Source organism: Meles meles, chromosome 1, assembly GCF_922984935.1.
Source record: "Meles meles chromosome 1, mMelMel3.1 paternal haplotype, whole genome shotgun sequence".
Taxonomy (NCBI): domain Eukaryota; kingdom Metazoa; phylum Chordata; class Mammalia; order Carnivora; family Mustelidae; genus Meles; species Meles meles.
In genome coordinates this window covers 121,312,623-121,453,409 of record NC_060066.1, presented here as the reverse complement: position 1 = coordinate 121,453,409, position 140,787 = coordinate 121,312,623, and the positions used below count along the sequence as shown (strand labels likewise).

The window sequence follows — 140,787 nt, the reverse complement described above, 5'->3', positions numbered from 1 at the left end:
ACCTCCACTCCTCTTCCCAATCTCATCCAGGGATTTTCCCCAGTCACACGTGGGCCCTGGCTGCAAAGAAGTCTGGGAAACCAAACTCTCTCTGTCTCCTCCCTCTGACTTTCTGTCTAAGAGAGCTTCTTGCTTGGTCCCTAGCTTCCAGCACAGTGACCTGACCTTGGCAATGGGCTTTCTTTTGATTCCCTGCCAAGGCTGAGATCAAGCCCAGGCATGTTCTGCCCCTTGCCCTTAATGCACACATGTACAGAGTTTAGAGTTTACAAAGAGTTTTCACATACTTTTTCTCTTTTGGTCCTCTCAAAAAGCTTGGAAGGTTGAGATGACCTTCTCCATCTCATATTTGAGGAGATCGAAGCTCCAGGAGGGGCAGATCGAAACTCCTGGTATCCAGCAGAACCAGGATCTGAATACTTGACCCTCCTTCCTCCCCTCCTCCCACCTCCCACTTCCTTCCCACCCACCAAGTGGGACTTGATTTTTTATGTGTACCTGACGTCCTTCCTCCATCCCAAGACCACAGGCAGGTTTTTGTGCAAGCTTGCCTGACAGCAGATTTTGGTGGCAGATGGCACAGAGCCACACTTAGATTCTTGCCCCGGAGTGGGAACACTGGAGCAGCTTGTGAGCTGGGCGCACCTTGGCAAGGTTACTTCAGCCCCGTTTCCTCATCTGAAAGAGTGGCCGTAACGATGGCGTCTACCTTTGAGACCTGTTCACGGGATGAAACCAATGAACACAAATGAAGTGCTTAGAACACAGTAAATGTTCAGTAAGTCTGATCATTGTTCAGTATGATCATTGATCATATTTGGGGGAGGGGGAGGGCCAAAAGCGTCAGTTGTCAGGCCCCTGGAAGACCACTGCCGCCCTTTCCTGGCTTTTGTTTTGTAACATTCTAGATTCACTGAAGGGATCATGCTGGATTGTTCCTGTAGGAGGAGACGGTGGAGGGAAGTTTGAAGGAAAACAGGCATACAGGGATGGATGGGTGGGGTGGTCCCAAGGTTGGGGCATGTCCATGCTTCCCTGTGGGGCTCCAGGAGGGGCAGGGCCTGAGGATAAGGGTTCCAGGGTGCCCCGAGGAGGCTGACTCTCAGCAGAGACCCTTGCTTCAAACTTGCCCAGAAACAGAGGACTCACCCCCATTCAGGGACCATGAGAACTGGTCAGTGAGCATATCCGTGTGGACAGAGGGCACAGACACCAGGGGGGCCTTCCCTGAGTGTTCTGTGATGTGGGAGATCCCCAGAGACTTTGCTTATCTCTGATAGAGAGGTGGGCAGGGAAGCCCCTATAACAGTTCATAGAATTTTGCTCTGGACTGGGGGGATGGAAGCTGGGAGAAGATTACATTTAATCTTTAGAAGAAAGATTATGTGGGAGCGTCTGGTTGGCTCAGTCAGTTGAACATCTGCCTTTGACTCGGGTCATGATCCCGGGGTCCTGGGATGGAGCCCCAGGTTGTTGTCTTCATCATCCTTGTCGTCATTATTGTCATCAGCGGCTCCCCGCTCAGTGGGGAGCCTGCTTCTCCCTCTCTCTCTGCCTGCTGCTCCCCTTGCTTGTGCTCTCTGTCAAATAAATAAAATCTTTAAAGAAAAAAAAGAAAAGCTAAAGAACTATTATGTGACCTAAGAAAGAAAAGTGACCTTTTTAGCTCCGAGTTTAGGAGAGTAAAATCCTTTATTCACAACACCCTTATCTTGTTTCATCCAGCATGGGAGTGAAACCAAAATTTAGGCAAAGATTGTGTTGAGGACCGGGGTCTCTATTCCTTTCATCTTTCCTAATGTGTATCCAGAAACCAAAGCTTTTCCCTTCTTAAACTCAGCTCTCTGGTGAGGACTTGAATGAGTTAGGTCAAGACTGGTTCAAGTTCCAGCTCTGTCACTTACCAGCTGCGGGTGAGGTGGGGTGAGTCACCAGCAAAATGAGAAACAATTAAATCCCTTCAGAGAGCTGTCAAGAGGATTATGCAAGACAGTGGAATGCAAATGCGCTTTGTAGCCTGGGGACTGCGAGTCAGTGTCAGCGGGAGGTGTGACGATAGTGTCTTTCTGCAGATTTACGCCCCTGGGCAGTGTGATGGCTCTGTGGCTGCCCGGCTTGGCTGGGCCAAACTACTTTCCTCGGAATTCCATTTCTAACGCGCTTCCAGATGGGGGCCTGCAAGTGCTTGGCTCCCGCCCTCGCGAGAGATGGAACCCAGAAGGGGCCAGCCAGCAGCCCTTCAGTGGCTTCCCAGTCCTTCTCCCAGTTATGGAACACAGATGCAGATGCAGGGACTGCTGCAAAGGGATTTTGTACCTGTGATGGAAGCCCCTCCCTGATCAGCTGACTTTAAATTACGGAAATCATCCTGGGTGGGCCGTACTCAATCAGTTGGAAGCTCTTTAAGAGAAGGCTTAGGCCTTCCGTGGGAGCAACTCAGGTGTGGCCAATAGCTTTCCCTGGAGCCTGAGGGTTTCAGGCTGCCTAGGGTCTTCCGCTCCAGCTGCCTGCCCCATGGCCCGTACATTTCCTTACTACCTACAGCCCGTGGATAAGTCCTCGAAACAGGCAGAGTGATCTTCCTCTAGGGACTCAGCTGTCTCGATGCTGGTATTTTGTTAAGAGCAAAAAGCTATCCTAGCCCGACCCCCAGGACCCTGTGAGACTACTTGAACATACAAAAATTCCTGGAAACTTCCTTTATTTCTACCCCCCAAGATACATGTCGGCAATCATCCCCCAAGCCTATGACCCACGGATACACATCTGAAGGGTCTCATGACTAAGCTTTGACGAAGCAGTTATAAATGACCTCCTCCTGTGTTTTAATAAAACCACCTTTTTGCACCAAAGACGTCTCAAGAATTCTCTCTTGGCCGTCAGCTCTGAACCCCAACATCTTTCCTACATCAGGTGCAGGAGGCCGAGGTCTGCTTCTATCTTTGCTGCTGCAACATTTGTGAAACTCTTGCCACCCTCTGGTTCAGCAAGAAACACTGGGTCACGTCTGGACATTTAAACAGAGGGCGGGCTGGGTGTTGTCATCCCCACTTTCCAGATGAAGAGTCAGGAGACTCTGAGAACTCGAGTGATTGGTGACTCACTCAACAAGCAGCACCAGCGAGAGCCGGCTGACCCTGAGGACCCTCCCAGCCCCGGGTGCACGGGCTGTCCCCTTAGCTGCTTTGGAACTGTGCGGCATCCCCGTGGCCAGTGCTGTGGGTGGGAATTTGACGGTGGGCAGACAGGTTCTCCCCTGCCCTCGGGGAGCTCCTAGTTGAGGGCACCCCCTGAGGCAGATGGCAGGGTGAGGGCTAATGCTGGACCTTCAGAGAGCTGTGGTCTGGAGTTGGCATTCCCTGCTGGCCCGGCTGCCTTGAGCGGTGCTCAGGCTCACATCCTTCAGGAGAAGCCGCTGCGAGGTAAGTTCTCTGAGCCAGCAGGAAGAGTGGAGGATTCTCGGGGCACCAGCGAGGACCCTGGTAGTCATCCCCCAGGGGTCCCTCAAGGTCCCCCTGCCTTGTTAGAGGCATTGGTAATGGCGCTGGAAAATGCCATCTGGAGGGAGTCGTTGAGCAAGGAGGTCAGCAGGGGCATGAGGGACTGTCTTCACCTTCCACTGTGTGCTGCCCCCGGTCTCTAAGTCCCTCCTACACATAGAGCCCCGAGAGAGCCCTCTGTGCATCCCTGCCAGTGGCAGGTGTGGGGAAACTGAGGCAGGCAAGTCCTCGAAATCAGCCATAGGACTAGCTCTCTTACTGTGTGTCATAGCACTTTGGGAAATGCAAAACTGACAAGAGAATATTCTTCGATCTGAGCAAATAGTGGTTATCGTAGGAGTAGCACGTTTTAAAGTCAATTATTGATCTATTCTGGCTGTCTACACAAATCAAAGACTAGCTCCTACCTTCTCTCTACTTCATGTCATGTATGTAGGTCAGCCTCTTCCTCACTGACTTGATAAATACTGTTTGAAGGCCTGCTACATGTCCCAGCAACCCCTACCTTCACACTGACAAGACCCAACCCAGCTGAGGAGCTTGCTGGGGGTGAAGGGAGCATGGGCCAGCCGCTGCGGGAGGGAATTATAAACACTGTTATGGCCAGTCATAGAAGCAAGGACTGTCTTTCCTTATGTATGTTTATATGTGTGTATCGCTACTAGGCAAATATTTTTGTCTCTTTCCCTCTCTCATTCCCTTAACATCTAACATAAGATGTCTTAAGAGTAGTTAACTTTATATCTCAGAATTTGTTATAGGATATTAAAAGGGGGCACATGAATCAAGTAGGAGCAGAATGAACATCAAACAGTGGAAGTTCTTATCCTGACTGAGCTTACATTCCAGTGGGGAAGAGAAATAATAAATAAAGTAGGTATCAGTTGGTGATAAATGATAAGAAGAAAAATAGAGCAGGGAAGAGATATAGGGAGAGAGAGAGAGTGTGTGTGTGTGTGTGTGTGTGTGGCAAAGGCCTCCCTAGAGGTGACATTTGGGCAATGGGAGAGAGCAGGTGCAAAGGTCCTGAGGTGCAGTGTTCAAGGAAGCCTGTTGTGGCTGGAACAGGAAGAAGGAGGCAGAGCACAGCATGGGGTGGTGGAGAGATATTGGGGATCAGATCACATGGGGCTTTGGAGTCATGCTAAGGACTTTGGTTTTCACCCCAAGTGAGATGGGAGCTGGGACAGGACTTTGAGTGACATGTTCTGACTTAGGTTTTCATACAAATGCCTCTGCTGCCTTGGAGGCTTCATCCTGACCTTGACCATCTAGATAAGGAGGTTTGTCCATAGCTGCCCCTGCTTCTCATCCAGTCCCACCCCAGGATTGTCAGAACCCGGAGGTCCAGAGCTTTGTGGACAGGTGTCCAGAGAAGGGGAGTCTGGTGACTCCCCTCCCAGCACAGGGCTCCAGCCCTGGTCTGTCTTTCTAGGGTCTTCAAGAAGCTAAATATAAGGTATGAGTAAAGCTTGTTTGGTTGGTTTCCATGAGTGTGAGTCCAGTCCTCTTGGCCTGGTTGGACTGACCCTGCGGGCTATGGACATGGTGCTCTTCCCCGGAGGAGCCCCCAGAAGGAGACAGACGTGTCTGTGGCACTCCAGGACGCAGCGTGAGGAGGCGCATCATGCAGGAGCTCAGGGGATGAGCCGGTTTGTTCTGGAGGTGCTGGGGGTGGGGAGATGAGGTAGGGTGATTCAGAGAGTGGACAAGACCAGAGCTGGGGTGTTAAACAGAGAGGATGGAGGGGCAGCCCAGAAAGAGGGAAGGAACAGGAACAGGACACAGTCATACAGAGGGTATAAAAGGTAGATCCTCAATCTCCAACTCAGGAGTGAGATGAGAATTTAACCTCAGTCACTGTGGGGGGAACTTACATCACTTTCCCTGGGACTGCTTGAATTCTTTTTTTTTTTTTTTTTAAGATTTTATTTATTTATTTGACAGAGAGAGAGAGATCACAAGTAGGCAGAGAGGCAGGCAGAGAGAGGAAGGGAGGCAGGCTCCCTGCCGAGCAGAGAGCCCGATGCGGGACTCGATCCCAGGACCCTGAGATCATGACCTGAGCCGAAGGCAGTGGCTTAACCCACTGAGCCACCCAGGTGCCCCCGACTGCTTGAATTCTTGGGGAGCCTCTGGAGAGCCAAGGTGGGGCAGCAGTAGGGGCAGGGACATTTGCCGCTGATGTTGCTGGCTCAGAAGGCCCTGCCGGCTGGTCCGGACAGCCACGGTCCCTTGGCTGCCCTTGCAGCCTGGGCTCCTCTGTTCCATTCACATGGCTCTGGGGATCTGAGAGTGGCAGGAAGTCTGGTCCCTGAGAAGGCCATGCTCTAAAAGACACCGGGGCCCTCTGACATGGGCTACCTGTGGTTTGGGACTGGGCCATGAGACAGCTCTGGACCTCTGTTTCTCCTATACTAAAGGGGCAACTAATAAGTCCTCTTGGGGGTGAGTAGGTGGAGAGAAAGATGGGAAGGCAGGCTGCCTAGGGACGGCAAAGGGTGTCAGAGCTTAATGCCCACAGAGACCTTGAGCCCCACACCTAGGCGCTGGCCCTGGCTTCCTGGGCCCTCTGGGTGTAGTCTAGGAGGTCGGGTACTCATCACGCAGTGGCATTAGCCAGACACCCCAGGCGTGGGGGCGGGCACTGGAGAATCCACTCTTCTCCTGCTTGGTGCCCCCCCCCCAAGTTCCCAGGGCACTGGCTGCTCTCAGGAGTGGGGAGGGGGTGCCCTGGCCCCCGAATGGCACCCTGGGGACTGTGAGACCTCTCTGCAGACATTCTAGAGGCTGGCAGCTGCCACCCCTGCCGTTTGGAGACTCTGAAGAGCAGGGATTTATGTCTCTTCCCCACTCCCCCTGTCTCTGGCCGGGGAGAACGGCTCATTTTTCATGGTGCCTCGTGACTCTCCAGACTGTATTTTCAGCCTTGGTTTGACGTCAGTCTCCCGCTCTGTCCCTGGGGATCCGTTTTGTACATTTCCAGGCCGACCAGGCCAGAGCCTCCCCATACCCTGGGGCCTCTCGTGAGTCCCTACTGCCACCTCTGCGGCGCTCCCAGGGCAACAGGGAGCGTGTGTGGCTGCATGAATGTGTGTGTGCGCACGTGCGTGCATGCGTGACTCATGAGTGCATGGCTCCCATGGAGGCCAGGGGACACGGAGGCAGGGAGGGGAGCTGAGGAGGTCCGCAGGAGAGAAGGCCAGGCGAGCTGGCTGCTCTGTGCTGGGATGTCCTGTGGGGTACGTGAGACTGTGTGTGCAAGGAGTGGTGGAAAGCCAGACACCGGGAGGGAGGAGCCAGAGGGAGGAGTGAGCCAGGCTGGCTGAGATGGGAGGGGGCCCGTGGGTCCCAAGGTGGCTTCTCTGCAGACATCCCTGGAACAGGCTCTGTCCCAAGGCCTAAAATTTTGGGGTTGGGGGGGGAAGGGGACAATCGGAGGGTGCAGTGGGGGAGCGGAGGAAGAGGAGGAGGACACAAGCAGGAGTGGGTGGTGACAGAGGCATAAGAATGGAGTCACAACACGATCACAGATTGTATTTGTACAGTGCCGGCGCGTCCATGTCTATCCCTCATTGAATCCTCAACACAACCCTACTGTGGTTACTGTTCTCTTTTTACAGGTGGAGAAAACCCATCGCAGAGAGACTATTCTTGGCTCACGGTGCCTGAAACTCAGCCCAGCTCTGCCCTGGGCTTTGATTTCAGAGTTCAAGCGGGCAAGATCTGCGGTCAGAGCTGAGCTCCTAGACATGCGAGAACCCACATCCAACAGTAGCCCCCCACATATTGATCCACGACTTGTGTTTTGGGGTGTCTCCATGTTCATCCCACTTTTGAAGCTAAACTAGGGCTCTGTCCATGGCCAGGCACACCAAGTACAGTCAGAGGACTTCAGTTCCATTTTGTGCCTTCACACCTACAGTCTGTGTGACTCCAGGAGAGTCAACGAACCTCTCTGGGCCTCCATTACCTCTGGGCCTTGTATCGGATAAGTTTAGCATGTCCTGGACTGAAACACATCTTCTCTCCCACACCCCACACCTGGGGCCCAGCCGCCCATGCTGCTCACCATCCCAAAGGCTTTCTGTGGTTAACATTCCCCTCAGCCATCCCAAACCAGAACGCACCAAGTCTTCCTCCCCCCGCTCTTGCCCTTACTCCACATCCAGTCAACTGCCATGCCCTGTTCATCAGGCCTCCTAAATACTTTGAGGCTCCCCATAGCCCCTGCCTGGTGTTTGTTCAGTAGATGCTGAAGAAGTGTTGGTTCTTTTGCTCACGAGCCCCTGTCCAGCTTAGAAAAGTGTCTAGGGATCTGACAACGTGAGGGTCGCTGTGACACACTGCAGTTCCCAAGCTCCCTTCTCCTTTCTCTGCTGGTCACAGCGTCCCAACTCTCACTCAGGGGCTGTCACCCAGCTCCCACTGCCTGGCCTGGGTTCAGGGTCTCCTGGCTCCCAGGTGTGGCAGTACACTGCACTGTTAAGTGCATGGGCTTTGGGTTCCAACCCCAACTAGGCTAGTAGCTGTGTGACCTGGGCAAGCTGATCAACCTCTCTGTGCGACAGTCTCCTTGCCTGTCAGATGGAAATGATACTAGATACCACATCTTGTTAGGAGAATTAGATGCATCCATACACACAAGGTACTTTGTACCAGCAAAAGGCAGGGGCTCAACAAATATTAAAAGTTGGTCATTATTGCCTGCACTATAAGAATAGCGTCCCACGTGGTCTCTGGGCTTCCGGTTTTGTTCCCTCCAATGCATTCTGCACTCGGTGGCTAAAGATTGTTCTCTCCCTCCCAGGCAGGGTTGCCAGAGAAAATACGGGATGTCCAGTTCAGATTTAACTAGATGTCTGGTATTTTTATTTGCTAAATCTGGCAACTCTACTCCCATGCTTAAACATTTCCCCTGGCTCTCCACTACCTTTAAAATAAAACCTAAATTTTTAGCATGACATTCAAGTTCCGTGTGACTCAGACCCCTGCTCTCTCCATTTAATCAGTTACCACCCTCAGCCCTCTCTCCTCTTATGCTCCAGTCGTCTCCAACTGCCTTCTTGGAATCCCAGAGAATGAAGCTTAGCATTTTGGAGCTAGGAAGAATCATTTGCCATATTTTTAGATGAAGCGAGTGGGGCCCAGAGAGGCTGAAGTCCTGCCCCAAACCACACAGCAGTAAGCAGAGCCCAGGCCTCCCAGGCCAGTGTTCTGGCCAGGACCTCAAACCGTCGATCTGAAACACTCAACACCACACTCAGGCCAGGGAAAGACCCTCTCGGAGCGACAAACACATGAGATTTAAAATTCCTGATGTCAGAAGACCAGCTGTGTGCTATCTCAGGTTTGGACGGTGAGGGAAGGCTGGATCTGCTGGCCCGGAGTGGTTCCCAGGGGCCAGCCTCGATGAGCTGTGAGAGGCCCTGGGAATGTTCTGGGCTCAGGTAAGGAGCTCCTCGTGGTCTGGGGGAAGGGCTTCTGGGGCCTGGGGAAACAGAGCCCTGTCGGCAGCTCTGTACTTGAGGTTTGACGTGGAGTGGACACTTACTTCCCCAACTCCAGGCAACTGAGAGTGAAGGCACGTGAGGAACTTGGACAGAATAAGCCTGGCTGGCCCGGCAGCCTTGGGGTGACCTCAGGGCAAGCATAGCCTGGTGGTCATTATGGGAGCACCTTTCCCCAGGGGCTTGTGGGGCAGGTCTCACCAGTCTCCTGTTGCCCCAGGATCAGCCTCAAAACGGACCATCTTCCCAGCCAGATCCCTGGGAGGTGCCAGCTCTGTTACAGCCACTGGATGAAAATGTCTCTGCTTAGTGCTGCGAACTTGGTCTCGGTAATTGACTTGTATAATGTCCAAAGACTCCGTGCATATAACCAGCCCAAAGTGATGCATCATCTTTAGCAAAAAGATTTATCATGGAATCTGCAGCAGCTTCCCATTTGTCTGGAACAGAAATAGGAACGACTCTCCTTGCCAGGAGTCATCCTTTGTCTTCAAAGCAAATTCCTCCATGGTTGGAGGCTTCTCAAGTCCAGGCTGAGGCCTGTGGCCAACTTCCTGGCCCAGGTCCCAGGGTCCTGGTATTTCCATCCCAAGAATCTCAGCTACAGGCATCAGGGAAAGTGAAGCACTGGGTGTAGGAGGCCCGAGTTCTAGAATCGACTCTACCATCAACTGGCTTGGTACCTGGGCAAGTCACTTAATCTTCTCAGGCTTTTACTTCCCCATCTGCAGAATGGAAGCTGTGATCCCAGCTTCATCTATCTCACAGCAGAAACGGGTGAGGAATCATCCATTCCCTACCTTACAGAGAGGCCACGCAGAATCACGGTTCAGAGCTCGGGCTTTGAGGTCAGACGGATCTGGGTCAAATCCCAGCTCTGCGGCTTAGTTATGTCACACTGGGCAAGTTTCTCACCCTCTTGAAGCTCCGGTTTTGTAAAATGAGATGCTAAGGTATCTTCTTTGTCATGGTAGTGTCAGGAAGGAAGTGAAGAGATGCACAGCGGCCCTTAGAATGGGGCTGTGCTGCTTCGTCCTCAAGTCCCAACCCACCCTCCTGCTGCAGAGCCAACCTCCTGGGGAAAGCAGGTTGTGGGATGGGTGACACTCACTGTTAGGGGACGAGTCCCTTGCTGCATGTCATACCATCTTGCTGAACTGCTCACAATGCTGGGGAGGAAACAGGTGCAGAGGTCAAGGACTTACACAAAGTCACCCAATTTGTCAGTGGCAAAGGTTTGCTTTATCCCCATTTCCAGCTGACCCCAGGAGCTGTGTCCCCCCTCAACCCCCGCCACACCATGCTGGCTTGTATTATCATGGGAGAGGGTGAAGATGGTCAAGTAAGAGTAAGTTCCATGCAGAAGCTGTGGACCCAGACAGGCTTGAGTTTATCTTCCACCTTTGCTACCTATTAGCTGTGTGTCTATGCCCAAGTCGCTTACCCTCTCTGTCTCATTACGGTAGGTTCTTAGCGTGATAAATGGTGTTCCACAGCGATAGTACTTATTACTGCTGCTGAAGGTAGGGCATGCTGTGTGCTGAGGGACAACACTGTGGGACTGTGGTCGGTGATGGTGCTGGCAAAATCCACCCGGGGGACACCCTGTTTGCTGGAGGGGACCTGGGCAAGCCGGCAGGGAGGCGTGCCATTGAAATGGGACTTTAAAGGACAGGGAGGCTTCTGATGAGTGGAGCCAAATGAGAGGGCCTTCTAGGCAGAAGTGTTGGTGCTAGCTGGTGGGAAGGCTCAGGAGAATCCTGGGGCGAGAGCGCCCAAAGCCGGGAACCCATGAGGCAGTGTCCCCACTCACGTGCCCACCGTATAGAGATGACTGCCTTCTACATCACTGTCTGTGTGCCGGGCACTGTGTACCCCTCATCTCTAGTTTCCCCAACTATTCTTCAAAGTAGGGGTCATCATTCCCTTTCACGGATATGCTACTGAGGCCCAGAGAGACTGAACAAGCTCTCCAAAGGCACAAATGAGCGACAGAGCCAGGAATCGGATTCAGGTCTGTGGGCAGAGTATGATGTCTGCACCACGGGCTACGTACGGCCCAGCAGGAATGGGCGTGGGCATGGGCTTGCAGTCAGCACCCCTGCTGGGAGCCAGGGGAGGGGGTTACTGCCGGCCTGGTCCCTGGCCTCTAGCAGTTGGTGGTCCTGGCAAAGTAAACACACACAGCATGGGTCGTGAAGCCCGGAGAAGGCATGGCCTATACCCGAGGAGGCCCAGCCTCCTCATCAGGGTACCTGCTTGAGCCTTGGAGGCTGGGAATCGGCTGCTATGGTCAGTCCATTCTCAGGCTCTCAGTCCCTGAGGGGGGTGGGGCAGGTGGGTGCGCGGTGCTCAGCTCCATAGAGACTGTAGGTGAATAAGGGAGAGCGAGCCAGCTCCCCACATGGTGGATTTTAACCTCGGTGGGGCCTACGGGACATCTGTCCCAAGACCACGTGGTGACAGAGCTGACGTCTGCTTTCATTCTCCGTTTCCTTCAGGAATAGTTCAGTGCCTGTCTTCTCTGAATCCATTTCCTCCTGGACCCCCCCACAGTGACTGAATCACGTTAATCAGCTCTGTGGGCGCCAGCGTCCTATCTCAGGACCTGGCCCATGTTTCCTCCTCGGCCCACCTCAGGCAGAGCTCTGTCCTCCACCCTGCGCTCTCAGGTCCTGTCCCATCTCCCAGCATCCTGCGAGAATCCTTCCTCCGTTCCACCTGCCAGGCCACGTCCTCCTCCTGGAAACCTTTCCTAACTTCTGCGGCCCTTCCTGCTTCCAGACCTGAGAAGGTCCCCGAACACAGCTGTTTGTTAACAGGGTTCTCTTCTGTTTGCTTATCCATATGTTCCCCAGCATGGCAGATCTGCAAGGGCAGGGAGCGCTGTTTCCCCTCCTCTTCACCTTGTCCTGGCACCGAGCAAGGAAGGGTGCGGGCCATGGTGATGTCCAAAGATTCAGCTGGATGGGGGCAGATCTGGGACATGCCCATCAAAAAAAGTTTTCCATAGATTACTGTGGATGACATCTGGGTTTGCGTGACACTACAGGACTTTTCATAATTTATTGGCCACTCCCTCTACGTTTATCAGCCAGGGAGCTGGGGCGGAGCCTTGGCATAGACCAACAATGAGCTGTGCTTTCACACTCCCTTGGAAGACCTAGCCCAGCCAGGTGGGAAAACCTGGTAGCAAAGAGACCTATAGTCCCACTCACCAGAGTCGCACTTCTATCTCTGTGGCCCTGGCGCAGAGCTGAGCCCCCGTCAGGTGTGGGGGAGCCTGTTAGGGACACACACCCTCCTCTTGACCCAGTTTAGCAACTGGCTCCCTGCGTGACCTTGGACAAGTCACTCCACCTTTCTGGGCCTGGTTTGCTTCATCTGACAACAAGGGCAGTGGCCTAGAGGATTGTTAAGGTGACTTCCAGCTCTGAACCTTTGCTTCTCCGACTCAAGGCAAGGATGTCTATTGCTTTTCGGATAAAAATGTTTCTTCCCTGACAGGCAGCATGGGGAGATCATAATTCTGTCAGAGCATCCTTGCAGGGAGGCTAGAGTGCTCTGCATGTCTCCCCCTCAGACTGGACACTTGATCTTTATTCATTGTTCATCCCCATTCCCCCTCTCCTCTCCTCCCTCCAGCCCCCCTTTGCCACCCCACCCCCAGTCCAGGATGCGGCAACCTGCCATGAATGAAGGGTGGCTGGTCACGTGGCCTGGTAACCATGGTGACGGATCCCCGCAGCCGGTAGGCATCAAAGTCACATGAGAACCCCGGAAAACTGGCTGAAGTATTTATAGAAGCAGGCTGGTGCTTTTATGGAAATGGGTCTATATTTAACTCTGATACCGAAAGCTGTCCTCTGGCCCTGGGGCGAGGCAGGTTTTGCACCTGATTCTCCCTCCCCATGCTGGTAGGGCAAACAGCCCCCTCATTTCCTGTGTCTCCTGGCACACTCCCTTCCTAGGATGCTGTTCCTACTACAGCAGACTCCCCCACCCCCTTCCCATGTCCGAGGGACTGTGCCTAATCCCCAGCTGGGAGTTTGGGGTCCCAGGATGCGGGCATGTGGGCAATTATCCTCTTTCATCGTCCCCTACACCTGCCCTTACAAACAAGAGGAGTGTCCCTCACTGTTCTCAGTAAACACTAGACGACACCGTGACTCCTCAAAGCCTTTACCACTTCTTTCTTCCCTCAGAGTTTGGAGGAAGTACACTTCCAAGCACATGACTTCAAAGGCTCAGCTACCCAGCCCTCCATGGGGGGGTGGGTATGAGCCATGTTCCAGAAAAGCAAAGTTCATGCCAACAGTAACTCTTGCTTATTGCTTACTCACTGGATATATGTTATCTCATTTAATCCTCGAATGCCCTATAATATACCAACTGCTCTTATCCGCCTCTTACAGGTGAGGACCTGAGCTGCGCGTCAGAATGAGAACTTGGATCTGATCCCACAGTCCATGTTCTTCCCACCGTGCCTTGCTGAGGAGAGCAGCGCCTGTGCCTGAGCACAGGGGATGGGAGGGGAGGCGGGGGTCCAGGAGAGAGCTGTGGAAAGGCATAGTCTAGAGGAGCAAGGAGAAATGTGTTTTTGTTATTTTAATGAACAGGTAATATATGCACATGGTCAAAGAGAAATTAAAACCAACTATGTCCTATACCAAGTTTCCCTTCCAAGGTCCTCCAACCTCCAAGCCCCCTTCATAGAGGAAGTGACCGTGGCCACTTTCAGGCATCCCCTTCCTAGAGATCTCATCTGCACATAGAAGCAGATATGCATAGACCAAATAGACGTGGTATAGACATAAGGTCTCAAATTCAAAAGGTATGTGATGAAAACTAAACCTTTCTTTCTTGCTTGCCCGCAGCCATGTAGTTCCTAATCCTAGAGCCAAGCACTACTATCAGTTTCTTGTGTATCATTCCAAAAGTATTTTATGCCTCTCCAAGTACACGCAACATACACAAGTGATCCCACCCTCTCCACACTATTCTGCATCTTTTTTCATTTAACAATGCATTTGGGAGACATTTCCCAATCAGAACATATAGAGTAGATTTGTTCATTTTAATGGCTGCGAAGAATTTCAATGTGTGAAGGTACCATAAATTCTTTAAGCATTTCCTTGTTGATAGATGTCTAAATTATTTCCTTTTTTTAAATAAACAACTGCTGCAAGGAGTATTTTTTAAAAAAATGTCTTTAAACAAACACATGTTCAGAATGAGCCTGTGTCTTCATAATTTTGTTAGATGTGGTTTAATTGGCAATGGGTATTTGTCTTTGTAACTTTGATAAATATGGTCTCATTATCCTCCTCAGAGACTGTACAATTTAAATCATCTCCAATTAACAACTTGTTTGTTACCAACCTTTTAAAAGAATGTTGTTTGTCAACATGATAGATAAAAAATCACGTCTTATGATATTTTGATTTGCCAATTCTCCTATTATGAATGAAATGGAACATCTCTTTTATAAATGTAAGAGCCACTTGTACTTTATTTTCCACGAACTTTCTTTTTATACCCTTCTCTTTTCCTTACTGATTTTTAGGAACTCTTTATATATGAAAGAAATACGTCTCCCCCCTTTTAAACAGTCATTAATAGATTCCTCTAAACGGTTCTAAGTGCTGGGGATACAGTGTTGGTCTAGTTGAGGAGCCAACAACAAGCAAATGAGCAGAAAGGTAAGTCAAATGCCAGCTGGTGATAAGTGATTTGGGGAACAATAAAGCAGAAAGAGGTAAAAGGGAACCAATGATTATATCATATTTAGAAAGTTCTTCCCCCGGGGCGCCTACTTGTGATCTCTGTTTGTCAAGTAAATAAATAAATCTTAAAAAAAAAAAAGAAAGTTCTTCCCCACCCAACATCAGAATAAGTTCTCCATGTTTTCCTTTAGTATTTTTATGGTTTTGTTAAATAAATTAGACTTTTCAAAGGACAAACTTCTGACTTTGATGATCCTCTCTACTGTATGTTTACATTCCTATTTCATTAATTTCTACCTTGTCTTTCATTTTCTTCCTTCTTTTCCTTTTGAGTCTATTTTCCCAAGTTCTTGAGATGGTTGCTTGGCTTATTGATTTTCAATCTCTCTTCTTTTCTAATACGTCTATTTAAGGCTATAAATATCCTTCTAAGTACTACATTGGATGCATTCCTATGGCTTTTGTTTTTCGCATTTATTAATCCTGATACATGTACAATTTGGTATAAGGAGTAAGGAAGGCATTCAGAGTTACTTTTTTTCTGGGGGCCAAATCAATACCATTTACTATAAATCCATCTTTGCCAGGGCACCTGGGTGGCCCAGTTGGTTAAGTATCTGATGCTTGGTTTTGGCTCAGGTCATGATCTCAGGGTTGTGAGATCGAGCTCCATGTCAGGCTCTATGCTCAGCAGGGAATTTGCTTGAGATTCTCTCTCCCTCTGCCCTTCTCCAAACTTGCCTGTGCAGCATTCTCTCAAATAAATAAAATCTTTTTTTAAAAAGATTTTATTAATTTATTTGACAGATAGAGAAGAATCATAAGTAGGCAGAGAGGCAGGCAGAGAGAGTGAGAGGGGGAAGCAGGATCCCTGCTGAGCAGAGAACCTGATGCAGGGTTTGATCCCAGGACCCTGAGATCGTGACCTGAGCTGAAGGCAGAGGCTTGAAGCACTGAGGTCACCCAGGTGCCCCTCAAAAAATAAAATCTTTAAAAAAATCCATCTTTCCCCTAGTCACTTGAAAAAATTTAATCTTCATCATAATCTAAATGACTAAGTCTGAGTTTACTTATGAACTCTGTGTTCTCCCCCTGTACTTCTCATACTAGGATCACATGAATTTAAACTCATAGCTTTATAATACAGTTTCTCACCTAAAGAGTTAGTGTCTTACACCACACAAATCCCTCCTCTGGCTACTCCTGCTGGTTTATTTTTACATGTGAACCTTCGAATTAGCTCATCTAGCTAAAAAGAGGGAAAAAAAAAAAAACCTTTTTGTTATTTTCATTGAGGTCATTTTAAAGCTACAGTTTAGTTTAGAGAAAATTAACACATTTATTGTATTTTGTCTTCCCTTTCTTTTCTTCTGTCCAAATGTGTTTTTTGTTTATTTGTTTGTTTGTTTTTAATCTCTCAGTGGATTAGGATGCTTTCTTCGTGAAGATTTTCTATACATCTTTTAAAGTTTTTTCTAAGTATTTTTCTTTTTTGTTGTTGCTATGATAATGGAAGCCTTTCTATTATCTTCTTATTGATTGTTGTATATCTGAAGGTTATAAGTGTTTTACATGTTCATTTTGCATCCAGTCACATTACTGAATTATACTGTTTAAGTTGTTCAGTTGCAAATTATTTTTGCAAATGGAACGTTCAGCCTATAAGGAGACAATACACATTATATTTTAAAGCTCAAGGAAAATGTCTTTTTAATGATCCAATGAGTAACTAAGTGTAAGATGCTTACGGTAGTGGTTTATGAGCTACTGCTAATAACAACAGTGATAACACTGCCTTGATTTATCTCTTTAATCTTCACAAGGACCTTGTGAGATAAGAGAATTGAATATTATTTCCATTTTCCAGACGAAGAATAGGAAGGTAAAAGATTTTTTAAAAAAATATTTTATTTGTTTATTTGACAGAGAGAGATCACAAGTAGGCAGAGAGGCAGGTAGAGATAGAGGGGGAAGCAGGATCCTCGCTGAGCAGAGAGCCCAATGCAGGGCTCCATCCCAGGACGCTGAGATCATGACCTGAGCTGAAGGCAGAGGCTTAACCCACTGAGCCACCCAGGCACCCAGGAAGGTCAAAGATACTAAGTGATGGTCAAAGATCGCTTGGCAAGTCTGGTTCAGAACCTGGATTTATCTGACCGTGTGCATCACACCGCCTCCGAGAAAGAGAACAAGGCGAGTCCTTGTGTAAAGTGAAGAAAACTTTAGAATCATCCATCCCAAAGGTCTGTTTCGATCTGTACTCCTGATGTTCACGCAGGGCTGTATTTAGTCAGGGCCCCCATCCTGATTGAAAAGGATTCTGGGAGTCAGATTCTCCGGGGCAGTGTTGCAGTTCCAGTAAGTAGAAGGTTGGAGTTGCCTTGGGGTAGGGGCCTGGCCTGCATTTGTGGGGTGCTTTCTGTTCCTGAGGAGGGCTGTCCATTCCTCTTCTTCATCCTGTGCTTCACTACCTCATTTCCACAGAGGAGATGACGACCCAAGTGTTCAGCGGCTTGCTTGAGTCCCAGCGGAGGAAGGTAAAGTATGGGGTGCAGGAAAGAATTGGGAGGCCCCTCCCTGGTTTTTCCGGAGCCTTTGATCTCTCCCTGAGTCTCTTTTCTCGCATTCCTCCCCACTTCTGCCCCACCTCCCCTAACCTGCTCACCACTGGGGTTCTCTCAGAACCTGAAGTGAGGCTTCCACTTTATGGACCGAGGAGTAAGTTCCTGGTCAAGAATGAAGAGACTCTCTAGAAGCTGCTGGGAGGTAGAATCTGGGAATACAAATGGGGGTCTCCTCTCGGGGGGCAGGGATAATTCTGAAGTGCTCTGTGTTGCCACCTCCCAATGAAGTCTAGCTGGGAAGTCATACCCATAATGTCACCACCATGCTCTAAAACTTCCAATGTCTCCCCATTACCTTTCAGCCTAAGCAGAGGTTTTCAGACTAATAGATCAGTCTTCCACATTACAGGATCCAACTCATCTTCTGGCTTTATCTCTCACTAGTTCCCCAAACCACGCTTCCAAAAGGCCCAGCTGGATCCAGACCTAGGTCTATGGAGTTGGGGACATGGTGAGTCCCTTCACAAGCTCATCCCTGTTTGCTCACTATTTCTCTGCAGCGGTCCTCAAGCTCCAGAGAGGAAGCAAGATGAACTGGTGATATCCATGCCGTCATTGGAAAATGATAATTCTATGTATGCAGCTCAAGCTTAAGTTAGCTGTTTTAGCAGCCATTTCCCATCGTTGCTTCCTATTTATGCTTGAAATATACAAAAACTCTCATTATTTTTCACATAAAAAATGTGATGGAACCAAGAATGATGGATTTGGAGAAACAGGAAACAAACCTGTCAAGGGTAACGAACTCATCTTTGTTGTTTCTACAAAGATTCTTACTTGAATTATTATATACGTGTACATGTATGCTACTGGTGCACGGCAGAACCCTATTCCTTCTTCCAGGAAACCTAATGCTCAGGGCAAAAGCTGAACTGAACACAAACCCATAGGTGCTAACGAAGTCCTTCAGAAAAGTTTGCTTTCTCTTATATGTGGCTGAAGTCCGTCATTGCCTTCTCACCTCTGGGGCCGATTTGGGACTTCTGTTAGGCCCTGACCAATACAGAGGAAAGTTGTTTAGTTTCTTAACACCTTCCATGTTGTCTTTGGCTGATGGTGTAAACCTGGCGTGGGAACTCAGCTGTGAGCTGACTGAGCTTAGCACAGTGCCAGACACAGGGGAGCCTTCCCCAAAGAGGATTTGCAAAGAGACCCACAGCACCGAGACAGGAACAGGTGGGCTGGGAGCAGCGGAACGGCTGCTGCCTGCCCTGCCCACCCCCACAGTCCTACCAGATGGACCTGGCCAGGCGGAGGCTGCCGGCTGTGTACTGACTCTGCCAGGGAAGTCCCTCCCCTGTTCAGGTTCCCACCGCTCCCCCCCCTTTTCATGCAGCTCAAGTTTGGATGGGCTACCTTCTGGACATCTGGGATTGCCGGCAGAGCTTCCTCCCTGGGCTCAGTTCTGTTCCACCTACACTGGAGCCCAGGACAGAGGGCTCTGGCCAGAAGCACCTCTTTCCAAGCTTGTGGCCCAGCTCTCTACTGTGTCGTTGTCACCATCACCATCATCGCATTGTCATCATGATCCCAGCAGCAGTGGTCCTGTACAGGCCTCGCTCTGTGCCTGCTGCTGGTATAAACGTGTTCCTTTTAAAGCTCAATATCCTGTGAGGAGGGCGCTATTCTTTTATTTACTTATTTATTAAGAATTTATTCACTTATTTGAGAGAGAGAGAGAGCATGAGACAGACAGAGTAAGCACGAGCAGGGGGGTAGGGTAGAGGGAGCTGGAGAAGCAGGCTCCCCACTGAGCAGGGACCCTGACAACGGGCTCGATCCCAGAACCCTGGGATCATGCCCTGAGCTGGAGGCAGATGCTCAACCAACTGACCATCCAGGCATCCAGGAGATCGCTATTCTTATCTCCATTTTGCAGGTGGGAACACCAGGTCCTGAGAGGTCCCACATAGTGACAGGGGTGTGAAGCTGTGAGCTCTGGTGCCGGTGCAGGGGCTGAGTTTCCAACACACTCATGTGCTTCTGCCCCACGCTGCTCCCACATCCCTGCCGCTGAGAGCTGGGACTCCCTTTCTTGCTCATTTTCTAACTAAAGAGGGCAGATGTGGGTCATTTCTTCTGCAGACTCCAAATGATGGGTGAGATGATGAAGCCTATAGGGTCTCATTGGAAAAACAAAGTACAATTGAGTAAGGATGGCAGCCGCAGGCAAGGAGAAGGAAGTAAGGAAGCAGAAGTGCCAGGAGTGGGGGTAGCCTGGGAGGAGATCAGAGCTCCTGTTCTAGGTTCCACTTTCCATTCCCCCCGGGGAGTTGATGCTGGCATTTCCCTCTTCATTTGGGTGAAATTCCACAGACCTACAGGGCTTGGCTTTATCCTCAGAAGCCATAACAGGATAACCATCCTTAGGGAACTGCAATAGGCCTAGCATTTGTTCTAAAGACACACACAGAATCAGTGGTGGGTGGGGACTTTTGCATCAGCTCTGTTTTACATCTTGAACCCTACCTGGGTGAGGCTTGCTCCTCCCCTTTGCTCTTCTAACTCAATGAATCTGGGAGGATGGGGTTCCTGTGATGGCTCTGGGAAAAGGCCCATTTTCTACTTCTAAGTCGTTGGTGAGGGAGGTCTCCAAGGTGTGAAAGTAGCACATGGTCACTGACCTTCTTGCTGCTTCCATGCTTACTCAACTACAGGGCTGTTCCGGTTATTGCTGTGTAACAAAGCACCCTAATACACACTTTGATTAAAGCATTAATTTTTTGAAAGCATTAATTTAATTAATTAATTAAAGCATAAAACTAAGGTGATCATTATCTTTCTCTATTTCATGGTTTCTGGGCATCAGGCATTTGGGGAGGGCTCAGTGGGTGGCTCGATGCACTGTCCACTTGCGGGGACTGAGTGGGTTGGAGGAGCTGCTTCCAAGTTGACAAACTCCCGTGGCTGGCGAGGTCAGGAACTCAGCCCGCGTTGGAGGCTGGGGACCTCTTCTCCTCATTGGCTGCTCTGTAGGCTCCACAGAATAGTAGTCAGGTTCTAAGAGCAAGCATCCTGAGAGAGAGAATGGAAGCTACCATTTTCTTATGGCTTGGATCCAGAAAAATACATGACTTACCTCCCTTGTTCAGGCAGCACAGATCCCAGATTCAAAGGGAGGAGATACAAGCGTGACTTCCTGAAGAGAACACAGTCAAAGAATGTTGGGGCCTTTTAAAAAAACACCCACACTGGAAAAACGAATAATTGTGCCCCTCAGGACAAAGGAGAGATCATAGCTTAGCATCTGTGTGTTTCAGACACTCAGAAACACAACTTAAGTTAATTGCAATTTCGGCTGCTTCCCTGTGTCCTGGAAAAAACCACGGCCAACACTTCCTCTTACATCTTACTACTTAATGATTCTGGGGCGTAGCGTTCCTTGGATTCCTGTAGAGAGAAATAAAAATTAGGAGCATTACTTCAGTGTCTTTCTTTTCAGGAAGACAGGCTTGGGTGGAAGAGGAAGTGCTGGGGAGGGGAGATTAACCAGTAAATGTGTCTCCTCTTCCAAGCAGGACCAGTATTAAGAAGAATGGATTAGGTCATTGTGTTGGACCTGCCGTACTTGACAGGGCTGCCCAACCTGTAAGCTTTGACTGAGCACCTCTTATATGTATGTCCTATGTTGGGAATGGGGGTGCGAGGTATGGAGAGATGAAGAGGAAGAGGTCCGTGCCTTATATGCAGTCACACTCTTAATTTGAGAGGTAAGGCATAGACATGGGAAGGGGGACCTACTTTATAAAGCCCTAAATGTCAAGGTTGAGAGAAAGGACTTTGGTCCTGGGATGGACCAGGATGGTCCTTCGCTGTATGACTTGGGACACCAAGCCTGAGTTCCTCTGTGAGTAAGCTGGGGATACTAATAGTCTTACCTCATAATATTATCCTATATATTTTAAACATCTTTCTATAGTCCTGGCAAGAAAGAATCAGTTTTCTAGATGTTCAGAGGGGAGATGGCCACTGAGAGCTGGAGGGTTCAGGAGGACTTCCTGGTGGAAGTGTTCCTTCCCTCTCCATGCTGGGACCTTCAATCAGGGATATCTTCTGAGCTTTATCTTCTTTCACCTCACTGAAAATGTTGACACTGTGGACTGCCTTCTCCTTCTAGAAACATTTTCTCCTGTGATAAACATTGTCCTCTCACCTCTTGATTCTTCCTTTCTGTCTTCTTTCCTGAACTTTCTTGCTCCTCCTGCCCCTCTGAAGCAGGCACAGCCCCCCAAGTTCTGTCCTCTTGACTGTCTTCTACGTACTTCCCCTCCACTTCAGCACCACGTTTCCACTCATGATGTCCAAGTCTGTCTCCAGCCCTCTCTCCTGGACTTTATAGCCATATTTCTTTTTTTTTAAACAATGTATTTAATTATTTTAGAGATTTTGTTTATTTATTTGGCAGAGAGAGAGAGAGATAGATCACAAGTGGGCAGAGAGGCAGGCAGAGAGAGGGAGGGAAGCAGGCTTCCTGCTGAGCAGAGAGCCCGATGCGGGGCTCGATCCCAGGACCCCAAGATCATGACCCAAACCGAAGGCAGAGGCTTAACCCACTGAGCCATCCAAGTGCGCCCCCCCACCCCATATTTCTAACCTCACCGTTTTATCTATTCTTTCAGCAGATCCCTATGGAGAGTCCACCTTGTGGTGAAGAAGGACATGATGGTCTCTGCCCTCATGGAATTTACCCATCAGCCAAGGAGACCATCACTCAGCAGCCAGTCACACCATTAGGCATCTGGCTACGATCATGAAAAGGGTTACAAAGAAGAAATGTCTGCTTGGGAGGTAGATTGAATTCTTCTCCGCGGTCAGGAGAGGTGTGAAGAATTAGGGTTTGAGTTGAACCTGGTGGATGAGCAGCGAGTGAGGAAAGAGGAGAATGGGACAGAGAGGCTCTCTGTCAGAGAGGGAACATGGCTGAAGGCCAAGTCAAGAAGGAGTGGGTGCATAGGAGAGCCAAGAGAACATTGGAGCAGGCAGTGGGCTATAGGGAAGACTAGGGCCAAGGCAAGGCCTGGAAGGACGTGTTGAAGATGTGGGCCAAACTCTGCAAGCTTGAGAAGAGTGTGATCATATCTGGACTTCTAACAGGTTGTGCCGTTGCTGTGTGGAGAAAGGGAGCAAGACTGGAATTAGCATCAGGAGGTGATGGTGAGAGTCCAGGTGAGCCATTATTCTGGTCTGGACTGATGGCAGCAGAATGAAAGAGAAACAGACAGAATCTAGAGGTACTTAGAAGATGAAATCTCCTGGATTTAGTGGTAGATTGCACAACAGAGTGAGAAAGAGGAGGTCTCAAGGATGATTACTGGGTTTCTGACTGGCTCAGCTCTTCATGGAGCCAGGGACGATTGGAGGAGGAGCAGGAAGTGAACTACGGAAAGTTTCCAGGGTAGAACTTTGAATGGCGAATGTATTTCTTACACATCTGTGTTGGAGGTGATTCCAAGGGAGTCAAGGGGAAAGATGGAGTAGGAAGTTGAGCATGTAGAGCGCAGAGGATATCTGGAATGGACATGTAGAGGTGGGAATCAGTGGACAGTCTGGGAGACGCTCTAGGAGAGGGTACAAAGGGTGAAAAGGCTGTGGCTCTGGGAGGCCCAGCATTTAACTGGAAGGGGTAACTGAACAGGTGGCTAGAAGGTAAGAGGAAAGCCAGGGAATGTGGAGTCCGAAGGAAGAGAGTGCTAGAAGGAAGGAGAGCCAAGACAAGTATCACAGAGAGGTCAGGGAGATGAGGACTTGGAGACTGTTCCATGGATTTAGTGACATAGAAATCCCTTGTGACCTTAGTGAGAGAAAGCCATCTTGGCAGCATGATGGGCAGAGGTGGGTTGAAGAGTGAGTGGGGGTTGAGGGAATAGAAGTAAGCTACGTGGAAGACCATGAGAAGGTAGGGATGGGAGCTTTAGTGACTTTGTAAAAGGAAGATAGCTGCTAAGAAGGACCCAGTAGCAAGGCAAATGTGGACAAGGAAGAGAGAAGAGGAGTAACCCACAGTGACTGAGGATCTCAAGAAGCGTGGGACCAGGGGACCCAGTGGGCAGATGGAGGCTAATCTCAGGGAGCAGGAGAGACTCTCCGATGCTGTACCAGGAAGGAGGAGAAGAGGGCAAGTGCAAATGTAGGGGCATATGGGGGCAGGTCTGCTTTCACCAGTGGAAAACCAAGGGGGGCTTCTGGCCGAAATAAAGCAGGGATCTATGCGGTATTGGTGCTACAGTGGGATGGGTGTTTAGGAGAGTGGAGAAGGCTGGAGTGGCCTCCAACAGAATGGAGAAGTAAGTTGACCAGAAAATCCTACGAAGGCTGTTGTGCCACTTGAAAGCCCACTTGACGTTAACGACCATGAAAAGCAGAGGGACACCTGTGTGTTCCATAGTGTGTTTTTCTCTAGAGAACTTGGCATAGAGAAAGCCAGTATCAAGTTCATTCATGGTTGGGGCTTGACTGGGGTTGATGTGATGTACAGGTAGGGAAGCAATGGACATCTTGGGGTTACCCTTTTGATAGCCCACGGACGTTTTATTTTCAATATGTCCCAGATTCATGATCTCATTACCTTCTTCCCTACTGCTCCTCAAATCTGTTCCCCTTTTGAAATTCCCTATCCTGGTTAATAATAATAAATCATCTAATAATACTACTAATAATAGTCATTTTTAAAGTATACATATCAGACGTAATACCAGATATTTAAAAAAATCATCTCATCTGGGGCGCCTGGGTGGCTCAGTGGGTTAAGGCTCTGCCTTCGGCTCAGGTCATGATCCCAGGGTCCTGGGATGGAGCCCCACATCAGGCTCTCTGCTCAGCGGGGAGCCTGCTTCCTCCTCTCTCTCTGCTTGCCTCTCTGCCTACTTGTGATCTTTGTCTGCCAAATAAATCAATAAAATCTTAAAAAAATCATCTCATCTGATCATCATAACAGCCTTATGGGGGATGTATTACTCATTGTACAGATGTGGAAACTGAGGATCAGAATGTGAAATCACTTGGTCAAGGCCTCTAGTAAGTGGCAGTTGGGATGAAAGAAAACAGGTCTGCAAGGTCCAAAGCCCTATCCTTCCCCATCAGCACACCATTAGTACAGTGAGTTCCCTGCCTCAAAACACCTAACTCTGACCCCACCCTTCTTCTCCATCGCCCAGCAGGTCCAGTGTCCCATTCTGTTGGTTCACCTCTGGCATGTCTCCTGGATCACTTGCTACTTCCTGCCATGCCTCTTCACTCCACTCCGTGTTATTGGTTGGGTCTCCTTGCCAGTCAGCTCCATGAGGATAGGCGCCATCGTCCGTCCTGTTCTCTGCTGTGTCCTCAGGGCCTAGAATAGCACCAGGCAAACGCTAGCTAGCACTCAGTAGCTGTTGAGTGAAAAGATAGATGTCCTTTGGGAGATAAATCTCCACGGCAGTCTCACATTTCTGCAGGCCTTGTAGGCAGAGGCACTGAGGGCTGTTTGCTCCAGACTATCTTTTCGAGGATATTTGCATAGTGAACAGCTTCGGAAGCCAGTCTCCCTCAGTGGAGGATGGGCTCGTTTGCTGTCTAAGATAATAATGTCTCTCTCCAGGGCAAAGGCTGGCAGGTTTGCTTGCAGCCCATTATAAAGGACTGGGGTTTCTAAACTTAGAATTCCTCAGGGTATGCAGGATCACAGGGACCTAGCCCTTCCCATGGAACTTGGAAAGCAAGGGAAACTGACTTGAAAGTGTAGCTCCTGCTTCTTGCTGCACTATAGGTAATGAAGTCCTTTGTCTCTGGCCATGGAGTCTCACGTCTTCTGTCAGCTTCCATGAAACAGTGGCAGATTCACTCTTTAGACTCCAAGGGTAAAAATCTCAGAACCTTCAGAGTTTGTGACAGTGGTCCTCTTGCCTGTCAGTAGGACAACTGAGAGTCAGCCTCCACCTCCCGCTGCCTCTCCCTTCCCCAAACACTGTCTCTAATGCCAAGGTCCGCTAGAGCACAAAGAATTCATCCTAGACTCTCTCCACACAACCAGCCCTCCAAGGCTGGGAAGGATGGCCGCCCCCCCCAACTTCTCCCCTATTACCCCACTCCTCCAACTTGGGCAGTCAGTCACCTCCGCTGCACACCTTCTCCACTCTCTGATATCTTTTTCCTTGTCATGCTCTCCCCTCAAGGGCCAACCTTCTCCTTTTCTGTCTGTTGAAGCCCTGTCCACCCTTTGAGGCTAGGATTCCACTTGGCTTCCTCAAGGCCTGCCCAGAGCCCAGTCAGAATTTTCCTCTCCCTTCATCGTCCCCTACTTTCCCCATGTTATAGGGTTCCCTAGTCCTTCAGCCTGATATTGTGGCTCTTTAGATAACCCCACTCTGCCTGTCCCAGAGGTTCCCCCAACAGTTCTGTGATCTTCTCAACCCCGTGGCATACAGAAGGAGCTCAGCAGAAAAGTACTATATTGAAGTTGAACCGCACGGGAAATGGTCTTGAGGATGGTAGGACTGAAGAATGGTGGAGTGGAAAAGGAATTCCAAGCAGGGGAAGAATGAGCGAAGGCAGGGAGGGGGAAGTGGCTACGACAGGGGAGTAAGCACTTTGGCTGGAGCTGAGTTCACGAAGGAAGGCCAAAGTGCTGCTCCTTAAAAGGTGAAGAAATAAGGCCCAGTACTCAGGAGGCCCTTGGCCATTGTGGCCCCATTCCTCTCTGAGGACAGAAGCCCTGGTAATGCTGTCCTAAGGTCTGGGTCCCTTGGGCGGGCGCCACAAGAGGCTGGTCCCGGGTTAGCCCCTCTCCCTCTCCCGGCCCACCCCTGCGTCGTCGGCCATCAGAGCCTCGCTTGCGGCCCCAGAGCCTCGCACTGACGCGGGCCCGCGCGTGAGTCAAGCCTGCGTCACGACGCCCCGCCGCCAGGGTGGCCTTTCGGAAAGCGAGGGAACAGTGCGCGCCGCGCTCCGCCCAGCTCCGTTCCGCTGCGCAGAGCCGGCGCGGCCAGTGCACAGGGAGGGCGGCACTCGGCGACGGCGACCGCAGCCGCACGCGCCGTCTCCACCGCGGGACCTGGGTCCCCGCGCTGCTCCCCAGAGGCTCGAGCGCGCAGCGGGCGGGATCTGGGCCAGGACCCGCGGCGAGGGAGGGAGCGAGGAGCGAGCATAGTCGCGTGCGCGGACGCGCGACTCCAGGTCCCCTCTCAGCCCCGGCCGGTGCCCGCCGCCGCCAGACTCGGGCTGCCCGCGGGAGGGGCGGTGCGCCCGCCACCTGTCTGGGACCGCAGCTACTCGGCCGGAGTGCAGGGGCCGAGTCCGCGCGACGGCCCACGCCGGACAGGTGAGTCGCCGGCCTCGCCCCGCCTGGGTTTACCGCGCCGGCCACCGCAACTTTAGCTGTTCCGGCCCCGCCCCAGCCAGGAAGGCCTAAGGACAGAGGCGCGAGGAGGCGCCGCCAGGTACCCGCCCGGCCCTGATCGGGCCCCGGGCTCCTCCCGCCGCTCCAGCCGCTGTTGCCTGGAGACGGAGCCCGGGGCTCGAGCTCCTCCGCGCTCACGGTTTGGCCAACGGGCTCTAGCTTCCCGGGCTCAGGAGGGCCCAAGAACTCCGGGGGTAACCGGGCAGAGCCTCAGAGGCAAGCGCCCCGCGGAGGACCAGGCTGGAGGCCCGGCCGGTGTGGCCGCTCAGAGCTGCGCGCCCAGGGCGCAGTTCCCGCGAGGAGGCTTCTGCGCGGCTGGAGACCCCAGCCCCAGCCGCTGGGCTTCAGGCCCGTGACCTTGACAGTAACATTGGCCAGAGAAGCAGAGAGCACACGCCCGAGATGAATATTTAATTCCCAGTCTGGGGCTGGACCGCGCTCAATTTGGAGCTAGCGGGGAGCCCATCTTCCCTCGAGGGAAGCGCGTCTGGCAACCGAATGGCGGACATGGGGGACGTGCGCGGGGTGCGGGTCTGGAGGACCGTCTCGGGAGAGGCCTCTGCCACGTTTATACCTGTGGTCACCGTGCTCCCAAACTGTGCTCACCGTAGTCTGGGGAGGGCAGTTCCCCCAGGGGCGCGGCCGCTGAGGAGGGAAGCCTAGTCCTATCTTAAAAGCCCAAACAGCCCTCTTGGACTTTAAGTGTTGGGAAATGCCGAGGTCACTCACATTTATAGGACCCAGTCGCTATCAAGTAGAGTTAAAAACAATTTTTTTTAAAAAAATCCCATTCCTCTTTCCTTCTTTGGGAAAACATTTAGGAATTAGGAAATTTCTAACCAGAGCTGCCTTGGTGGGGGTGCAATTCAGCTGTGAGAGTGAGACAGGAAGGTTGGGTTGGGGAGACAGGGCAGCGGTATACAGAAAAAACGATGTTTGTGAGGGATCAGCTTGTGAGATGCTGTCCTTGTTAATAGGAACTTCCAGGAGCTAAGAATATCCTGTAATGGCTCCCCAAATATTCAACCAAAACTTGAGTTGGAGCCTGTTAGATGGTGCTGGACATTCTGACGGATGCCTGGAGAGCAAGGTCAGAGTGTGTTGAGGTTAACAGCAAAGGATTCTTGTATTTCGTGCTGTGCCTACATTGTCCCACGGTCCAGTGAAGTAGACCCATCACCCAAGCAGGAAGGGCTTTGAGGTCACACCTGACTGTCCTTGGCTGTGGCCCATCCAGTGGGACCATCAGAGGTTTTGGCTCCTGTGCTGGCCTTTTCTCTAACGAAGCAGCTGCAGCTAAGTAGGTGGTGAGTTTCAGCAAATCCTTGCAGCTTGGCCCAAGTGACTCAGTGCAGGAGGCAAATCGTGCCCACCGGTGCTGACTGGAGTCAGTTCGTTTGGCCTGAGTCACACACAGAGTTGTGTGTCAGCTGTTTATGAGTTGAATGGGGTTCTTTATCAGGGCTTGTAAGCAGAAACCCCAGAGCTCCCAGGGTTTTGGGGTCACAGAGGTGGGCAAGTCCTCAGGGTGAGCTAAGCAGAGCTTGGGCTGTCTGGCTCCTGGGCAGGGGTCCTAGAGCTCTGGCCCCACGGGCAAGGCAAGCAGGGGTTGGGGGGTGGGTTGGAGCAGAGGCTCCGTGGGAGGCTCTGTGATTGTGGACAGAAATGGGCCCTGTGTTCTGCCACGTGCCAGCACGGGGTGACCTTGGACAAATCACTTTACCTCCAGAGCCTTGATTTCCTCAGTTATAAAATGGGAATGCCTATAGTGCCTTTTTCTCAGGCTTATTTGGAGCCCCTTGCTGGACACCTGGCAGATGCTCGTAAAACGTTGATTCCCCACCCTTTTCTTTATGGCCCATAACCAGCAGTTGTTCTTTCTCTCCCTGCCTTTGTGCCTTGGTGTAAGAGGGGGTGTGGAGACCAATGAAAGTGTCAGGGCTTCACACATGGTTGAGAAGGACCCATAATTCAGCTTTAAACTGACCTCTCCCCAACCTTCGGGTCTCCCCAGGACACCCTGAGTAAGAGCAGGATTACAGGGCGTGGGGAAGAGCTGTGCTGGGTCTGATGGGTGCGCTTGGCTGTCTGCAACAGCTCCGGGGCGAGACTCTTGCACAGACCTTTACTCCTTAGTGACTGTGGCCTGCTCTCAAGTTGTGGCATTTAACTGGCTGGACTTCAAGGGCTCCTGCCCTTGGATCAGATCTTGCCCTCCTCCCCCCACCCTCACCTGTCCTGTCCACCATGGAGTTGGAAGCTGCATGGCAACCATCCTGGAGAGGAGACTGTGTTATTCTCCTGCCTTCCCCGAGGAATCCTGGCTCCTCACTCTCTCTTTCTGTAATGTCTCTAGACTTGGTGTGAGCTAAGAGGTGTGTGCGCCTCAAAAGTAAAGGCAGTAAGGGGATCCCCAGTGCAGCAAGAGGCCATGCTGGCCTAGGGGACTCCGGTCTACTACTGGCGGTATGTGTGTGTGTGTGTGTGTGTGTGTGTGTGCATGAGGCACATGCACCCTGGAGGTATGTCCTCCCCACTGGATCTGGCAGCAAATTTCTGAGATGAGGGCATTCTTGACAAGCAGGGTCTCTCTGCCTGTGCACCTTCCCTCCCCTCGTGCTCCTTTCCTGTCTAAGTTAGCTGCAGCAGGACAATTCATCACCAGTCCCTTTAAGGCTGCTAAGATAAGCAGCAGAATAGTTTAAAGGGAAGATGGATTTGAGCTTTCTTCCTGGAAGCAGATCTGAGTTATGGCTTGCTCCTGGGCTGGGCTACAAGGAGTTCTCACAGCCAAACATCTGGAGCACCCAGGCTGGGAAAAGACTCAGCCCCCACAAAGTCCTTTTCCATCATCCTCCCCCACCTTGTGTCCCAGACTTCCAGAGGTCAGAAGCACAAGACCGCTGGTGGGTCTGTATTAGTGCGTTAACCTAGATGGGCGGGATAGTGACCTGTGGGGAAAAGCCAGCTTGGTGTGCTTTTAGGGGGGTGACTGCCATTCTGGGTTCCAGCAGCTCACACCATGCTTGGCACACAGCGATGACACCCAGGTTTTTACCGAAGGCTTCAGTGTTATGCTAAGTGCTTTATTCATATACCATCTCATTTAATCTTCGCTACAACCACAGGAGACGGATAGTGCTCTCTGTACTTTACAGATATGGGACTTGAGGTTCAGAGAGGTGAAATAATTTGTCCAAGGTCACACTGGTAGTGAGCAGCAATCTGACAATTTGAATTCAGGTATGGCAGGATCCAAACTTTATGCCCCGAACCCTTTTGTGATATCTTCACGGTATGCTCTTAATAAATATTTCCTGGCTACCTGAGCATTTATCCAAACAAGGTGTTCTAAGCCTGTGGGTCTGGTTCTTTAAGCTAGTGCCCCAAGGAAGTGGAAAATGAGCCTCCACCAATGGGAATTTGGTGAACAATGAACATACGTAAACTTCCACGGTTTGGGGAATCTGGTCCGTCGTGCCTGGTGGGTTGGAATGCAGCCGAAGATCCCAGGCTCCAATTGTCATGCTTTACTGTCCTGTTGGTCTTTTTCTTCCTGATCTCTACCACTCCTGACCTCATTCCTTAAAGTTTATCCAAGTCAGGGGTTGGTGCTGGAAGCAGCGAGGGGAGTCCTGGCAGGTTGGATGGTACCTGGAGGATGTCTGCCTCTGCAGAAAAAAGGACGGCCGTGTGCTTGTGGGGGCTCTGGTGTGTCAGATTTCTCTGCTGGAGAGCGCATGCCAGGGACTTGGAGGGATTTCTTGTCAGGCCCCAGACCCCAGAGCGAAACTGCTAATACTCCAAGGTTATTTATGGCAGCTGCTGGCATGGGCTGCTCAGAGGGACGCTGCTTGCTTCCTAGTCTTGCCCCATGGAGAGCCCACTGTCCTCACCCCTGGGGCTTTGCCCTGGAGTCTGTGGCTGCCCTGGGAAACGTGGCTTCTGATTCTTCCTGCCTCTTCATCTCTTCGCTCCCTGAGAAATCACCAGCCCTGGAAGAATAGGCCCGTTTGTCCTATCCTTCCTTGGACCTCCAAGCCACCGTTGGTCTTGGGGAAGTTCCTGTAAGTGAGGGTGGATAACTGGAGTGTAAGCACTATTGCTCCCCCACCCCACCCCCAGAGGACATGAAGGGTTCTCCCAGAAGCCCTTGCTGCACAGGCAGCCATTTTGTGCAGATACAGTGCTTTGAAAATTTCCCCCTCCCACCTCCATGAGTAATTATTTAAATTAAAATGTGGCTCAATCATGGCTAAAACCAGTTATTAAAAAAAAACAAACAAAAGTATGGGGTGCCTGGGTGACTCAGTGGGTTAAAGCCTCTGCCTTCGGCTCAGGTCATGGTCCCAGGGTCCTGGGATCGAGCCCCACATCGGGCTCTCTGCTCAGCAGGGAGCCTGCTTCTTCCTCTCTCTCTGCCTACTTGTGATCTCTGTCAAGTAAATAAATAAAATCTTAAAAAAAAACTAGATATTCACGGTGTTCAGAAAATTTACAGGTGAGAACCTAAGCTCAAATGCAAGATGGATTGCTGTACTACATTATTCTCATGTTCATGACCAGGTATATTTTGTTGGAGAATAATTCTGGGTCAGGTGAGTCCTGAGCAGCCTGAGTCTCCAACCTGGGGATTGAGACTTAAAGCCCTATCTGGCTGGGGCCTCTTGTGGAGTGAAGGCATAGGCTCTGGGCTCTGGGCTCATCTCATCTACTGCGTTTGTCCCACCGAGCTGCCTCTCGATCTTCCAAGGCTACTCCTGGTTCATTTGGAGATAACAAGTTGCCTCTCACTGTACTCCATCGTTTTTAATTACTGGGTTAATTAGAATTTCCCCTGGATTCTGTGCACCACTAATTTGCCACCTATTCTTTTACTCACAAAAATAATTCATTGGTCCACACCCCCAAATTCTGCTGCTTGCATTTTTCTCTTTAATTATAAGACTCCCGGCTCCTGTGGTTTAAATCCCACTCCAGGTCAGGAGTGCTGTTTGATAAAGCTCCTTTTCGAGGAATGAGAACAGTCACCTGCTGGAGTGCCTCCATCAGGTGCTGCCAGGTGCCAGGATGTGGACCTTCTCTTCCCCGGGGGTGGGGCTAAGGGAAGGAGGGCGGCTGCAACCCACAATTAGCTCCCAGAATGGCCCGGTGGGCGCTGTCCACGGTCCTGGCACAGCACGGAGCCGACGTGCCGGCTATTAATTTGGGGACTCCTTTAGAGCAGCTGGAAGGAATCTCCTTGACCAGTTCCCCAACTCTCATTATGCCATTGGCTTTAGGGAAGGACCTAGCCAAATGAAGAAACTCCTAAGCACAGGGAGAAATGGTGGTAGAAGGACTGGCCTCACTGTTGACGTGCTGAATGAGATTCACGTGTGTCACTGTGCAACGCAGCCGGGCCCGGTGGAGAACTTCCTCACTGGTGCCACATACGGGTAGCGCGTGGCCCGGAAACAGTGAGGCCTTCATGTTTTGGAGTAGCCCCAGGGTCCCTGCCAGCATTCTTTTCTTTGTGTATTATGACATACGGAAGATTGGAAAGCACCAATATATCAGAAAGGAAATGGGCTACAGAGTGTTTTGTTGTTTTTTTTTTTTCTTAAAGCGCATGAGAGAGGGAGAGAGAGAGCACAAGCCGGGGGAGGGGGAGAGGGAGAGAGAGAAGCAGACTTCCTGTAGAGCAGGAAGCCCGATGTGGGGCTCGATCCCAGACCCCTGAGATCATGACCTGGACCAAAGGCAGAGGCTTAATCCACTGAGCCACCCAGGTGCCCCCGGCTACAGAGTTTTGAATCCCCACTCTGACACTTCATGACAGGCTAATCTTGTACCTGTTATCTTCCCTTAGCCTTGGCTTCTTTGTAAATGAGAATTACATTTTTTATCCCAAGTTTTTTGGGGGATAAATTACATATGTAAGCATAGCAGGTCTTCAAAAATACTTGCTCCTGGGGCATCTGGGTAGCCCAGTCAATTGAGTGGCCGCCTCTTGATTTCGGTTCAGGTCATGATCTCAGGGTCCTGGGACTGAGTCCCATGCTCAGCGGGGAGTCTGCTTGTGGATTCTTTCTGCCCCTCCCCCCACTTGTGCACTCTGTCTCTCTCTCTCTCAAATAAATAAATCTTTTTAAAAAATGCTTCCTCTCTTTGCTGTGATCTCAGCTGTCCTGTGACCTGTTCCCAGTAGGAGCACTTTTCTGGCCACCCCTTCCACAAAGCTGCACTGAGGGCTGGTGAGCAAAGAGGCACAAACCCTTCTCATTCACAGGAAAGAGACATCATGTTGGGACAGTAATTAAGGGTTTCTGATCACTATTCCTTCAAGTGCACTTCAGCAGTCTGGTGGGTAACTCAGGTAATTGGACCCCCTTGGTTCCCTCTGTCTCTCTCTGAAACAAGACAAAATAGTGGCTTTAAGAAAATCCAGGTCAGAGAATTTGGACAGATACTGTGAGGACCCATCTGTTACCACCATGAGCCTCCCGTGAATGAGGAAAGAAGGTAGTGAGGTTTTTACTCGTTGCTCCTGAACTTTTTATTTTCACATCTGATTTTAAAAAATTATGTCTTTTTCCAATTGGGACAGTCTCATGAGTCTTCTGCCTGTCTGGGACCTGATATGCTCTGCAGCAGCTTGGGGCTCTCCTTTTCCTTCTCTAAAACTTAAACCTCACCCATCACCCTGGCTTGGGTCACCATCCCCTCTCACCTACCCTTCCTGTTTTTTCACTTTTCCTGTAGTCATCTCCTTAAAAACAGTTGAGTCACATAACTCCCCTGCTCAGACACTTAAAAAAACTCCCCGCTAGCCTTGAAAAGAAACCCAGGCCTTTCCATGCTTTGCAAGTCTTCCCTGGAGTCTAGCTATCCTCCTGTCAGCACTTCCCATTCTTCCCTTGCTTAAGATGCTCTGAGCCCAGGCTCTTCTTTCTGGTCCTTGTACTCACCAAGCAGGCTGCCTCAGGGCCTTTGCACTTCCTATTCTCTCTGCCCTGAATGGTTTCTCAGGCTACTCACATGGCCCATTCTCTCCCTCTATCAGGTCTTTATGAGAATGTGCCCACCTATTCCCCCTATATGTCGTAGCATCCCTGTCTCACTCCATCCCCTCACATTCACTATTACATATTTTTGTGCGATCTTTATGTATACTACAGGTATGTGTCTATATACACAATATTGATTATATATTTGTCTGATTTTTTTTGCCACTTTACACAAGAATATAAACCTCATGAGGCAGGGACACCGTTTGCTTTGTTCTCTACTGTGCTCAAACAGGGTCTGGCACTTAGTGTTCAGTAAATTATTGGGTGAAGGAAGTAAAGAAAGCAGGACATCTGTTGGAGCGCCAGCACCTGTGTCCCCCAGCAGCCCCCCCCAACATCATCAGGGACCCACATGCTTGTCACACTCTGCTTTGCCAGACTGTGGGCAGCTTGCCTCTAGACTTGGGTCAAGCCCATCTCCCCCACATCTCCCCAGACATGAAGGGGCGGCTGGTGCCCATGTTATCTTTTTATCTTCATGATGCCTCTGTGAGATTGGGGCCGTCTTCTCTTTCCTTTCAGATCTAGAAGCCAAGACCATAACAAAGGTTATGCAGTTTCCTGAAGATCCACAGCTAGTAAGGAGACCAGGACTCCAACCAGGCTGCCCTCACTCCGAAGCCCATCTTTCTGGGCTTGTGTTGAGGTATAGAGCCAGACCCCAGAGTCAGACAGCACTGGTGTGGACCCAGGGCCCCCAGATTTTGAGTTGTGTCTAGGAACCCATTGCCTTACCTCATCAGGTCCAAGATGCATTTTTCTGTACATCGTCACCTTGTCAATTCAGGACATGGTGCACAATCAGTGGTATTTCAAAATGGCTGTTGATTGGGTAGGGGTAGTCATTGGGTGGAAAACTTCCATTGACCCTCCCTGGTAAGTTCAAGAGAGTGCCAGCATCAAAGGGTCTTAAGTTCAGTGAAATTAGGTAACCAATCCCTTCGAACCTCTACTTCTTCATCTGTAGAATGGAAATAATTGTGGGACCAACCTCATCCCATGATGGGCAGGAGACGACGGCTGCTGCGCCCAGGGGCTGCTAGAGAGCCAGCCCTCAAGAAGGGTCCCCTGTGTGTCGTGGTTGTTGTTTATCACTACACCACCCCCTGCTTCAGAAGTTCCCTTAGCACCCAGAGTCTGGCACAAGGTTAATGCATCTGTGGGGCGGCCACAGGGCTGCTGTTGCTTACACACCCACGGGCATGCCTTTCCCCCTCACGTGAAATGGTAAAGCTGAACCAAAAGATTTTGTTTGTGCTAGCCCCGCCCACTTCTTCCAGTGCCAGTTCCTCCCCCTCTGGACCATCTGCCCCTTTTCCTGCTTCCCTTCCTCCTTGACTAAGAAAACAAAATACCAGCTGCAGAGAACACGCTCAGCAAATGCAACAGGAAGGTGAGGCCGGCCGAGGAAGATTCTGCTGGCTCCTTTGCCTGACTTGTTGTTCGGAGTGGTCCCACCAGCCTTGTGGAATGCTCTGGGCCAAGACGGTGCCCCTCTAGGGTATATTTCTCTGAGGTGAAAATGGACCCTGTCTACGACGTGGAGAAAGTGAGGCACAAAGAGTGGATCCTTTATAAGTGAAAAAATGTCTGTGAATGCTGTCTGGACTTCTTAGAAGTTCACCTTTGCTTTAAACTGCCGGTTTGGGGGAGCTCCTGGGTGCCCAGCTCTTGGTTTCAGCTCAGGTTGGGACCTCAGGGTTGTGGGTTTGAGCCCCAAAGTCCCTGCAGGTCTCCCTGCTCAGCGGGGACTCTGCTTGTCCCTCTACCTAAGCCCCTCCCCCAGCTCACAATTTCTCTCTCTCTCTCTCTCTCTCTCTCTCTCTCTCTGTGTGTGTGTGTGTCAAATAAATAAATAAAAACCTTATAAAAATAAATTGCTCCTTGGGGCGCCTTTGAGGACATCATGTCTTCTTGAGATCAGAATATTGCATTGGAAAATAAGAAAATTTTGGAGCTGGGAAATTCTATCAGACTCTGGAAAATTTGGGGACTTCAATATGCACCCGTTCATGAGTCCACTCATCTGCTTCCTTCATGTCATATTTATTTGAGCACGTAAAATAGTAATACACAAAGGTTTGGTTTTGCAGAACCAAAAATGGTTTTCTTTGAAATACAGGTGAGAGACCAAAACACCAACCCGACAAATCTCTGAAACGGAGTTGGAAATTACCATTCTGTTTATTTGACTCATTGATAAACTTTTCTTTTGCTTTCTCTCTCTAACCATGTGATAACCAGATGCAGTTGGTAGGTAAGCGCTATTTCCTATTTTTCAGATGATTGCAGAACAGAGGGCTGGCTTCCCAGTCCTGGGGTCCTCCCCCCATGGGCTGCAGGGCTGTAGGGTGACCCGATTAGTCACCCTAGCTGGGAGAGGCAGACACCTAGCAGGTTTAAACATATCTCGGTCAAGTGAGTTAGCTTTCCCCCCTGCCTCTCTTTCAAGGTGAAGGTGGTGGTTAGCATTTCAACAGGGAAGCAGGCTGCTGTTGGAGGAGGGGAAGGCAGGGAGTCCGAACATTTGTAGGGACCCTGTTCCGTTCTGTGTGTGGCAAGCCTGGGCTGGGCTGGGCTGGGCTGGGCTAGGGGCAGTGGCGGGTGGATGCAAAGCTAGGTACACCTTGGTTCCTGCCTTCAGGGAGCTTCCTGTTTAGAGGAGGAATCAGGGGTGCACACAGGTAGCTATGGGAAAAGCGTGGAAGAGTATTCCAAATTGCATGCCGAGAAGGGGAAAGAAAGGAGTGTTAATTCTCACTTAGAGCATCACAGAACATGTCACAGAGGCGATGCAGTGGAACTTGAGATGCACCTTCGAAGGCTGGAAGCTTCCATAGGCAGAGACTGGGGAAGGTTTTATGCAGAGGGGCTTCGGGGAAGAAGTGCCAGCTGAGGCTGGGGGGTGAAGGGGCCGCAAATGTGTCTGGCAAGGGCAGTGGGCTCTCTCCAGGAGGCAGTGGGAGTGGGTGACATGGAATTTCAGGAAGCTGCCCTGAAGGCCTACAGGAAAGTGAGCCTGCTGCAGGCATCTGACTGAGGAAGGGTCTGAACTAGAGCACAAGAGGTGGGAGTGAGGGTGGGCTCAGACATGCTGACAGGGCTCTGTGCCCTTGGGAAGGAGGGTGAGGGGAGGGAGAGGTCAAGAATGGAGCTGGATGAGAAAACCCAAGGAGAGCAGCCATCGAGGCCCACTAGGGCCTGTCAGGAGCAGTTTGCCCCCAGGTGACTACCAGAAGTTTCGATAAAACAATTAAAAATAATTTGTAGGACAATTTGTGTCTCTGATAACAAGTCTGATCCGTTCTGGGCTCAGTTGAAGCCCAGAGGCTCTGAGGTAATTAGTAGAGGTGTTTGGGCCACAACTGCTTGTCACATGGAAATCAGGAAGCTGTGGAGTTGTCCAGAGAGCAGGACCCTGACCTGGCTTCCTGCCCACCACCCATGAACCTGGAGTTGGACCCTGGCTTTATGGCCGAGGCGGCTGGGTGTTCTTCCCCTGGCCGCCTCTCCTGGGGGCTCTTCTCAGCTCTCCACTGTAAAAGTTCGCATTTAAGAATGTGCACTACTGTCCCCAGAGCCAGGAGACCCTGGCGGGGCTGAGCAAGATGTGCCCCATGGGGCTCAGGGAAATGGGGCCCTGGGAGGGGGTGTCTGTCGTCACCTTGGCTCCCTGCTTTCCCGAAGACGGTGACCCCACCACACAGACCCTGGGAGGAGTTTTCCTGGCTGGGAAAATAAGTGATTCCCTTGAGTCCATCCCCTGAGTTACCTGGTCCAACCCTCCTGAACAAGAGAGAAGCTGACCCCAGGAGGCGGGTGTTCAGGGGGCTGACTGGATGCTGTGTCCCAGAAGGCCCCCAGCTCTGGCTGCTTGGAGCAGAGGGGCTGGCCCCTGTCGCAGGCGGGCGGTCACCCCTCACCCCGGAGGGGATGACTGAGTGCGGCGCTTGAAAAGTTGTTGGGGACTTATTGGCCCTCTGGCCCGGGGTATTTTTACCTGTCTGCCTCCTCGTCACATTATTATTATTATTATTTTTTCTTTTTAAGAAGATTTCACAGTTCACTCCCTCCGGGCTTCTTCTCTCACGTGTTCTGCTGAGCTGGAAGCTTAGCCTCTGTTGCTAAGTGATGGATCTGTCAGCCAGGCGTTCTCTGCTCTCGAGCCCCCTGGCATTGTGCTTTAGGTAACTGAGGCATTCCTCTCAGAGCACACCCCGGAACTCTGTTATCTGACATCCAGCCTGTCCCAACTCCTCTAGGGCCATGATTCGAGTTTGGCCGGGCCAGCCTTCGGAGCGTCCCCGTGACACCCCAGCGAGCTCTCCACCGACAGAGTGGGTAAGACAGACAGGTGGAAGGACCTGCCGTGTCAAGTGCCCAAGGCAGGTCACACCTTGCTCACACCCCTGTGCGGGAGGGACACACCCTAGATATAGGCAGGACTGAAAAGGGCCTCCGAGATCATGCAGACCAACCCATTTTACACATGGGGAAACCGAGGCCTAGAGAGGTCAGGGCAATGGGGCCAGCTTGCACAGTTGGTTGGTTGGTTGGGACCAGCACCTAGCTGGCTTCCTGATACCTGGATCGTGGCTGGCTCCATGGCCTGTAAAGTCAGGGGCAAAGAGGAATCTGCCCCTTCTCGGTCCTTCTCTGATCTTGCTTGTCCCAGGGTTGTTGGCTGGGTACATGGTGGATTCCCATGGCCTAGTCTGGAAGCTGACCTTTCCCAAGCCCAGGGACCCCCCAGGGAGCTGGAGGGTGTAGGAAGGTAGGGTCGTTCCAAGCCACTGGTGCCCCATCATCTTTAAAACATGGAGGCAGCGCAGGAGCGAGCAGACGTGGATGCTGACAGCTTGTGGTGTGAGCCAGGTGCTGTCCTGCTCTGGGGCGCGGCTACCCCCGCTCACTTCCCGGACTGGCCATGAATCCAGTGAGGTGTCAAGAAGAGGTGACCATTGTGAGCCCTTGCTGGGTGCCATTCTGAGACCCACCTAACTGCTGTTCCCCACAACACTGTAAGGCAGGCACCGTTATCCTCCTTTGACCGCCGAGGAAACGGATCTCAGGCCAGGCAGCCGGTAAGCACGACCTGGGGTTTGACCCCGTGCAGTCTGGCTTCTGAGCAGTGTCCCCTCCCCAGGCCGTGCCAGTAGACTGAGTAAAAACTGTTTGTAAGTGGTTTCAAACAATCACAACTAGGAGCTGTCCCTCCACTACTAATATTGCTAGACACTAAGATGAGGCCACGTTTATGTTTGTAATAACATTGCTGATCTTTAGACCCAAGACCCAGTGCTGCGTGGCGTTTACCTGCTTCCCTGTGGCCCCGGGTCCCTGAGGGGGCGGGCTGGGCTTTGTAGGGTGCTGCCCCAGCAGCCTCCGGCGGGGGTGGGGCACCGGTCCCTGCTGGCAGAGCTCGGACCTTTCTGAGATGGTGTGGGTGGAAACTGCTTCTCTCCACCCCCATCCCTCTTCCTCTGCAAACTCACTCTGGCTTTTCCTGAGGAGCAATGGCATTTCTGTGACCAAATAGAAATAGGGAGGGCTTGCATATTTTTAAGTGAATTAAGGCAAACAAGGCAAGGCTTCCCAGTAGCAGGATCCTTCCTGGTGCGGGGACTGGGCACTTTGGATGTGTCTGCCCACCGAGTCCCCATGGGAGCCTTCCCTCGGAGGGGGAGCTGTCGTCACGTAGACCCTTTTCACCCCAAGAGGACTGTCAGCCACATCGTTAAGGTGAAATGGCTGCCCACCCCTCTCAGCGCACTGAAGTCCCGATAGTTGGCTGCTGTGGTGGAGGGCAGGGGCTTGGAGACAGGCCAGGGGTTGAGCGCTCCCATTTCATCCGTTTGCTCGCTCACCTGGCACACGTTTCCTGAGCGCCTCTGCTCAAACATCCCCTCCTCAGGGATGCTTTTCCACACCATAAAATGGCGGCCCTCCAGCTTGCGACACTGCCCCCGACCATGTTATTTCTTTGTATCCTGTACCCCGTGGGCCATAGTACGTTTCTTTCTTTAGTATCTGGCCCTTCCACGAGAAATATAAACTCCACAGGAGGACATACTTTGCTTATTTTGTTTGCTGCTGCATCCCAGGCACCTAGAACAGAGCCCGTCACAGAGAAGGAACTCAGTAAATGGGTGTCAGGGGGGAGAATGAATGAATGAAATGGGAACTTTCCAACTCAGGCCTGTCTGATTGCAAAGCCGCCGTCCTCACCATCTCCATCTTCTTCCTGTTTCCCACCCCCCCCATGCTGAGTCTGATCCAGTGGCTTTGGGCAAGTCACTTCATCTGTGGGGCCTCAATTTCCTCATATAGAAAATGAGAATATTGCTAGGGCCCCTCGAGCTTTAATATTCTACGTGTCAGACTCGGTTGTCACTGAGCTTGTTTCTGGGCACAGAACGTTCCAGTCAGGATTGTCACCCAGCCCAGGGGCTCTGCTTGCAAATTTGCACCAGCACTTTTTGTCCTGTGAGCCTGATGGCCCAGGAGGCCCCTGGTCCCCCCTCCTGTGATGCAGGATGCTCACTCACATCTTGGGAAGAAGGAAGAAGCTTCGGCTGAGCTGGTTCCCATGGTTTCTGTGATGCTGCTGTGGCCAGCGTTCCCTGGCTTTACCAGAATGTGCTGATTTTGTCCTTGAGTCCTCCTAGCTTAAATGAGACTCGTTCTCTGCCCCCCCCCACACCGCAGCCCTTTCTTTGTTGGTGACCAGAGCTGCCACTCTCTCGGCTATTTATGGGAAAGCTTGTCCTCCAGTTGGCCAGCAGCAGGATAAATTCTGCGGACTTGCGGGAATCCCCTTTGGTTTTCTCCAGTTGTGGGATGATGGGCAGTAAATCATCCTTAATGCACTGCAGATCTGTCCTGATCAAATTCCACTGCAGACCCAGTACCTGGAGTTAGGCTCTGAGCTGGGACCCTAGTGATTGCCATCTCCAGAGGGACCCCAACCCGTCTCCCAGTTCTAGTTTTTATTTTTTTTTAAAGATTTTATTTATTTATGTATTTGATGGGGGTGAAGAGAAAGAGAACAAGCAGGGGGAACAGCAGACAAAGGGAGAGGGAGAAGCAGGCTTCCCGCTGAGTAGGAAGCCTGATGCGCGACTCCATCCCAGGACCCCAGGATCAAGACCTGAGCCAAAGGCAGATGCTTAACCAACTGAGCCACCCAGGCGTCCCCCCAGTTCTAATTTTTAATTAAAACTCTTGTTTAAACTGTAGGGGAGATAGGATAGCCAGCCAGCCAGACATTGCATGGGCCTTAAGTTTTCTCTATTTGAGTGCCCTTGTGAGAGGGACCTGCTGACTAGGGAAGGGGGAGGGGCTTATCCTGGCAGCACCAGCAAGAACACAGGCCTCCCCATTGCATGCCTTCTGAGGGCACCATTCCCTTAAGTGGCATGGGCCACATGGCAGCCTGGGGAGGCTGAGTGCTGAAGGGTCTACGGAACACACGCTCCCTCCGGGACACAGTGGAACGTTCGCCTGACTGGATGTGAAGAGGAGTCCCAGCAGAGAGCTGCATTTCTTATAGCGAATTCTGAGGTCTTTTAGGCAGACCGGTTCTGTCTCGGTCCCTTCAAAGCCCAAGACCTTGACTGTTCCTGGGATGGACGGAAGAGGGGCGGTGGTGGTGTAGTCACTAAAGACTCACAGTCTCCCTTGGATGCGAAAAGCAGGGAGGTGTCACCTGCTGCTGTGGTCCCCGGCCTGGCCCAGGGAAGGCTGGCGAACCTCACAGACCGGTGTAGACGGCCCCGTCGGTTGGGTCTCCCAGCGTCACTAACATGTAACAGGATCTGGCTGGTCAGGTCCCCTTGAAGCCTGGGTCTTTACTCAGTCAGCCAGGCAGTCTGGGTGAAGCTTCTGCTTCGTGGTGCTGCTCCGACGGCACAGATGAGAACAGACAGGACCGCGGATTCCAGAGGCAACGCCTTCCCTTCGTCAAGGAATTACTGGGTAATTTACATCCCTCGAAAGATGCAGGGCAATGGCAGGCTGGGTGTATGCATGTTTAATTTTAAATCCTCCAACCTCCCCTTGACGAGGAGGTGCATTGAAACACAGCATGTTGATATCCTTCAAAGGACTCATTTCCTTGGTGCTTTATTTCTTTAAGGAAAGGCATGAAAGACAGATGAGGAATGGCAGGATCCGGGGAGGGTTTTGCCTCCCCCGCCCGCATCGTGCAGACATTATCTGCTGTAAAGCTGTCACCGAAGGATGGAGAACTGCCTCTTGGCTGCAGTGGCCCTCAGATAATGTCAGTGCTGAGCGATGACCCAGCATTTGTTGGCACTCAGCAGACGCCTCTAGGGCGGCCGTGCCAGAATCCTTAGCAGAACCTGGTCAGTGCTCCTGCCCCGGGGACTGCAGGGGATGCAGGGGCCGATGTGTGGGGTCCCTGCTGTTGGAGCTCTAACTTTTTTTTTTTTTTCTTTTGCAAGCATTAATGTCCCTTTGAATCACCAGAGAGTTCTGTAAAAATAGAGAGACTGACTCAGTCGGTCTGGGGGTGATCCTGAGAGTCTGCATTTCTAACAAGCTCCCCGTGATGCTCCTGGCCCATGAACCGTATTTGGAATAGAAAGACCCTAGAGATGGCGGACACCAGGCTCCCTGGGTCTCACCGGGTGGTTTAGCTATGTAGAGCTCAGGAGGGGTAGGGCTTGGCCACCAACCTGTGCCACCTAGGGCAGGGGAAGGGCTGTGGGGGCCTCTTGAACACTCTAGGACATGCAGTTATGGGGGGGGTACTGCATGGAGGGCCCTTTATTTGGGGCTGGTGTCTGGCTTGGCTTCTTCTGCCCCCAGTAGGTTTACCTTTCTTCCCTTTTTCTTTTTTTTAAGATTTTATTTACTTGACAGACAGAGCGCAAGCAGGGGGAGAGAGAGAGGGAGAGGGAGAAGCAGGCTCCCTGCTGAGCAAGAACCCAGACATGGGGCTCGATCCCAGAACCCCAGGATCATGGCCCGAGCCGAAGGCAGACTCTTAACTGATGAGCCACCTGGGTGCCCCTAGGTGTACCTTCCAGTGCTGCTCCCATAAGGCCTTTGGGAAAACCGAGTCTGCAGACTCTGAGCTCCTTGGTGGGCACCCTGTGAGGGGGAGGAAGGCAAGCTCAGTGCTCCAGACCACTCACTGCCGGGCCTCTGAGTGTGTGCCCCGGAGTGATGGAGGACTGGGGCCATGTGGGCTCCCCGCCTCTCTTGCTGCGGTCAGCTAATCCTCTCCTGCTCACCCGGTCGTTCTCCCAGGTCCCCGGATGAGAAGGAGCTGACGGCAGCTGAGAGTCACCTTCTCTGAGTGCGGCGGAGCGGGGCTGCGTGGCCCAGGCGGCACCCATGCCGAAGAACAGCAAGGTGACGCAGCGTGAGCACAGCAATGAGCATGTCACGGAGTCGGTGGCCGACCTGCTGGCCCTTGAGGAGCCGGTGGACTACAAGCAGAGCATCCTGAACGTGGCGGGCGAGGCCGGCGGCAAGCAGAAGGCGGCAGAGGAGGAGCTGGAGGCCGAGGACCGGCCAGCCTGGAACAGCAAGCTGCAGTACATCCTGGCCCAGATTGGGTTCTCTGTGGGCCTGGGCAACATCTGGAGGTTCCCCTACCTGTGCCAGAAAAATGGAGGCGGTAAGAGGCGGCCCCGCTTGCCCCGATGGCGTTCCGCAGCCGGGCCAGGCCGAGGTGTGGAAAGGAGCAGCCCTGTGCTGGTGCAGAGCTGGGGCTCTTGGAGGGTGGGGCTCGGGATGCTCGAGGAAGGCTCCCCAGAAAGAGCCAATGGTTAACAGCGAGCAAGAGGCTGCTGGGAGCGGAGATAACGAGGACACGTGCTCTGGCCCGGGACAGCCTGCAGGCAGACCCCAACGCAGCCAGCCAGCCCAGAGACCCCGTGCAAGTTGCTTGATCTCTCTGTGCCTCTCTGTTCTTCATCTGTAAAATGGGAGTAAGAGTCGATCCTGCCTCACGGCAGAGTGGGGAGGATTCAGTGGGCTTTACATGTAGAATGCTTAACTCATATCTGAGGCATAGTGAAGAGCTATGGATGGCCATTCTAACAAAATATTTGCTGGGTGCCAGGCCCTGTTCAACACTTATTGGATATTAGGCTGAAATGCATGAAACTGCTGGTATTTGAGCGTCTTGGAACAACCAAAATGCCAATTTCATACAATTCAACCACTGATTCCCCCTACACTCTATGTGAGGGAAGAGTCATCATCCTCATGGTAGGGACTGCAAACTGAGGCATAGAGAGGTTAGATGACTTGCTCAAGGTCACACAGCTAGTGATAAAGTAAGGATTCTAAGCTGGACAGCTTGGCCCTGGCGTCTGAGTACCCCTGCTTCTGCCTCCCAGGAGGAGGGGGCCTCACACAACCCCTTGTGTTTTAATCCCCCTAGAGGATCTTGCCCCTGGTGTCAAATCCGGGTCACAGCCCCTGGGCATTGTCATCCCCAGCCCCTCTGAGGCAGGCTGGACTGTTAGAAAAGTAATTTGTTTTGAAACCAGGGGAAAACTAACAGAAAATAAAGAGAAAAACCTAGCAGGCTAAAGACAATGACATTTACAAGCTGGGACATCTGGGAAAGTGACTTGAGTCAGCAGAGAGCCCTTGTGGCTCTTAGTCCCTGTGGCCTGGGACTGCCCCATGCCAGCCTGATGGTTGGCCACAGCTTTGAAGGCATTTGACCTCACTCCTTCTGTCTCTGCTCCATGGGGCTCTGGCCATGGAGCCTCTCCCAGAGATGCAACCCCATTCAGGGACACTCCCTCCTCTCCAGAACACACCCTCTCTGGCTCAGAGGCCAAGTCTGGCTGGAGGCTTCCCCTCCTTTCCAATCTCTGTTGAAGGGCAGGAAGTGAGAATGGCCCTTTGAGCCTATATAACTGAGGGCAGAGGCTTTTAGCTTTCCACTAGAGCATTTACCATACACTCTCCATGCTATGAAAGGTCTTTCCCCGCCCCTGCCCCAATCAGTCAATCAATCAATCAATCAATCAATCAGTAACTGCCACTTAGAGCTTTTGGTCTGGGTGACATGGCAGACTCAGGTCACTGAGTGGCTACAAGATCAGCCCAAAGCAGGGATATAAATCTAGGTGTGTGGTTCTCTTATGTGCTGAGAGATGATGACAACAAGCATCCACTGACGTCAGAGGACACGTCACCTCTGGGACTCCAGCCGGGAACCTCTAAGCTTGTCCTCTGCCTGGGCCCTGGGCACTGAATCAGAGTCCCTCTCCCCACCACACACGCTCCTGAGGCAGTGGGCTTGCCAGAGCTTTCTTGCTCACGGTGTCACCAGTCCACCGCCCTGGACCCAGACCCTGCGGACAGCCCCCAGAAGAGTTGTTAGCACTCTGGACTCTGAACTCTCCCTTCCCCGTTCCTGCTCGCATTCTTCCATCCTGTCTCATTCCTAGAATCCCTTCTTATCTCTGCCTTTAATGCTCCCATAGTCTACGAGCATTACGGTAAGTCATCCCAAATGATTTCTGGAAGGAGTCAAATGATCCTATTTCAGATAAAGGAAGGGGAAAACTGTTGGGTGGGAGAGAGGCAGCTCTGTGGTTTTCAGCTGTGGGGGAGCCGGGCAAACCTGGCTTAAATCTGAGTGGGCATTCTGGATCTCTGCTTAGCTCCACTCGATGCTGAAGTTTCCTTTGATCTGGTTCTCTTAATTGGCTTTTTTCTTTTCCTGTTGATTTTTATGACAAAGAGGCAACCATTCTGTTCTTCAAGTGCTGACTAAGACGAAGTAACTCGTGTAAGCCTCACAACAGCTCCCCATCCCCCGCCCCGGCCCCTTCAAAAGGGAGCATGGAAGCCTGTGAATGCGTGCTTTTCTGAGCCAAAGATGGTCACATATCAGCAGTTTCATGTGGTTCTGCCGAATGTTATCATCTTCTTTTAGAAAACCAAAAGTGGCACAAAGAGATCAAGGAATTGGCCCAAAGTCACACAGCTAGTAAGCGGCAGAGCCAGGATTCTGGCTTGGGAGGTCTGGCCCTGGGGGCTGTCTCAGCCCCTACTCAGTATGCATCTTAGCAGGCTGAGACCCAGGTGGTCTTCCAAATCCCAGAAATAACCTCAGTGTTTGCCGGAAGCAAGACCCAGAGTATAGACCGAGACAGAGACTGCAGAGATCCAGGAGATCTCGGAGTTGCCACAGCCCAGCTTCCCAGAGCCTGACACCCTGAGCAGTGCTCCCAGCTGTTGAGAGGGAGGACACGGAGTTCCCCTAAGTCACTGAAATAGCCAAGGGAATCCCATTGCATCTCTAAATTGTATTTTCGAAGGCGGAAAGGGTGCTTTTCCAAATGATTTCAACAAGGGTTGATAAGAAAAAGGATCTCTGCCTACCCAGAAAGCCTCACCCAGACCCCAGCCCCTGAGCGCTGTGGATGGCTGGGCTGTGGCATGGGGAGGAGAGCTGCTGCCAAGTCCTTGCCCTGGGCCCGACTGACTCAGGCCACTGGCCCCAGTGGCAGGTGGCGGCGTGCCCGTGGCCGGTCTTGGCTGAGAGCCACTCTATGGACAGCACATATGTGGAGCCTGTCCCTGGTTCTTCGGGAGAGAGGAGAGAAGCCTTCACAGAAGACGCCAGCCTACCCTTCAGACGCCCTGAAACCCACCTCCCTGCACATTTTGCCCCCCCGCCTCCGAGGGGATATGGCTGAAATACAAAACCAGTGAGCCGCGTCCCTTCAATTTTCTGCATGTCATGAATCTCCTCTTGCATTTCCCCAAACCCCAGACCAGGAGACAGAACTAGGAGTCCTTCAGGCCCCTCTCCTTTGGGGGCCAGGATGGCCCTCCTTGTTAGTGACAAGAGGAACTTAATGTGTACGTGTGACCGCGTGTAGTTGTATGTTAAATGAATTAGATGCTGTCGTGTGAGGCTGGGTGGGTTACCGCCCCTGGAAGCCTTTGCTGATTAGTTGCATTGGACTCTGACCCCTCCCTTGGCAGGCCTGGAGCTCAGCTGGCCCTCCGGGACTGGTCCATGTGTGTGTGCACACGTGCGCAGACGCGCATGTGCTCGCATTGCTCACAGGAACCTGCCGCTCCTGCCTCCCAGATTGTGAGCTGTGCTGGGATAGGGCTGTGCTTTCTTTTGTCCCCAGATCCCCCTGCTGCTCATGCCCGGACTAGGGTAGACCTGTAGTAAACAGCTGGCTGTTGCCAAGTGCCAGGCCTAGTGCCTGGAAAATGCCTGGTCCCCCAGGGTCGTGGGCAGATTGGCTACATGTGGCATGTCCTGTTTTGGGGAGCAGAGCCATGGGTGGCTGGGGGTCTTCTGGATACTCCTAGCTGGCAAAACTTGGTCTGCGGGTGCCGGGTGAGCATCGGGGCCCTGGTGACTGGGGCCGTCTGATGGCTTTGCTAACAAGACTAGGTTGCTGGCACAGCTCTCTGCAGAGATCACTCGTCTGTGTCCAGACACGATTTTAATTCTCCTGCTAAACGCCCTGTCACTTGGAATTGAGATTGCGTCTGCAGGGAGGCCAGGGACCGTGAACTTAATTTATCATCTGGAATCTTTATCAAGATCCATTCTGTCTCTCCATTATGATCCTCCCAGCTATGCATTTCCAAACTGCTAATTTCTCTCTCTCGTTCCTCCCAATTGGCTATAGATTCATGGGGATGCTGGTCATACCCTCTCTCCCTGGAGAGCTTTCAGGCTCCGCCTCCCCGGAGCTGCCCGGTCTGCGACATCGGCATCTGCTTCAGAGGCGGGCAAGACCCTGCCTGGGGTCTGGGCCTCTGGGGGGTGAGAGAGCCGGGCCCACTCCATCTGGGGCTGCTCCTCTGGGGCTGGGAGTAAGTGTGAACAGGTGTCCTTCCAGCACATCAGGAAGCCACTGGGGACTTGACATGTGGATTTCTGAAAAGACGGTACAGTGTCTGTCTGTCTCTGAATCTAACCTTGTGAGCAGTCCTCCCCCAGAATTTCAGATCAGGGGAAGAAGGGGGGCAGGGGAGGCAGTATGTGGTGGTGGGTCACACGTGGGAGCCAGACCCCTCCTGGAGGAGCACAAGGCCTGGAGCAGTTTGAGTACAGTCAGAGGTGCGGGTGAGACTGCAGGACGTGGCCGTCCGCCCTCAGCCTGGTGCCCTGCTCCAGACAGCCTCCGACACGCCCCTGTCCTCCCCAGGTGCATACCTTGTGCCCTACCTTGTGCTGCTGGTCATCATCGGGATCCCGCTCTTCTTCTTGGAGCTGGCTGTGGGCCAGAGGATCCGCCGTGGCAGCATCGGTGTGTGGCACTATGTGTGTCCCCGCCTGGGGGGCATCGGCTTCTCCAGCTGCATAGTGAGTTGGGAGCCGGCACTGGGTGTGAGCTGGTGGTCCGGGAGGGCTGCTCCTGGGGGACGGGGTTTGCAGACCAGAGTCTGGGGCCAGATCAAGGGTAGGGAGGGAGACCCTGCTCGCGAGAACTGCTTCCAGCTGGCGTCCCAGGGCCATGCATTTCCTACACTGAAAGTGGGCTGTGCTGCCTGGGGCAGGATATAATATTTGGAAATGTTACCAAGGAGGAGAGGCTGGGACATCTCCGCTGGAGTTCTCTGCGGACACGTGGGCTGTCCGGGATGCCTCTGTCTGCTTACCAGCCCCTCAGCCCTGAGTGAGGGAGGCCCTTCCTCTTTCCTTGATTGAAGAGTATTTGCACTGGGCAAGCATGGGGCCCAGGGAAAGGCCGCCCTGAGGCATGAGGTCTCATTGCCTGTTTGCTAGGCACAGGAACAGGGTGGGAGGTCTCAGTCAAGAGTCCTGTGGCCGGCCAGGAGGGGTGAGGCTTTGGAACAGTGGGAGACAGGGATCAGCATAACAGAGCTGGGCCCCTGCAGGTGGAAGGGGTCTCTCAGCAGCCAGATCCTGTCAAAGCATGGCTTTCGGAGAAACCGCTCAGACCTTCAGTCCGAATGGGAGCCTTCCTCTTCCAAGTAGAATTCTACCGAGACTGGCGATCGCGTTTCCAAGACATGAGAAGTGACATCTTTCTGGGGGCAGGCTGCCTCAGTGTCCTGAGGGGCGAGAGGACACAAGACACCAGTAGGAAGCATCCGCAGGGCCTCCAGAGCCGTTCTGTCTGGGACGTTGTCTGGGGACACAAAGGCTGTACAGGCCTCCCCAGTCCCAGAGGGTAGCTCTGCAACTGTCACCCCGAGTCATCAGGAAATGATGGGGAAATGCTTTAAGCATCTTAGAAGAATTTCAAACTGGAAAGGATTAACATTTTAAGAGTTCATTGCTTAGAGCAGAGATCTTTAATATCTGAAGCATTCCTCTGTGGATTCCCTGAATACCACATGAATGGAGGATTAGGAGGAGGCCCTCAGAGCCCCTTCCTCCTCCTCCTCCTCCTTGTCCTCCTGCAAGGGAGGCCCGTGGACTGGGGGTGGGGACTGCGGCCTTCATGACCCCTCCCCCCACCATGGACCCTTGTCCTCAGGTCTGCCTCTTTGTTGGGCTGTATTATAACGTGATCATTGGGTGGAGTATCTTCTACTTCTTCAAGTCCTTCCAGTACCCGCTGCCGTGGAGCGAATGTCCCGTCATCAGGAATGGGACTGTGGCAGGCAAGTATGGGACCCCCCCGAGTAGGACCACCCTGGGGACCCCAGCCAGCCCGTCCCAGGAAGGGTTTGAAGGAGCCTAAGAGGCTTAGTCACAGGTTTGGGATTTCATTAACTCCTCACCTTGTATTAGACACCTACCCTCTCTGGTCCATTCTGATAGCCTTTGCCAGCCTGTCCCATAGAGTTCTTAGGGGGATTGAATGAAATGAGTGTAGGGAAAACTCTGGAAAGTGTGGCTTTTGTTTAGTTGTTTTCAGTGGTCCTGTGTTACTCAAATACCATCCTATCTGGAAACAGCCTTTCTTTGCATGCCAGCCATATAAAAGGCTGGATGATTTATCCTACCTCACTGATGGGTAAACTGAGGTCCAGAAGTGACTTTCTTGTGTTCACACCAGGATCTGAGATGAGACACCAGAGGTCTGGCTCCTAGTTCAGGACCTTTCCCGAGGAACTTGGGGCCAGCTCTGCCTAATCCTTATTGTCCTCCATGGATGGAAGCGGGAAGGGGTGGCATGTGTGGGAATTCAGCCAGATCCATGTGTCCCAAAGCCTCCTGGGCCCCATCTGGAGCCCCATCTGGAATCCTCAGGGTCTGCCAGATCCTGGCTCGCCCACAAGGAGCACAGCACCCCCCTCAGCTAGCCGCACTCAGCCAGCCGCTCACCCGCTGCCGCCCTGGGCGGGGATCAGGCGGAAGAGGTGACCCCACAGCCCCGCCTGAGGGGACCTTTGTTACTGTTCCAGTGGTGGAGGCAGAGTGTGAGAAGAGCTCAGCCACTACCTACTTCTGGTACCGAGAGGCCTTGGACATCTCCAACTCCATCTCAGAGAGCGGCGGCCTCAACTGGAAGATGACCCTGTGTCTCCTGGTGGCCTGGAGCATCGTGGGTATGGCCGTCGTCAAGGGCATCCAGTCCTCGGGGAAGGTGAGTGGGGAAAGGAGTCCGATCTGCACGGCGGCTGCAGAAGAGCACGGCAGGCAGGGGCCGAGGACCCTGGGTTCCGCCATGCCACGCAGGGTCTACTGAGTGGGCTTGGCCTCTTGGGGGCTCAAGATGACGACACAGGTCCCCCGCCATGGGCGCGATGGGTGTGTCACAGTTGTGTCACTGTTCCTTGTGAACAGACCACCAGGAGTGGCTGGGAGGGGGCTTGTGGAAAATCAGGGCTTGACCCCCAGCCACCTCTGGGATCATATACGTCAGACCTGCTCCACAGACTTTAAAGAGGAAGAAAGCTAGGAGTACAGACCCAGGGATGTTCGTCAAGATCCTAGTCCCTTAGGTTCCCAAGCAAAAGGCCTAGGAGAGTGTTCCCTGAGCACTTTTTGGTGAAAATCAGCAGCTCACCATGTGTGAACTGATGGGCGCCTGGAGCAGGCAGGTGCTGTGAGTGAAGAGGCCTGGGGCATCCGAGGGTGGCTTTCCCCTGCTCTCTCAGGGCGCAGCCCAGCCAATCCCACACACCCCCTTCTAGTGAGGGCCCTTTCTTCTCTGTCACATGTCAGTATTCCTGGACTGCCAGAGCCGTGGCTCGATCCGTCCATTCTATAGATGAGGAAACTGAGGCCCAGAGCCAGGAAAGCCCCTCTCCAGAGGTCACACAACCAGTCAGTCCCAGAGCTGGAACTGGAGCCTTGGCCGTCTGAGGCTCCAGGTTCCATAATGTGCTTCTCGAGTAGGGAAGCTAAGCCTTAGGAAGGTAGCGTGGTCTCAGCCACTCCCTCTTCCCTCTCCACAGGCCAAAATAGTAGCTGACACTTGGGGGCATTTATCAGGTACTGCCACACATATGAACATTTTTGGTCCACAGCAACCTTATGAGTTCAGAAGCCTTATACCCATTTCATAGATGCACAAACGGAGGCACACAGAGGTTACATGAATAGCTCAGGGTCACATGGTAGGTAAATGGCAGAGCCAGGATCAGAGCTCAGGTGCTCTAGCTCTGGATGCATACATGCTTACACCTTCAACACCATCCCATCCAAACAGCCCTCTTGATTTGTTTCGGTGCAGCAGACGTGCTGTGAGCCTCTCCTTCCTGAGCAGCTCTCTGCGGGGGGGGGGGGGGGGGGATGCAGAAATGCATGAGAAATGCACGTGCTGGAAAACAGCGGGTGATGTATAATCACAAGAGGCAGGACCTTCTCTGATGTTTTGGCTTGGGAGCCATGCCTGTAACCTCCCGGATGCCTTCCATCAAAGGAGCTCTAAGGACAGGGGAGAGCCTTAGGGGGTCCACTGGAGTCAGGGATGGAAGAGCGGGCATGAGACATGAAAAAGTGAGGAGGGGAGAGGAGAGGCTTCCTCACCCCCTTGGCGGCCCTTGGGGGTGGGAAGGCTGCAGGCCCGGCCCTGCCAGCTCTTGAAAGGGGGAGACTAGCCCCAGGCACAGCCAGGCTGACTCCAGCTTGTCTGTACTCCTGCTTCTGCCTTGGCTCAGTGCCAGGTGTGTGGTGGTTTTGGCCCTGTGCCCAGGGGTCCCAGGGCTTTTCTTTCTGCTGCCATCAGAGGAAGCTCGGGTGCTCTGACAGTGAGCACGGGGAGGGGGATGCCCCAGCTGTGAGCGGGGAGAGGGGTGCTGGCTGCAGGGGGCCCTCTGCCCCACGGTGGGTCCCTGTCCTCTCTGTAGGTGATGTACTTCAGCTCCCTCTTCCCCTACGTGGTGCTCGCCTGCTTCCTGGTCCGGGGGCTGCTGCTGCGAGGGGCCGTCGATGGCATCCTGCACATGTTCACCCCAAAGGTAAGGGTCTGGGGGCACTGACAGCTCTGGTGGGCCCGGCCAGCATCCTGCAATTCTGAACTCACTGAGGACCTGTCATGGGTCAAGCAGTCATCACAGACCCCTGGAGGCATGCACTGGGGAAGGGGCACGCACCTGCCCACTAGGTTCCAATGAGAGGGACAGAGCATCAGTTTGGGTGGAACCGGAGGGAAGCTTCAGGGAGGGCATGACCTGGAAGCAGATCCTATTTCGACGAATGGCCGTTGGATATTGCAGTCAAAGGAAGGGCAGCAGCAAGTGTGGAAAAGCACTGGGTATGCCTGAGGCCCTGGTGGGAAGGCAGGTTTGGCTGGGGCATGGGCGGTGTCATCACTGGATCTGTGACAGCAGGAACCAAGGAGATGTCTAAGAAAAGTTATCTCCCTGCCGGGAATCCCATCTTGTTCCCAAATCAGGGGAACAGTGTTACTGCTTTATTCAGGATACTAGACCCCACGGGGAGTGATTTTACCCTTACCAAATCCATTCCTTTCGTCTCTCACTTCATCCTCCCATAGCCCAGCGAGGGACCGCTGGGCACATTTCATAGGGCTGTCACAGGGCCGTAGGCATCCTGAAGATCTACACGCAGGTTTCTTGATGGTGGTCTTTGCCACCATGTGGCCTTGCCTATGTATTCTCCCTGGCCACGGCTGGCATGGGCCGGTCCCCTGAGGAGTCAGGGGATTGCAAACGCAGACTGGGAGGCCTTCAAGGTGCCCCAAGCCATGTACCTTAGGAACCCCAGCGGCAAAGGCTGGGGATGTCCACCTCCAAATGCCAACATATCAGTGAGCAGCCAGCTCCTCGATGAGACTCTAGGCTGCGGGCGTGGGTCAGAATGCCACCATTTTGAGGCCCCCAACCTTGGCCCTTGACAGTGCCGTGTCACACACATGCTCGCCCACACCGGTGCTCACACGGAAGTTCATACAGATGACAGGGACTAGAACCCAGATCCGATGGGGAATCCCTGTTCCCTCCCAGCTGCTCTGCCACTGGGAACATCCCTGGATGTTGGGGGATGGCAGTGGGTAAGACACACAGCACTCATATTCGTCAGATAGGAAATAACGCTGGCTCCCAGCATTCTTGGATGTAATATTTGAGGCTGAAGTGGGCCTCCCGAGCCATGCGGCTGACATGAGGTCATCGTGAACCTGTGATATCCGACAAAGAAGCAAAATGCAAACCTGGCACATCTGGGGGGAGAGAAGGCCATGAGAAGAAAGCCAGTGGTTTTTATGACTTACTTCTACTGTATTTCTAGAATGAGGATCAGTCTAACCTTTTCACTTGAGTCTTTCAGTTATACTTTTCTGGGCTTTGGGAGGAAACGGTATACTCTGGAGATGTTCATAACTAGGGAGAGTCACACATGTCTCCAGATGGGCAGGCCCTTTGGTGGCATCCGTCTTGAGAGAGCATAGGACGGGATGGATTCAGGAGACTGGCTTCTGGTCCCAGCACACACAGTACAGCTCCCCGTTTGACTCAGACACTCTTTCAAACATCTGTTTAATCATACAATGTCTCAGGCATGTAAACACACATGTATAATAATATAATAAACATTGGAGAGGCCATAAAATATTACAGAGACCATAAAAGTGTCCTCATAGCCTGTCCTGATCCCATGTCTTTCCTCCCCCAAAGATAAGCACTATCCTGAACGTGGGGTGTAGCCTCCTAATACATTTCTCTCTCTCTCTCTTTTTTTAAGATTTAATTTATTTATTTGAAAGAGAGAGAATGAGAGAGAGCATGAGAGGGGAGAGGGGCAGAGGGAGAAGCAGACTCCCCGCTGAGTGAGGAGCCCAATGCAGGCCTCAATCACGGGACTCTAGGACCATGACCTGAGCCAAAGGCAGTTGCTTAACCAACTGAGCCATCCAGGCGCCCCCTCCTAATACATTTCTTAAAATACACATATTTTATCTCGTAATGCATGGATGTGTATGTGTAAACAACATACCGCATTTGTGCGTACTTTCAAACTTTACGTAAGTGGCATCATGTTATAATGCAACTTCGTGTGACTCACTTTGGCTTTTATTTTCGCTCAGCACTGGTACTTGAGATTTATTTAGAGTGCTGTTTGTAGCTCTAGTTCATCCATCTTCCCTACTGTGTCGTAGTCCACTGTAGCACTAAACTGTGCTCATGTATGAGCACGTGAGGCTCATTTATATTGTTTCCAGCTTTCCCCATGGCTAGTAATGCTACAGTAGACAGGTCTCCTGTCTTATTACACAGGTCTCCACGTGCACAATTTTCCGGAGGGTGTCTGTGTTTAGGAGTGGAATTGCCATCTCAAAGGGTACATGTACCTTCAGTTATGCTAGAAGGTGGCCACATTGCTCTTCAAAATGGCAGCCAAGGTCAACACTCCCACCAGCTGTATGGGAGAGTCCCTGTGGCTCCAGGAACTTCTGTTTTTGCCAATCAGATGGTTGCAAGATGGTAGGTATGTCCTTGGAAAAATAGAAGGCCCTCTGTTCCAAAACCTTTTCCTGGAGGTGTGTTACCACTTCAGCATCTGCAGGGGGCAGAGTCCTCCTGAGGTGAAGTTTAAAGAAACCGAACCCAGAAGGCCCTGGAAGAACCAAGTCATCAAGACCCAGCAGGTGGCCCTGACCCATCTAGCTCTTGGGACTTTTAGTCTGGATAGAGCCTATGGGCTCATCTGAGCAGTTCTATGGGGCAGCCCTTGACCTTGGATGGATGTGTTGCACAGGGACGGGGAGGCCTGACTCTTCTGTCAAGGATCCCTTTCATAGCCTGTGCGGCAGGTAAAGCTAGTAATGGCTGGGTGAGGCGATTACTTACAAATTCCTCCAAGTCATCCACAAGAAGGGTGGATCCACTCTCAGAAACACTCTTCTGACTGTCCATACCAGGCAGTCTACTCTTGTGGAGCTGGGACTATTTCAGCACAGGATTGATGAGATATGAGAAATCCTGGAACCATTTCAAGTTCCTGACCTAGAACAGTGTTATTGAATACTAGGGTCATTGCACACAGCTGCTCAGGTTGTGCACTGCTCCATATATATCGACCACAATGGGAATGAAGTCCCCAGGGGTCATGCCATTTGGCAGCCATGGCAGAGTCCAAGAGGACTTTTGGCTAGGGCATCTCTGAATCCACTTGAAAAAAGCATAGGCTCTCCATGGATGTGCTGAATGTCCTCTTACAAATTCTTCCAAAATCAAAAATAATGCAATGTGGCCAGGATACCGTGATGACCCACTAGCATCTTTGATGGGACAGTAACTCATGTTGACGGCTAATTAAGTTCTTGGATACCTTGGGCAACCTCTCTCCTGATTACTTTCCTTCCACCAAAGAAAAAACCAAGTTAGCATGGAGGGCCACAGAATTCACCATGGGACTTGCTCGGCACAAAGTCGAGGGTTATGGTAGACTTCTCACCACTAAAACTTGCAGAAAATGTTTTTCGAAACTACAGTTGTTCATGTCCTTTGGCCCAGCAATTCCACTCCCAGGTACTTGTCCTACTGATATATTCACTTACAAGCAAACTGATCTGTGCACAACATTGGTCACTACAGCCTGTGTTTTAGTGGCAAAAGATTGAAAACAACCTGAATGGCCATCATTCATTTATCCCCTCGTTCCGCAAAGGTTCACTGGATGCCTGTTATGTTCCAAGCTCTGTTGTGGGTTCTGGGACGCAGCCATGAACCAAGCAGACAAACTCCCCAAACCTCCTGGATCTTGTATTTTAGGGAGACAGACAATACAAGAGTAAGGAGTTGTTGGGTAGTGTTGCTAAGGAGAAAAATAAAACAGAGAAAGAAGGATTAGGGACACCAAGGAGAGGGGTTGCTTCAGCTAGGGTTCAAGGAGATCCTCCCTGAGAAAGTGGCATAAAAAGTAAAGACGTGGGAGATGGGGGAGCAGACTGTGTGGATATCTGGAAGGAGCACGTTCCATTCTGGAGGGAGCAATAAGCAAAAAGGCCTTGAGATTGAATGTGTCTGGCATCCAATTCAAGGAGGTGATTGGATCTGGAATGAGAGGGGAGAAAGGTAAGGACATGTGGTCAAGGAGGTCATGGGAGGCAGATCACGAGGGTCTTGTGGGCCAGGGATGACTTTGGTGTTTACTCTTGGTGAAATGGAAGCCATGAGAGATTCTAAACAGAGGAGCAACACGGTCTGACTTCTGTCTTTGGAGGATCCCTCTGGCTGCTGTAGAGAATCTGAGGGGACAAGGGTGGAATGGGAAGACCTGCCAGAAGGCTCCATCCAGGTGAATCCATCCAGGTTCTAGAATTCATCCAGGTGACAGGTGACTGTGATTTGAACCCAGGTGATGGCAATGGAAGTGATGAGAAGTAGTCGGATTGAAGATACACTTAGGAAGTAGGGTCAACAAGATTTGTTGTTGGATTGGACCTGAGGGACAAGAGAAAGAGAATGGTCAAGGATGACTCCAACATCTTTTGACTGAGCACCTAGAAGCATAGAGATGCTTCTAGGCATTTTGGAGATGAGGACAAATGATGAGAGGAGCAGGTTCAAGACTACTGTTTTGGATGTGGCGGGTCCAAAATGTCTAATAGATATCCAAGTGGAGGGGCCCTGGGTGGCCTGTTCATTAAGCATCTCTGCCTTTGGCTCAGGTCATTGTCCCAGGGTCCTGGGATCAAGCCCCACATTAGGCTTCCTGCTTAGTGGGGAGCCTGCTTCTCCCTCTCCCTCTGCCTCTCCCCCGCTTGTGTTTGGTTGTGTACTCTCTCTCTGTCAAATAAATAATAAATACAATCTTAAAAAAACAAAAGATCTCCAAGTGGAGATGTTGAATAGACAGTTGGAAAGATGAGTCTGCAGGTCAGGTGAAGGTATAAATTTGGGAATCAGAGAATTTGAAACTGTGGACTAGTGAAAGCCACCTGTAGAATGAACATAGAGAAGAGGACTGAGCATCAGGACTCAGCATTTAGGGGTTGGGGAAAGTGTAGCCAATATGGGAGGAGGAGGAAGGGGAGAGAGATGTGGATATGTCGATCCCAGAGGCAGAGAGGAGAAACTGCTTTAAGGAGGGAATGGTCAGCCATATCCGTAGCTGCTGAGAGGTCAGTGAAGTAAGCAGTGTGCCTGGCTGCAGAGGTGTCCCTGGTGAGCTCAACGAGAGCTGTTTTGGTGGAGTGCTAGGGACAAAGTCTGAGCGTGGTGGGTTCACGGGAAAATGGGACATGAGGAATTGGGAGACAAGTGGTTAAAGACTACTTGTTTTCAGGAGTTTTGCTCTACAGGGGAGCAGAGAAATGAGAAAGGGGTGGACACTGGAGAGGGCCATGGAATCAAGGATGTTAGTATATCATCCAGCAATTCCATTCCTAGGCACATTTCCAAGAGAACCAAAAACACGTTCACATGAGAACTTGTACTCAAATGTTCCTGGCAGCATTGTTCAGAAGAGCCAAAAAGTAGAAGCAGCTCAAATGTCCATGAGCAGATGAATGGAAAAATCAAGAGTGGTGTGTTTATTGGATGGAATGTGTTTAGGCCAGAAGTGGGAATGATGTACTGGCACCTGCTACAACACAGGTGAACTCCGAACACATCAGGCTAAGGGAAAGTAGCCAGTCGCCAGAGACCACATATCGTGTGATTCCATTTACGTGAAATGTCCGAAATAGGCAAATCTGTAGAGAGACAGGAAGCAGACTAGGGGTTGCTTAGGGCTGGGTTTTGGGGGAGGTTGGAGGAGGAATGGGAGTGACCGTTAATGCGTATGGGCTTTCTTTTCGGGGTGTGAAGAAGTTCTAAAATTGGTCGTGGCGATGGTTGCACAACTCTGTGATACACTAAGAACCATTAAATTGTACACTTTTAAAAAATCCAGCACAGGGTGGGAAATCAATGCTCTTGGGTGGAGGGAACCAGAGTGCTTGAATGAGCGGGAGAGGTGGGACCCGGTGCCCAGCTGGAGGAAGTGGGGGAGTGTGTCGTTTTGTCTGGGAAGGAGGAAGCGAGGGCATCAGTTGAGAGTCCGAATGGTGGAGGGGTGGTGGGGGCCTAAGGAAGGGTGAGTGTGAGGCGACGGTGCAGGGATTGGGGAAGGCGTGCAGCGCAGTGGGGGGGGGGGGCACCGTGGCAGTCAGGGTCATGGGTGTGGGGTGCAGTCAGCCAGCATGGTGCCGCTACCATTTCTCCGGTTCCAACCTGGACAGTTTCTCCTGGTTCACGCCTCGGAAAGCATGCCAGTTCCCACAGTGGGGGCTATTTAGAACAATCCCGTTATTTACAGTGGACGGTGCTCACTGGGTGCCGGGCACTGTTACCCGCACCTGGCATACATCAGCTCATTTAATGCTCATGATAATGACCCTGGAGGCAGAGGTTATTCTTGCCATTTTGCGCGTGGGGAAACTGACACACAGGAAGGTTGAATAACCCATCCAAGGTCCCAAGGTGTGGGCTGTGTGATTTCTCCAGCTGGGCTTAGCTGCTGGGGGTCGGTGGGGGGTTGGGCCAGAGTCAGGAGGCAATGACAAAGGACAACCACAGAGGGAGGTGGCTGGGGAGTTAAGAGGGTAGCAAGCTAGTAGCCAAGGGATGGGCCATTGACTAAGCCCATTAAGAAGGGAAGTTAGGCTACGCACAGGGTCGAGGGAGTGAAGGGTAGGTGGGTCCCAGGGAGGCCGGAGAATTTTGGAATCAAGATACTGGAAGAATGGGGCGCCTGGGTGGCTCAGTGGGTTAAGCCTCTGCCTTCGGCTCGGGTCATGATCTCAGGGTCCTGGGATTGAGCCCCACATCAGGCTCTCTGCTCAGCGGGGAGCCCGCTTTCCCCTCTCACCCTCTGCCTGCCTCTCTGCCAATTTGTGATCTCTGTCTGTCAAATAAATAAAATCTTTTAAAAAATTACTAGAAGGAGTGAGCTGGAAAGATGGGGTGCTTGGGGGTTCAGGGTCCTTAATGTTGAGGTCCTAGTTGGAGCATAGCTCTCAGATATGACAGAGGCTATGGAATGACCCTAGGAGTGGGGTGAAGGACAGGACTGGTAGAAGGGAGGAGCTGAAGGAACCGAGAATTCTGATGGCAGTAGAGTGGGACAGAGAGAGAGAACCTTGGGATAGCAATGATGACCTGGATGGAGGGGCTGCACCCCACCCCCCTCCAGGCCGAGGGCAACATGGGCTTGCGAGAACAGCCTTCACCCTAGGGGGCTGCAGGGGCTCAGGCCCACCCTTGACCAATCAGACACCAGCCAGCAGACGGGTTAATCGGGATCACCGGACATGGTATCCAGGTAGCAGTAACTATTGAAAGCTCCCAGTGGTTCTGAGGTGCAGCCAGGCTGGAGAACCACCACGTCAGAGCAAGGAGGACCATCCAGGGAAGGGTGTGGAGACAGGGGATTTGAGGGATGATGGACTGTGAGTTCCAGAAGCCCTAGAACTCTGTGGGTCCCCAACTCGGCACTATGAGGTAGTGTTGAGCTTGGAGCAGGGTGGTGGACATCTCCGGTGTGGACGGGAGGCACTGAAGGCCCACGGGCAGAAGGCAGTGACCTTGACCCCCATGAGTAGAGGAGGGCTTCTAGAAAGGATGACCAAAACAGGCCAAGCTTGTTGCCAGAGGGTGGGTTCTAGAGCCAGACAGCCTGGTTCCGGTCCCAGCTCATCACTCCGTGGTCCGAGGGCAAGATCCCTGGGGAACTCACTCCGTTTTCCTCAGCTGCGAGATGGGGCAAACTGTGGCCGTTCCCTGACAGCCTTCTTGGGAGGGCATGGAGGGCTGTTCCCGGTGTGCAGAGAGTGCATGGGAAGCCTTAGTGATTATTATTCTCTCTGTTCTTGGGTGGTGGGAACCTGGTGTCCCAGTGCCATCTGGAGTCTCGCACACCGGTAGGGGCCCGGCAGGGCTGAGAAGCAAGGGTGTGAGCTCTGGTCACGCACCCGGTCAAGCCAGGAGCTGAGGAGCTGCTTGTGGATTCCGAAAGCATCTTCGTGCCGCTGAGTCAAGTGCGTGAAACACCTTGTTCTCTGTGTGAGGAAGTGACTCAGCCGTTGTGCCAAGGAGGTGGCAGGAAGCCCTTGCTGTGTTTCAGGGCATCTGCCCCCCACCCCCTGCTCTTCCCGCTCAACACTGAGGAGGGTGCAATCCTTGTCTTTGGTGGGGAGAGCCCGTTTCCCACCTCTCCTCTTGCAGTCACATCCTGACGTTTGGCAAGGACATTGAGCTTCCTGAGGTCTGGCCATGAGTTCAGCCTCTTGGACACTACAATCAGGACCTTGTTAGAATTATGTACCAGCACCCCAGAAATCCTCATAGATCCCCTTTGTTTTCTTTTCATTTTTTATTTGAGAGAAAGAGCAAGAGCAGAGGGGAGAGGGAGAAGCAGACTTCCCACTGAGCAGGGAGCCTGATTCGGGACTCAATCCCAGGACTCTGAGATCATGACCTGAGCTAAAGGCAGACACTTAATGAACTGAGCCACCCAGGCGCCCCTAGGACCTTGTTGGAATTATGTACTAACATCTCAGAAATTCTGATAGAGCCCCTTTAAATTCAAACTACGACAGGCATTGAATCCTAAAGGTGACTGACTCACTTTACCCTCAGATGAACATGGAGATCTGGTCATCTCCAACAGCAAGAGAGCCCCTCCAAGCCTCATTGAGAGGGGTGCCCAGGCTCACATGGGGCACTTTTCTCCTCGAAGGTCAAATTTTGGCACTGTCAAGTTCTTTCCTGGGGCCTCATTAATAGTAGATTTGGATCCACCGATTTTCCTCAAAATAATCTAGGGCTGGGGGTTGGGGGTACAGAGGAGACCAGATTGGCCCTATGTTGGTTGTTGTTGAAAATGAGTGATGGGTACATGTGGGTTCATTATACTATCCTCTCCACTTTTGTGCATTTTATAGTAACTGTTCTGTAATTTTTAAAAATGAGGAAAGATCAGTAAATACAGTCTTAACATACAAATAATTTTTATTCCTATTCCAAATCATGACATTATGTAAGGTATTCCTACCCTGTCCTTAGGGATTCTGTCCCCCATGTTGGAGGGTGAGCTCAGATGATGCAGTCTGATTATGGCAGCCTTCCTAGGGGTGCTGGCGATGTTGATGGAGGTTGGCCCTGAGCAGTGGCTGGGCCTAGGAGTTCACCCATGTCTTATTTTTAGCTTCAGGAAGTGATAAAAATCCTAACAATGACATGTCTGGGTCACAGATGAGCCAGATCCTTCTGTAAAAACTTTAATAATGATTGATATAGATGAAAAATGAAATAATCACCAGAAGGAGATGAAGAAGAGGAGGAGGGGGGCGGGGAAGGGGGAGGTAGGAAAGCAAGAGAAAAGGAAAGGAAGCCAACATTAAAATAGCCATGCTTTAAAAAGCAGAAATTTAAAGCCATAAGGATCTTCTTGTCCTAGAAGCCTGCATCCTCATACAAAAAGGCCAGGACAATTTCACAGCGCCTGGTTTGGTCCTTCCCGTTCCGCTCAGCTCGAGGAGACAGCCTTGTCTCTCTTGCCCCCCACTCTTTTCCTTGTCTTTTGTGTACCAGACACTGCTTACACAAAGACGAACAGGAGATGGGCTCCGCCCCTCAGAAACACAAAGTGTTGAAAAGAAGGCAGACCTCTGAACCTGAGATGCAGGTGTGGACCAGAGCGGCAAGAGCCCAACGACCAGGACGACCTCTGCCAGAGGCATCAGGAAAGGCTTCAGGGAGGACATGATATTTGTGCTGGGTTTTGAGAAATAAATGGGAGTTTCACCACAATGTGAGTAGGAGGAAGGGAATTCCAGGCAGAGGGAACAGCCTGGGCAAAGGCTAGAGGTAGGAGACTGTTGTGCTTTCGAAGAGTAAATTCACTGCCTTTAGAGACAGGGACAAAGAGTGGGAAAAGATTTTCCCGCAGACACAACCATCAAGGATGTTTCCCTATGCAAGGGGGATGACCAGGGCTGTGTCCCTCTCAATCTACCCTCTCTTACAAAATCTTGTGCTTCCTCCTGCTTGGAACTCACCGGACCACCCAGAGTCTAGCTTTTAGGTCTAGGTTTCTAGCCCGAGGGAGGTGCCCAGGTTCCAGCCAATTGGTAAAACTGACATGACTGACATTTGTGAGCATCACTGCCCTCCAGGTGCAAGTAATTTCCAGAACTTTCTGGGAGGATCATTTAAGAACCCACCCAGGAGAGGGGAGATACTGAGGCCTTTCCCAGTGGGACAATGATGACTTTGTTCTTTTAAAAATAATCTTCGAATTTCTGTATAGGCCCTCGTGTCCTTACTCACAATGCCAAAATCCAAATAGCCCCGAAAAACAAAAGTTGTTTTTTCTTTCTCCTGGAACTCGTTTGGTGGCAAAGTGACCTGAACAGATGTGAGGCTATTTATAGTCTTTATTGATTCGCTTGGTGTGAATATTCATATTCTGCTGCAGAAATACTGATGTGTTTGATTATGGGGTGCGGCCCCAGACCCCGCCGGGGGGGTTATGTAATTATGCGGCATACGCACCACATTACCTTTCTAAAATAGAATTAGGAACAAGAGCCCAAATTCCACAACCAGTCTGGCCTCAGGGCTTTTAGATAAGGAAATGTGGGCCTGTCCTACTTTTGTAAAGATGCCATTTCGAGCACATGGACCCCTCAACAATGTGGGCTAACCCTACCCCATTTCCCTGGCATCTCATTCTCCCTGCTTCGCTGTGACCGTTTTCAACCTCTTCCACCTGTCTGCATGTCCTGACCTCACTCCAAACAGATGATTTGGCCTCCTGCTTTCCGGGGTGAACTGGAACTGCCGAGACAGAAACTCGCTCACAGACCTGGAACATCCAAAACCGGTCTGTACCTGCCTGCCGCATCCCATTCTCTCGTCTTGGTCCCTCCGTGAGCAGCTCCAGGGTCTCCGAGGGAAGACAGCTCCGCACCCCTCTAGATCCCCTGCCCTCTATCCGCCTTTGATGATAGTGACCTATCATCAAGTCACTGCATTAAAGACAAAAACGAGACAACAGATAAAAAAATCAATTCACTGATTTCATAGCCTCCGCCTGAACCTGCTGTCTTTCTCCTCCTATTCCAAGATGAGCTTTCCAAGGAGTTGATTATCCACCTTACCTTCATTTCTTCCCCTCTGCTTCTCAGCTCTCCCGGCTCCCACCTGACTCTGGCCCCATTGGCTCCGTCCCAGCCCACCAGGGACTGGCTCACCCTGGTATGTTTCTCTGGGTAGCATGGGCTCCTCCCCCTCCCAGCCCTGCTTTCTTCCTGTGGCCTCTGGATCCAGCCCTCTCTTGCTCCTCCTCCTGTCTGGCCTGCTCTACCTCCTCTCCCTCCCTTGGGAGACCGTCTTTGTTGCACTGAACCTGGAGTTGTTGCCTGGCTTGCCTCTTCTCACGACTCCACAGTTGGGGTTCCTCCCGGCACACCTGCTGCTCCCAGGTTATATCTCTGGCTCAGCCTCTCTCTGGCCATCAGACCCACTCGTCTGCCTGCCCACTAGACATCTCCTCTTAGATAGCGTAAAGACACATTACATTCAACATTTCTTCAGCGAATGCCTTGTTCTGCCCTGTTCCAACCCCATCAAGATCTTTCCCTTCTTCTCGGACTCTGTCTGCACCCTGCCAGGTACGCGGGCCAGAAGCGTGGCTGTCCCCTTGGCATCTGACCCTCCAGCACCCCTCCATCTTCAGTCCGTGGCTAAGGACGGCTTGGTTGCTTCCTTCCTCCACCCCATCCCTTAGTGGTTTCCCATATTAAGTGCTTTCTTAGGATTCCTCCACTTAGGATCCCCATAGGACCTCTGATCGGACTCCTCTGCCCCTGACCCCCTGCCTCACCTCTACCTCTACTGCCTTGTCCTTGCAGCTTCAAGCAGCCTGGTCTCTTCCCCTAACTTTCACATGCCCTCCTCTTTCCGCCTTGACTCCAAGTCTCTGCACACACTGTTCCCTCTGCTGGTATGCTTTTCCTCCCCTCTTACCTTGCTTTCATATCTCTCAGATGTCACTCAAGGATCCCCTCGTCCTGGGGAAGCCTGCCCGGCCTTCCTGCCTGGCTCAAGGCCCCCTTCTACAGGCTCTCTGAACATTGGATACCTGGCCTGCATGGCCCCTGTCCTACTTGCAACTCAGCATCTGTTTGCAGAGTCACTTGACAATGGCTGTCTCTCTCCATAGGAGCTGGACCTTGCCTGTGCTTGCTCTCCATGGCTCCCCATCACCTAGCCCCGGGCCTGACCCACAGCAGGTGCTCAGTGTTGCATGGATGAGTCATAGTCACAGGGAGGCCACACGGTACTACTGAGGCTGCAGAGAGTGGGAGGGACAGGGGGGAGTGTCACCTGCTCATGGATGTCGGGACCTCGTAGCTCCTTAAAGCCTGGCTTCTGGGCTTTCTTGGTGGACCAGAGATGACTTTATTTTGTGTGAGATGGGGGACCTAATCTCCCCTAGAGCACACATGCTTGTGGGCCAAGGCTCCATTGGCATACTGATCCTAAAGTCTCTGCTACCATTGTCCTCCTCTTCTCTGTCAGCCTGCAGCGCCTCCCCCAGCAGCAACCCCCCCCCAAGCTTGGCAACACCCTCTCAGCTAGTGGAGGGACTCCAGGTGCTCACATAGACCCAGGGAGCTGCTGAGGAGGCAGGTGGGTAGGTCTCTGTTGTGGATGTTAGGGTTGTAACAGAGCTTCAAGACCAATGCCTCAGTGCACACACGAGGAAAGACTGAGCCTCGGGCACTCAGCAAGGGGAGGTAGGCCAAGACCCGGTAGGGCTGGTGCCTGCAGGGATGGCAAGCTGTCTAGCGCCTCCTCACCTGGTCTGTCACTCGGGTGGACCTCAGCTGCAGAGGTCAAGGGACAATGCTCAGAGGAGTAGAGGCATCAGGGGATGGTATAAGATGGTGTCGTGGGCCACATCAGACCACCTGTGCTTGAGCAACTCCTCTGTCCCAGCAACCAGCTCTGTCACTGGGAGCAAGGAATTTCCACCTTGGGGGTCTCTGTTCACTCTTTCTCGAAATGTGAATAATAATTCCGCTCCTCATCAAAGAAACCTGTCCCGACTAGGTCAGAGGAACTTCGGCAGGATTCATTTTGCTATTTATGTGCTGGGTTTACTTGTTGCTGCCACATCTGATCCTCACAATCACTGTGGGAGGGACGTGGTATTATTATTTTCCCATTTTTCAGATGGGAAAACTGAGCCTCATAAAATAGGCACTGTCATTTTCCTAAGCCTTGTCGGCTATTTAAAGATGGGAGTCAGGTTTAGACCTGGGTCTGTCTGACTGGACAGCTCTGTGCTGGGTCCAAGCCATGGTCCCTGCTTTGAGGAGCAAACAGCAAAAGGAAAATGGATACTAAAAGCACTTTCAGAATTGTCCCCTGCTCTCTACATGCTGGTGTGGTTCAGGGTTCTGTCAGGTCTGAGGACACATAGAGGGTTAGGCGGGGGCTTCCCCTCTCCAGAAGTATCTGGGTTCTGTGTTTCAAGTTGGGTGGGTGGGAAAGGGGAAGGGGACTTTTGTGACCTAGAGTATGTCAATGTGTATGAATGAACATTATTCTTTTCCCCCCTCCCCCGGGGAAAGGGAGGTCAGGTCAGGGGAAGTTGGTGTCCTTTCTCATGGTTTGAAGTGGAGGGGAGGTATCAGGGAAATATTGGTGTTCTTAGTGCTCTGGTACCGTTGTGCAGGCTGTACACTGCACAACTCTAGGAGGCACCATTCAAGTGAACGGCACTCCCTGGAGTTGTGCACCAGGTGTCATACCTAATGGCCCTGAAATTATTCCTCAGTATAATAGCTCCATGGTAAGCAAAGATGGCAGTTAAAATTGACTGAGAAGTTACTGAGTAAGCACATAGCATTTATTTGATCTTAAGCCTCACAACCATGCTCTGAAGTCGATACTCCCATTATCGGTGTTCTGCACATGGGGAAACCAAAGCTCAAAGGAACGTGGAGGATGGCCAAGTTCACGCAGCCCCGGCTTTCCCACTCTGCCATGCGGAAAGGGGTGTGGCGGGAAACCGTTATCTGTGTGTCTCTGGTCCTCCCCCCCACAGCTGGACAAGATGCTGGATCCCCAGGTGTGGAGGGAGGCGGCCACCCAGGTCTTCTTCGCCCTGGGTCTGGGCTTCGGGGGCGTCATCGCCTTCTCTAGCTACAACAAGCAAGACAACAACTGCCACTTCGACGCCGCGCTGGTGTCCTTCATTAACTTCTTCACCTCGGTGCTGGCCACGCTTGTGGTGTTTGCCGTGCTGGGCTTCAAGGCCAACATCATGAACGAGAAGTGTGTGGTCGAGTAGGTGGCCTCTCTCCTCCTGTCCGTCTTACCCAGGCGGGGCGGGCGGGCCACAGACGCAGAGTCCCTGTCCCCCCGGGGGTGGAGCTCTCTCTGTCCCCGGCTCTGGATCCCAGTCAGGCTCAGGCTCAGAAGTGTCTCCCGCGATGGCCTCTGGGGGTTCCTGCCTGGGTGCCTGGGAGGTGCCTCCAGGACCATGCCCACCCCCGCCTTTTTACCTGTCCCTCTCTGCTTTGTGCCACAGGAATGCCGAGAAAATCCTAGGGTACCTCCATACCAACGTCCTGAGCAGGGACCTCATCCCGCCCCACGTCAACTTCTCGCACCTGACTGCCAAGGACTACACGGAGATGTACAAAGTCATCAGGGCCGTGAAGGAGGACCGTTTCGCCTCCCTGGGCCTCGACCCCTGCCTCCTGGAGGACGAGCTGGACAAGGTGTGGGACAGGCTGCCTTTCCCGGCTGGGGTGGGCAGGAAGGCAGATGTGGGAACATGGGACCTAGAGCTGGGACTCGGGTGGCCGGAGCTCTCAAGCAGGCCTCAGAAGGCTGCCCGGGACGCGTTCACTTGCTTGAGAAACAAGGACGGACTAGGGATACAGGGAGGGAGAGAGGAAAGGGATCAGCTAAACCCCTGCCCCGAGGTAGGCTGTCTCGAGGAGGAGATGAGGCAGACACACCTGTCATTGAAATCCCAGGAATTGTACAGAATGGCGTTCAGATTCATCGAATGGGTTTCTGAGTGGGGGGAGGAGAGTCACTGCTGTCTGTAATGTCTTTGTGACCATGCTTTGTACATGGCTCACAGAAAATAAGCATTTTCATTAGTGTTTACCCTCTGCCATCTCTCCTTCTTTGGCCCTCAGGTCAGTGCTATGGATACTGGGATGGTAGACATTTTCTTATACAGTAGGACCTCGATAAGAGCCAAATGACAAGAACGACACACTCATACGGTTGGGGGAGGTGTTCCCTCACCTCACGGGTCCTTACAGGACAACAGAGAAGTGACGTCAGTGGGCAGTGTGTGGTCACTTGCCCCACGAGCAGGGGCCCAAACTTTAACACAGTGGCTCTCTCTCGGCTACCCATCAGAGACACCTGGGGACTTAATAAAACCCAGATACAAGCTCTTCCCCCAGACCTATCAAAGCGCTTTCTCCAGGGTGAGACCCAGGCATTGGTGTTCTAAAGGCTTCAGTGTGGTCCCATTAGGCAGCTGGGGCTGAGCCCACTCTATGAAAGTTTGGAACTCAGGGATGGGAGCTCCCGTAGTTGTGTCTGGAGCAATCAGGGAAGACTTTCTAGAGGAGGAAGGTCTCAAGCGGGGTGTTATTTCTAAATGTGAGCATCTCCATCTGAATCACCTGGGGTCCCTGTACAAGGGGTAGCTTCCAGATCCCACAGGTGAACTTCTAAATTGGTATCTTACTCCCTGGGGTAGGGTGGATTCTGATACTCACCCAAGTTTGAGACCCACTAGCGGAAAGACGAGGATTTAGGCGAGGGTACAGATTCCTGTGAAAGAGGGAAGAGTTATTCTTAAAGCTCCGGGGGCAAAGATAAGAGGGCAAGGGGCTTCCAGGAGTGGCATGGACCTCACTGAGTCCTCGCCCCGTGCCCCACCCTCAGTCCGTGCAGGGCACAGGGCTGGCCTTCATCGCCTTCACCGAGGCCATGACGCACTTCCCTGCCTCCCCGTTCTGGTCTGTCATGTTCTTCCTGATGCTTATCAACCTGGGCCTGGGCAGTATGATTGGGACCATGGCTGGCATCACCACGCCCATCATCGACACCTTCAAGGTGCCCAAAGAGATGTTCACAGGTAACTCCTCCTGGCAGCCCCTGCTGGCCCGGTGGGCTGCCCTCAGGGACGACAAACAGGACAGGCCTCTGACTTAGACAGACTCCATGCTGAGAAGGCTCCCCGCTGCCCTCACTGGGATGCAGTTGGAGCCTGGCTTGCCTCCCAGAGAAGAGCGCTCAAGAGCCAGGAGAAGGCTGTCTGGGAATCTGGACCCAGCCTGAGCTGGGGGTGGCCTCTTCCTCGGGTCATTTGCCCCTCTCTCTGAGGGCCTGCTGAATCCTCTTGGGCAGGGGTGTCCTTCCCCATGCCAGCCTGCACCTGATCCATCTCTCCTAAAGGAGTGGGAGCTCAGAACCCCAGCACTGGATCCCTCCCCCCTTGAAGGCCTTCAGGGAGGAGGGGTGGGAAGGGAGGGGCCTGGGTGCCCCCCTAAATCCCCGGGCCCCACCTACCCTGCGCCTGTGCCCCCACACCGGCCTCCCGGCTCTCTGTAGTGGGCTGCTGTGTCTTTGCATTCTTCGTGGGGCTGTTGTTCGTCCAGCGCTCCGGAAACTACTTTGTCACTATGTTTGATGACTACTCGGCCACCCTGCCGCTGACCGTCATCGTCATCCTTGAGAACATCGCCGTGGCCTGGATCTATGGAACCAAGAAGTAAGGGGGCCACAGGGAATGGTGGGATGGGAGGAGGGGTCTGTCCTCTTCTGACCCTCTGGAGAGTGCTATGTTCCCCCGGGCTGCTTCTGAGTGGGACAGGAGATCACAGAGACAGAATGTCAGAGCTGAGAGTGCCCTCAGAGATCATCAGGGAAACTGAGACCCAGAGAGAGGACATGACTGCTCAGGGCCATGTGGCTGGTGAGAAGCAGAGCCAGGCTGAGCATGTGAGTCTCCTGGGTTCAGGTCCTGCCATCGCCCTAAACTGCCTTAAATTACCATAGCCCCCTTACCTGAGACCCAAAACTCTTCAGTTTTGTTAACTTTGTTGAGCACTTAGTGGGTATCTAAGAGGGCTCCACCCTCAAAGAATTCTGGAACTTCAGTAGCCCGAGGCAGTTTTCAGGTGATCGACTTAGGGGTGTGTGATGAGGTGTGGTTAGGGCCGGAGGTGTGGGGTGAGGTAGGGTCAGAGAAGTCAGGAGTAAGGAAGGATTGGGTCTCGTGGCCTGAGCCTAGGGCAGAGCCACACTCCCCATCAACCCCTGGCCTCCTTCCTTATTTAACAAATCTGTGAGCCTGGGAAGCCCCAGGGTTAGGCCCCTCCCACTCCTTCTGCAAGGCCGGGGGCTCCCCTGATGTCTGGACCAGGTCTCAGAATCAGGCTCTCTCATGGCCTTGGCTACAGTCATTTCCTTCCTACAAGAACGCAGGTGGGGTCCAATGGTGGGTCAGGAGCAGCCATGGCTCCCAGGGCTGACTCTTCTGCTGTCTGGTGAAGACACTGCACACCTTCTCAGAATTTTATTTTTAGGTGGACAAAATAAAATAGATAGGATTCTATAGGAAACGAGTTAAGTTGAAAAATAGCAAAAATACTGTTTGAAATCTGGTATAGTAATGTATGTGCAGTTTTTTTCATGTATATGTGTTATTTTTACTGCATTAAGTCAGAAGATTTCTCTAGGGTAATAATAATGGTAATTGTGAAATAGTGGTGAATATAAATAACGTTTGTAGGTAGGTTCAGTTGTAATGTGATAGGGAGATAAATGTCGTTTAATCAGCTGGTGACAAAGCCTCAGATAAGGCTAATACCGCTGTGGTTGTTTGCATTTACAGTAGAAAGAAACGCAAGGTTTCAGTTAGGTGTTATCCAAGTAGAGATGATTTTTTTCTTATGACATTCATATACACAGCGTGCGGCTATGGTCATCCCACCCGCAGACCCAGAGATTAGAAACCCCCAAGTCAGGGCCTCTGGACTCTACGGAAGTGCACTTCACCTTCTTTCCAGCAGGGGGAGACCAGGCCCAGGCCAGTGTGAATGGGGCGGGGCGCATGGTGTCCGCAGAGGTCCTCAGGTGCCTGCCCCGCTGCCCGGCATGTCCCGCGGATTATACCATATCCCTGGGTGCGGTGTGACGTGAGGTATTCAGAGGAGGTTAGCAGGCGACACCAGAGCCTGCCCAGAGGCCAGCTGGGCCACCAAATAATAAACTGGGATCCCCGGATGTGAGGAATGGAAGAGCCTGGGAGGGAGGGATTGGTCAGTAAACGTTTCCTGGAGGAGGCGGTTGTGGGGGAATGCGCAGGCGCAGTGGGGATGCCAATCCTGGGCCCTCTGTTCCTGGCAGGTTCATGCAGGAACTAACGGAGATGCTGGGCTTCCGACCCTATCGCTTCTATTTCTACATGTGGAAGTTCGTGTCACCACTGTGTATGGCTGTGCTCACCACGGCCAGCATCATCCAGCTGGGGGTCACGCCCCCAGGGTACAGTGCCTGGATCAAGGAGGAGGTGAGGGGGACCTGAAACCCCAGGGTCACTTTAATACAACAGGCAATAGAGATGAATCTTCAGAGGGTAGCTGCTGTGTGCCAGGCCCTGCCAGGACCTCTGTCTTTACACTATCCCCTAGCACACATGGGGAGACCGAGGCTCAGAAAGGTTGACACACTCGTCCAGGTTTCACCCGTGTTCTCTCTCCATGTCTGTGGAGCAGAATCACCCACCCATTTTACAGATGTAGAAACTGAGACCTAGGGGAGCTCGGGCCCTTAACCAAAGGGACCAGCTAACTCAAAGAGCGACAGTGAGGGCCTCCATCTCTGCCGCTGCCTGGCCAGGATGGCAAGGGGTGGGGTGGGAGAGGGCAGTAAGAGACCCGCCTGGAGGTCCCGGAGGGTGAGCTCTTCACAGTCCTCATCCCCGCCCCCCCACCAGGCAGCCGAACGCTACCTGTACTTCCCCAATTGGGCCATGGCGCTCCTGATAACCCTCATCGTCGTGGCGACCCTGCCCATCCCTGTGGTGTTCGTCCTGCGGCACTTCCACCTGCTCTCCGATGGCTCCAACACCCTCTCCGTGTCCTATAAGAAAGGCCGCATGATGAAAGACATCTCCAACCTGGAGGAGAACGATGAGACCCGCTTCATCCTCAGCAAGGTGCCCAGTGAGGCGCCATCCCCCATGCCCACCCACCGCTCCTACCTGGGGCCTGGCAGCACGTCCCCCCTGGAGACCAGCGGGAACCCCAATGGACGCTATGGAAGCAGCTACCTCCTGGCCGGCACCCCTGAGTCGGAGCTGTGACCACCGCCCCCTACCCCCTGCCTGCATCTCCCCACCACGCCCATCCAGCCCACTCGTCCCAACCTGGCCTGTCTTCTTAGGCCAGACCCTCTGACCAAGGAGAGGGGGTCTGCCCTGCCTCATCCCCCACCCCAGTCCCAGCCAGCTTCCCCCTACACCTGAGCAGGGGCTGGGAAAGACTCTGTTCCCAGTGCAGGCTCCCAACTCGTCTAACCTCCTGAGATCCTCTCACCAAACTGCAGCTGACTAACTCGAACAGTCCAGAAGCCCTGATTCCCAGCACAGGAGAGATGGCAAGTGGCTGTTGTAGGGGTTGCGCCCCACACCTTCTCTCTCTCTGTAACCTGGCACCTGTAGATCTTAGGTCCTGGCCATCCCTCTGTGCTGATGAGAAGCACCTGGTGGGGTAGGATGCTGACTGATTTATCCTAGGGGTGATGCATCCCAGGGGCTGATATAAGACTGGGGACGGGACAACTGTGCCAGGACTCAGGGCTCAGCCTTGGGATGGAATCTTGTAGAAGTCCCCAAGTTCTGTTTTGCGAGGCAGATGGCACACTCTGCCTTGAGCGCCAGCCTTGGCAGTGGAAGGGGGCTAGTCATGGGGGCCCCCTCAGCCTGAGGCTCTGGGTGGGATCTCCATGTCCTTGGCCCTGCCTGGGGCAGGGTGTGTCCTGTCACATCCTGCCTGGGAGGGTGATGATTGCTCGGGACCCTTCCCCACCTCCACTCGGGCTTTGCGTGCCCTCTCTGTCCCCACCCGGGAGCCCACAGTCGTGGCCTGTACCTCTTTCCTCGAGAGAGGAGGGGACGGTACACAGAGGTTTCCAGAGCACACCTGATGGTTCACAGCACAATTCAGACAGTTTGGAGCACAATTGTGAAGCACATTCCCTTACCTGGGACCCAACTTCCTCGCTTATGGCAGCTTCTTTCCTGGAATGGGGGTCCCTGGAGCTCAGGGGCTCATACCCAGGAAACCTCACACCTGGGGAAAGATGGATAATTTCACTGCCCCTTTGGGCTGCCGCTTATTCTCCTTGCGTGCGGTGTGCCCGTCTTGTGCAAATAACCTTGGGAACCTTCCCCCAGATGCCCAGCCCATGGTGGGGAGGGCGCAGACAATGCTGTGGACACTAGAGGCTGCCGAAGGGAAGGGCTGGGTCTCTGTTCTGGGGCCCAGCGCCCCCAGAACCCCACCCACCCTGACGTGAGGCTTCCCCGGGAAGAGAGCTGCCCTCAGAGCGCAGGCTGGGAGGATCAGAGCCTGGCTGGCGAATCGTGTCTGTAGAGCGACGGATGGCCCGGTGGAGGGACGCATGCATGATGCGCAGCTGTGGATGGATGGCACGCAGGCAGGCCAGGATGACCCAACCCCATCTGTGAGCGCCATGGTGGGTGGAGTGGCTGCAGGCCACAGTGCTAGGTCTGGGCACCTTCACGGAAGGTCCTGAATTCTCGTGTTCTCAGCACAGGGAGGGAAGGACAAGACCCAGGGTTCCCTCCTTCATCTCTTAGCCCCTTGGTCCACCCCCACCTTCCCTGGGGGTCCTTCCTCCCACCCTGCCATTTCCTTGACTCATCCCTCCCCCACAACTACTCCCATTTCCAGCCCTCCAGCCATACCCGTCCTTTTGGAGTGTGAGGGGAGAAGAAGACCCACGTCTCCCCAAAGACATGAGGCTTTGGGGGACAACATCCCGCCTGAGGCACCCTCACCTAACGTCTCCTGCCTGGTCCCATGCCTAATCCCGGCAGACTTAGCAACAGGAAAAGCAAGGCCCCGGGAGAGACACTGTACTATATATACTCTTCTAGTCTATTTCTATTGTATATTCAATCTGTACACGTGGGTGTAAATGCGGTTAACTGACAAACCCCATATTCTGCCGTGGCTCGTGGACTATTTTCATCCTCAGTGCTGTACAGATCTATTTTCATTGTATATTTGATATATTTTTAATTTTGTAGCGTGTGGCAGGGCCAGGCCCCAGCCCGCCAGCCTGCATCAGGGCGACGGAGCTGGGCGGTCTGCTTGGATCGCAAGAGCTGGGTAGTGCTTGCAGCCTTCTGCCGTAGGCCAGGCCCTGTCCTGGCTGTGTCTCCGCTGTGTTAGACATAGGGCCTGGAGCTTGGCGCGTGCGCGTGTGTGTGTGTGCGGCGTGTGCGCATACGTGGGTGTGGGTGCGTGTAGGGTGATTTGTGATTCCCAGGGTTCACCACGTTCCTGAAGACCACACTGCCCTCCCCCTGCCTCCTTCTCCTCCCAGCTCTGTCAGGCAAGGCCTCGGGGCAGGGTGCTGTGGGGAAAGGCGGGTGTTTCGTGCTGGGGACTCATTGCCTTCACACCACAGGGCTTTCCAGAAGCAGGGAAGGAGGGGCTCTGGGCTGAAGAGCCCCTAAATCTGTTTTCTAGCTAACCTCTCCCTGTTCCTCCTGGACTCATGAGCTCTTCATCCTGAGGAAAAACATTGGGTTTCTTGAGGCGGTGACACCCCAGGAGAGCAGCTCACAGCGCCTCTGTCCTGCGTTTGTCCTTGAGACGGTTCTGAGAGAGTTCTGAAAGGAACAGCTGCCCTTCCCCTGAGCTTCTGATGCACACTTCTCTCCTCAGTCCTCAGGGCAGCTGGGAGTGAGGCGATGCCTGTGGGGGAGTCAAGAACAGGTGGGGCATCTGATGAGGTGTGATCCCTCCCCAGATGCCCCGGAGGAGCAGGAAGGGGCCAGAGAGGGGCAGGCCCCCACACTCCTGTGCAGGGTCCCCATCCCTTACTGGTTTTGGTGCTGTCCAAGCAGTGCCCACAGGGGACAGCGGGCTCAGGGCAGGGCGGGGTGGGCCTGGAAGAGTGCCCTGGTCCCTGCCCCTTCCTGTCCTCTGGCCCCAGTCACCAGCTTCTTGCTCAGGGAGCCCTCTCCACTGAGGCAGCTTGTGAAGCCCGAGATCCAGATGGGGATGGACAGGGAGGGCATTCTAGCTGATACCAGCGGGGTGGGCCTCAGCCCTCCAGCAATAAATCTGAGGGGACTTGCACTCTCTTAGTGCAGGGAGAAGGCTTCCTGAGTCACCTGCCATCAGCTCGGGCTGGGGGCTGGAAGCTGCATGGTGCCGGGCCCTGAGCAGGCCTACAGTATTATGGGCAGGGGCTCCCCTCCAGCCCCTCCTCACAGCTGCATCCCCCTCCCCCCACCACAGTACTCCCATGGTGGAAAAGAGGAGAGACTACAGGTTAGAACACACCTGACTCCTGAAACATCCTTTAGGCCCTGAAACTGGGGACCTGCTGCCCGCTCACTGGAGCCTAATGACCAGAGGTGAGGAAGAAGGGCCCAGGGTCCCTCCTCATCCCAAGCACTGCTTTGTACAGACCCAAGCACATACAGCCGGTATCACTTTTGGTTCGGGTACAAGTTTAGAACAGTTCAAGTCCATGTGCCCCGTGACTGGCCAGAGCCCTGGGTGAAGACCACTGAACCCAGGGGAGGGGATGAGGCATCGTCACCCCCAGATCCCCTCCTTCCTCTCTTCACCACCCCCCCACCATGGTGTACAATAAAGTGTCTGTTCTTACCAAACCCTTCCTGTCTTTCTGACCTTCTCCGGGCTCAGGTAGAGGGGATGGGAAGGCCAGAGTTCCCAACAGACGCTCGGGAGGACAAGTGTGAGTGGTATAGGGCAGAGAGGACTGCGGTGGAGTTGTGGGTGCTGGCTGGCTGAGGAGTTCGGGGACAATGAGGAGGGATGCATGTTTATTTTCCTAAGAATCATCCTGGGTTTTGAACCACACACACACTTGTAGCAGGCCTTTTTGGGGTCCAAGTCCTCCATACACAAAATCTCACATGAACAGCTTCAGAGGAAGATGTTCTGTGCTCCAGGTTTTCCCAAGGGAGGAGAATGAGGCTCTGTTTGACATGAGAAAGGTTCTTGGTGCTTGTGGGGTCTTGTGGGGGTAAATCCTGCCTTAGTTCCAGGAAGAGCGGTACCTGTCACTCTGCAAGGAAGGGCGCAGGTGGAAACCCACCTAGGGATGAAGAGCTGGGGGCTGGGAGAGAGGAGAGGGATGGCGGGGGGTCACGGGGAGTCACATTGTAAATTCTCATCTTTTGCAAACTTCAGCGGAAGGTAAGGCCCCCCCTACCGCACCCCACTCCAGTCTGGAATGCTGCTGTCTCACCTTCCTCCGTCCCCGCCCCCTTCCCCGTCCCCCCCCACCACCCCCACCCCCAACCCCCCACCCACCCCCACCCACCCCCCACCCCCCCGACACACACCCTGGACTGCATGTACAGCCAGGTCCCCCAAGCAGCCCTCGGATTCCTTCTCCTGCCTTAGAAGAAAACAGTGTCATTCCAGAAATAGCCACCAGATGGCAGGAAAACCTTTCCCTCCAGATCTTCGGACTCTACCCTTCTCTCCAACTCCGAGCACTTCTGCCTTTGTGGATTAGTTTGACAGTTGATCGAGCATGTATTAAGCGTCCACGGTGACAGGTCACGTGCCAGTGATGGATGCACAAAGACAAGTAAATCGTCCTGTTGTCCTGAGTTTTCTGAAGGGAACACCTCTCCCCACCATCCACAGACTCCAAATCACCCCACTGTTCCTCTCAATCCCGAAAGTCTCTGTGCTGAAAATGTTCCTCCTTGTAAACTTATTCAGTCCTTTGTTTGAAGGGAATGTTTTTGGTTGAAATGTCGACCCTCCCATCCTACAGGAGGTGCACATAGATCCACGAAGAAGCAGTGGGTGTGAAGGAGCTATGGAGTCTGACTCTCCAAGTTCAAATTCAAATGGCAGCTGGACCTCCTGCCTCCCGGGAGACCTAGGGCAAGTTATTTAACCCCCCTGAGCTTAAATGTCCTAGTCTGTAAAATAGGTATAATGAATGAATTGGATGAGATTATGCGTATTGCTGTATATCAAGTTACCCCAAATCTTAGTGGCTTAAAGCAACCATTTTATTCTATCTCGTGGGTTTGGGGGTAAGAGATTTGGGCAGGGCTTGTCTGAGTGACTCTTCTGGTGGCAACCGAGGTCCCTCGGCGGTGTTGAACTGAAGAGAAGCTGGTCTGGAGGGCCTGAGGGAGCCTCACTCACATTCATCTCGATGAACTCAGCCGGGACTGTCCCCAGAAGAGTATCACACCCGGTTTCTCCAGCATAGTGCCTCTCTGGGTGGCCAGATTTCCTAAGTGATGGCTCAGGGTGTCCAGAGAGGCCCTTTCAAAAGACAAGAGTGGGAGCTGCCCATTTCTTAAGATGAGAGCCTGGAAAATGACACAATGTCTCTTCTGTTGTGTTCTATGATCACAGTATCTGCCCAGAGTTAACGGGAGGGCATATAGACCCCTCTTGCCGATGGGAAAGGGGGGCCACAGAACTTGTGGCAGCCCATGTCCCAGGCCCCATCATGGGATGCTAGGGATTTGCAACCATTGACATCTGGGTGGGAGCTTTCTCCTTGGAGTGATATCAACCTACAGACACAAAAGTGGGGGCACAGAACAGGTTTGTTCTGATGGGGAGGTGAGTGTCTGAGCTGGGGCTGTGGGTAGACAGGGCAGACAGGGAGGAAGGCATGTGGGAAGACCTGAGAACAGCTCATTCTGCCCCGAGTTTTCCTGGGGCAGGTGGCATGCCTCGGTTTGAATCATGGCTTTGTCACTGACTGTGCGAACCTGGGCAGGCCACAGGCCTCTGGACCTCCATTTCTAGTCTGTAAACAGAGGATGGCAATCAGATCTCTTCTGTGCAGGGACTGCTGTGAGGGAAAAAGAAACTCCTTCTGGAACACCTCCTAGAATACAGTGTAGAATTCTTTCCATACTGGAATACAACAAGTACTCATTAAACAGTTGCTTCCTTCCTTTTTGCAACTGGAGTAAGTCCAGGGGGGCCTGTCTCATTCTGGGGGTCCCATCACCCGTGCAATGAGCCATTCTCACAGAGCCGTTCAGAAAGGGCAGTTTCAGCCCCAAACCCAAAGAAACTAAGAAAGGAGGGGCAAGAAGGCATCGTTTCCAAAGAAGGGAGTATCATTGATCCTACACACTGCCCTGCTCCCCCCAGAAAATCGCTACAGCCAGCGCCACAGTCTCAGCCCACCTGTAAGGGCTTGGGTCAGGGTTGAAGGATTCCACACACCACAGGATGTGGTGATTTAAAAAAAAAAAAAATGGCCTCGGGGTGCCTGGGTGGCTCAGTCGGTTAAGCATCTGCCTTCTGCTCAGGTCATGATCCCGGGGTCCTGGGATTGAGCCCCCCATCGAGCCCTGTATTGAGCCTTGGGCTCCCTGCTCAGTGGGGAACCCGTTTCTCCCTCTGATTCCCGCCCCCTGCTTGTGCATGCGCTCTCTGTCAAATAAATAAATAAAATCTTTTTTTAAAAAATGACCCTCATCCTTTAATACTTCAAGTGGAGTCTGTGCTCCTCCCCTTGAATCTGGGTGCATAAACATCTCCCGGGACCCACAAAACACAGCAGAAGTCATGCTATCTGGCTTCCAAGGCTAGCTTAGGAAAAGACATGCCACTTGTACCTGGCATGGGCTAGTGGTTCTAGGGGAACCCGGCCGCCACGTAGGAAGTCCAACTGCCCCAAGACTGCTAGAGGAGCTGTGTGTTTGGAGGCAGTTCTGTCAAAAGGCACAGCTCAACTCCCAGCCGATGGCTGCCATTACTGTGAGCCACGGGAGCATGCTGCAGTGAGCATGCAGCCCTGCTGAGCTCGAGAGGTCTGCAGTTCCTGTGGACTGCAGCTGCAGGAGGGACCTGAAGCCAGAACCGTCCAGCTGAGCCCTTCTGACCCGCTGCCCCAGAGTATCCTGAGCAAAATAAAATGCTTGTCATTTTGACACCACTAAATTCTGGGGGACATTTACGTCAAAGCGATAATAACCAGAACATGAAGCCTAGTGATGGTCTTGCCCAACTTCCTTCTAGAACAATCGGAGAACCTGAGGTCCAGAGAGGGGAGGAGTTCGACCCGAATTCCCACAAGCAAACGGGGTGTGGGGTGTGGGAAACCAGGGCTGACACCTGGGTTTCTTGACTCCCAGTCTAGGAAATGCAAATTCTGACTGGGAGGGTTTCTACCTTCCCCCCACCTTATCCCACCTTAGAAGTTCCATGCGTCAAGCATGAACTAAGTGTTGTGAATCCTAAGGATTGTGCTAAGCACTGGGAATATACAAATAAGGATCAGGCAGGGGCCATCTGCCTCGTCTAGGCAGTCATAATCTGACTTGGAGGTCCCACCACTGTCATGACCCACTGGTATCAGGCACCCAGGTGCGTTCTTCACTGACATTATCCTATGTGGGAGGAGACCCAGGAAATGGGGAGAAGATGATGTCTGTCACTCAACCACAAACCATTATTAAGATTACTCCATGCCAGTCGCAGTGCTAGGTGCAGAATGGAAAGACTCAGTGGAGATCCACCCTGCGGCTCCCTGGGTCAGAGCTGGCCAGCTTCTGGGTCTCTCCATTCTTCCCAGGGCTGGCCCAAGCAGGGAGGGATCCCTGGGCTTCATAAGCGTCCAAGAGGAGCCAATGTTGGGTCTGCCTCTCCAGACAACGGCTTCCCCTTTCCCCAGGACACTGCTGAAGCGGGCTGGGACCGTCATAACGAATTAACCCGTCTAATGGAATGAACCAGTTTTGTTGGAATTTAGCCCAGGTGGGAGGAATCTGTACTTTTCTAGATGGAGAAATGCTGAGTGCCAAGAAGTCCTGCCAGCTGGGCCCTGAGCTAGTGTGTGTGTGTGCGCGTGCACGCGCGTGTATGCACCCGCACATGCTTTCTCTGGTTGAAGACTGGGTCTCAATCCCAGCAGCCTTGAGTAAAGAGGGCTCTGGGGGTCCACTTAGCTAGCCCTGGTCCTGTGACTCCCATGAATATTATCCTACAGGCAGAGGCCATGTGGGATCCCATATCATTCTCTACCCTTGGACCAACCATAGGCCCCGCTCAGTCTCCCCAGAGCTCACTGCTGCTCTTTAGGCCTGAAACCTCTTAAGAAGACTGTACCTGGGAGCTAGTGCTCTGGTCCCTGCCAACTGTCTGACTCCAAGTCTATGAGTTATGAGGATTTGAGTCTTGGCCAAGCCTGAGCCTCTGGCCAGCACCCTTCTGGTCCTTTCCCTTTACCGGCTGGGACATCAGAATCCATCTCCTGAGTTCCAAATACCCCTTCATAGGATTTTAAGAGCCACCCAACCCTATCTTCTGCCCCTGTGCAGAACCATTATAGCTGACCTCCACAAGGCCCCAAGGGCTGTCCTCCATGCTGGGCTCTCTCCAGGCCCCTCTTGGGAAGGCTCTCGACATTTGACTTGAAGCCTGTTAGTCTCTGCAGGCTGCCTGCGGGTGGGGGCAGGAGGCAGGGTTCAAAGAACTGATAAGCAAACAGGAACCTCCCAGCCTCCTCCAGCTCTCTTCTTTAGTGCCTCCAGGAGAGGGCAGGAAAGGCTCTATCACCTTCCCCCCAGTGATGACGGCTGATAAAGCTTTCAGTTAATTGGGCTGGGGGTGGGGCAGGCAGGCTGGGAAAGGATGCTGGTTCCTTGACCTGGGCCTCAGGAAGGAGGGGTCAGTCCCTGGCCAGAGCCGGAATGCCAAAAAGGGAAGATGTATCAGCAGAGAGATCCTTGCTTGACAGCTGTGGCATCTGCTGCTATGGCTGGAACCCCGCAAAACAACTAGAGTCCAAAACGGGAAGATGGAGAGGATATTGGACAGCTCCTGTCACCCCAAAGTGGCTGAGCCCCACTCCAAGCCCGAGTATGGAAAGGGGAAGGGTAAACAGCTTTGATGTTAGGCTCTCCAGCTCTGGGTGGGCAGAGTCGACTTCAGCTCTCAGAGACCAACGAAGGGCCTTATTTGAGGGGCTTGCCAGCCCTTTAGTGTCACTCTGGGAACAAACGTTGCCCTCTTTTCCTGTTCCTGTGCTATCCCTTTATTCCTGGTAAGGGGAACCACTGTGGCTGCCACTTTAGTGTAGCTAGCACCCAGAAAGGGGCTCTTTTCTGACTGTGAGATGCAGCTCTGGGGCCTCGAGAAGGAAGGTGGAAAAAAGGAGACAATGGATGGAAAGAGGTTTGTGGATTTAGGAATTTCTAGCTATGGTTATTTCACAACGTTGCTTAAGCCTGCTGGTTGTCGGAGTCTTGGAGGAATGGGAAAGGGCAAGAGCAAGCAGAGTCTCCGATGGGAGAAGTAGGCTGGGAATTGACAGGAAACCCAGAATCTGGTGTTACCCCAAGTCTGTAACTCATTTTCTCCTCATCCCCACAGCCCGTAGTGGTGAAGTCTGGTGCAGGAATCCCTAGCACCACCAGGGGGCAGCACCTACCCATCCAGAGTAGGCTGGCACAGAGCAGGCTGGGCAGGGGGCTCTCTACTCCGTCCTGGGCTCTGTACTTTGGGTAAATAGCGTGATTTTATACATGCAGAACTAATGGGGAGGAGCCTCATGATGCCAGCTCCAACGTTCTTAAGCCCCCAGAAGATTCCAGAAAGGTCAGGTGGCAGGTTAGTTCAGAGCTCTAGGATAAAGCCTTCAGCAAGTAGAGAGGATGTCTCTGGAGGCCTCTGGCTGAGCTCCCATCTTCAGGATCTGGTCAGTGCGCTGAGTCAGGGACCCTCCCAACCCCTCACCACCCCCAACCCCCTGGCACCTGGACTCCCTCCCTCTCCCAGGCTGGGCCCTCTGTTTTCTCTTACTCTTCCTGGGTCCCCCTACCCCCACCCCAACTTTTTGATCCTACACCCCTCCCTCCAGGCCTTCTATTTGCCTGGTAGCTTTCTCCCTCCACCCATCTCCCCACATGCTTGTCACCATCCACAAACACCGCAGAATGGAAGAACCAAGAGTGCAAATATTTGCTGAGACCTGGTGGGGGCAGGGGCGGGGAGGGCTATTTTATTCCTTGACTTTCAGTGCCTGAACTGCTTCTGGTACACAGTAGGTACTCAAGAAATATTTACTGGATGAATAAATGACTTGGCTATGGGATGCTAGGATTGTTCCCCCCCTCCATTACTCCCATCCCACTCCCATCAGTTTCTCCCTCTTCTTCGAATGACTGAATTCAGCCAGCCTGAAAAATGCAAGTGGGAGAGACCCCCAAGGGAGTCTGCCAGGATACACCCAAACAGCATGTTAAAGCCATTCACCATGGTCAGTTCTTTTAAAATCCTTGCTATGGCTCTTCCTTTCTCACTCCAGCTTCTGTCCAGTCCTGGGTCTCCTCTTCCCAGTCACACTTGGGATATTTTTTCTTTGCTGCAGCAAAATCAAAGCCAGCCAAACTCTGAAATGCAGACATTAGGGACTGGACACAGAAGAGGTGCTGGCAAATGTGTGTTTCTGGCCACAGTCCAAGATGGTACCCACCTTCCCTGCATATTAGTACAGATCATCAAAGACCACCATCCCTCTGGTTTTCTGACCTCATTAATGATACTTTCGCAGACAACCCTTGGCATCTGCACTGAGCTTTTAACTTTTCCTAGGAGCACACCCAAGCCCTTGTCTTGTTTCCCAAATAACCGGGTACTGCCTGATCTGGAAGTTGGATGGTGCACAGGTGTCCAGACCAAGTGTCCATCGCCTTGCAGTTTGGCCTTAAAATCCTCTTTACGTCACCCGGATGGACATGAAGGCTGCCTCAAGCTGTAAGAAAAAAATGAGGGTTAACATAAAGATGTCGAAGAGGCTCTGGACTCAAAAGCAAATAAAAACAGATGAATCGATGAATCTGGAAATTGCTCTTGGGATGAGGCCAGTAACATCCGGCTGGAGCCTAATGTTTTGGGTATGGCAGCTTCTCAATCACTTAGCAAACAGGTTCTCAGAGGCAGCCACTGTGGGAGCTATCAAGATGAAAAAGCAGCAGGGTCTGGAAGACCTCAGGATCAGAGAGGGGAGATGAGACCAACTGCAATGAGTAAAGCAACACAGAATCAGGAGGGGGTCGCAAGGCAGGCACGGGGCACTTTCTAGGTGCTTCCAGGGCATGGAGGAGCCACGCCTTTAACCTAATGATCTTTCAGGACGACACACTCCATACCCATGGGTGCCAGAACTCAGGTTTTCTTCCGCTCAGACCAGGAGCCAATTCTCTGCGCAAGCCCCCCAGGTCTCGCATTCCACGGTGACAGAGATAGTACCAAGGCCACAGGCATCTTGGGCCCAGCTGGGCCTCGGAGGCGCAAGATGGGGGCAGGGTGGTCAGGAAGTCCCAACAGGGTGTCTGGGACAGGAGAGGACAGTCTCCTCCTCGCGACACCGTCTCTCCACTCCCTTTCTTCCCCGTCCTCCAGTCCGTCGCAATCAAACCGCAACAATAGTGGGCTGGGGGAGACCAGAGCAGCCGGAAGGGACGGGCGGGGGTTAGAGGTTAGGGGCTGCGAGCGCTGGGGTGTCACCGAGGCTGCAGTGGGAGGAGCTGCGGGGCCGGGGGTAGGCGGGGAACCGGGCCGATGGGGGCGGGGTTGGGGGGGCGGGGAGGAGGACGGTGGCGGAGGCGCGCAGGGGCGGTGCGCCAGGCTGGGCGCTGGCGGCGAGGGGGTTACGCGCCTCGGCTCGGCTCGGCTCGGCTCCGCGGAGGAAGGCTGAGCTCTGCGGCCGCCCGGGCCCTGCAGCGAGCCCGGTCGGCCCCGCGCCGCGCCCCGCCCACCCCACCCCGCGGAGGGCGAGCCCGGGCGAGGCGGGGCCGGGAGGAAAAGGCGCCAGCGAAGAGTAGCATCCGCTACCATCGCGGGAGGGAGATCGAGAGCCCCCCTGAGCCCCAGCCCACCGGCGCCAAGGCTCCTCTACCCTTAGGCCACCTTTCGCCCGCCTCCTGTCGCGAGCCAAGGCCGGCACCCCGCCCGGAGATGGGTAGACGCGCGGATGGCGTGGCTCCCAGCGCAGCCAGATCGCAGGAGCCCGGCGCTGGGGCGCTGCGCTGAAGCTCCTGATCGGCGCAGCCAGGGAAGCCTGCAGGTGTCCTTGGCCGCTCGGCCGCCGGAGCCCAGAACCCTGCGCCCTAGAGCGGCTCCGCCCCCCAGGCTCGGCGCTGCGCAGGACGCCCCGTCTGAGGCCCCCCCGCCCCAGCACGGCCCCCGCTGCGCGGCGCCAGCCCAGTGCCGCTCCCAGCCGCTGCCGAGCGGCGGACGCAGGACCGGAGGCTCGCTCCTGCGGGCGCGCTTGTTTTCCTGCGGCCGCCTCGCCCTGCACAGCCCCCGCCCGCCTAAACGCTGCGCTCCGCTCAGCCCCGCCCGCCTTCCGAGCCCTGCGCTGGATTTATGAATGGGGGGAAGAGGCCACATGCCGCCGCCGCCGCCGCGTGTTGACCGCAAGCACCCTGGGCCCGCGGAGCTCCCGCTGCCGTGAGAGCGTCGGCCCGGCCCCGGCAGCCGCTCCGAGAACTTGTTGCTGCTGCGCTGCCGCCGCCGCAGTGAAGCCGGCGGCTCCCGGGACTCGGCACGGTCTGGGAGAGCCGGAGGGTGGCCCGTGTGAGTGTGAGCGCGCGCGCGCGCTCCCCGGACCCTCGCAGTGCGCCTGGACTGTGCGCTAACTCGCCTTCTGGGGGTGAAGGGGGGGCGTGTCCAGAGCCCGAGCGTCTGAGTGTCCAGTCCTAGCAGGGGAGGTGTGTGTTTGCCCCTGCCTCCCCGGGCCCCTCGCCCGGGTCCTCGGCTAGCCTTTTTCTTCCCTGCCTCCTCGCCGAAGCTGCCTGCCCAAACCCCAACCACCTGTGCACCCGAGAAACCCAACTCCTCCTGCTCGGCGCCCCGGGGGGGAGGCAGGGGCAGGGCCAAGCCGCAGAGGGGGCCGCCGCCGCCTCCTGCCTCCTCCTCGCCTCCTCCCCCTCCCCCGTCTGACGCTGCCTCCTCAGGAAGGGTGTTTAGAGGGCAGCGGCCGCCCCAAGCCGAAGCCCCGCAGCGCTTCTTATGATCAGCTCGGTGTGTGTCTCCTCCTACCGTGGGCGCAAGTCGGGGAACAAGCCTCCGTCCAAAACATGTCTGAAGGAGGAGATGGCCAAGGGCGAGGCGTCGGAGAAGATCATCATCAACGTGGGCGGCACGCGACATGAGACCTACCGCAGCACCCTGCGCACCCTACCGGGCACCCGCCTCGCCTGGCTGGCCGATCCCGACGGCGGGGGCCGGCCCGAGTCTGATGGCGGCGGTGCAGGCAGCAGCGGCAGCGGCGGTGGCGGGAGCTGCGAGTTCTTCTTCGACCGGCACCCGGGCGTCTTTGCTTACGTGCTCAACTACTACCGCACCGGCAAGCTGCACTGCCCCGCCGACGTATGCGGGCCGCTCTTCGAGGAGGAGCTCACCTTCTGGGGCATCGACGAGACCGATGTGGAGCCCTGCTGTTGGATGACCTATCGCCAGCACCGCGACGCCGAGGAAGCGCTCGATATCTTCGAGAGCCCGGACGGAGGCGGCGGTGGCGCGGGGACCGGCGACGAGGCCGGCGACGAGGAGCGCGAGCTGGCCCTGCAGCGCCTGGGGCCCCACGAGGGAGGTGCGGGCCCCGGCGCCGGGTCCGGGGGCTGCCGTGGCTGGCAGCCCCGCATGTGGGCGCTCTTCGAGGATCCCTACTCCTCCCGGGCAGCCAGGGTGAGTGGCAGGAGCCTGGGTCTCCTCTCAGGGGTGCAAGGGGGCCCGTGGCGGTGGGGATAGGGGCCGGGAGGGGCCGGCAGAGATTGATTTACCTGGCCTCTCCTTCCCTCCCAATTCCCTCCGGCTTCCCTGGGCCCCCAGGGGACTCACAACCCGCCCCCCTCACTCCCCCCACACAGCCTCTCTCCAGAACGCCTCACCAGGAGATTGCACACACTTGACTTACCACTTGGACCTCGTCCCAGATGCCTGCTTTGCCGCATCCCCTCAGAGGGAGTGGGGTACCCTTAGCTGAGCTCTTCCACCCCCTTCTTTGTGTGCAGGCTGCCTCTCTTCATTGACCCCTCCGCTCCTCCACAGGGCCAGCGTCCTGGAGAGCTGGAATGAGGCCTCTTGCCTGAGGCAGGCAGGTTTTGGGGGGGAGAAAACAGGGTGTGTTAAGGGCCTACTCTGTGGCAGGCCACCTCCTTTAAATGCTCGGGGTACCTCCGAATGCTGTGAAGTATGAGTTTTGCGAAGGGGATGCCAGCTTTGGCCCGTGACAGACGGAGCTGGGACCAGAACCCAGGCCTCTCATCCAGGTTTCTGGAGAACCCTTTTTTTCAGGGAGGTAAGTCAAGATGTCTGCCCCATGCCATGCCCCTAAGGCTTCCGGGTCACCTGGGATGGCCTGGCTTCAGTTGGACAGCAAGGGCCTAATGTTCTGGGCGCTGCAGGCTCCCGTGGTTAGTGGCCAGCCACAGGCTGCCTGCGATGATCCCAGATGTGTTGCCACTTCTTTTCTTCCTGCTGCAGCACCGATTGGCTTCCCAGAAAACCCTGGTTCAGGTTACTGCTTGAAACGGGCATATGGGGGGACGGGGGGATGGCATAGGTTGATCTAGGCAAGGTCTAGTCCCTTCCCACCACCCCCTCCCCAAGTCAGTCCAGTTTCTCCCAACCCCCTTAGGTGAAAGGGGGTGGAGGGGCAGAGATCTGCTTGGAGAGCTTTAAAAAAAGAAAATTCCTGAAGGATGGTTTTAAGATTCTTTAAAAAAAAAAAAAGAGAGAGAACCCTGGGGGCTGTTGTCTGGCTTCATGGTTGGCAGCCTGAAGCCTGGCTGGGGTCTGTCTGGGAGACAGGAAAGAACAACATGTTTTGGGTGTAGGGATCGGGTCTTGCTGTGGAAGCTGGTCCTCACCTCTGGCATCCCCAGTTGTCCTGTTAATGAGTCTCAGAGCCCTGTCACCCTCCCCAGCACCTCCTGGGCTGGGCCTCAGCCTTGTCATGGAAGGAAAAGTTCCACTTCCCCACCCAGGGGAGGACGGGAGACCGAAATGAGACTGCAGGGTGGGCCAGGCTGGCATCAATGCCAGACCAGGGCAGAAGCAGCTCCTGCCTGGGAGGAACAGAGGTCCCCCTGGTGGAGGCCTATAAGGCTGGGGCTGCAGGCTTCCCAGGGGCAGCCCCTGGTGGGCAGAGACCTTTCTCAGGACTGAGAGTGAAGCTGGGGGTGGTGGTGGTGGTGTTTGGGGAACTGCCTTTGTTTCTTCTCCTACAGTCCTGAGTTACTGTCCTGAGATCAGCTCAGAAGGTGAGGGCCAGGGGCATGGCCTGGCCAGGGTCTGCTGTGAGTTCTGGGGACTTCTCCTGCACCTCACTGACCCTGCTCATGTCAGCTCGAGGCTATGTGTGCTAGGGGAGAGTGACAAGTGTGGAATTCAGGTTCTTTCCAAATTGGGGGTGAGGGGAGGAGGCGGTACATTTGGTTTCATAGACATGGGGGAAGGGGACAAGCCAGGGAGGCAGGAATGCGGTGAGGTGTTTAGGAGAGCTAGGTCCTATTTCTGGGCATTCTGGGGTCTTTGGGGGACTTTTCACATTCTCTGGTTCTCCTCTTTTGGATTCCAAGGGACTGTGCCATCAGTGAGCTTATGTTCTGCCCGACAAACCCCAGGGCGGGCCAGCGAGGGGGCTCTCTGAGCAAACTCAGAGCCTAGCTGGCCCTTTCAGTTCCTCCAGGAGCCCAAGATACTTGTCCTCTTGATGCGGAATCCCATCAGCCAGCGCCTTCCCATTGAGGTCAGGAGTCCGGGACCAGGCAGGGTTAATTCTCCCCACTGAAGCGATGAAGATACCAGGATTCCGAGGCGTTCGATGTCATCAAACACACTTAAGTAACAATAAACAGGACATCTTCCCTAGGTTCCAGCGTTCTGGTTGTGAATACTGATGTGAACAGCTGTATGGAGCTTAATGGCACTTGTCCCAAAAGAGGAATTGTCTCCTGCTAAGGAGCACAAGAGGGAGGCGAGCCTTCCAGTTCAGCTGTTCCTGGGACAGACACGTGGGAATACATCATCTCAAAAAATTCGTAACTGCTCTAAACTGTACTTTGCATTAAGCTATAGTGCTCCCAGGAAACTTCGGGGGGGAGGTGTCCTCCCCGGGTAGTGGATTGGGGCCTCGGGAGGGTAAAGAGCTTGCCTGAGATGACAGCTGGATAGTGGCCCGCTGGGAGTCCAGGCCCCTGCTCCTCGGACTGCCACATGTGCTTTCCGCCATACGCGCTGTTCTTCAGATGGAGAGCTGGCTTGTTCCTTATTCTGGCCTGGAAGGTGTTCGAGGTTCTGGGGCTGTGCCCTCCCTGCTTAACTCTGTTACCCCCAGGCTGGTACCATGGCCACCCCAGCAGCCGCCCTTGGGTCTGTGGGCATACCTCCCCTCCTCGGGGCCTGGGGCGTTCACTGGAGGTGTGAGGGCAGTGGAGCAGCGCTCTGGCCCAGGCGTCTCTCTGCACTTGGCAGCTGGTCATCTGAGGAGTATGCCATGACGGGAGCAAAACAGATACAAACGGAAAGTGGACTGAGTGGAGCCTGTTGGCTCGCTCCTGGCCTGGCCTACAGAGCCATTCCCCATCAGGCAGGCTCCAGGCAGGCCAGGGTGCTTAGCCCTGCTCCCCTCACTGGGGCTGGGCCCATGACGGCTGCTCCCGTGCTTCCGTGTCCGTGGCCTGGCAGCCGGCACGATGGGCTGGCTGATCCAGGCCCCAGTCCCCACCTGCCCAGGGCCCGTTGTCCCAGGCTTTGCCGCAGCCTGGTGGCTTCCCAGATTCAGGGGGACCGGCGGGGGTTTGGGCAGTATTGAGAGTGCTAAAATAGGCCTTCCTTTTTTCCTGAGGGCAGACAGGAGACCTGAGGAATAGGACCCCAGGACACTCCTGTCTCTCACCCCCAACCTCTTGATGACCCAGGAGTGAGACTGGCTTTGCCTCAGTTATCAGCTCTGTTGAGAAGGGTAGTCTGTCTCCTGTGGCTAAATCTGTACCTGGGTTAGTTTTCCCATAACATTTCCCTTCTGAGTAGAGGGTGTGACCCAAGGGTCCCTGTTGCCCCAGGGAGGCAGCTGGAGCTGGCTTTTCACCTGGATTCAGCCCCCACTGCATGTCAGGGGCTGTCACCCCTGCTTTCGAATCTCCTCTGTCCCATGTGAGGCAGGATCATTCACCTTAGTCTACAGCGAAGGAAACTGAGGCCCACAGGGACTTGTCCAAGGTCACACAGCTGGCCGTAGAACTAGGCTCCAAACCCAGATCTAGTGAACCCATGTCTGTGTTTATACACATCTGCAGAAGACCTCTGACTTCTGGGGGCCCCAGGGGGTGCCTTCTCTCCTCTCACCTGTCCCCTCACTTCTCCCTCAAGACTAAAGCTCCCATCCCCTCACTCCTTAGAATTGCTTGCCTCTGATCTTGCTCTCTATTTTTTTCTCACTGTGGGACTTTAACAGAAAGAAAGGGGACTTAGTTCTGAGAGGAGACTAGGTATCCCCTGGCCCAGGCAGAGGAATGAAACAGGGCTTCTCGGAAAGAAATGCAGAACTCTGTTCCTGCTCCTCCCTTCAGAAGGCCCCCTGCTTCTCTGGCCCGGATATTGCCTGGGACTAGCCGGTTGGTGGGCAGGACCTCCTGGTTCCAAGCCCGCTGGGCTCGGGAGAGCCAGGAAGCCAAGCCTGGGAGGCTGGCTGCCCTGTCTTCCCCAGCCCTCTAGGAAGAGAGTGCCAGCATGCGCCTTCCCGGGAGCAGGAGGGGTGTCAGGCCAAGTCTGCAGGCCTGTGGCTGCCCTGCCCTGAGGCAGCCTCCCAATCTCCTCCTGGGTTTGTTTTGTGTTTTTCTTTTCTGTTCTCAACAGACCAACATTTGCCTCTGAACATCTTGTCTCCGGATAATGAGGTGTTTCTCTTTGTCACCATTTGGGGTGGGGTGTTAAGTGGGGGAGGGGCTAAAATAAACTTGGGCTATTTTGGGACAATGGGGGAAGAACAGGCAGGAGCAGAGCCAGGCAATTGGGGCTGGGGAATGGGGAGTCCCCAGGCCCCTGGTGTCCACCCGTGGACAGTGCTGTCTTGACATGCCGGGCACCGGCCAGCCCACCACAACCTTTGGCCCAGCTCCCCGCTAGGTTGGTTTTGTTTTCTGTTTTTTTCCCAGGCTGGGTGACAGTGACCCAGCCCCTGGCACAGGGCTCCATCAGGCAGTGGTCTTGGCCGATCCTGGGAAGCCATGGAGTCTGAGAGCCCACATGCTTGGAGGTAGTGCTGGGCATACCTGTCACCTCTAACCCGTTAGTAGGGCTGACCCTGTCTCCTCATGACAGGCTCCCCAGGACCAGGAGAGGAAGCAGGCAGTCACCTTGGCTCCAGGCATTCAGGAAACATTTATTGAGTACTTACTACATGCCAGACACCAGGCTGGGCCCTATAAATATAAAGATGAGTCAGACGTGGTCCCTATTCCTGAAGAGAGCTAGGTCAGGGGGAGTAGATGGCAGCTGAGGAAAATTAGGTGACGAGGAATAGTAATAATAATACAAGAAAGATCATGAGAGGTGCCACAGGAGTCTTAAAAAATGAAGTCCAAGAGGAGGTGCGAGGAGAAAGCGATAAATTCCGGTCCTGTGTGAGGTGAGGCGAGGCGGGGGAGAGCGTTGGCAGGCGGGGAAGCTTCCCAGAGGAAGCAGAAGCTAAGCTGGATAGGCCCTGCAGGATAATGACTTAGCTCCCTTAAATAATTTTTAGAAGGAGGCAGGCTATAAATAAATATATAAATAAATAAGTTTTTCAATGTGGGTAGCGCTTAACCATGCAGAGTTAGGGAAGGGGCGAATTTCCTGGCCAGGGGACCAGCCTGGGCAGAGATGGGACAGCACAGAACATGGATAGGCACTAGCTGGGAATTGCATTTGGTTGGGTAAGTTCTTGGCCAGTGAGCGGGGCCGGACTGAATTCCTTCTGGGGCCGGACTCCTCAGCTCTCGGCACCCCGGAGGCTCTCAGAAGCCCCATGTGCTGGCTTGGCAAGAGGTGGGCATGGGTAAAGGCTGGCTCTGGCCGCTGGAGCAGAATGGGAGGTCCCTACTCCTAGGGGAGCCCGTGAAGGGAGAGGAGCAGGGATACGTAGGCTGGCCTGGACCTCACAGGGCAGGACCTCATTCAGGAGCCCCGTACAGCAGAGAGATGCCTTGCCTGGCAGACTCTCTCTTCTTGCCTGCCTCTGAGCCCCCAGGGGCTGCCTGCTCCCTTTGCAGCTCTGCTTGGGCACTAGGATCTCCCTTCCCCGGAAGCTTCAACTCCTCATTCCATCCCCACAGATATTCGTCTGCAAGCGTCTTTGGCTGTGTTCTCAAATTTCTCTTCTCCTACACTTCATCCTTAATATAGGTTTTGGGCATGAGTCTTCTTATGTTTATCTGTCCATCTGTCTCCTTGGCCCTTTCTCCTTGGGCTCCCCTCCCCTGCCCCCGCTGATTGTATTCAGTTCCCAATGACTGGTGTCTGTCACCTCCCCCCTAGCCCCCCCCCCACCCTGACCCAGCCTGTGCCAGATTCCTGAGACACTCCAGGCTCTGTGCTGAGTTTTACAAATATCGTTTCTTTTAATCCTTAAAACAGCTCCTCAGGTGGGCACTGGTCCCATTCCCTCAACACATCAAGCACACTGTAGCCTCAGGGCCTTTGCACTGCCTGCTCTCTCTGTCTCTTGAGCTCTCCTGGACCTTCCCATAACCCCCTCCCTCACTCCTTCAGACCTCTGCTTAGATGTCACCTTGGCTGAGGCCTTGCCTCATCACTGGATTTGAAATGCTTCCCTCACCCTCATACTCCTTACCCCCTTGACTCTTGTTTCTCTTCCTAACACTTAGAGCAGCTGGCATATGATATAGTTTACTAATTTGTTGACAGTTTCCTTCTACTTGAATGTAAGGCCTAAGGGACAGGGGTGTTTATTTTGTTTCCTGCTGTTCTCCAGCACCCAGAACAGTGTCTGGCACGTAGTAGGCACTCAGTTTCCATTCTATGAGCAAAAATCTGAAGGCTCAGAGAGGTTAAGAACTTTGCCTAAGGTCCCTCAGGCAGTTGGCAGCAGAGCCCAACTTGGGCCCGGAAGTGTGGGACTTCAGATTTCCACCACCAACTATCTCAGGTTGAGCTCAGTGAAGGAGGCGGCTGATAAGAGAGCTGATCCACCAGCTGAAGCACCTGCGTCTCCAGACCAGTGGGTCCCCAAGAGGATATAGCACCAGCCATGTGGGGTCCAGGGGGAGCAGGAAGCTGGAAGGAGCAGCGCTTTCCTGCACAGGAACCTCTAGTTTCCTCTAGGTTTCCTGCTAGGAACTTCCTGTCCAGGATGGTGAGAGCGCCCTGCAGCCTTCCAGCAGGGACAGAGTAGCTGCTTGCCAGATCAGTTCACACAAGCGGTTTTCTGCTTGGGCAGTTTTGTCTTCCAGCAGAATCTACGCCCCGTGTCCTTAGGTCTTAGAAAGAACTGACCGCTTCTGCCATGGGAACCAGGGCGAGTCACTCCTCCCCTGGCCTCAGTTTCTTCAGTTGTTAAAAAAAAAAAAAAAAGGCAGAAAGGGAGGAGCTTCCAGGACACTTTGCTTTTAGAAAGCAGGGATTTTGTGATTTTTCTCACTCCAGATCCAACTCCGCTGTCAGAAGCTGCAGGCAGGGGTCTGTGGAGGCCCCCACACCTCGGCCCTGTCATTGTCTTACTGAGCACATACTGTATGCCAGACACTTGCCATTAGAAGCTCCTTTAGTCCCTCAGTAACACCACGATTTGGGCTCTAGTGTGTCCCCATTTTGTAGGGAGAGACAGGTACAAAGCACACCTTTTACCTACCCAAGGCCCGGGTCCAGGGGGCAGAGACCTAGGCGGTCCGACCCCAGGGCAACTTAGCTCCTTGCGCTTGCTCTCTGGTCTGCAGGGGCCCATCAGGAGGAGGTGCTGGAGTTCGTGACTCGCTGTCCAGGATGGCCTTTAAGGGCTGCTCAGAGGGCTCCAGCTCCAGGCCTTGATGCCTAAATGGAGTGATTTTTTGCAGCCACTATCTACTTCCTTGGCCCTTTAGTCCCCAAAAACCCTCAATCAAGAGAGTGGGAGGGAAAAAAAGCAGTGTCTCTACTGCCAGAGGGGAAGGCCTGGTGAAGGGCCTTGATTGCGTTTGCTTAGGACCACCACTTAGGAAATAGTTCAGTTTGGGGATAACCTTAGGGGAGAAAAGAATAACTGGGGTCCCGAAGGGGGACCCATAACCTCAGGACTCACCTGGGGCAACGTGGCCAGAGCCCAGATGCCTGCATTTGTCACGGCTCAGCCTCAGGTCTTGTCTGTCACCTCGGGGAGGGACGGCTTACTGGGGCCTGCCCGGCACCAGCTGCCAGCCCTGGAGCGGTCCCATGAAGGGGTCACCAAGGAGGAGTGGACCGTCCCTATTTGTTTGGCTAGAGGGCCAAGTGGGAAGAACTCTGAGCTGAGAGGCAGGAGCCATGGCCTCAGTTCGATCCTGAGCCAGTCATTTGCCCTCTCCCATGTGTCTGCTGCCCTGAGAAATGGGCACACGTGGGTGGCAACCCTTTCCCTGCCCCATCTTCAGGGAGGGCGGAAGTGAGTGGTAGGAGTAAATAGATAAATAGTTCTGTGTTTTAAAAACACAGTGAAAGTGAGTGAACACTGAGGGAATTCAAGGAGTTGTTCCCTAATGTGGGAGGAGGAAGGAACTTGAAAGGAGCCGGGCACATGGGCCTCCCACCCTTCCCCCCTCTCTGTGCCCTCTGCTCAGCCCCTTGGCAGCTCTTCCTGAACTTGTTTTTCCAAATCACTAATTAACTTCACGCTCAGCTCCCAGGTGGGCCAACTCTCCGGGCTAACTTTTCCTCGGAGAAAGCAAGCAGAGAGAGCGAGCTCTTGCTTCCCATGCTCCCTGGCAGAGCCAGGATATGCTGGCCCCACCCCTTACCCCAACCTCCTCTGATTCTGGGGATGCGGGAGTGGGCAGTGCCAGGACTCTGGGTTCCCAGCATCCCCACTGCCACCAGACAGGTCCCTCCACCAACTCGTCTCTGGATGGCCATGGAGAGCCCGCAGCTGGAGCCATTTGCCTAAGGCCCACATCACCTGTATTGCCTGGCCAGCCGATTGCTTAGGGAAGTAAAATGAGGTCAGAAAAGGAAGTTGAAATTTACCTTTACAGGAAAACCGGAGACAGGAGAAGCTCCAGGCAAAGTTGTTCAAGGAGGGGAAGTGTTATCTGTGGCTTGCCACCTCCCTTCTCCTTCCTCGCTGATCTCATCAACTTGTCAGTGTTCAAGGGTAACACACAGGAGATCTTAGTGTGTGATGGGTGTCTGTCTTAATCCAAATGTACACGTCCCTAAGGTTGAAGTAGCACCCATCAGGGAGTTGGCTGGGGGCAGTGCTGACGGTTCAGAGAAGACTTTTCTGGGTCTGTGAACTGATCCTGCCCGGGAGGTGGTGAAGACAGTGTGTTGTAAAGAGAAGGTACAGCCTCTGAAGTTAAACCATGGTGAGTTCAAGTGTGGTTTCCACCCCTTCCAGGCTGTGTTACCCCAGGCAAGCACAGAACCTCTCTGATGCTCAGTTCCCCGTCGGTGAAGTGAGATGACGAGGCTTACGTCATAGGGTCACGGGGGGACTGAAGGCGGTAACATGTACCCATGCCCAGCCGTGCTAGGACAGAATAGACAGCTAACGCATGTTCGTTCCCAAGTTCTCTCCTCAGACTCGCTCCTGCTTCAGAAGCCCCGGAGATGCTGTTGCTGCATTTTCCCAGCTCCCCTCGTAGGAGCTTCCATTGGTGTTCAGCAGAAGTAAGAGCAAGGCATGCCTTCTCTCCCTCCCAGCGCAGACTCTCAGGGAGCAAAGCATCTCCGAGAGGCACCATTAGACAGGAGGCAATGCCATAGTCAGGTGGAAATCAGGGCGGGGGAGGCGTGGGGGTTGCCAAGTGGTGGAGGGGCCACAGTCCTTCCTCGTGCACCTGTTTGAAGTACAGCCCTCTGTTCGGGGAGGGCGGGCAGCAGCAGGGGGCGTAGACCTTGGCAACAGGTACTCTGACAGTGGTGAATAACAGATGAAGGCCCCCTAATTGGTGTTATTACACATGCATTTCCTCTCCATTCATAATGATTGGACACTTAAACCTCTGCCGAGCGCTGCTGTCATTGTTCTAGCTGAGATCCCAGCAGCTGTCCCGACCAGCCGCTGCTACACTCCGATCCCAGTGGGTGCAGTTTACTTTTTGTTGGAGCTCAGTTTATTCTGAGCTCACTCCCCCTGTCTCCTGCCGTGGAGCATGCTGTCTTCCTTCAGACGCTTCTCACTGTCTGGGACATTCTAAACTGAGAGGTAGGGGACGGGGGCTGGTTCCTGGGGCCTAAGGAGGTGAGAGTGGGTCATGGCTGAAGCTTAAAGACTCAGCTGGCAGAGAGAGGCCACGGGTCATTCCCACCAGCCGCCTATCTCTGGGCATATCCCTTAATGCAGCAGACCTCAGATCTTAGTGTGTATCAGAATTATCTGGAAGGTGTGTTAAAACAGATTATGGGGGCCCTGCCCCCAGTATGTCTCATTCAGTAAGTTTACGCAGGGCCCAAGAATTTGCATTTCTAACTAGTTCCCAGGCCATGCTGTTGCTGGTCCTGGGCCTCACTTTGAGGACCACTGTCTTAAAGTCTTTTTCCTCCAAGTGTAGTCTGTGGACCAGCAGCCTCACGTGAGAGTTTCTTAGAAAAGCAGAATCACAGGCACTGCCCTTGACCTCCTGAATCAGAATCACATGTTGACAAGATTCCCAGATGGTTTATATACCATTACAGTTTGGGAAGCTTTGAGGCACCACAGGACTGCAGGAGCACGGAGCTGGGCAGGAGGTGGGTCCCCCAAGGAGGCGGGACCAGGCAGCTCCTGTTCCCCGTACACTTGCCTGTCTTTTGATCTTCGGTGCACCAGGACAAGGATTGGGAAGTACTACCTTAAAACACCCAAGCAGATGGATAGAGACCGTCTAGGGAGAGGGTTTCAGCCCCTACTGTGTACCTTAATCCTGCCTCTCGCCACCTAACAACTGCTTGGTGACGCCTGCCCCCCCCAACCCCGGCACAAGAGAACCGCCCCCCCCCCACCCTGTTCCCCCTGCCCTGACAGCCACCCCGCTCTCCTCCTTGCCTCGCAGGTGGTGGCCTTTGCCTCTCTTTTCTTCATCCTGGTCTCCATAACCACCTTCTGCCTGGAGACCCATGAGGCCTTCAACATCGACCGCAACGTGACCGAGATCCACCGCGTAGGGAACACCACCAGCGTGCACTTTCGGCGGGAGGTGGAGACAGAGCCCATCCTGACGTACATCGAGGGGGTGTGCGTGCTCTGGTTCACGCTAGAGTTCCTGGTGCGCATCGTGTGCTGCCCGGACACGCTGGACTTCGTCAAGAACCTGCTCAACATCATCGACTTCGTGGCCATCCTGCCCTTCTATCTGGAGGTGGGGCTGAGCGGCCTGTCCTCCAAGGCCGCCCGAGACGTGCTGGGCTTCCTGCGCGTCGTGCGCTTCGTGCGTATCCTGCGCATCTTCAAACTCACGCGCCACTTTGTGGGCCTGCGCGTGCTGGGCCACACCCTGCGTGCCAGCACCAACGAGTTCCTGCTGCTCATCATCTTCCTGGCCCTGGGGGTGCTCATCTTCGCCACCATGATCTACTATGCCGAGCGCATTGGCGCCAGGCCCTCCGACCCGCGGGGCAATGACCACACCGATTTCAAGAACATCCCCATCGGCTTCTGGTGGGCGGTGGTCACCATGACGACGCTGGGCTATGGGGACATGTACCCCAAGACCTGGTCAGGCATGCTGGTGGGGGCGCTGTGTGCACTGGCTGGCGTGCTCACCATTGCCATGCCTGTGCCGGTCATTGTCAACAACTTCGGCATGTACTACTCCCTGGCCATGGCCAAGCAGAAGCTGCCTAAGAAAAGAAAGAAGCATGTGCCCCGGCCGCCCCATCTTGAGTCACCCATCTACTGCAAGTCTGAGGAGACTTCGCCCCGGGACAGCACCTACAGTGACACCAGTCCCCCTGCCCCAGAAGAGGGTATGGTTGAGAGGAAACGGGCAGGTGAGATTGGGGGTTGGGAAGGAAAGCCACCTCTCCCCCCGTGGCCCAGAGAGTCCCCAGATGAACTAAGGCCCTTGGAATTTGGGGTTGTGCTTTACTACTCCGGGCTTCCCTGAGGATAAGATGTGCCTTTAAGAGTGCAAAGTATTGAGGCCCATCTCTATCTTCTGGTGTTCCAGTAGCTTTCTGAACATTGGGGTTTGGGGAGTGAATGTCCCACCCAATTTAGACTGTGATGGCCAGTGCATGGGGCTGTAAATTCCAGTACCACTTTGGCTGCTGTGCTGCGTGACTTGAGGCCAGTCACTTACCCTCTCTGATCCTCACCTGGTAAATGGGAATGATCTCCTACTCCCAGGACATTGATGAGACCCAAACAAATGACAGATGTGAGAGGGCTTTGAGAAGGAAAAGCTGCTTTACAAGCACCAGGCCTTGTCGTTATTAGCTAGACAGCAGGGACAGCTGTTCTTCCAAGGTGCATCAATGCATGAATCATTTCTTTCCAAACACTGGAGTCTGATGTCTCTTGGCCTAATAAATGTGATAACGTAACAGCAGTGGGAGGCTGCCTTCTGTTCAGCACAAGCTAGATTGAGTCCTGGGCTCAGGGTTTCACATGGGATGGGAGGGAACCAAGAGGGAACAGCCAGACAGAATCAGGCAGGGGAAAAGGAAGGGTGGAAGAAGTGGCTTCTGCATCCTGGAAGGGGAGGGCCTGAGGGCCTGGAACCTGTTCTTCAGGGATGGGAAAGACCGCCCTTGGGAAGATGGCTTCCCCCTGAGTCAAGAGATGGGAAGGGAAATCGGCTTAACCCGCAGCAACTTCGAGTTAGGTTGGAGAGTGGGAACCTGAGGGTTAAATATGAGGTGGGCTCCCGAGGGAGGTCTGGGATTCCTAGTCTGGGGAGCCCTTGGATGCCAAGCCCTCTGGGAGCTGGGGGTGGGCTAGGAGACAAAAGTAGTAGCTTCTACAGCCAAACTCTGGGGGCAAAGTGGGACTTATCCTCTGCGGGGGGATGCCTGACTTGAGACACTCACTTGGCCTGTTGGTTGGGACCCGGTGTACACGCTGGGGCTACTCACTCTGTGGGGTCATTTGGGGGCCTGGGTCTTCCAGAGACCTTGATGGACCAGCACCCCTCAGGCTCCCCCCTTCTCCTCCACCAAAGTGGTACCCTCTTCCCTGATCCCTGAATGTAAATCTCCCAGCCAGTGCCCTAAGGGATTTCAGCTGTACCCCGAGGCCCATTCAGAGCTCAGAGGGAAACCTAGTGTCAGAATGGATAAGGTCCAGCACCAGCTCCTCAGTGCACACTTACCACGGCCCCGTCAGCTATGCCTCAGCCTGACCCTAACCGTTGGATGGTCAGGGCATTTTTGGCCGATGCCGAGGCCACTGCCTTTAGACCGAGCGGGCCCCTCTCCAGAGCTGAGGGCACCCCCGTGCTGCTGCCTGACGGAGACGGGGCTTTGGGGCTAGGAGCCCGCAGCAGTGGGAGCTGCACTGGAGCATCTCGGTTCAGGGTCTTCCCCAGGCAGGGGAGCCCCAAGAAGAGGGCTCTGAATCCTTCAGGCACTCGACTCTGCCTTCCATGCCCAGTGAACAAGAGTAACTGCCTTCAAGGGGCCCAGGGAGATGGCCGAGGAAGCCACTTTCTCGGTTTAACCCTGACAATGCCAGCCCTCATCCCAGCAAGCCAGGCGTTCTCTGACGGAATGCAAACTCATCCAAGTGTCAGCCTGAGCCAGACCCAAGGAGGAAGCAGTCTGCCACCTGCCTCAGGCTAATCCCTTGTGGCAGCCCGCAGCAGAGAGATTTTAGGAACCCCTGTTTCGGGTATCTGTAACTCCGTGTCCTGGGAAAGATGCTAGGCCAAGGCTGAGGAGGAGGCAGGGCCCCTGCCCCCTGCCCCCGGCCCTCCCAGGCAGATGCCAGGCCCCCCTGGGTCGGGGAAGTGACACTCTCGGTCCGGGATCTGAGACCCCAGGCAAGCCCATGGGGAAGGCCTGGGCAGCCCCTCACACAGCCTCCTTTCTGTCTGCCCCCCTTCAGACTCCAAGCAGAACGGTGATGCCAATGCGGTGCTGTCAGATGAGGAGGGAGCTGGCCTCACCCAGCCCCTGGCCTCTGCCCCCACCCCTGAGGAGCGCCGGGCCCTGCGACGCTCTGGCCCCCGAGACAAAAACAAGAAGGCAGCCGCCTGCTTCCTGCTCAGCGCCGGGGACTATGCCTGTGCCGATGGTAGTGTCCGGAAAGGTATGGCTCCCCAGGCCGGGCAGGTGGGGAGCCCCCGGGGAGCTGAGTCTCCCCAGTGTCCCCTGCAAAACTTGAGGTCCCCTCCTCCCCTGAGGCCTTGGCCACCATCTCCTCGGCCTTGGACTTGCCCCCGCTTTTAAGATGGGTAATCTGATCTCCCAGTCCCTGGATTAGAAAGACCTCACGCCATCCCCTGGAGGTACACAGAGCCTGGCACAACCTACCCCAGTTGCCCACGGGGAAGACAAGTGCTAGAGGGTAAGGGGATACCAAATCAGGGGTCCCTGCCTTTGCCCTCCATTTTATCACCACCTCTCCCTCTGGTTCCTGCTGCGACCTTGAGGTCTGGCTCCCCAGGGTCACGGCCACCCTTTCCCTCAACGTCCCTGAAACACAGCTAGAATTTCCTAAGTAAGTAGTCCCGAGAGATGCCAACTACATTCAGGAGTCAGGGTAAGAATGAGCTGCTGGTACGCGGTCTTCGGAGAGCCTAGCATAGGCCCTATCTCTGCCATCCTTCATGGGGTGGGGGGCCCAAGGGCCCAGGAGGGTCCCACCCAGCTCTACAGGCCTCTTGAGGCAGAGACAGAAGGTGACCAGGAGGTGGGGATTGGGGTAGGAGGAGGTAGGGAATGTGTATCCCTCTGAAGTGTGTTCTGAAGGATTTGGAGGGTTCTGAGGAGTAGCGTGATCTCTCCATAAGGAAGGTTGAAATTCTACCAGGAGGGCCCAGCCTGCAGCAGAAACAGGGCAGAAGCCGGGTGGTAGAGCTGGGGATTCCTCACCTGCCAAAAGGGGGTCAGAAATGACCAAGGATGGTTGAGGGCCAGTAGTGGCTGAGAACAGGAGAGTCAAGAGCAGGTGCTCCTGCCCCGTTCCTGATCCTTTTTTTGTCTTTTGTGCCCTGCTCCTGTGACATAACCTGCCTAAACACTGAGTTCTGGGATAAACCTTGAGTCTCCCCCCTCCCCCACAAAAAGCTTGTCCCTGGGTTCTCAGGCCACTTCTTAATCTGCCCTCTTTTAGCCAAATTTGCTCCCCCACCCCTGCCAAACTTCTCACTAGCCCCAAGCTTCAGACCAAATCTGGGTTGAGTGAAGTGGGGCAGGGGCTGCTGTGGGATTAGCCCAGGATGCCTGTGTCCTTCCACGGATGTCCCCTGGCCTGCCCATCCCAGCCTGAAAGGCACCTTCCTGGCCCCTGGCCCCCTGGGATCTCCAGGGCACTGTGACCCTAACCAGGCCCCGAGGGGTATGTGTCCTGCTCTGTTGGACATATGTCCTATTGGGTGGCAGCAGCAGGAGCAGCCATCTGGCAGTTGGAAGGAGACGGCCCAGAGGCCCTAGGTACTCCTGTGGGGCAGGAGGGATCCCCACCTCCCATGTAGGACTTCAGCCGACTGCTGAGCACCCCAGTTTTCCTGCTGGTATGGTGAGGGGCTCAGTGGCAGCGTGGAACAAGCTGCAGTGGGTCACAGCCAGGGCCGGGGTCGCACGTGTGTGTGCATAGGCGGGAGAGTCTGGATCGAACGCAGCGCCAGATCCCTCTGGGTGCCTGTGTGGCCCGGCTGTTTTATTTTCAAGATGCCTCCACACTGCTTCTTGGCAACAAGCATGTAGCTCAGCCAATTAGAGTGACCTTCGAGAAGGAACAGGTGGGTTGCTGGGAAACAGGCCCTGCTAAGCAAGCGTGGCAGTTAGCATCGCCAAACTCCCAGGAAGCACTCGGCAACTTTCCCCATGCCAGACTGTGCCTCCCTTCTCTGCACTCAGGCTCTGTGTAGGAGCTGGAGCGGGGAGCCCGGGGCTCCTTCAGCCATGGGCACAGACCCCATGGTTAGCCTCTGGCTGCCTGAGGATCAGAGTGTGAACTTCCTGGGAGGAAGGGGACTGGTGCTGATTGGGGTTGCTTAGGATGGAGAAGAGGGCTGCTGGAGGCTATGGGGTCTTTGGCTGGCTGGAGGGGAGCTTACCTGGGGACAGTGACAGGGCAGAGATCAGCTGGGGAGGCCCTGAGGTCTGTCCTCTGGAGCCCAGATGATCTGGAACTCAGGGAAAGTCAGGGAGCTTTCCCCAGGCAGGCCAGATCCCTCAACCAGTGTGGGGCTGCCTGCCCCACAAGGCCCCCCTGGAGCATGGATCCCACGGAGCTGCTCAGACGAGGCGCCATGCCTCTCTGACCCATGTGCCTTTTCTTCACCAAGGCTGTGCAAAATCCCGGAGTCTAAACAGCATAGCAGGAGCAGCTGGAACCAGTCTGGGGCTGTCTCCACTGGCATCGAGATACAGCTCACCCTATCCTCCGAGAAAGCTCCTGCTCTCCCATCCCTTCCACCCTCTCACCAGCCCTCCACCCGGACACCCGGGCCCTTAGCCGTGCCCCCGGCTCTCCCCACCTCTGGGCGCACGCCACGCTCACATGCCCTCCAGCCCTCATTCCTCTGTACGCCAGAGGGAGCCCGGCAGGAGGCAGGAGAACCCAGGCCCCCGAGCCTCTCCCCCACAGCACCCAGCTCCCCAGAACATTCGGCTCTGGAGCCTGAGAGCAAGGGGGAGATTACTCCTAGGGCTCCTCCCGCACTGGTGCCCGGCCTGAGCCGGAGCTGCTGGCATTACCCACCACTGCCCCCTGGGACTTGTGCCTCTGAGCCTTGCCTCCCCTCAGGGTCCCGCCTTCATCCCAGTGAATGCATTTCCACTCCTCGTGGCCTTTAGTCAGTAACCAGCCTGTGACTGACTATCTCTGTCTGTCTGTCTGTCCATCCCACTCCCAGACCAGCAAAGAATAAGGCTGTCCCGCAGGCGCCCCCATCTCTGCTGGTGCACAGGGAGCTGGCTGGTCAGGGGAGCGGTGCCCCCCTGGGAGAGGAGGCCTGATGCTCTCCAGCTCGGCCTGGCGTGCAGGTGGGGTCCCTAGGGCCCCACGATCGGCTGGCTGCCGGAGCATGGGAATGCCCTCCTCCCGGGAGTGACACCCTGTGGCGGCAGAGCCTGGGATCCCATCTGCACCCCAGCAGCCGTATCTCTCCCGCGCAGCTCTCTCTGCTTCCACGAGTTTTTCTTCCCTCCTCCTCCTGCTGCCTCAGACTCCCAGCCCTGACTGAGTCACCTGCCGCTCCCACCCAGCCTCTGCGCTCTGGATGGCTGCCAGAGCCGGAGACTCATCTAATTTCTATAATTAAGTGTATTCATTTACCTAACGAGCCCGCGAACACAACAGGTGTGTGAGTCATTGAGGGAGCAGGGGTGCGCCCTGGGCAGGGGCAGCTGAGGGGAAGTGTGGGGACAGAAGCCATCCCACCCCCTCCTGCTCCTGCATAAGCACCCTGTCACTCCCAGGCAGGGCGGGGCTGGGCTGCAGGGGGCCCCTCTCTAGCAGTGAACCAGGGGAGGCTCTCCAGGCCCCCTCCATCCCAGGACCCCAGAAGGCCTCAGCCAAGACATTTCCTGTTTGACCTGATGGAAATTAGACCTGACAGTGGAGCCTGGCAATTTTTAGAGTCAGATTATGCAACTTTGGAAAGGGAATAACTAAGGTCCATATTTGCTCCTTCCTTGGTGGGCAAAGGTAAGAATGGCAAGACAACCTTCAGGGACTCCGCAGGAGGCCGGGAGTCTGGAGGTGCCCCCGAAAGGTGAACTGGGCAGAAAGTCCAGATCATTTCATGAGAGTTGGGTATTGGGAAAAGCCTCTGCCAGGACCACCCCGCTTTCAGTGCCCTCTGTCTTCAGCCTGGGGCAGACACAGGAATGTGCCTTCCAGAAAAGTCTGCAGCGGGTCCTGAGATACCCCAACCCTGCTGTGGTCCATGGGGCCTGTTTCTGGCTTGCTCTCAGAATGAGATGTCCCCCCAAGAGGTGAGAAAATATAGGGGGCATCCATGTGACCACCCTTCAAGAGGGGTCAGGCCCCTTCAAGTGACAGGGACAGGGAAGCCGTGTGGAGCAGGGTGGAGACTCTAGGAGCCCTATCAAATCTGGGGCTGAGAGCCCAGCTGCTTCTCCTAGGTGAGGACAGATTCAGTCCTGTCCCTGCGGGGGTCCCTGGCCCCAGGGTCCCGGCCCCGGCGGGGATGTGGTATCCGGCTCAGTGCAAGCCCCACAGCGCTTCTGTGCTTGGGCCTGCTTTCCTGGCTCAGGGAGCTGAGGCGGCTATTTCTGAAACGGCCCTCAAGTTGTCAGGAGTCCAAGTTTCCACAGCACCCACCTCCTCTTTCCCTCTCTTCCCTCCCACAGGGACGGGCATGCTCATGGCACCCCTCTGGTGGGTACAGCTGTCCCTGGGCGACATGATATGGGAGTGCTGGAGCCCCTTGTGCCTTTGGGAGATGGGCTCCCGCCTGTCCCCGCACTGGCTCTCCGGCCTCTGTTGGGGAAACACAGGACCTAACTAATGACGGTGGAGTAGGCCATCCACCACAGCGACCTCTCATGTCCTCTGGGCCCTGGGAAGGGGCAAAGTGAGTCCTGGATTTATAGAGACCCACTGTACACCGGGCCCTGCCTAGGGAGGTGGCTGCCTGCCCAGGCCTCAACTTATCCAGATCTGGGGCCTCCCTCCTCAGGGAAAGACTCTCTCCTCTGCCTTTAATCTGAGAGCACAGTTTGCTTTGTGTTGCATGTGGACTTGGACCTGTACCCATTATTTTGTCTCTGAGAAGCCTTTCCTCCACAGCTGGGGCCCACGCTGTCCTGGCAGAGCAGGGAAGCAGCCCAGATAGGAGCTGTTAACCTTACTGACAACCTTAGAGGCATTTCTCAACCCTGGGCCTTGAGGAGGAGCTCCTCCCCTGGGCTGTGAGCTGAAACCAGGGTTGGTGGGGGGGAGGGACATCCATTCAGCATAGGCCCAGGAGTCAGAGGGGACAAGGAATACCAGCCCGAGGGCTGGGACTCCAGGAGTCACCTGTTGGCCCCTGGGCTGCCCTTTCCCAGAGTCTCCTGGTAGAGGGGAGCCTCCTCTGCCCTGGCCAGAGTATCACCCCGAAATCCTTGCCCCCACAGCAGCCTCCTTGCCTGCCCTTCCTGTGTCTGTGCTGGGAAGGTAGGAGAAGGGAAGGCCCACGCTACTGACATTCCAGGCTGAGGACAGGATAGTGAGAAGGGCTCACTGAGCTTTGGGTTTCTCAATAAGATGCTTTTTTCTGGCTTTGTCTCCTGAGATAGACACATGGGTCCTCCCTGACCTTCCCCTTTGGTATCTACCCTCCAGTTGCTCCAACTCTGTTCCTGCTAGATTGAGGAAGAGGGGCCGAGCACCACAAGGCAGCACACTTAGGGACCTTCTTCACTAGCCCCCCGGCCCCAGCTGTTGATGGCGGGTGGAGCTCTATGGAGGTTCAGGAGCTGTGTGGGAGCCCTGGTTGGACCACAGGCCATGCCAGGAACCTCCCCCAGTGCCTCTGTGCCAGGCTGCAGGGCTGTGGTCCTCCTGCCCACCGCACTGGAGTTGTGACGACCTGAGGGCTGGGGATTCCTGGGGCTCATTACCTGAGTACATATGGAGATAAGCTGTAACATGACCTAGGAGTCATTTGGCCTAGCTCTGGGCAGGAAGCTAGGGGCAGCAGGAGGGGCTCACCCCATTCCCTGACCCATCCCTGTGCTTCCCGCCTCTTCGCCACAGGTCCCCTTGCCTTCCAGCTCTGCTCCTGGCCTAGTCCTTAGCCCACAGGCTGTGGGTTAGCAGCTGGCTTCCTTCTAACATCTCATTCTTTGTTTCTCCCTTTCTTTTGCTGAACTCCTTGCCCCCCCAGAAGGCAATGTTGAGCTGAAAGCGTGCGTCCCAGTGTCTCACACCTGTGCTCTTTAAACAGAGACCTGCCGAGACGCCCTCTCGCCCAGCTATGCCCAGGCTGAAGTCCTCACCCTCTCTTAAGCGGCACCAACGTGAGAGAGGCAGGCAGACAGACAGAAAACCAAGGCTTAGGGAAACTCTGGAACCCTGGCAAGAATCTTTTGCTGAGAAAGACCCAGAGATCCTTGTTGGCCCAGGACTGATGGAAAACCTCCCATGTGACCCTCTGGGCCCAGAGCCATCTGGGCCCGATGTTCTGTTCTGTTGTACATTGAAGAGATATATATGCACATATAGCATCTATATCATACATACTGTACTCGTATGTAGTGCATGTGCTTTTGGTGGTCTGTCTTCTTTGTCAGGCTGTGTCTCCCCCAGCCCAGGCCCCACCCCCAGGTCCCCCCACCCTCATCCCCTTCCCCTTCCCTGACTCCTTATTTCTGCTGGACATGTATGTGGAATGTCCCAGGAAAAGAGCGTCTGGGAACAGCCAGTCCCACTGGGGGGATTCCAGGCTAGACTTGCCCTCTTGGGGTGGTTTCTCCTGTGGCTTGTGGTCTGTGGAAGGCCTGCTTTCCCCCCAGGGCCACTTCCTCACTAGCCCCATCCCACCCCAGATTGGGGTTCTACCTCCCACCCTCGCCTCAGTTTGGGGGGGACTTCCAGGGGCTCCTTGGCCGCTCCTTCCACTTCTTCCTCCCCCTTACCTCTGTCCTGGACTGATGGGGGCGTTTTGTCTTTTTTTTATTTGGGAGTTTTTGTTCTGTCCCCTTCGTCCGTTTGTTTTCAAAGATGCTGCTGGGCAGACGGGCAGGGAAGGGGTCTGTCTGCCCATCCGGCTCAGGGGTCTGAGAAGGGGACACCTCGGGCGAGTGGAGACCAGTTGCAATACTGTACTTCCTGGCCGGTGGCCAGAGGACCGTGCAATAGCAGAGGCCAGGTGACCCCTTCGACCTTGGCCTCTGCCCCTCCCGCGGCCCTCCCTCCCAATTCCACACCCCCAACCTCCCACCCTGTCCCTTCCTAGTGTTGGTCAGTCCTTTTCTAGAGCTGTCCTGTCATGTGTGTGTCTGAGGCATGCCGAGGCTGGGCCCTGCCGCCCTGTCTGGATGTCCCCCACTGTCATGCCGTGCTCGAGCCCCAATAAAAACATCTGGAGTGTCCTGCTGCTCCTGCCGTGAGTGACTGCCTCTGCCTCTCCTTTCTGGCTCTGTGTCTGTGGGGACATCCTGGGCTTCTATCCCGACACCTGAGAAAAAGAGCACACTCCTATCATTGGCAGCCCCCGCCCCCACCAGGAATCATTGCTACCTCACCACCCCTGCACTCAGAGCTAGACCCGAATGCTCAGAGAGGAAAAAGGATTGCCTGGGGTTGGGAAAGGAAGACCCAGCCCCCCCACCCCCCAGCGTTCTGGTCTCCGCTGGTGCCCCCTGAGCCCCACCATAGCCCGGAAGGACGGAGGGGTTTGGAAGGAGTCCCCCTGTATTCCTGCTTGTTTCTGTGGGGGAGGGGCTCCTCCCTGCAATTGGGCTAATTCTATGTGGGCCAAGGCCCTGGGGATGCCCAAGGCGCGGTGACAACTGGATGGCTGTCGAACTGAGGCCAACAGGGGAGTGACGGCACATCTGGGACCACTGAGGGGTGGGGAATGACCAAATCCTGGGCCCAGAGAGGATGGGGGTTGTGGGTAGTGGTGACACACGGCCCCCTCCCGGGGGTTTCCCCGCTCACTCATGTGGGGGCACCTGCGGGGCTGACTCCCAGGCGTGCAGCTTCACACTTAGCTGTCACTGTCTTGAAATCACAGCAGAGGGGGCCCTGCATGTTCATTTGGCACTGGGCTCTGGAAGCCACGCAGCCACATCTGGGGACGTGTGTCCGTCCACTTCACCCTGTCTTACTCCAGGCAGAAGCAAGAGGCCCAGGGCCTCAGTTCAACGTCTGGATTCAAAGCTCGCCACATGCTAGCTGGGTAACTTGGGGGCGGCTCACCGAGCCTCCGTTTCCCGGCCTGGAGAGAACGGGAATCACAACAGCCCCCATTTTAGACACCATGAGTGTCCCCCTGGCCTGGGGCCCTCGGTGTGCACGTGACACACGATGGGTGCCCGGCATGTTGTTAGTCCCCTCCTCACCCCTTGCTGTAGCTCTCAGGCCTTTGCCCACAGACTTCTGAGTTCTCCTCCATGTCCGGTCACAGGGGGCAGGGGCGAGGGAGGCAGAGCCAAGGGGATGGAAGAAGTGAGGGGAAGCCTGCTCCTGAAGTGGGAGAGGAAATCGGGCTTGGAGCCAGAGCCAGCTGAGGCAAAACGATGGCAGGCAGCCAGTTGTCAATTAAAGATAAGATTTCCTCTGGCCATGGAGGGCGAGTGGGGGCTGCAGGGCCCCCCCAGGCCGGAGAAAGCCATTTGCAGCCAGGCTTGCCTCAGAGAAACCTGGCCGGGCGATAATGGGCCAGGATGCACTGCTGGCTCCGTAATGATATTACGCATCAGGGCCCACGTCCAAAATGGCTGTTTTCTTACTGTGTTTTTTTGTGGATGAGTGGAACCATTTTATGGTCAGGGGCCAAGGGCCAGCAAACAGCCCAGGGGTACCAGCTGCCAGGGTGGCCCTGAGGGGACCCCAGGAGATGCAGCTGGGGTCTCTGGTGACCGCCTGATGACAGACTTCTGGAGGGGAGAGGGGCGGCATGCAGGGGCGGAGAGTTCGGGGAGGCAGCCCTCTGCCTCACCTCATAGAAACAGCGGGCAGTGCGGTCAGGGAGAAAAGGCAGTGGCTTCCTCAAAAAGCAGTGCCTGAGCCCAAATTACCAAGCTGGTCAAGAGAACAGGACACAGGTGTCCAAGACTGACATTGGGAGTCAGACAGACTCAGCTGTCTGGACTCAGGAGTCCTGGCTCCAGGACTTTATTTATTATTTTTTTAAGATTTTTTTTTTTTTTTTTTTTGACAGGCAGAGATCACAAGTAGGCAGAGAGGCAGGCAGAGAAAGAGGTGGAAGCAGGCTCCCTGCTGAGCAGAGAGCCGGATGCAGGGTTCAATCCCAGGACCCTGGGATCATGACCTGAGCTGAAGGCAGAGGCTTTAACCCACTGAGCCACCCAGGTGCCCCTGGCTCCAGGACTTTAATCCAGACTCAGGAGTCTTGGCTTTGTGACTGCCTAGCTGTGTGACCTGAGGCAAGTCACTTAACCCCTGTGAACCTTTGTTTCCTCATCCATGGAATGGGAGTAAGGAGAGCTCCCACCTCACCAAGCTGTTGGCAGCACTCAGGGAACTCGCCTCTAAGGCCGTGGTGCAGTGCCCAGCACAGAACCGTTGCCCACAGATACTGGGGGCAAGGGGAGTGTTGTGGAACAACTTACCCCAGTAGCCCTTCCCAGTTTGGTTTACGGCCTCTCCTTCCAAGTAAGTGCTCCAGATTAACCTCATTTCGTAAAGCCCTTCTCTCCGTGTGAAGGCAGAGTAGGGGTCATAACACCAGACAGCTAACACTTACGGAATGTTGGCCGATACATCCAATGCCCTTAAATACAAGTTCCAAGACTGGCATCTGCACTCTTGTTTCGTGGAGAAAACTGCAGCACATTACATGGGTTCATTTCTCCAAGGTCACACAGCTGAGAAGTGGCAGAACTGGGATTCGAACCCAAGCCATCTCCATGAGTCCAGGGCTCCGCTGCTTTTTAAAAGGAATGGGGCTTCTAAGTCAGAACCCCAAGGGTAGGTAGGGATTTGCGCTTTTAATGTTTTTCATTTCTTTCATCTCAATTGATTCTGATAGCAAAGGTATTGTTTTCCCCTTTTATAGATAACCAAGGACTGAGGAAGTGAGGGATCGGGTGGTACTCCCCCTCTCCCCCGACACACACACACATAAAAGGGGATGTCTTTAATTAATTAGCATGACTCCCAACTCGGAATTGGTTCCTTCCTCTGCAATCCACTGAGTTTTATTGTCTGAGGCGCAGAAGGGGCTGACTGGGATAAGGTCCGATCTGGAGACCAAGTTACAGCAGGAGTGGCTCCGCCTGGAGAAGAAATGGGATTCCTATCCAAGGGGAAGCGGGTTTAGCTTATTTTCTGATCCCAGAGAGCAGACCTAGGACCAAAAGGTAGAAATGTTAGGAGGACAGATCGGGGTCAAATAAAGAAGAACCTGACTTTTTGTTTTCCTTGCTATTAACAAATTTCACGCACTGTATTAAAAGTGCCCCGTATCAAATCAACAGGGAAGGAAGGCCCCGTCCCCCTCCCCTAGTCCTATGCTCCTCCTTGGAGATGACACTGTTAATTGGTGACACTGGCAACTGGGTCCTTCCAGGCCTTGAGAAAAAGGGAAGCTTTCTAACAACTGCCAAACAGGAATGGCCTGCCCTGTGGGTATGAGGTCCCCGTCTCTGGAAATGTCTGGAGAGATCCTGGGTAGTCACATGCCAGGGTTGGTGGGAAGAATATCTGCTGGGCGTGGAAGGTTGAATTAGAAGACCTCTTCTGGTTCTCACACATTCTGCCTGGGGGCTTGGGGGTGGCACCCTGCAGCTCCATAGTGGGGCAGGCAGGTCCGGAGCCCAGGTCTTCCTAACAGGACCCGGATGAACTCCTCTCCCAGCAGGATTTTCCTCCCAGCCCTTTACTCTGGTGGGGAACTCCCTGGTAGACTCTGTTTGCATCTTTCCAGCCAATCATGGCTGCCTGCCCGGGAAGAGACTGGCATTTGTGGGGCGTCTGAGCCAATGACTTGGTTGACACCCTGGGCTCAGGTTGATGATGTGTAGCCAGTCCCCACCCCTACAGCCTCCTGGGGCTCTGACAGCCTCGTCACCATGAGCACCTGCCTTCCTTGCCAGGCTCCGGGCCTTTGTGGGATCGACACGACAGGTGGCCCATGAACTGGCCCAGTCACTTGGGGCTGTGGTCACCACACCTGAGCCCTGGACAGCGTTTCTCTAAAGGCTACAAGAGCTTCCAGGGATGCTGGGGCCTGCTCTCTCCCGGGGAGCCTCAGCTGGGCCTGACCATAGCATCATGGGCTGAGGAGAGGGAGACAGGAGGAGAGCTGTTGGGTCTCCAGGTCAGAGGGGTCAGAGGCCTTCGGCTATTTGTGCTGGAAACTTCTCCTTTCCTCATGGGACTGAGGGACCAGCCTGTCACCCTACCCCCACCCTCACCCCCGGGCACCATATATACCTGCCTTCAGGGCTATTCCCTAAGAGGCTCCCCAAACTGCAGGGCTCTGCTTTTTGCTGAGTTAGGGTCCCTGCTTCCCTACCTCAGCAATTCCTGGTGTGGGGAGAGGGGATGGTCAGAGGAGGTCCCTTCCTTTCTCTCTCTACTCACTCTCCCCTAGGTGATCTATCTTGTCCACACCTACGGTCTGAAACACCTTCCAGGACCTGGCAATGGCCACGTTGGTAGGTCGGGCCCAGAACTCTCAACTCTATTTGTTCACTGGACAGACACACAGTGAGCTTTTTCTCTATTCCCGGCCCATGTTACCTCCCCTTCCTACTCTCCACACACTCACCCTGCCCGCTCAGGCACCCCCTCGCCCACCTGACACTGGGCTCTGAGTTCACAGCTCTCCCCTCTGTGTGCTACCACAAGCTCCCCACCTCTCCAGTCTGAGCCAGAAACCGGGGTGTCGTTGTTAACCCTTCCCTCTCGAACCTGAATTCACTCACTCACTCACTCACCACACATTAAATCTTTACCAAAGGCCCATACCGCATCCTGGGGCACCGGCAGGGAGCCAGGCCAGCAGGACCCCTGCCATCAGGGGGTCCATGTCCCAGTGTCACGAAAGACCAGTAAAGATCTCTCCCACCCTCATGCCAACCCCTTATAGTCCCATCGTTCCTCCCTCTGAAATACACCTCACAAGCCCTCCATCTCTCACTCTTCCTCGCTGGCTCCCAGCTGCCTTCCTATAAGCCCGTCTCCTCCCAGCAGCCAGATAGGGCTTCTTAAATGGGACACGGGGATCCCGTCCCTGCGGCTTAAACCCTCTGTGGCTTTCATGATCCCACTGCATCTGAATAAAATCTGAACTCTATCAAAGTAAGGGGGGGAGGGACCTCAAGGACCTGTGGCTCCTCAGGCCCCTCCCAGCCTCTGCCCTGTCCCCCAGGCCTCTCCCCTCTTAGCCACTGAGCCTTTCTTACACGCTCCATCTCTTCCAGCTTTAGTGGAATTGTGCCCACCTTCCCAGGCTCCTTTTGTCAGGCTGAGTTCTTCTCCCTCTGCTCTGGCTTTAAATGTCACTTCTTAGTGGCCCCCTCCAGTGTCCTGCGCTGTCTCCTACCGCTGTAGCAGGCTCCTTTTCTCCCAGGGGCTTAGCACGCTTTGGAACGACCTATTTGTCTGTTGCCTGCCTCCCTGTAAGTACCTGGGGCCCAGCACAGTGCTAGGGGCTCCATAAATATTATATGAATGAATGAACGGGCAGACCTGGCCTGGCCGGGCGTGAGCAGCCGCCGAACTACACCCTCTCCTTTTCCTTCAAGCTGTTTCCAGCTGGCTTCTGCACCTCCCTTCTAGGGCATTCCTGGGAGTCCTTGGGGAGGAACGTGAAAGCTCTTCTCTTTACATTATGCATTTCCTGCCTGAGAAACTGTCAGAATAACGAGGAGGGCTGAGAGAGAGGGAGGCTGAGAGGAGAGCACTCAGAGCTCTTCCTGCTCTCCCTTCTGGAACTTGGCTTCCACCAGCAGTTTGGGGAATTTGTGCAAACCCCCTCCCCCACCACGGAGCTACCTGAGGGAGCTCATTCACCTTGGCTCCCTTGGGGAAGGGGGCACACCTTGCATGGTAAGTGCTCCCCCTGGAACGGGGGAGTGAAGGAAGGAAGTGAGGGAGGCAGGAGGGGTGAAGGCATGATGAAGAGGGGAAAGACAAGGCTGGAGGGGACAGAGGTTGGGTGTGTGGAAGAGGGAAAGAACACGAGTTGCGTGGGCCAGCGTGGCCCTCAAGCCAGTCTGCCTCCCGGCATGTGCTCTTTCTGGAACTCTGAACCTCCTGGTCCAGCTTAGGTCCCTGGGTGGGATGGCAGTGTTCCTCCAGGGACATCCTGAGCCTTCAGCTCAAGAGCTTGGGGCCACTGGGGTATGACTACCCCTGAGGGGACCTCTGTAGGGACCAGAGCCTGGAATTCCTTAACCCGGGGGCGACTCCATTCCAAATATCCCTGGAGACCCCCTCACCACCTCCCCCACCCCTCCAGTTTCTCACCTGTGGGCCCCAGATCCAAGGACAGTTGCTTCAAATTCAATGATCAGGGGTACCTGGGTGGCTCAGTGGGTTAAGCCTCTGCCTTCGGCTCAGGTCATGATCCCAGTGTCCTGGGATCGAGCCCCGCATCAGGCTCTCTGCTCCGCGGGAAGCCTGCTTTCTCCTCTCTCTCTGCCTGCTTGTGATTTCTGTCTGTCAAATAAATAAATAAAATCTTAAAAAAAAAAATTCAATGATCAGTGATCAAATGTTCAAATCATATAACCAAGAGAAACACACAAAAATGGGCTTTTCTCCATGCCCTCAGACCTCACCCAAGAGAGGCTCAGAGAGAAGGTGTCCCACCTGGCCCAGGCCCGGCCAGCTGCCCGTTGGGAAACCAAGGGTGAGCCCAGGAGGCCCAGGAGGCCCAGAGGAGCTGTTCCTGGACTAGCTGTTGCCATGGTGGCCCTCCCTTGGGGGGGCGGCTGCCAGGTTGCTATGGAGAGAGAGCTTCGTAGTTGTCGCTGCCACCACTCTCAGTGCGGAGAAGCTGCCGCAGGATCCTCACCCTTCCTAGGCCACTACATGGACAGCCTGGGGGCCTGTGGACTAGAGAAGCCCACAGCACCAAAAATCAGGAGTCAGAACTAGCCGCCTTCCCAATATCCCAGCTGCATCCAACCTCATGCCTCAGGACTGTCTCCTCCCCTGAGGGACAACACTGTTTGTACTCCTGGCAGATCGATTAGGGACCTCATTTCTCTCAGGACACCCCTAGAGGTGGCAACCAGCTCCTGGGGAGCCTGGGGATAGGATAATGAGGGTAGGGGGTATGGAAGAAGGCCCCAGAGGTACCACTTTCCCTCTGGGCCTCAGTGTGCTGGACTGTGACTAGCTAATTTCTCTGGATAGAACTGGAAAATTGGTTTTTAGAATCCTCCCTCTCTCTTCCTGGGTTTTTCTCTACCCTCACTAAATGCCACCTCTTTATCTACATCTCAAACACACACATTTCCAGGGGCCTTCTGTTCTCTTTGCCCTCTCTTCATGGTCTCATCTATGGATCAGAAAGTATCTTGTGCCAGTCATCCACACTCTAGTATAAATTAGGGTTCACATATATTTTATTTCCCAGGACGCAGGATTACTAAACTTCCTCTCAACCTACAGAGTAAGAGCCCCCTTCCCTATTATATGGAAGTCTGGAGAGTTCCAAGCAGGGTAGTTTTTTTGTTTTGTTTATTTGTTTTGATCAGAGAAGAAAGCAGGAGCTCCTTATGTGAATCAAATTAGAGGCCAAGGTTCTACAAGGAGCTCTGGCTTCACTTTGACAAATAAAAGAGAAAATGGAGTGCAAAAGTGAAATTAGAAGTGATATGCAGTAGAAGCTGCCTCTGTCTAGAAGACCTTCTCTCTCCTTTTTGTCCCCCTTCCATATTCCCGTGTTGAGTCCTCTGCCTAGCAAACACTTATTCATCCCTCAAGGCCCACTCAGCTGTCACCTTCTCAGAGAGCCGTTCCTGGACTCTTCCTTTATACTCTCACAGTACCTTGTACACCCTCCCCCCGCCAGTATAGTACTTAGCATCGGGATAGCTTGTCACCTGTTTGCTCATTTATGGGTGTTTTATTTATTAACGCTCTTATCTTCTTATCTCCAGCCCCTGCTCAGTGCTGGAGCTCCATGATGAATGCATGAGCAGACAGGGAATGAATTAGCTCCCCGCTGCTGACTTTCCTCATGCGCACCTGTCATTCTAGCCCATGCCTGGTCTCAGAATTTGTCCAGAACAATTTCCTGGGATGCTGGGCCTCTCCCTCTTCCACCTGCGCCACCCCTCCCGCCCCATGTGCCAACCAAGTCTCCCCTCCTGCCATCAGAGCTCCCAGCCACAGTCCTGACTCCCCCCCACTTCCCAGGCTCTGACTACCTGGGCTTTTCTCTCCTGGGGCTAATGGCTTCAGACTGGCTGTCACTGGAGTCTACCTAGGATGGCTAAGGGCTGACATCCTGGTTCTTCCCTTCTCCATCTTCCACCTGCTCAGTCTTCATGAGAGTGTTCTTTTAGGAGCTTCCGGCCCTCTCCGACTCTCTGAGTGCCAATTTGGGCAAAATCCCTGCTGCAGGCATGGGCCATAGAGAGAGAGAGAGAGACTGGTGATGATTGTTCCCACAGGAGCTGGGGCCAGTCCCAGGTCATTGCTTGGCTTTGGTTTCCACATCTGTGAAATGGGAATTCAACCATCCCTACCTTCATCCAAGGGAGGCATGAAGGTTAAATGAGGAAGTGGGTAGAAGAGTCTTCTGGAACCCCTAGAGTACTACCTGAGGTGAAAGGTTATCATTCCTCTGACCTTCTCTCAGGGGTTGGGGTGTTCCAGAGCGGATGCCTCTGGAAATAGTAATAGCTCACATTGAGTGGGTAACTGGCCATGTGTTGTTCTGAGCCTTCTGTGTGGATGAATCCTCAGAAGAGACCCAGAAGGTGAGGGCTCTTTTAATCACTTCCATTTTACAGATAAGGAACCAAGGCACAGAGGTTAGCCTGACAGAGATCTCACAGACAGATTGCCCATGCCGATTTTGACCCAAACCCATTCCGCCTGGCTCTGGCCCCCACACCCCTGGCCACTGGCTCTGTGGTCACAGGCAGCCATGAGTTGAAGCTGGCCCACTTGGCTCTGGAGCCACCGCTCTCATCCATTAACTGCCCACACCCAGAATTTTGCCCTCCCCCCACGGCTTTGCTGCTTGTGACCTGTGTGACACCGGGTAAATGACTTAACCTCCCTGGATGTTGTCCCTCTGCCTGCGAAGTGAGGCATCTCCTGGAGATTGCCCTGGGACGATACACAGAGGTGGAAGGCACGAAACAGCTAGCCAGACTCAGCCAGGCGGATGGTGCTCTGGGCATGTCCCCCATTTATACTTAGAGAGACAATCGGGGGAGTAGGGGTTGGCAGGCCCCACTAGAAACCCTCTTCCAGAAATCCTTGCTAGGGCCATTCACTCTGGGGTGAGGGGATGAAGACCGTCCAGCATGATGCAGGGCCCTGGGTCGGGAATGCTCATGTGATGACCAGCTGGGGTGGCCATTTCCCTCTTGGTGACCCAGGAGCTCCCGTGTGCATCCTTCCCAAGGCAGTGAGATGGCAGAGAGAAGCCTGCCAAGCTGCCTGCCTGCTCCTCTGTCCCCCAAGTCTTGTCCACACACACCTGCAAGCTATGGGGAATGGGAGCCAAAGAGCGAGTAGGCAGGAGAAAGCGCTAGAGGAGAGGCAGAGAGCAGGGATCCTGGAGAAGGAAGAGGGGGCTGGGGGGGAAGAAAAGGAGGGGGGGCAGAGAGGAAGGGTGGAAGATGGAGGAGTGGGAGGGGAAGCATGGAGGGAGGAGTGAGAAAATGCCAGGAGGGGAGGAGGGGAGGAGGGAGAAGCAGGAGGGACCAATCCCCGACTGTGGGACCTAAAATGAACTCAACAGGCTGGAAATAGAACAGCTGGGCAAACCCAAAACACTGTTTGGGTGTCTGCTGAGCAAGCACGTGAATGAACAGAACTGGGGGAGCAATTCGAGGAAGAAATAGATCATTTCATCTCAGAGGTAGGTCAGAACAGGAGGCCTTTATTCCAGCCCGCCCAGATTACTCAGGCTTCTTTTTCTGAGGGTGTTTTCTTTACGTAAGCATTATTTTTAACAGGCTGCCTTGCCGGTTGGGTTAGCCTGACGCCACCCCATCCTTGGCAAGTGGGAGGCTTCAGTTACTGGGAGACCGAGACCGCTCCCGGATTTTTATTGTAACCGTGGACACGTCTGGCTTCAGGGGAAGAAATCTTAATCCGCTCTTGCTCTCCGAATGGAGGCTTAGGACTCTGAGCTGTGTCATGGGATACCACTTTCCCTTGTTAGAACAAAACCCACTTCTGGGATGGGCCAGGACCCTGTCTCTCTTAGCACCCCAGGGCTCCATGATGCCTTTTGGTGACCTCACCTGATGCCAGCACACTTCACCCCAGGAGGGGCATTGCCCACCTGGGGCTCTGCCACGGGACTCTTGCCCTGGCTGTCAGTGGCACCCTAGTCTCTGCGCCCCACCCCCATAGCGCCGTTCTATCTCCCTGCACTCTTCCAGACCCTGGCTTTCCTTCCCACCTAGGCTCCTAGGGAGACTCTTGGGGGCTCAAAGACCATTTGCTGACTCTCAGGGCCCTTGAGCCCCCTGAAGTTGCTGCCAAAGCTGTTTGAATGTTACGTCCCACAGGAGAGATTCCGAGCTGTCCTCAGATGCCCTGAGGAGTAGTCTGGAAGTTAGAGGTTGGGCCAGTGAAGACTATGAAAATAGCTGGAGCCAGGTGACCCCTGGAGGCTCCTTTTAGCCTGCTTGAGGAGTCCTTCTCACCTGGGGCTTTTGTTCCACCATGGATTTCTCTGGAGTTCAGCACAGCTCTCCTTGGGACGAATGTGGACAGGAACCGGGGAGCCAGAGCTCTAGCTTTGCGATTACCACTGGCTATGCTATATTTGGCCACTTGCTTGCTGAGCAGCTGCCTTTGTCAAATTGGGGATACTACTGCCCACCTTAGCAGGTTCTCCCAAGGCCCGAATAAGATCCCATGTCCTGGCTGCTTAGCCCGGTACCTGACACATTTCATAAAGCTTAACTTCCTTCCTTCCTCTCTCTCTTCCTTCCTGGATGAACACTGAAGAACCTTTCAAAACTGAGCAGGTAGACTCCACTAGAGGATCTTTCGGGGAGATCTAAACTGGAGAGAAAGAACAAAGGCCATCCCACAGCCTCTCTAGGAGGTGCTGGGGCTGGGGGGTTAGCCCTGGGGGAGGATGAAGAGAGGAAGGCTTAGGACCCTGGGAGCTGGCAGGTGTGGGTCCATTCCCCAACTTCTGACTCTATTTCCTGGTCTGCTCTGGGCTCCAGTTTTCATCAGAAGGCATTCCCACGAAGCCCCTGTTGGAGATCAATTCATGGCAACAAGAAGGAGGAAGCCTTATCTCTAAGAATTTTCCTGTTTCAACTGGGTGGCTAGTCCTGGACATGGTGATTATATATAAAACCCCAAATGGAAATGGGCCCCCAGTGTCCATTGCCTTCCCAAACTGGATGCTTAGAAACACATCAGCCATAAGGAAGCTGATTTAAGACTCTTCGACCCCCCCCCACCCCCACTGCATAGGCCACCAAGAGAGACATTGAATGTGGAGCCATCCTGAACTCTCCTCTTCCTTCCACTGCCTCTCCCCTTCCTCTGGGCTGCAGGCTCTTGGACTAGAGCAGCTTGTTCTATGCACTTCATGTAGAACTAGAAGTAAAACAAGTTAGCTTCCTCTTCTCTGACAACTGATGCGCTGGGGGACCAAAGAGGGTGTTTCAGAAAATTCAGGAGTTCCTCTTGGTTCCTTGTACCATTTGTGACTCTTCCAGCTTTCCTTGCCCTTGTGTGAGCCTCCTCTCGCTGAGACAAGAGACCAGCATCTCCAAGAATGCCCATCAAGTACTCTGAGCATCTCAGTTGTAAAGGGCAAGAGAAATCAAAGCCACCTCTTATCTCCATCCAGACGATAGTGATCGGGGCAACTGGGTGGCTCGGTCAGCTGAGTGCCTGACTTTTTTTTTTCTTAATTGAAATAATTTTTATTAGGTTTAGGTAATATAAACAAAGCAACAAATTAAATAGCAAGCATATCAATATTAAAAATCTTATCAGTTGTGATCATGACATGCAAAACAGACATGGTTTTATGACAACACAGTTTCCTCAGCCACGAAACAGACACACTGCCAGTGAACCACAAAATTATCTGCAGTGAAAAATAAAAATCATCTAAACCACTAGTTCTGATTTATCTAGAGAATGCACCAGCTAATGAATGTCTGTTTTGACTAAAGATAAATCATGGTTTCTAGTGCATCATTTTAGTTTCAGAGAGTAAGCAATGTATTTCATATTTTTAAGAGAAACATTTCCAAATGTCAAGTATTATAAATGCATTTTTCTTTGTAAACTTCTGAATGCCTTTTTTAAAAAATTTATTTATTTATTTTCAGCGTAACAGTACTCATTGTTTTTGCACCACACCCAGTGCTCCATGCAATACGTGCCCTCTCTATTACCCTCCACCTGGTTCCACAACCTCCCACCCCCCTGAGTGCCTGACTTTTCATTTCCACTCGGGTCGTGATCTCAGGGTCTTGAGATTGACTCATGTGTTGGGCTCCGCGCTCAGCAGAAAGTCTGCTTGAGATTCTTTCCCTCTGCCCCTCCTCCTACTCTCTCTAAAATAAATAAATAATCCTTAAAAAAAAAAAAAAAGGCAAAACATAACCCAAGGCTGTGCCCTTGCTTGTCTCACTTGGCCAGTCCTGTGTTAATGCCAAGCTGAGATTCCTCTTACTTTGTACTCACCTGGCCCCAAAGGCTGCCAGGGTATCAGCGACTAAGCCATTAATCCATAAAAGCCATCTACACCCTTCCTTAGATCCCAGAAGGAATCTCAACTCTGTCCTGACCTCGGAAGCCACCTTGGCCTTTTTGTCAGTGCTTTCTTCGCTCTGAATCTGGGCATCACATCTGTAATTTGATGCCTAGGAAATATTTTTAGCTACCAACCTTGATGCAGACGTCATCCCTATTCACCACAGGGGTGATAAGAGGGGAAAGAATTGGATGATTCCAACACCTTCTTGAAGGGTCTTCCTGAAAGACAAGTCTGGCCACGTCCCTCCGTTTCTGAAAACCCTGCTATGGTTCCCTGTCAGATAAAAGTGAGATGCCCAAGACCATCTGGCCCCTCAGGCCTCAGTCCCTGACCCTCCATCCCCACACACCCAAGTAGCAGTGTTCTTCCAACTTGTACCCTGTCCTACTTTTGGTCACACTCTTCCCTTTCCTTACAGTGACCCCCACTCGCTCCACCTTGTGAAAACTACTCATCTTTGGTGAAGTCTTTCCTGATCCGCGCAGCCCACCAGCAGAACTCTGGGCCCTCACAGCCCCTGAGACACCTTTATGAGAGCATTTCTTCACACTAGGTATTTACCTGGCCACCTTTTAAGGAGTCATAGCTCGGACTCACCTTTTCTGTACTTCTGCTAACTCGGCCAAGGGACCTATGTAGATACTAGGATAGTAAATATATTAGGGAAAATTATCCAAAATTTAGATAAGGCCAGAAGGATGACTGTAGATACCTGCAGTGTCATAGTGAAGCTTTGTTTAATAGACCTACATAAGGACTTTTTAATTTTCTAGAACTGTTGCTATCAGCATAGGACTTTTGAACACTTGACATTTAAGTGTGAATGCAACAGGTTCAAATGACAATATTTAGGACACGTTGGGTCAAACAAAATGTATTATTGACATTAATTTCTCCAGTTCAGTTTACTTTTTAATGTGGCTACTGGAAAAATTTAAATCCCACACACAGCTCGTGTTATAGATCTAGGGGACAGCGCTGTTGAAGAAGAGTGTTTCATTGTTTGACTTTGTCATTTGCCTTTACTAATAAAGAACTCAGATTATCAAGTTGCCTGTTAACTTGTAGATTTTTAAAAATATTTTATTATTTCATCTGACAAGCAGAGGTTGCAGAAGAGGGAGATGGAGAACGAGGCCCCTCGCTGAGCAGGGAGCCTGATTCAGGACTCGATCCCAGAACCCTGGGATCATGACCTGAGCCGAAGGCAGACGCTTAACTGACTGAGCCACACAGACACCCCTTAACTTGTAGATTTTTGTCTGGTAGGGATTTACTTATTTACTTATTTATTTTTAAATATTTTATTTATTTGACAGACAGAGATCACAAGTAGGCAGAGAGGCAGGCAGAGAGAGACGAGGAAGCAGGCTCCCTGCTCCAACATGGGGCTCGATCCCAGGACCCTGGGATCATGACCTGAGCCAAAGTCAGAGGCTTTAACCCACTGAGCCACCCAGGCGCCCCAGCAACGTTTTTTTATTACGAAAATTTTTTTATTATTTATTTTTTATGTTTATTACATAATAAAATTTACTATATTTAAGTGTATCATTTGAGGCCAATACGTACATTCACATTGTTGTACCATCTATCACCACCGTCCATCTCCAGAAATTTCCCATCATCCTGTGCCCATTAAACAACAATACCCTCCTTTCCCTTCTCCTCCCAGCCCCTGACAACCACCGTTCTGCTCTCTGTCTCTATGAACTTGACTACTGTGCGGACCTCACAGAAGTGGAATCATGCAGTATTTGTCCTTTGGTAATTGGCTTAGCATCATGTCTGGTGTGCGTGTCACTTTTTTTATCCAGTAATGCGGTAATGAATATTTGGGTTGTTTCCACATTTTGCCTGTTGTGAATAATGGGTCTACAGATATTTCCTTGAGATCTACTTTCAGTTCTTCTGGGTATATACCTAGAAGTGGAATTGCTGGATCGTAGGGTAGTACTTGTTTAATTTGCTGAGGTAAAAGCGACATTTCTGAGCACCTGTGTGTTACCAGCTTTGAGCTAGGACCTTTTCACATGACATCTAGTTTAATCCACATCACAACCTTGTGGGGTGAAGATTATTGTCCCCAGTTTATAAAAAGTGAAGATTCCAGAAACTAAATGACTTGTTCAAGGTGACAGATAGTGACTGTGAGTCAAGTTTTGAACCCAGGTCAGCTTGATTCCAAGATCATGCTCTTCCCAGACAGCAGGCAATGAAAACAAATATGGTCTTCAAAAGGAGGGGCCACATTTTAAAGCTTTTGGCAGCTAACGCTTTCTTTAATTAACAATTAACATCTTGGGGGTGCCTGGGTGGTTAAGCATCTGCCTTCGGCTCAGGTCACGATCCCAGGGTCCTGGGATCCTTAGTTCTCCCCGGGGTTCCCTGCTTGGTGGAGAGTCTGCTTCTCCCTCTGCCTCTACCCCTGCTTGTGCTCTCCCTCTCCCACTGTCTCTCATATAAATAAATAAAATCTTAAAAACAATACAAAAACAAAAACCAATTAACATCCTAGCAGGAATCACAGAAGAATGGGTCATCACCTCCCCTTTCCCCAGGTCAAATGAAACACTGTCTTCCAGACAGTTCCCAGACAAAGCTCCTCTTTTCCCTGGCCTCCTACCCCTCCTCCTCCCACATCCCCAGGCCTCCCTTATTTACTGGTTAAAGCCCACACGCTCCAGCTCCAGCCTTATGTCCACCAGAAATCTTCCCAGTTACAACCCCAGAATGGGTCCCTCCCACTAGCTTCCCTGGACTCCCTTCTGTCGACTAAGCTCCCTGCCCTCTGTGTTACCCGTTTATGTATGAACCCCCTCCCGGCCACATGCTCTCCGGGGTGCAGTTCACACTGTCCCTTCGCATCACCTGAACCTCCCAGTGCCGGGCACTCAGGGAACAGTTTGAATCAATGAATCAATGAGTGACTCACTCAATCAATGACAGTAGGGAAGACAGGCATGAAGGAGAGAAAACCAGAATTATCCTCTTCTACTTCACTATTCGTGTAAGACCAGGCTGGGAGTTGCTCAGAATAATTTGTGTGCCGTATTTGGCACCACTGCGCAAGTCTGAGCCATTTTGGGGTTGGAAACTCCCAGGGAAAGAGATGGAATTATCCTCTCAGAGAAATATGCCCGCGTGGCTGGCCCAAGGAAGGGGAGGAGGACTTTTCAATGTTGGTAGGGATTTCATGTCCTGAGGAAAACCACATCCCCAGGGGAGGAATTTTTTGTGACACCTTTAACACAAGTATTCCTTCCCTCCCTCCTTCATTTGCCCCACCGGCCTAATGATCAGACCCATACTTGCTCTGAGCCAGCTTGGGGGGGGGGGGCAGTAACAGGTGACGGAGAATAGCCAGGTATCCAGGGTGACAGCTGCTCATACCCCGACGGTAGTGGGGAGCACCAGCGAGGTAGGGGAGCTCATTGACCAGAGTCCCTGCAGGACCTCCGTATCCCGCGCTGCCCAAGGGACCAGCTTGGCTTAGAGAGCTGCTTTAGGGGGGCTTTAAGCACCACAGGCCATGAACGTGAAAATGTGTAGCAGAAAGAGGGACAGGATTTGAACTCCACTGAAAGATAAGGGTTTGGGATTATTTGCCCAAGAGAGAGGTAAGTATTTAAACAACTTGGTCATTCATGATTATTTGTAAATTGAGAGGATGACATTAACTCAAATGGTTCTCACATCAAACCTGGGAGATGAGTCGGCAGGACACTATCCTGCTAGCGTGCAAAGGAAACAGGAGATTTAACGCTGGTTTTTCTGTCCCCAGTTCAGGGTTCTTGCTCATTCCAGGCTGCCTCTCCTAACTGCATAGGTCCAAGGTGGGGATGGGGGGTGTCCCACATTAGGGGGTCGTAGAGACCAAGCCCATGATGGTGAGCTGTCTGGCTGCTCCAGGCAGTGATCTGAGGACTGGCCACAGGAAGGAGCACCTAGGGAGCACTATACAGGAAGGGATAGGGCAGTTCTGAGTCACCTGGGGCCAGTGTAGCCTGCTAGTAGGTGTTGAATAAATCACACATCTGTATGTTATTATTCAAAGCATTAGCGTGTCCATGGTTGGGCTGAATATTCCTGAAGACCTTGTGAGGTGGTTGTACAGGTTCAGAGGGGCTGGTCCCAGCCCAGGTGACCAGCTGCTTGGTAGAATGTAGGCTCGGCTGTTTCATGGAATGGTGTCCCTGAGCAGCTGGTTTTCTCTGCTATTTCCTCCTCCACAGAGCGGGGTGGGGGGGGCGCGGAGAGGGGCGGGAGGGGGCGGAGAGGGGCGGGGGGGAGGGCCCTGCTGGGGCACCTTGTGTTGAAGGTGTTTTCAGAGGGGCTCTGAGGGCAGATCGATGCAGACAGTAGGGGTGGTTAGAAACATCTCAGGGGAAGCCCTGAAAAGGATCAGCACTTGGCAGGGACGTTCCAGTCCAAGAGAGGATGTCCCCGTGGCCCCCAAAGGGTTTGAGCAGGGTCTTGGGTCTGTGGAGTGCCTGTTTGGCTCCAAGGCCCTGCATGAGATGCCAGCAGGGACAGGTGGTCCACTACGTGACTATATGACAGGTAGCCACAGGATCCTTTCTCCAGGATGAAGGGAAAGAAAAGCAATCAGAGAGCAGTGAGGGCCTCAGGCAAAGGAAGAAATAATCTGAGCAGAGGGAGTCAAGGTTCAGTTGTGCCCGCAGACTTCCAGGAGGGAGCCAGATGCAGAGAAGCCTCCCTCAGACAGTGGATGCCCCATCAGGCTGATCTGGAGCTGCTTTGCCAAAAAGGAGAATCGGGTTGCGCGGAGCCATCCTCTTTCTCACTCAGCCAGATGGCCCGAAGGCGGTGGGGTGCTTCCAGGAGCCCAGCCCCTTTTCCCTGCTCCAAGGCAACCAGCCAGCCACAGGATCTGAGCCCCTGCAGCCCAGGAAGGCAGTCAGGGTCATAGTGGCGGCCTCTTCTGACCTGAGGCATCCCTCGTGGGATCTTCACGGACCTGCAAAGCCCCTGCAGTGCCTCCCCATCTGTCTTGTGGCCCGTTTGCCTCGGGGAGGAGGCCAGGGTAGGAGCCTGGACTGGGACTGTGTGGTACCCGCTTTTTGAGGACAGCCCTGGCATGTAGATCTCGCTCTAAATTCTGCACGGCTTCCTGCTCTGGGAAATGCAGGATTAATTGAATGACACGTAGCGATTCCGGGAAGAAGGAGGTGGGGTAGCGGGAGGGCTGGCTGCCGATCCTGCCAAGGAGACTAGGAGGTAATTCAACCTGTCACTTGATGCAGAACTGCTTTAACAGGTGTCGGTGGAGTGGTCACTTTATCCATCCCACATATGGCACCTCATGGCCGGAGCATGTACTTTGCAGGGCTGGCCAGAGCCCCTGGGGGGCCCACAGTGAGGGAGGCTGCGGCAGCAATGCCGCTCAGGTCCATCCCATCACCTATTTTGTGCTGCAAACACTGTCAAGGTTATGAGTAAACAATCTTCAAGCCGGCAAGCTCACTGCACAGTGGAGAAGATATCCAGAAATACACATAGTATGTTTGCCCTTTCAAGGATGAGCCCAGTTTCAAACATCCCGTAAACTCCGGTGAGGGTGGGGAATGTGTGCCCTCTCTTATTCACACCTGTAATCCCAGTGCTGGGCACAGAGTCTGGAACAGAGTAGAGGCTTAATACATGTGTGTTGAATGAGCAAATAAATGGACAAATTCTCAGATCATGAGTTGTTCCTTTGCCCAGGGACTTGGGCCACCAAGTTCACAGGAGCTCCACAGGGAATCAGGACTCTTTGCTGGCTGTGCCCTAGAACCCCTCGGTTTCCTCTCGGGAGACCCCCTTTACTTCTCTACCTTCTCTCCAGCAGACCCTGTCAAACCTGCGCTCTGTAATTTTGCATTCAGTGCCCTGTTCCCTGGCCCCCTGAGCCCCAGTTGCTTAAGATAACCAATATTAGCAGGTCAGACACAGCTCAGATGCACTTGAAGATGCTTAGCCTGGTTGGAGAGCCCTAGACAGAACCAGATGTATTTTTAGCTCCTTGGGTATCTGGAAAGGTACCGAGATGCAGTCATGGTTATAGACACCGCACAAATCAGTATTCTGTGACTGGCCTCCCCACACCAGCAATTTCTATCAGTGTCTCAAAAGCAAGGGTTGCTATGGAGATGGAGTGCCAGGGCAACTGAACTTCCTGTTAGGAAACAGCAGCACAGGTAGAGCTCCAGGCCAATGGGAACCAAGGAGTTTCTTGGATGGCCACAGTTTCCGCTCCTGAGGGCAAATGATGGCAGGAGTCCTTGGCATCGTCAGGAGGGGGTCAGCCGGGAGACGGAAGATGCTCTTTCTGGAACTTGATTCAGGGAGGGACTGATTCTATTTCTTCCTCACAGGTAGCATAGGGCTGGTTTGGTTCTCTCTCTGTTCCTTTGCCCAGGGCCTTGGGCCACCTAAGAAGCAGTCTGGAAGCTGCTTGGGGAGGAAGGTGGCAGGGCCATTCTGAGTAGAGATCAGTCCTGGCAGATACCTAGAACCCAAGTCTTGTGAGGAGCAGGGGGAGACCAGGTCATTTCGGTCCTGGAAGCATTTGAGTTACTCTTGGGATGGTGTTGGGCAGGGTTATCTCGTTTTATCCTGCTTTCATCTGGGGAGGCAGCCCAGGCAGGGGTCATGGTCCCTACCTCCCTCATTCATTCGCTAAACGTTGCCTGTGTGCCTGATAGGCTAGGCAGCTGAGATGAAAAAATCCAGGACTCCAAGAGGCTGAATTCCCCACCTACTGCTACAAAATTAGCAAGATGTAAAACCAAAAGAGCACCCGGGTCTGTCCAGTTCATAGATTCAGAGGGATAAGAGCCTAAAGACATTCTTGAAGAGCATTTAGTCTGACCCTCACACTTCACAGAAAAGAAACTGAGGCCCAGAGAGAGCACAAACTTGGTCACTCAGGGAGTTGGTGAAAAAACAAGCCCAGGATTCTTTGGCCCACTCTTCTCATCACCCAGAGCTCTTTCCAGAGAAATGTGCTGCCCCAAACTTTTACTGGACACCCGCTCTGTGTTAGGTACCGGTTCAGCTATGAATTACTTTCAGTTGTTGTTAACAGAGACCTGACCACAGTGACTTAAGCAAATGAGGAGCTTATTTTCTCATAAAAGATGTGCAGGGGCAGGGATGACAGGGCTGTTTGACACTTGGACAAAGTCATCAGGGTTGCAGTTTCCTTCTGGTTTTCTGTGTCACCACCTTCAATACAGAGGGTTGATTCTAAACACCCAAGATGGCTGCTGGAGTTCTAGCCATCACATCTACATTCTAGGCTCGAAAAGGAGGAACAGAACAGAACAGAAGGGCCTGTGGGCCTCCCCTACCTGCCCCCCTGCCTCCTTTGCGAATCTTTCTGAAAACCCATCTAAGTTCCACTCATAGCCCATTTGTACTTGCTCATTGCCCAAAAGGTTGAGAAATCTCATCTTTTTTTTTTTTTTTTTTTTAACCAGGGCACATGGCTACCCTAAATAAAATTGGGGTTATGGTGGGAATGAAGAGTGGGAGAATGATACTTCTTAATTTCTGCAGTGAGTGTATGTTTATTTGAAAATGAGAGGAAATAAATGCAAATTCTACCCCTCCGACCTCCTATTTCATCCACACAGGGGATGACTGGGCCTGCCCAGAAGCACCTACATTATGCTACTTTCATGAAAACAGCACGACATTTCTTTTTTTTTTTTTAATTTATTTATTTTTATTTGCTTATTTACAGCATAACAGTGTTCATTGTTTTGGCATCACACCCAGTGCTCCATGCAGTACGTGCCCTCCCTATTACCCACCACCTGGTTCCTCAACCTCCCACCCCACCCCACCCCCCGCCGCCCCTTCATAACCCTCTGGTTGTTTTTCAGAGTCCATAGTCTCTCATGGTTCATCTCCCCTTCCAGTTTCCCTCAACTCCCTCTCCTCTCCATCTCCCCATGTCCTCCATGTTCTTTGTTATGCTCCACAAATAAGTGAGACCATATGATACTTGACTCTCTCTGCTTGATTTATTTCACTCAGCATAATCTCTTCCAGTCCTGTCCATGTTGCTACAAAAGTTGGGTATTCGTCCTTTCTGATGGAGGCATAATACTCCATTGTGTATATGGACCACATCTTCCTTATCCATTCATCCGTTGAAGGGCATCTTGGTTCTTTCCACAGTTTGGCGACCGTAGCCATTGATGCAATAAACATTGGGGTACAAATGGCCCTTCTTTTCACTACATCTGTATCTTTGGGGTAAATACCCAGCAGCAGCACGACATTTCTTAAAGCAAGGTTTAAACCATCATAATATCAATGCAGGTCAGTTTGAACAAAATCTACAGACTTTGTGGATATCACCCAGGGTAGAGGGTTCGAGCAGAAGTGGCAAATTCACCAAGGAGCTATAGGAAATCTCGGCTTCACGCAAAGCCTGCTCACCAGCCCTGAGCCTCCCCCGCCCACCAGCCCCCAGCTCATCTTGTCTGGGAACGCCTCCCACACACAGTCTCTGGGATTCTGAAATCCAACGCCCTCCAGGGCCGCTGGGCTGCTGGGCCGCAAGCCCACCTGGAGTCATGCTGAGCGGTAGGGGTGGGCACTGTGGGTTCACCAGGAAGCCTCGGCCTTGGCGCTGCTGCTCACAGATGGCTCCGGTTATTTATGAATTGGAGCTGTTCTCCTCAAGTCCCCTCAAGGTAGGTCAAGGACAGGGAGGAGACCCATAGTAAACGAAAGGCTGGGCCCAGGCGTCCCAACTCCTACCAGCCCCATGGAAAGACTTCCAGTGTGGCTCACAGGCTGGCGCAGGGCATGGCGAGGCACCCGGGGATCCCGCTGCAAGACTTGCTCTCAGTATGGGGGTTCTTGATGATAGTTCTCTAAGGAGTACACTGCCCAGGGCATGATGCAAGTTTTTTGAAAAGGGGACAGTGAAAAAGCAGGCATCGGTCTATTCAGGATGAAATTGGGTGGTTCACTCATGACAGAGCCCAGACACTCCTGTGTATTCAGAATCCATTCTCCCGCTCATCTTTACCAACAGTTTTATTTGGGAGCACTAATGGGCTCAGTTGCTGTATCCAGCTTCTCAACTCATTGGCAGATGCCCAGAGGGCTGCACCATAAAGTAGAGGAAAACATCTTTGGAGAGCCTGTCCATCCCTTAATAAAAGGCAAAGGCCCCAGAAAAGAAGACTGCATTTTTTTTTTTTGGCCTCACCCCCACCCCTTCTTCCTGCCTAAAGTGAGAAGATGCTTGGGAATGCAGGGGACCATCCCCACAACCCTGAAAATAAAAAGCCCCATGCTAGGATAGCAGAGCAGGAAGCTAGAAGGATCTGAGGTCCTTCGTGACTCTCTTGACAACATCCCTGCAACTCCCTACTTCCTGACTTCCGGTTATATGGCAAAAATCAAAACCCCATTTGGGTAGGCAGCATGGGTTTCTGTTAAGGGAAGCCAAATGCAATCCTACTGATGCCCAAAGATTGCCAAAGGGCTATGCCTTTTTTTGTGATCGCAGATTTGCCAACCCATATGCAGTTTCTGTGCTCACTTCACTTCCTCCCCGGGCCAGCTTGGAACAGACCCCCCCCACCCCCCCACTGTGTATCAGGGAAAGAAACTGGCTGGATTTTCCCAGCAGAATTTCCAGCAGGCCTGGGCTTGCATCTTGACTGTTCATCTTTCTATATCGCTTTGGGGGAAAGTGAAAAAATTAAGTCCCAGGGACTGCTTTTACTCCTTCCGAGAGATGACATGGTATCCAGGAAAATGCTTCTTGGCTGAGAAGTCCCTGAGAATTAAAAATTTGATCCTCCCAAACTCGGGAAGAGAATCTTCTCTCTTTCCATTTTAAACCATTGAGGCCACAGGACTGCTCCCACCACTGGTGGTCCCATAGATTGTGGGTCTCAATCCCTTGAGATCCATAAGATCTTAAGGCTTCATGGGAGGAAATGATGACTGAATCATCTGTCAGATTTTCCTCAATTCAACCAAAATCACTTTGAGTGCTTACCGTGTATCTATGTAAGCTTCACAAAGTGAGCAAATGGCTTTAAAAGATTCTTGCAAAGAAACCTGGATTAGAGATAATATTGATAATGCAAACATCAGAAACCATAAAAATACCTGGAGTGACCTTTCTCCTCCTGAATATGCTCCTTATTAGCCAGCAAAAGCAATGACAGCCTCATTGAACCTAAAAAGAAGTCGACCAAAAAAGCCAGCATTTTCAAGATAATTCCCTAAAATATGGTTGACATTTTCTACTTTTAATGAAACTTATTGCCCTAAGAGTTTTTGCCTTCAGATATTAACTATTGATAACAGAAAGCTTCCCAATTAGTAAGATATTTAAAAATTAAGCATCCAGACAATGAATATAAACTTCCTTAATTATTTCATTGATGCTTAAACTTACTAACCATACTTATCCCACAAAATTTCATTAAATGTGGTATGTGTGTACAAGAGTCTTTTGGTGTTTCTTAGTAATTGCAGAACACGAAAAGCCACCTGCCCTTAGGCAAACACGTTTCTACCATGAAAAAATGGCTGTAATACACGAAAAGCAACATGGCAACAACTCACACAATCTTCAGTCAACAGATCTTATCGAAAGATACATAGAAAACATTGCCGAAAAGTTTAAGAAGTGAATATTAAAGCAGAGTATGCTAGGGACGCCGGGCTGGCTCGATAGAACATGTTTCTCTCGATCTCAGGGCTGTAAGTTCGAGCCCCACATTGGGTGTAGAGATTACTTAAAAATAAAACCTTAAAAAAAAAAAAAAAAGAAAAGAAAACAGGGCAGGGGACACCTGGGTGGCATAACTGGTTTAGTCTCTGCCTTTGGCTCAGGTCATGATCCCGGGGTCCTGGGATGGAGCCCCGAGTGGGACTCCTTGCTCAGTGGGGAGTCTGCTTCTCCCTTTCCCTCTGCTCCTTGCCCCATTCATTCCCTCTCTCTCTCTCAAATGATAGATAAAACCTTTTATTTTTTATTTTTTTATTTTATTCTATTTTAAAGATTTTATTTATTTATTTGACAGAGAGAGAGATCACAAGTAGGCAGAGAGGCAGGTAGAGAGACAGGAGGAAGTAGGCTCCCTGCTGAGCCGAGAGCCCCATGCAGGGGCTCGATCCCAGGACCCTGAGATCATGACCTGAGCTGAAGGCAGAGGCTTAACCCGCTGAGCCACCCAGGCGCCCCTAGATAAAACCTTTTAAAAAAGATAAGTAAGTAAGTAAATAAATAAATAAAACAGAGTATGACTTACAGGAAGTTTGCTTCATATTTGATTGAAAATAGAGAGCTTTCTAACATCTCAGTTCAGGGGATTGCCAGATTTTGTTAAAATACTAGAAAGAGGGGCCCCTAGGTGGCTCAGTCGTTAAGCATCTGCCTTCGGATCAGGTCATGATTCCAGGGTCCTGGGATGGAGCCACGCATCGCATCAGGCTCCTTGCTCAGTGGGGAGCCTACTTCTCCCTCTCCTACTCCCCCTGCTTGTGTTCCTTTCTTGCTCTGTCTCTCTCTGTCAAATAAATAAATTAAATTAACAAATAAACAAATAAATACTAGAAAGAATGATTTTTGAATCACCAAAGGAAAGAGGTGTGGACGAAGAGTAAATGAGTAATTTCTCAGAAAAGAAAAAAAAAATCCTTTATGGGAAAACTGTTGGCTGAAATGAAAAGGGAGCCTGGGACGAGGGCATAAAGGTAGAGCCACGCTCATTCTTTATTCACTTGACGGCCAAGAAGTGAAAGCCAGATGTTCAGGAGCGCAGAGGGTTGTCATTCACGTCGTTAATTTTATAAAAACCAGGTCTTCAAAGTATTACGGAGTCATTATAGCATTTGTAATGGGATAGAGAGCAACCCAGAAGATATTCCATTTCACACAGGGGCTCCCCAGCGTTCTCTCTGGGCAAGTACTTAAAAGAATTCCCAAACTTAGAGGAAAATCACATGTTTTGCTTATGAAGACAAATGTGTCGTTTTTATTGCCCTTCTCTGTGATGACTAGTGGTTGTCAGATTTTTTTAAGAAGCACTCTCAATCTGCCCCTAAAAAATAAAGGTGACGCTTCATCATCTCTTAAAAAATAAACTTGAGCCAGGGAAAGGGCTTGGAAACAGATGTTTGGATGTTTCCATTGTTACACGATTTTGTTCCCAGCCCTGCTTGTAATACATTTCCATCACTCCAGTCCGTCCACTGCAAAGGAATTGGCAACAGAATTTCCTAACTTGTTTTAGAATCTTTTAAATGAGAAGTCTCCATAGGTTTTGACTCCCTTTTATTAAGATTATAAAGACATCGTAATTACATCATATATAATAAGTAATTATAAACATGTTTCTGTTTGCTCGAAAGAACAAGGGTGTTAGAGCAATCACACGGTGCTTACTGTGTTCATGGCCTCACTGAGGATTGTCTTGTTCCATGGGAGGGCACCTTGCCTTCGGACCCAGTGGGAAGCTCTGGGACTGTTTCTGTTTATCTCCTTTCCCTGCCTCTCCTCTCCCTTGACCTCCCACCACCTCCTTGCCCCAAGGCCCAGCACTGCTTTACAGTTGCTGCCTTAGTTAAGGGAAATGTAAAGTTCAGGCCTGTGGGATTTCCCAAATCTCGTAGCTTGCATTTCTACACGTGTTGTTTTAACCTACTCTGGCTTCCTTATGGCCATGGGATAAACGCTTACCTTCTGTGCAGAATATAGAAATACTGTGTTTCAAGGTGCCTGGGTGGCTCAGTCGGCTAAGCAACCAACTCTTGATCATGATTTCAGGGTTGCGAGATCAAGCCCCCAGTAAGGCTTCAAGCTGGGGAGGTGGAGCCTGCTTAAGATTGTCTCTCTCCCTGTCTCTGCCCCTCCCTGCCCTCTAATTTAAAAAAAAAAGTGTTTAAAGAAATACTGTACTTCTGCCTCACCTGGTCTCCATCAACCTCATCAAGCCTACTCTTGTCAATTCTTCTCTAGGAGCCTTCCTCCTGCCCACTTGTTTGAGATCTAGGTTTGCACTAAGACCCCGCTCAGAGCCCAAGTCCTGTTTACATCTCTTCCATCCCAGCCTCGGTCGTCCTTTTCCAACCGTCCCTCCTCTGGGAGCTTTTCTAGAATGCTTATGGGCACAGTTGGGCATCCCCAGCACCTGTCATGATGAGAACGGACTTTCACACCTGTGATCGCCCACCTGCGAGCCTCCGTGTGGGCCCAGCGCCTGGAGCAGGGACATGCTGCACACAGGCCTCAAGATTACTGTACAACACTGCTGGCGTCTATGACAGATGCTCACTGGTGACAGCATGGCATCTGGGGGCCCTGAGGTGACTTGTCCCATTGGTCACATGCACATTTTTCTATGGTGGGAGGAGGGGCCATGAGTTGGGACCCGAGATCACGGCCTGGCTGGCAGCAGAGGGGACCTACGGGGTGAGAAGCCATGGGGGTGCCATTTTGTTCTGTTCTGGGGACAGCCGGCTCCCTGGAGCCCAGGGAACTGAGGGCTGGATGCTAGCTCACCCCTGAGGGGGAAGTGATGGTCGCAACTGGAGTTCTGGGCCAAAATACATTTCGTGATGCCCTGGGGCATTTGGGAACATGAGGCACACTTTAAAAATACATGAGAATTTAAGGGCTTTTTTGCCCCCTACACCTGCTGGAAGAACATGTCCAATGTCTGGGCTAATATTAGGGCTGTTTATTTTCTACGGCTGACATTTCTTGGGCCGTCTTCAATTGCTGCTGGAGACAAGGTGACCGATACTGACTTTGGCACCCTGGGTCCAGGAAGGATTACCAAGGCTGAGTAGGAGCACGTCTGGGCAACACAGGCATGCAGACAGACGCCCAGAAATATGTGGGCCATCATCTGACCCAGTCGTTCTGGGGTTCAAGGTGGCTTGGACATAAAGGAGTCCAGTTAGAGGGGGTCCTTTTATACGGGTGACTGACGGTCCAAAAATCCAGCGTCACACACAGAATAAGAAACCGCTTTTCCAGCGGGGAGACTGCTTTGGGAAACAAATGAAGGCCTGTAAGGCAACAGTCTCCCTTCCCCCACTTTTTTTAAATTTTAGATGGGGGGCAGGGAAAGGGAGAGAAAGAATCTAAAACAGTCTCCACGCCCAACACAGAGGCTCGGGGCTCGATCTCACAACCCTGACATCGTGACCTGAGCTGAAGTCAGGAGTCAGACGCTTAACTAGCTGAGCTGCCCCAGCACCCCAAGAGTCTCCATTCCTAAAACGAGACCCAATTCTTCCAAGCTTTGTGGGGGGGGGATGGGGGGCCTTCATTTGAGGAGGGCCACTTTGCAAACATCTCTTTGCCTCTGGGCTTTGCCTCCCCTTTTGAGTATCAGGCTCCCCCACTCTCCCTGGTCAGATAAGTTGGGGGAAAATCTCTTTCTCACGTTGCCTTTAGTACAGCTGAGGCAGATCGGAATTCTAATGGGGACTTCACATTAAAAAAAAAAAAGAAGATAGAAAGATAATAAAGCACGAAACAATTGCAATATCAAAACATAATTTATTGATGACTAGAACTTTTACCTCGCGCCTCCCCTTCTTTAAAAGTCCCTAGAAAAATATCTCTTTTATTGTGTTTAGGCTCTTCCTAGGCTGGAAGACTTGCAAAACAGGTTCCCAAATGGCCAGGAGTAAACGGTGGAATGGTAGAATGGTAATCCACTCAGACTTTCCAGATCTAGAGCAGCAGAAGCAAACAAACAAATAAACAAATGCACAAAAGCCACTTCCTTCCCCCCCAGAGGACAGGCCTTGGCCCACCAGAACCTAAGACCACTGGAAAAGGACTATAGTTAGAGCCCAGAGGGGCTGTTAGAGAGGCTTGCCCAAGAGAAATCCCCCGGGGCCCCTCTCCCCCACACAGTCCTGGGCGTGATCATCCCACCCTGTTCTCCTGGCTGCTTGAGTTCCTTGCATTATAACAGCATTTAATGTCAAAATGTTACCCCTCTGCAGCCGCTGTGGGGGGAGAGCTCAAGTAGATGCCATTTTCCGTTTGGCACCAGGGAAGCCTGTTCTGGGCCCCAAGGAACTTAGAGCCAGGACAGTGCCCCGGGGGTGGGTAGGAGGGCTGAGGTGCTATCCAGAACTAGACCCTCTCCTTCTGAAAATGCAGAGAGACTACGCTGGTGTGGGGGAGGAGGCGCTGGCTGGGCTGGATTGAAAGGTGCGGAACTTGGAAGGCTGGCAGGCATGGGGCTGGACACTAGAGGGCTGAGCAAGGAGGGTACAGGCCAAGGTGCACAGGAACCAGTAAGTCAGTCCAGCCTGAGAATGTGTTTTGACCCCTTGGAGGTCCTCACAAACACTGTCAGCCACTGTTGCTCACCCTTCCTAAGACTCACCCTCAGCCAGGCTTGCCAGGACAGCCCCACACAGGGGACAACTCATTTGTCTCCCCAGCAACCCTGGGAGGCAGATCCTGGGATGGTCCCCATTTTGCAGACGAGGAAGTGAGAATCCAGTTGGAAAGGTGTTTTATACCTTGCCTAGGGGCAGGAACTCCTAGGTGGCAGGGCTGGGTTTTGAAGCCCTGAAGTCCAACCTCATCCGGTCTCTGCTCTTAGCGTTGGTCCTGCCACAGCTGTTGTGGCCATGCCTGGCCCTGCAGGGCCCCATTTCTTTCCCTGATGTCCTTTGGCATTTGTACCGCTGAAGGACCTCAACACCAGGAGATCCCTGAAATCACGGGTTACCTAGGCCACCGAAGATCCCACACCTCGATGCACCGTTGTCACATGGGGATCTTTGCTCCTTTTGAGGCCCCTTGCCATCTCCCCGTTAGTTCCTCCGGGGGACCCGACTTTCTCTCCTCGGCTTGTGGGGCCGGCAGAGCCAGTGACAGCCCCACAGGTCTTGGTAGCTCCCACTTGGCAAGCAGTCAGCAAACCTCTACAGACAGGCAGCAGCCCTGGGGAGGCTGCTGGTCATCTTTGTGCGGCCGCATCGTCTCAGATGCGTGTGCACAGTGGGCTTTGCTGGGGGGAGGGGCACCAGCTTTCTAGGAGCCGAGGGGTTGGGAACCAGTGGGGCTGCTCCTCCACTCTTCATCAGGCCTTCTGGCTGCTTCCAGGCTGCCATCTTTGCTCCGTTCTGTAGTGGAACCACATAATGTTTGCTCGTTTGCTATTTATACTGCAGTTGCTGTCTGGGGGTTTCTCTGAAGCAAACTGGTAAGCTTCCAAGCATGTAAGTACATTTCTGGCTCGGGGCTGCACTCACACACGTGGGTTCAGCTAGGACGAGGCCTGTCCTTATTCCCCCACGGCCTCCAGGTCCTTGCTACATCGGTACCTTTTAGATACCTCCACTTCCCCCACGCCCTCCCATAAGCACAGTCTTAAATAGATTTGGAATCTGGCTCCCGCTGCCTTCCCTGACCCATGGAACGTCCTTTCAGCCTCTTTCAGGGTTAGGCTACGCCCAGAGCCACCGTCGTCTTCTCTCCCCGTTGCAGGATGCATGTGGCCCTCTGTGTTCGGTCTCCATTTTGATCCTCCTGACTGCACTTCCCTCAGGTCAGGGCCGCCTTCTGGGGAAGCAAATGTCCCCTAGGCCTTCCGAGAGCATAGAAGTAGCTAAACCACATGGTATTTTTTTTCCCCCAGTCAGCTTTACTGAGATGTAATTTACACAGAGCAAAATACGCCTTCTAGTGCATAGTTCTGTGAGTTTGGACCAATACATACGGGCATATAAGCACCACCAGGGTGAGCCTACAGAACACTCCCATCACCCCAAAGGGCACTTCTACACACCTCTGCAGTCAGCCACACCTCTCACCCCCAGCCTCTCCCCACCACCCGTCTGGATGGGTTTCATTTCTCCCCTTGTGGTTTTGTTTTTTCTGGAATGTCACACGAATGGAATCTGGAGCCTAGCCTCCCTCACTCAGCACAATCCTATTAAGCTTCACCCACGATGTTGCACGTATCACTAGCCTATTCTTGTTTAATGCTACGTAGTATTCCAAAGTCAGGATGGGACACAGTGTGTTAATCCATTCACAAGTTGAAGGACATGTGGGGTTCTTTCCAGTGTTCGGCAATTACGAATAGTGTGGTTGTAAACATTTGTGTAGAGGTTTTATGTGGACATATGTTTTCATCTCTCAAGTAAATCCTAGGACTGGGATTTCTGAATGGTAAGGTAAGTGTATATTTAACTTTCAAGAAACTGCCAAACTGTTCTCCCAAGTGGCTGTATTATTTTGCATTTCTACCAGCACAGAGGAGAGATCCAGGTGCTCGGACTCCCCACTGGTATTAAGCATTGCCCTTTTCCCCCAGCCTATTCTACGGAATGTGCTACATGGTACTTCAATGATCCATTGCTGGGCTTCTTTCCCTACAGTGGCAGGAAATGGGACCTGTGGATATCTATATTGCCTACACAGAGGACAGACATCAGGGCAGGAACTCACTAAGTGAGGTGTAAAGGCGGCAGGATTAAGAGGGAACTGTTACAAAGGACAGTTGCTTCTGTCTGGAACATTCCAAACGAAGCCAAGGAGTTGGGTGAGGGGATGCTGATCCAAGGGTGGACTGAGAGAGAGGCTGCCCAACAGCCTGGTGGCCCCAGATCTGGAAGTTGTTCCCATAGTGTGCCTGGCTGCTCACTAGAGGGTGCAAGCACAAGTGAGAGGGCGAGCAAAGGAACTCTGAGAGAAAGAGCTTCGGAGGAGGAAGGCCCAGAGAGGCACGGTGTGACAGAGAACACATGGCCGCAGGGTGACAGGGAGTACCCACCAGAGCAGGCCTGGGGCCTCTGGGGCAGCCACACGGCAGTAGAGGGCAGAGGGCCAGAGGGCAGCAACCAGCGTGTCCCTGAGGGCCTGACCACGGGAGGCCCAGCCCCGTCTGGAGGCCCACACCACACCGTGCCTTCCTTGCAGACCAGCTCTGCAGGGGCCTCCACTGGGACAATGAAGGAGTCTCTTGACGTGGAAGGTCAGCCCTTCAGTAGACTTGTATGCTGGGGTACTGAGTGGGATGAAGGATCTTTTCAGGAGGGCTGGCAGGCAAGTAGAGGGATGCTGAGGACTACAGGCCTGGAGGAGGGGAGAAACAGAAAAACAAATCACTGACTGTCTCTCCAGAGTCAAAGGTATTCTATCCCTCTTCTGTGGGCTGACAAGAGCCGGAGGCCACCCGAGAGCTGGAGGCGTTCTGCAAGGAGAGGAGAGGAATGAAACCTGCAGGGTGGGGTGGGGGTGTGAGTTCAGGCTGTGTTCCCGCTGAGCGGAGGCCGGCTGAGTGTTGGCATGTGGGCCCACACTGGGCTCCCTGATAGGGCTCCCTGCTCAGTGGGAACCCTGCTTCTCCTTCTCTCACTCCCCTTGCTTGTGTTCCTGCTCTCATGCCTCTCTCTCTGTCAAATAAATAAATAAAACCTTAAAAAAAAAAAGAGGTCATCTATTCCAAATTCCCCTTTCCTACAGGTGAGCTCTCTGAGGCCCAGGGTGGGGAAGGACTTGCCAGTGGTCACATGGCTTAAGTAGTAGAGATAAGACCACCACCGAGTCTCTGGACTCTTTCGTCTTCTTTTTTTTTTTTTTTTTAAAGATCTTATTTATTTATTTGAGAGAGAAGAGAGAACACAAGCAGGGGGAGCGGCAGAGGGAGAGGGAGAAGCAGACTTCATGCTGAGCAGGAAGCCCAATGATGACTTGGGGCTCGATCCCAGGATCCTGAGATCATAACCTGAGCCAACATCAGATGTTTAACTGACTGAGTCACCCAGGCGCCGCTCTGGACTCTTTTAAGAGCAGTTATGAATCCAGAATCCTAGCAACTCCTCAGGGAAATCTAGTCTAGAAAGCTCTTGAAAAGCAAAAAGCTAAAAATGAGCCCGGATCTGTTTGGCTTGGTTCTTCTTAGCCAAAATGCCTACACTGGTGTTGCTTCTGGCTACACAGGTTTAAGCCTGAGAGTGTGGTACAAATGGACATCTGTCTCCTTTAGAAAACCATTCCAACAAAAAGTGGGCTAGCTGCTCCTGCAAACATCTAGGCAAAATTGTGTGCCAGGAAGCACACGACCATGTGGGGCTGTTTCTAGTTTAGGGTATGGCAGAAGGGGGTGGGCTCTGGAGTGGGAGAGGAGGCTGTCCCAACACATGCTTCGGGAATCTTCCCTCTTGCTGACAGCTGTGCAGTGGCTCAGGGAGGCAGCTAGTGGTGGAGGAGGCTATGTTTACACATAAAAGCCTAACAGTGACCTGAAGCTTATACCACATAATCTCTCATAGTTACCCTGCATTCCTCCAACTTGTCAACACCATCACCAGGACAGATCCCTATTTCCTGACACAAGTTTCCCTACAGTTATGGACCTGGGATGACCTCCAAACTGACCTAACGTAATCATTTTGTTCTGGGATACCTGGACATCTCTCTCTTTCTGTCTCTACCTATCTCATCTGTCTTAGTCTATAAACTCTACTGGGGCCACAGGCCCAAGCTTCCATATTGGGTTCCATGAGATTCCCCAGCTATAGCTGATTGGACCAGAAACACTGTCTAAGTGTTGAATAATCTATTGGCTGGTCAGTAACCAATCAGATTCACTCATTTGAGAGTTTTTAAATGAGTGCTGCAGAATCAATACTTCATTAGAAGTCAAAGTTTATGTAGAGTTGGGGACTTCACCCACCTACCAAAGCTACAAAGAGACAAAGCTCTCGGGAGGCAGAGAAGATTTTGAGTAAGCTAGAGAGAGGAAGATGGCACACAGGTATAAATAGATGAGACACCATGGAGGCCCCAGAGAAAGAGAATCAGAGAAAATAGAATGTCTGCCTAGAGCTCTAGAGTTCCCATTTTCCAGATCCAGTTTCCAAGAGACTGGGCTCTACTTTATTTTCATGAGCTGCACTGTAACCTTACAATAATTACCTCCTTTATTTTGGCTTGCATGAGTCCTTTTCTTCCTTTGCATCCAGCAGATCCATCCTAAAATGCCTTATCTTCATATAATCTGATTTCATGTATTATAAAATTGCTGCTCACAAATCTCCAGGGGACGGCCCTGGAGTTGGGGATGGTGTCTATCTATGTCTCTCCTTGGAGATTTAGAATGAAAGACCATTAAGAAGGTGAGCAAGGAGAGGAAGAGGAAATACTTCACTTTGGTGACTGCACGGAACATCTTCTGGAGAAAAGGAGCCCAGGAATGGGAAGAGGGCATCTACTTAGAGAGAGAAATTGTCTTTCATGGACTTGGCTTGGTCCCTGGAGAGGACGGGCTCCACATTTCCTCCACTGGTTCATTCATTCATTCACATAAGCATTGATTGTGCACAAATGTGAGCCTGTCCCTCAGCTTGGGGCTGAGGAAACAGAGAAATAAGACACAGTTTCTTCTCACAGTTTAGTGAGGAAGACAAACTTGTTAGTATTTTGTTGGCATGTACTAAGTCTTTATTATGCAACTAAGTCTTTATTATAGTCTGTCTTCCAGGTGAGTTATTCGTCTCTGCGCCAGTTTCTTCTGTGAGGTGAAGGGTCCAGAAAAAACAGAAACCCTGAAACATCATTTCTCCCCCATCCCACTGAGACTCATGACAAGCCTGACACTCTGGAAGTATCTGGAGAATTAATTGACCAGACGTCTGGGCGGGGGGTCTGAACCGTGTTGTTCCTCTTTGTCCACGGATGGCTGACTTGGCCCTGACCAGTAAATGTGAGGGAAATACGTGCTTCTGAAGCTCCTGGGTCACAAAAGGACACCCAGGAGGAGTGAGGAATGTGGGTGAAACACTCAAATCTATGCTGGGGAAAGAACTCAGAGCACGTGCACTCTGGGTGTGTGTGAGTGACCTTGGTAGGGAGGTACCCTAGGACTAACCGATCAAGCCACTCATCTGGGCATACAGTCAGTAGCAAGACCTGCTGTCCCCAGGTTCACAGGATGCCCTAAGTTTTCTGAGGGAGTCACCCAGATTTGAGAGTCTAACCAGTTGTGTACTCTAACCAGTTGAAGATTCCCAACACTAAAATGTCGTTAAGAACTCAAAGTATGCTTTGGGACTTGTGCACATGAAGAATGGGTTCGAAAAATGGTGTGGTTTTGATCGTGTCCAGGCAAATAAGGACAAAGAACATCACTTCTGTCAGCAGGCTGGGGAGCTCTAAGCAGCCCCATGGGTACCTAGACTCTTCGGCAGGAATTCTTCTAGAGCGGAGATGTAGGTCCCTGGCTCCTAGGGCACAATATCTTGGCCATTAGAAGCATAAACCAATCTCCTGCCTCCATATTCTGCTTCAGTGCCATGCAGGCAACTCCTGATTCCAGGCTGTTTGGGAGTGACATTTCTCAGGACAGTTCTGATTTACCACCAGTGTCTAAGGAAGTCAGTTGGCATGACTTAGTCCTTTTCTGTATCTAAATGCAAGAGCATCGTCTTAAGGCAGAGAGAGCAGGACACTCTGTATTCAACACAGCATGGAAACAACTGTCCTAATGGCCCCAACAGCATAATAGCTCATGCAGAAACAGTGCATTGTGTCACCAAACCAAAAACAAAGTAAAGATTGACAAACATGGAACCGGGTGGGGGGGGAGTTGCAAAAGTGACTCTATAACCGGCTATTCCCAGTAAGCTCTCAAGAGCACAGAGATGTGGGTCATGTGTATCTACCAATACAGCTCACACATTTTTAATTACTTAGACACTCAAGTCTAACTAAACTGCAAAGGACCTATACACTCTCCTTTTCCTCTGAAGCCTCTGCTTTCAGCATTAACTAACCCCCCCCCGCCCCGCCCACCAAACACAACACCCGGGCAAAAACTAAATTTAGCCATCTCTTTTTGCTTGAAATCATTTTCATAGGGGCTTAGACTCACTTGATAGGGCTGATATTGTAAGTGAAGTCAAGAAAGAACACATCATTAAAAATGTTCAGGGCCAGCAAAATGCCTTTGAAATTGCTTGCTTTTTAGCTGGAAATGTGAACTAGCGTAGCGGGAGCACGTCTCCATGCCTGCATTAGGAAGATAATAGAAATGTAATGCTATTCCTCGTGCTTCTTTTAATGCCACAGGCAATTCCGAGCTCCAGCAAATTAACGGTAGGATGTTCTTTTCTTTAGGAAAAAGAAAATAGGATTTATTGGTGAAATGGACAACCCACCACATTTCTGACTCAGTCCCTCCTCCTCCCCTGAAATAACCTAGCTGCTACTAACCTTGGAGTTCCTCCCCTCCCAAAGAAACCTGGCTCCAGCCTTCCCCCTTGATACCAAGGTCGGCAAAGTGTGACATTCAAGGCAGCAATGTTGCCCTGAGGGTTGAGAGGGACAGTGTTTCCATCTTTAAAGCCTGGTACATTTTGTTC

General features: G+C 52.9%; 2 protein-coding genes across 6 annotated transcripts; both read left to right on the top strand.

Annotated features, from left to right (window-relative positions):
• The first annotated feature begins 26,258 nt into the window (after positions 1 to 26,258).
• SLC6A17 (solute carrier family 6 member 17) lies at positions 26,259 to 75,572 on the top strand. Its single transcript, XM_046025108.1, has 12 exons — positions 26,259 to 26,655; positions 43,062 to 43,434; positions 47,969 to 48,126; positions 49,268 to 49,394; positions 50,142 to 50,323; positions 52,032 to 52,142; positions 66,250 to 66,491; positions 66,736 to 66,928; positions 68,124 to 68,316; positions 68,793 to 68,952; positions 70,593 to 70,755; positions 71,182 to 75,572. The coding sequence occupies exons 2-12, from the start codon at positions 43,149 to 43,151 to the stop codon at positions 71,548 to 71,550; spliced, it is 2,184 nt and encodes a 727-aa protein (XP_045881064.1). The 5' UTR covers positions 26,259 to 26,655; positions 43,062 to 43,148; the 3' UTR covers positions 71,551 to 75,572.
• A 7,570-nt stretch (positions 75,573 to 83,142) lies between these two features.
• On the top strand, positions 83,143 to 119,397 carry KCNC4 (potassium voltage-gated channel subfamily C member 4). 5 transcript variants are annotated; one of them, XM_046025711.1, is made up of 4 exons: positions 83,143 to 85,168; positions 95,686 to 96,622; positions 98,679 to 98,882; positions 104,698 to 105,862. In XM_046025711.1, the coding sequence occupies exons 1-4, from the start codon at positions 84,491 to 84,493 to the stop codon at positions 104,757 to 104,759; spliced, it is 1,881 nt and encodes a 626-aa protein (XP_045881667.1). In that variant the 5' UTR covers positions 83,143 to 84,490; the 3' UTR covers positions 104,760 to 105,862. The 5 variants fall into 5 exon arrangements, with proteins under 5 accessions (XP_045881667.1, XP_045881684.1, XP_045881676.1 ...); XM_046025728.1 differs by lacking the exon at positions 104,698 to 105,862 and adding an exon at positions 118,808 to 119,397 and having other exon boundaries at positions 84,476 to 85,168; XM_046025720.1 differs by having other exon boundaries at positions 84,476 to 85,168; positions 104,638 to 105,862.
• Positions 119,398 to 140,787: the final 21,390 nt, after the last annotated feature.

What these genes read in the sequence shown, in the direction of transcription:
- SLC6A17 (XM_046025108.1), top strand. Translation starts at nt 43,149, where the DNA reads ATGCCGAAGAACAGCAAGGTGACGCAGCGTGAGCACAGCAATGAGCAT. An exon ending in GTGCCAGAAAAATGGAGGCG is followed by an intron (nt 43,435 to 47,968) that starts GTAAGAGGCGGC and finishes TGTCCTCCCCAG; the next exon opens with GTGCATACCTTGTGCCCTAC. An exon ending in GCATCCAGTCCTCGGGGAAG is followed by an intron (nt 50,324 to 52,031) that starts GTGAGTGGGGAA and finishes TCCTCTCTGTAG; the next exon opens with GTGATGTACTTCAGCTCCCT.
- KCNC4 (XM_046025694.1), top strand. Translation starts at nt 84,491, where the DNA reads ATGATCAGCTCGGTGTGTGTCTCCTCCTACCGTGGGCGCAAGTCGGGG. An exon ending in ACTCCTCCCGGGCAGCCAGG is followed by an intron (nt 85,169 to 95,685) that starts GTGAGTGGCAGG and finishes CTTGCCTCGCAG; the next exon opens with GTGGTGGCCTTTGCCTCTCT. An exon ending in CGATGGTAGTGTCCGGAAAG is followed by an intron (nt 98,883 to 101,085) that starts GTATGGCTCCCC and finishes TTCTTCACCAAG; the next exon opens with GCTGTGCAAAATCCCGGAGT.